Below are 144,179 nucleotides of genomic sequence, written 5' to 3'. Positions count from 1 at the left end.
CCTTTCCATTTTGGGAGAACTATAATGTTTCATGGTCGTTGGACCTAAATTGGCCTTTGTGTCTAATTGCCAGTTTCTCCTGGTTCTGCCCTCTATGGACAAGAAGAACAGTCTGACAGTCCTTTAAATACTTGAAGAATGCTATGTTATATAATATTCTTTTAAGGTCTTCTCTTATAAAGCAAAACCCCTATTATATGATCTTGAGACCCTTCTCCACATTGGTTGCCCACTTTGGGAACTGTCTGCTTTATCAACAACCTTCCTGAATTTTGTAGCACTCAGGATTGGACACCATCCTGTAGGCAGAGTCTGACCAGGACCAAGTATAGTGAAAGCAATACTTCCCACATCCTAGACATTATTCGACTGTTAAGGGCAGCTGGAGGTTGAGCTCACTGTTGAAAACATCAAGGATTGGGGCACTGAAAGACCTTTCAAATCTTTTCACTGTATCTATGATACAAAGAAGAGCAAATGAAAGAGGATTCTTTCTGAGCTAATGACGTTGCTACTCTCACATATTCAAAATCATATGAAATGTTGCTTGGTTCATCAAATCGGATGTTCACATATTGAAAAATATCAGCTGAAATTTGCCAGCTGTTCTCATCTTCAAGCACTTCTGAAATGGAATTTGGGGCCAGACTGCCCCTAAAATAAAGCCTGATCCAGGTAGTAAATCCACTTTATAAGGGTTGTGGCTCTTGGCAGGTTGGACAGATGGATTTCACGTTGATTAAGGGTTTCTTCCAAAAAGAATGAGAGTTGATACTGGGTATACAAACATAGAAGTAAATACCCTTTGCCTTTATAGAGCTCATATTCTATTGGAAGGGGAGAACATATACATTTTTAGGTAAATAAAAAATATATACCACGTAAACACAGAATGATTTCATAGTAGAGGAGGGAAATCAGAAAATGACCATAACTTCTTTGATCTATTGTTTTGGGGGGGGGGAGGGCACAACCTGGGTGAAAAGAGAATTTTGGTCATTATGTGTTCATAACTTTCATTTTACATATTAGAGGGAATTGACAAAGTATAAGTAGATGAACTGGATATGGTTTCTCACCTACTAAAGAATGGTTGATCCTTCTCAGCCATTCAGAGACAGAAGGGACTTGAGAGACACTTTAGGTTAAGCCAGGACCAAAATAAGAATCCCTTCTAGAATATCCCTTAATGCTGATCATTCAGTTTTTGCTTGAAGAATTTCTTCGAGGAAGAGTCTACTATTTTGGAAGCTGAATCATACAGAAGATGGAGCTCTAGTCATGGAGTCAGGGAGTCCTGAGGTCAAATCCTGCCTCAGACACTTCCTAGATATGTAGTTGGTTCTGTGCAAGTGACTTAGTTTTTCTCTGCCCTAGTTTCCTCATCTATAAAATGAGAATAAAAACAATATCTACCTAACAGGATAATTGAGGACCCAATACAATGTGTAAAATTCTTTGCAAATCTTAAAGCACTATACAAATGCTAGCCATTATAATCATTACTACATTCCAAAGCATTCCTGTCTTGAATAGCTTTACTTACTAGGAAGTTGTAACAGAAAAAGTGTAATTTTAAAGTCAGATAACCCGAGTTCAAATCCTATCTCTTTTGCTTACTTCCTGTGTGACATGAGTCAAGTCAAAAATCCTCCTTGGACTTCATTTCTATTTTCTGCAAAATGAGGAGATTGGACTAGAATAACTCTTTTATTTCTGGTGACCCTCTGATCTTTACATTGAGTCTAAATATGTCTCTCAGTAATTTCCACCCCCCCCCACCTTTCTAGCTTAATCTATCTTGGTGTGATTCTAAAGTATATACAATGAAATTTAAAATGGAATTTGTGCAAAACTGTTTTTTTTAAAGTCAGTTTAGTAACTGTCATGGTCCCATGGTAACTGAATGGTAGTAGGCGGTAGAAAGGTTTGTTAACATCGTTCAAATTCCAGTTTTGCCATTTGCTACCTGGTTGATATTCAGCAAATCATATACCCTCTTTGTGCCTTCAGTTTCCTCATTTGTAAAGCAAGGAGTTTGGATTGATGACCTCCAAGGTCACTTCCAGATCCAAATCCAGGATGTTTTTGACTCCTTTAAGTAGTGGAGCTTGGGAGGCTTGTCAGTTCCCTTGACATACTACCCATGCACCCTTGGGCAAATCGCTTAGCCTCTATGGATATCAGTTTGCTCACTTGGATAATGAAGGGGTTGGACCAGAGAGACCCTGAAGTCCCTTCCAACTCTAGATATGTGATCCTAAAAAATAATGGACTCAGTGATGGACTGAAATTTTCCCATGTTCTTTCCTTCTTTCAATAGCTATAATCTTCAAAATAATGACATTTATTCAAAAGAAAAAAAATCATTTCTTCTTGAAGCTCTTTCATCCTGAAACCTGCATATGAGAGCACTTGCACATTTTACTTTCTAGCCACAAGTGTGTTACTGGAACCGGGAATCTTGACATTTCCCATTTAATGAAATGGGGACAGCATCATAATCTTCTCTGAATGGAAATGATCTGACAGGTTGTTCAAAATGAGCTGCATCTGTGGTTAGGATAGTTTTCTCTTGATCTCTTGCAGAAGGCTATTATATGATGTAACTATTTAGCCTGGAGAGGAAGAAACTATATATTCTGGAGTATTTGGCAAGCATGCATTCTATAAGGTTGAAAGTATATTTCTGAGAGGGCATAGCTGCATGGCTAGGCAAGCATGTGTGTCACAATGTACAGGTGCCACCAGATGATCAAAATGGAACTCTTAATTGAAAGTTTCTTCTAAAGCAATTTGGCTTATTTTTGGTAGTCGAATCTCAGCTAGTAAGTAAATTAGTTACAGAGTTAGTGGAATAGAAGAGTAGATTGTACTTGTTTACAGTAAACATGCCCAAGGTAGGATAGGATTACTTTGGACTTTGCAGGGGAAAGAGAGATATACAAATAATTTTGTGGGGGTCATTATTATGCAGTATAAGAGCAACGGCCTATTTTGGGTAGAATGTTTAGCATAAGATGGGTGCTTGATAAAGACTTTTTTATTGCTTGACTTAGAGCTCAAATCTTAGATTTGACTCTTAATAGCTGATTGGGTAAAGCAACTCATTAGGATTTAGTTCCCTACTCTGACAAAATCATGGCTCCTTCAGAGCATTCCCACATTTTGCAATGGGATACTTGATTCAAATTCTACTAAGAGAGAGAATGGATGAGTAATCATTGGGCACATTATAGTAGAGATCACCTTTGGGTATAGACTGAAATGGAAGGCTGTTGAGGACCTTTCAGCTCTCAGATTCTGTGATTCTGTGAGAAGGTGGTGGAGAAATGGACAATTTATTCACTTTTTTGATAGTCATAGATTTGAAAGTAGATGGAATTCAAAGGTCAGTTACTCATTTGCTTCCTCGCTTCCTCCCTTCCTCCCTTCCATCCTCCCTCCCTCCCTTTCATCCTCCCTCCCTTCCTCCCTTCCTCCCTTCCTCCCTTCCATCCTTCCTTCCTTCCTTCCTTCCTTCCTTCCTTCCTTCCTTCCTTCCTTCCTTCCTTCCTTCCTTCCTTCCTTCCTTCCTTCCTTCCTTCCTTCCTTCCTTCCTTCCTTCCTTCCTTCCTTCCTTCCTTCCTTCCTTCCTTCCTTCCTTCCTTCCTTCCTTCCTTCCTTCCTTCCTTCCTTCCTTCCTTCCTTCCTTCCTTCCTTCCTTCCTTCCTTCCTTCCTTCCTTCCTTCCTTCCTTCCTTCCTTCCTTCCTTCCTTCCTTCCTTCCTTCCTTTCTTCCTTCCTTTCTTTCTTTCTTTCTTTCTTTCTTTCTTTCTTTCTTTCTTTCTTTCTTTCTTTCTTTCTTTCTTTCTTTCTTTCTTTCTTTCTTTCTTTCTTTCTTTCTTTCTTTCTTTCTTTCTTTCTTTTCTTTCTTTCTTTCTTTCTTTCTTTCTTTCTTTCTTTCTTTCTTTCTTTCTTTCTTTCTTTCTTTCTTTCTTTCTTTCTTTCTTTCTTTCTTTCTTTCTTTCTTTCTTTCTTTCTTTCTTTCTTTCTTTCTTTCTTCCTTCCTTCCTTTCTTTCTTTCTTCCTTTCTGAAATGACATCCATGGAGGTTGAGCAATTTGCTTAAATTTATATAGCGATGGTGTCAGGCTTTGATTCTAGGTTCTCTACTTTACAATGCTTTTTCTCCTGCCTCCCATGGATCTGAAATGGTGAATGAATGAATGAATGAATGAATGAACGAATGAATGAAAAAGCATTGGCTATTCACTAGGGATATGAAAAGAAAAAGTGAGGTAATTCCTCTGTCTTCAAGCCGCTTATTTTTAATGGGGGAGACAACATCTACAAAAGCTATGGGGAAGATGGAGAGTCCTAGAATTCCTAATGGTCCATAGTGGGATATGTAGTAAGACTTGGGAATCCTTGGCTGCATAAGCAGATAAAATGGTAGTTCTTGGAGGAACTCTGGGATATGATTGAAAGCTTTCCAAACTAGAGGAAGTCCCCACATCATGAACTCTCTATAATTCCAAAATGACAGATCCTTTGTACAATCACATATCATGCAGCAAACTTCTAAGACAATTCAATCTCCTAGTATGCCTTCTCATTTGTTCCTACAGCATTTCAAGAGAGGAATTAGAAGACTGAGGTCTAACACTGCTTAAAAGTCCATTAGTAACCTGTATTTCTATAGCATTTGAAAGGTATGTAAATTGCTTTCCTATGAATAATGAAACTAAGCCTTAGAAAGGAAAGATAAATATGACGTGCCTGGTTAAACATCTTAGTGAGTGACTCACTTGGGATTCAAACACAAGTATCTTGACTTCAGGTCCAACAGAGTTGGTCATAACTAAGGTAATGTGACTAGGGCTTTGTACAAGGTTCTAAAAGTTAGAGGTCTCAAAAGTTAAAAACATGCTATTCTTTCATCAGCAAAGAAACTCCTAGCTACTAATGAAGAATTTAGCACCTAGTTAGTGAGATGAATAAGTTAAAATAGGAAGCTACCAGAATGTAGAATATGGTTAATTGTACCCACTTGTGAGTTACTATAGCAATTCCCGCTTCTACTCAGCTGAGTTTGTCTTTATTATTATTATTATTATTATTATTTTTAAAACCCTTACCTTCCGTCTTGGAGTCAATTGACTCCAAGGCAGAAGAGTGGTAAGGGCTAGGCAATGGGGGTCAAGTGACTTGCTCAGGGTCACACAGCTGGGAAGTATCTGAGGCCAGATTTGAACACAGGACCTCCTTTATTGATGAAATACCTGCTTTGTGCCCCTGACTGTAACAATACTTTGGGGGACAATGCCCAACCACCCGCAATCTCATGCTTAAATAAACTTACAAGTTTGGACAAGACATGCATGAAACAGAACACAATTCAGTAGCCTATGTCATCCTTAAATCACATAATTTATAATTTCCTTCTTTATATTTAAGTAATTCACCCATTCTGAGTTTATCTTGGTGTAGAGTGTGAGGTGTTGATCCAAACTTAATCTCTCCCATACTGTCTTCCAATTTTCCCAGCAGTTTTTGTCAAATAGTGGATTTTGGTCCCAAAAGCTGGGATCTTTGGGTTTATCATAGACTGTCTTGCTGAGGTCATTGAAACCAAGTCTATTCCACTGATCCTCCCTTCTGTCTCTTAGCCAGTACCAGATTATTTCATGATCACTGCTTTATAAAACAATTTAGGATCTGGTACTGGTATTCCCTCATTCTTCACATTTTATTTTTCATTATTTCCCTTGATATTCTTGATCTTTTGTTCTTCCTAATGACCTTTGGTTATAATTTTTTCTAATTTGGTAAAAAAGTTTTTTGGTAGTTTGATAGGTAAATTAATAGATAGGGTTGTCATTTTTATTCTGTTAGCTCATCCTACCCATGAGCAATTAATGTTTTTCCAATTGTTTAGATCTAGTTTTAACTGTGTGGAAAGTGTTTTGTAGTTGTGTTCATATAGTTCCTGTGTTTGTCTTGGGATATGGATTCCTAAATATTTTATATTGTCTAGGGTGATTTTAAATGGAATTTCTCTTTCTAATTCTTGCTGCCCACATCACATAATTTAAGAATTGTAAGTGATATCAGTGACCATCTAGTCCCACCCACACAAAGAAGAAATCCCCTCTCCATCATACCCAATAAATGGTAAGATTTCTGAGGAAGAGGAAGCCCATCAACTCTTGAGGCAAGCAATTCTCATGTTGATAATTATTAGGAAATATTTCCTGACATCAAACTTAAACTTGTCTCTGAAACGTCTCTACACTGCTCATGGTTCCACTCTTAGAGACAAAGAGAAGAACTCTAATCCCACTTCCATATGACAACCCTTGAAACGCTTGAAGACAGCTATCATGCTGCTCCTGAATCTTTTCTTGAAGTGAGACATGGCCAGTTTTTTCACACAGTCCCCATAAATTGTGAAATTAAGGTTAACTCCTGTCTTGTTGCTTCTCCTCTGGTCAGCTGTGTAGCTTTCCAAGGTCCTTAAAATGTGATACCTAGAACTAAAGACCATACTCCAAATGAGGTCTCACCAGGGCCAAGTACAGTGGGCCTCTCATCTCCTGCTACTTGGAATCTATGCAGCCAAGATTGTATATTGTTATTATTATTATTTTGCCACCTTATGCTGTTGATTTTTATTGATCAGTGCACTAAAACCCCCAGATTTTCTTTGAAGAGACTGCTATCTCTCCATGCCCATCAATCTTATATTTGTGGAGCTGTCTTTCTTTTTTTAAGAGACATGCCAAATCTTACATTTATCCCTGTTGAATTTCATCTCATTAAATTCAGTCCAATGGTCAAGCCTGGAAAGATCCCTTTGCAGTGGAATTCTGTCATCCATTGTGTTAGCTATTCCTCTCAGCTCTGTGTCATCTGCAAATTTGATGAGCATATTATCTCTGCCATTATCTAAGTTATTTATAAGAATGTTAAATAGCATGAAACCAAGCATAAGTCCCTGGAGGTACTCCACTAGAGACCTCTTGCTATGATGATTCTAAACCATTAACAACTATCTTTGAGTTTAGCCATTCAGCTAATTCCAAATCCTTTTGATTGTATTATCATCATTCCCAGATGTACATCTTTTTCACAATATTATTATCAAATATTGTATCAAAAGCATGGTTAATGGGGGGAAATTAGCTTGTTAGTGGATAGAAAGCCAGACCTAGAGATGGGAAGTCCTGGGTTCGTTCAAATATAACCTCAAAAGCTTCCTAACTGTCTGACCTTGGGTAAGTCACTTAACCTCCATTGCCTAGCCCTTACCAGTCTTCTGCATTAGAACCAATACATAGTATCTATTCTAAGAAAGAAGGTAAGGGTTAAAAAAAAGCATGGGCAAATTCCAAGTTATATGTATTCATGACATTTCCCCCATTACTAGCTTAATAATCTTGACAAAATAAGGAAATCAGGTTAGCCTGACACAACTTGTCTTTGATGAATTCATACTGGCTCTTTATAACTAATTTTCTCTCTTTAGATATTTTCCAACCATCTCTTCCAGAAATCGTTCTAACTTTTGTGCTTCTCCAATCTTCTTATACCTCCCCCATTTTCCATGATCTTTCATATGTTACTGATAAGAACTCCACAATCATACCTGCCAATTTCCCCAGGAACCAAGGATGTCATTTATTTAGATCATGTGACTCAAACTCGTAAAGGGCAGCCAATGGTTCTTTTACTATCTTCTTACTTATCTTGGGTCTAAAAGTCCTGTTAATTACTGTTATTCTGTCATCCCAGTAGAAGGTTCATCTTCTTCTATAGAAAGTAGAAAGTAAATAATAATGGAACAATTTAGCTTCCTCTCTCTTGCAGTGATCATGGTTCCATCCTCTCCAAGAAAAGATACTATCCTTTTAAAAAATATTTTTCTATATTTCATATTGAAAAATGATCTTTTTGTTGTTCTTAGTTTCTCTTTTCAACTTCAGTTTATTCTGAAATTTAGCATTCCTTGTACTGTTTTTTTTTTCTTTAGGAAGACCATCTTCTCTTATCTTGGTCTTACTTATATCCTCTCTATGTTAAAAAAAAAAAGTTGGTGGGTGAGTTACCTATGCATCCACACTCAGTTCTTCAGAGCAATTCCATTTTTTTCCCTCAAGGGAATTGCTTCTATTTTGTTTCTTCAATTTCTGCCCCATATATTTTACTTCTAGCCTTTTGACATCAATAAGTAGGACCAAAGATTTAGAGCAAGAAGGGACATGAATCATCATCTTGTCCAATCTCCCTCATTTTAAAGATGAGGAAACTGAGGCTCATAGAGGTTAATTACCTTGTTCAAAGTTACACAGCATAGATCCAAATATGGAATTCATTCCTTTATGATTAATATTTGCTATAAACATTTTTGTACATATAAGTATATTTTTATCAATAATTTCTTTGAGATATGATCTGAATGATCTGACCTTTGGGTCAAAGGATATTTTTCCTTGCCTAATTCTAAATGTTGATAGAGGACTAGAATTAGAGCAGGAAGCTCTGAGTTTGAATCCCACCATGGAGAGTTGCTAGCAAGTATAATCATGGACATATCATTCTGTTTTTTCATCTGTAAATGGGTATAATAAATATTCATACTTTATAGGGTTGTCATGTGGATCAAATGAGACATAAAGTGGGGGCAATTAAGTGACTGAGGAGTTTGAGACCTAGGCCTAGAGATGGGAGGTCCTGTCTTCAAATCTGACCTTAGACACTTCTTGAATCTGGGCAAGTCACCTAACCCCCATTGCCTAGCCCTTTCCACACTTCTGCCTTAGAACCAATACACAGTATTGATTCTGATTCTAATGGATCAACACATAGTATTGATTTGAAGATAGAAGGTAAGGGTTTAAAAAAAGAAAGATATAAAGCACCATATAAATGGTAGGTATGTGGTATGTGTGTGTGTGTGCATGTGTGTGTGTGCATGTGCATGCATATCCCAGAATGACTGGACCATCTGCAAGTCCCCCAGTAGGTAAATAAGCACAGTCATTTTTCTGACATTCTTTTCAACAATGAGTATTCCATTCTTTAGCCTATTTCCTGGCTTGATAAATATAAAAAAATACCTTAGAATTGTTTTAATTTGCATTTCTTCCTATCACTAATAATTTCAGACTTTTCCCAGACAATTATTTGTAATTTGTATTTATTCTTTTGAAACCTCTTAGTTCCTGCTTTGTCCACTTGTCTAAAGGAAAATGATTCTTAATCTTATATTCACAGAAATCACCAGAGATTTTGCCTCTCAGATTGCTTATTGGCTATTAAAAACAGGTATTTTGGTGAATATGAATCATATTTCTTGCTATGTTTTTATTTACGCAAAAGATTCAAAGTTCTATATAACCATAAATGACTATTTTTTATGTTTTTCATAAAGAGATGGCAAACATCATTTTCTATGTCTCATGAATTTTCTCCCTATTCAAAATTATGACAAATGGATTTTTCCTCTAATATTTTATGTAGGAACTTTTAGTACTTCATTTATCCATTTGGTCTTGGTTGTGATACAAGACAGGAGATAGTTGAAGCCCATTTTGGGGCAAAATGTTTTCCAGATCTTTCAGTTTATCTTGTCTGAAAATTTTCTTCTGCAGGATTTTAAATTCTCTGATTTATTAAATGCCATGCCCCAGTGTGCATTTGTTTCAAGTCTTGTTTATCAAGTATATTACATTGACCTACTTTTATAATTTTCTTTTAAAAACCAGTACCAGATGATTTGGACAAAAACTATTTGTTAGAGAATTTGAGATCTGATATCACACAAGTTTCTTCCTCTCTCCCTTCTAGGGTTTTCACTATATACCTTGATATTTCTTGACCTTTTACTCAATTAATAAATAAGCAATTATTAAATTCATCTTTGGAGCTAGGAACTGAGATCAATGCTGGATATACTAACCCCAAAATAAAAGTCCTTGCCTTCAGTAGGCTTACTTTCTACTGAGACAGTACCTAAACATATTTATGCAAATCAAGTGAATACAATAAACACAAAATAAATTCATCCCTGAATGCATTTGGTATGCTTTTGTCCTATTCTGTGAACTGTTTCTTTGGTAATATTTTAATATAATACTAAATCTGATCATTCCTGGATGTCTCCTCTTTTTGTAGCCTGCTCTTTCCTTCCTTCCTTCCTTCCTTCCTTCCTTCCTTCCTTCCTTCCTTCCTTCCTTCCTTCCTTCCTTCCTTCCTTCCTTCCTTCCTTCCTTCCTTCCTTCCTTCCTTCCTTCCTTCCTTCCTTCCTCCCTTCCTTCCTCCCTCCCTCCCATTTTTCTTTCCTTCCTTCCATTTTTTCTTCCTTCTTTACTTCCTACCGTTCATCCTTTGTTCCTTCCTTCCTTCCATGGTACTCTAATTAAAACCATCTCCCCAAAGTCTCCAAAATACTTTTCTTTAGTGTAAACAGAATTGTGATTGGTGAATCCAGTTGAACCCCAACCTCTCAGTGGACATTTCCAAAAAATCTTCATTTCAGTCGATGAAATGGGGATATTTGTTATTATTTTTAAATAGTGCTTGGATGCCATTTTGTATTCATAGACTATTTAGGTTTTGTAGTTAATTCGTGTCTGAGAAAGCCATTATCTGATATCACACTGAAATGGGAGAATTAGTCATCTTGGTTTAGCAACTGTGGCCCTATTAGAGTTTTCTATTAAAACGAAAACTTACTAAGTTTGATTTCACAAATGAGAGTTTCACGGGCAATTGGAATCAGCAGCTCCATTGTTATGTTTCTAATTCTGGGGCTTATAATAATCATTTTTGGAGTCAAACATGACATAATTCTGGAACTCCTGGTGCTAACAAAGATGATAAAGTGTTTTAGTCACAGCAGGTGCTCTCCATAATCCTTTATTAAGGAGAACTGCCACACACATTCCAGAACTGTGATGGATTGTACACAGATTAAAACTGACATGCTATGAATTTACATCAAAGTGCTTTCCACCACCCCCCCCCCCCCAATTAAAGAAAGAGGAAATGGCTGCCTGACAATGCACAATGTTGTGGCCGGACAGAAGCAATTGTACAACATGTGTCCTTGCCGGGCCCCAAAGGCAGTGAGCCTAGGAGGGCTCTTGACCTCCTGTGCTCACTGAGAGTGTGTTGGAATTAAACTCTGGGCTTTCATCAAGAGGGCCCTGACATTGTTTAATTAAAAGCCTCCCTCTCCTGTTACACCTTGACACCTTACTCTTGGACTGATGTGTAGACAGTTTCTTTTCTGCCCATAATTAGACTGGGTAATGTGGCTGTCTTATTTATTCAGGAAATCAGACTCATGATAAGGGTAGAGGCTTAGGTGGGATGGGGACTGGGGACATTGGGGGGAGGGGCTTTAGAAAGTGATAGTGAATATTCTTTACAAAGAACTCCCAGATATTCAGAAGAGCATTATCTCCCAAGAAGTCTCAGATGTCCAAAGAAGCTCTCCCCCTATCTTCTGTAGCCTCTATTCCCTTTATGGTATGGGGAGATCATGAAGGACTTATTAGAGGAAATGGCATTTGATTTTGATTTTAAGGCTATGGCAAAATTTTATCAGCGGGTGGGAGGAATGATACACAATCTACAGTAAAGTGGAAATAGAATGTAAGCTTCCTGAGGGTAGGAATGTTTTTTATATTTTTCTTTGCCTTCCAATGAAAGAGAGACAGATATAGATAAGGAAGAGAGGGAGAAAGAAAGATTTGTGGATATTTATTATTATTTAAAAATTTAAAATTATTTAAAATTTAAAAATTTAAATTATTTAAAATTTTAAATTAAAAAATTTAAATTATTAAAAAAATTTAAATTATTATTTTACAAAACTACTTACTAAATCCTAGGAACTCTACTAAGTGCTGGTTAGTACATACAAACAAGAAAATCTGTGCTCTTGAGGAGTTGAGAATCTGAGCGAGGGAGACAACACCCCCAAATCTGGAAAATGTTAAGGGGGGAACAGGTGTCCTGGTGTGGAGATAGCCATGAAGAAGTGTGGAGGTCTGGTCTCAAGCAATATAAGGCAAGAGCTTACAGATCACTACCTAGAATTAATTGTTCAACTACGTTCAAATCTTTGTGACCACATTGGGGGTGTCTTGGCAAAGATACTGGAGTATTTGCCATTTCTTCTCCAGCTCGTATTCCAGATGAGAAAACTGAGGCAAACAGGATAAGTGACTTAGGGTCACAGCTAGTAAGTGTCTAAGGTCAGATTTGAACTCAGGAAGATGTCTTCCTGATTTCATGCCCAGCCCTTTGTGCCACTTAGCTGCCTTATGCCCAGGGTTAGAGGCTCATAGCTCAAGGATCAGGTATGTGTGTATAGGGTGGAAGAGTTGGAGGTGAGGTTGATAGCTGGCATAAAGAGAGACTGCATAGCACTTATTATAAATGCCCATTCAGTAATTAATAATGGATTGCCTTAGCTTAGATTCCAGAGGTTTATATCTTGCTTCTCCAGATTTCTCCAGATAGATTAAAGCTCTTTGCGGGTATATGGCTATATTGAGTTCTATCAAAGACCTAGAAGAAACATGGAAGGCATCTTTTTCGCAATAGTGATCAAGCCTTAAAATATAATAATAATAGTAACGATGATTTGCATTGTGAGAGGTACTATAGGTGGCCAATAGTATCAAATGTAGTAGGGAGTTCAAGAATTGCGAGAAATGAAAAAAAGACCATGAGATTTATGTCTTAAAAGACCATTGGTAACATTGGTAGTTCAAGTTGAGTAATGAAATGCAAAGCTAGATTGCAAAGGGCTGAAGAATGGCTGGGAGGGGAGAAAATGGCAAGGAGGAGAAGCATTTCGCCCCTAGGAATTTGGCTAAAAAGTAGAGGAGTGATAAAGAGTCATAGTTGGAGGGTAGAGTAACATCTGTCTAGAGGCTGAAGATGAGAGACAGAAAGAGAAGCAAAGATGGATGGAGACAGAGACCGAGGGAGACTGAGACACAAAAAGAGAAATAGAGATAGAGATATAGAAACACAGAGACAGAGATTTTACTTTATAGGAGAAGATGGGAGAGGGACACATATAGAGCGATTGGGGTTGGTAGGGAGAAGGACCATCTCTTTGTAAGACTGGTGGGATGGGAAAAATATACGGGATGATGTTGAGGGATTTGGAGATGAAGAGGAAGCATATCAAATAGTCTAAATTTCCCAGTAAGAGGCCAGGTCCTATGGGAGGGAGAATGGAAGGTTATTTTGTGTGACTTTTTTTTGCCCTGAACTGATTCTTGTCCAGGTTGTGCTCACTCACTAGGCTAGCTCATTGGTCTCTACAACATCATTTCAAAATTTACTCAGAGTTTACATGGAATGGAACAGTGGTAGAAGCCTGTCTCTTTCCCTTATGTGACTTCCACTTCTATCTCGACATCATGATCCCACTTCCCAGATCTTCACAACCTGAGACCTTTTCAGTGACTGTCTTTTATAAAATGGGAACACACTGAATTACATCTAAAAAGCAAAAGTGATTGTGATGACCCTCCAAATGATAATCTGTCCCATGCTGTGGTTTAATTTTCACAGCACAGTGCAGTTTGTTCTGTCCTCAAAGTCATCAGGAATGACAGGTCAGGCTAGCTACAGCTCTTGAAAGGTAGCATAGCTTTATTGATCTCTGTAGGAGTTGGGTGTGAACTGTACTGATATTGGAGTTCAAAGCTGTCACCTGTGAATCACCACCATGTGGGAATGGTAATGATGCTGAGGAGCAAGGGAAAAACCCTAACGATGGAAGTGTATTCTCTGTATTCTTCATTGTACAACTCTCTTTGCTCCTTATGTGGTCAGAAAGAATGAGGTTGGGAAGAATGAGGCATCCCTTGGTCTTCAGCTTTACCTTTATGTCCAGGGAGGGCTATAGGCAAGTTGTGTGTTTGTGTTTGTGAGACCCTAAGGAGAGGAATAATTCAGATATAGAAATATTAAAGATGTCACAGAGATCAAAGGCAACACAGAGATAGAAAATGAACAATCAAGTTAGACACCTTATGAGCCAAGGAATTAGATATCCAGAAGAGAACTCAGAGAACAACTAATAAACTGAGGTCCACACAAATTAAATACTTTAGCCTAGGTCACATGGATCTTGAGTCTGATCAGAATTTGAAACCAGATCTTCTTTTTACTGTGCTACCTAGCTGCCATTATCATTGAAATAGCTTTAATTGTTTTCTTGGTTTTCTTTTTAATCTTTTTCCTTTTTTCTAAACCCTTGCCCTTTTTTGTAATCTAAGTGCCACATTTTATTTTCATTTATTTATTTAATTTAAAAAATTAATTAATTAAAATATTTTTCTATGGTTACATGATTTATGAAGTCCATTACATTTGATCATGCCACAGTGTATTGGTCTCTTTGTACAAGGTTCTCCTGGTTCTGCTCCTCTCACTCTGTATCACTTCCTAGAGGTCTTTCCAGTTCACACAGAATTCCTCCAGTTCAATATTCCTTTCAGCACAATAGTATTCCATCACCAACAGATACCACAATTTGTTCAGTCATTCCCCAATTGATAGGCAGCCGCTCATTTTCCAGTTTTTTTGCCACCACAAAGAGTGCAGCTATGAATATTCTTGTACAGGTTTTTTTCCTTATTATCTCTTTGGGGTACAAACCCAGCAGTGCTATGGCTGGATCAAAGGGCAGACAGTCTTTTATCACCCTTTGGGCATAGTTCCAAATTGCCCTTCAGAATGGTTGGATCAATTCACAACTCCACCAGCAATGAATTAATGTCCCCACTTTGCCACATCCCCTCCAGCATTCATTACTTTGCATAGCTGTCATGTTAGTCAATCTGCTAGGTGTGAGGTGATACCTCAGAGTTGTTTTGATTTGTACCTCTCTGATTATAAGATATTTAGAACACTTCTTCATGTGCTTATTAATAGTTTTGATTTCTTTATCTGAGAACTGCCTATCCATGTCCCTTGCCCATTTATCAGTTGGGGAATGGCTTGATTTTTTGTACAATTGAATTAGCTCCTTATAAATTTGAGAAATGAGAGCTTTGTGAGAGGTTTTTGTTATAAACTCTTACCTTCTGTCTTAGAACCAATGCTATGTATTGGTTCCAAGTCAGAAGAGTAGTAAGGGCTGGGCAATGAGTTAAATGACTTGCTCAGGGTCACACAGCTTCACCTAGCTCCCTCCATAGCTTTTCCTTTACAAACCTCATGTACTGCTAAACCCATACACACATTCTGGGAGCTTTTAGTCAAGGAATTCTCTTTTCCAATAAGTGAGTCTATCTGGATTACAAAACATTGTGATAGCCTGATCTCTAGAGAGGCTTCTTAAATAAAGGAGATTGTGATGCTTTTGAATTGTTTTAGGAGGAAGTCTCAAAGTATGAATTTTAATCAGAAATCATAGTATGAAAGTAAGTTTGCATCTGATAAATTCTTGAAAAGGAAATAACTGAAACAGAACTTTATAAGTTTTTTAAACTTTAACTTAATATAAATCAGGATTAAAAAATTCAACTGAAATATGTAACTTAACATATTATAATGATACAGCCTGGAAATATGTAACTGGATGCGTTATAGAGATACAGCCTGAAAATATGTAACTGGACTCATTTTAATGATACAGCTTGGAAAAACTTTAAGTAGAAGGAAATTAGAAATGCATTAATTCAACTAAATAGACAGGGATAAAAGACAAGCTGTCATACATGGCAGAGTAAATAAGAATATTAAACTTGGAATCAGGAAGTCCTGAGTTTGAATCCTACCTGGATACTTTTTATTCACATGAAAGAGTGGTTTAATTTTGCAAAATGAGGATAATAATTTCTCCTATCTCTTGGGGGATATTGTTGCAAAGGTCATGTGAAAGAATATATGTAAAGAGCTTTATAAACTTTAAAAGGCTTTATAAATGTTAATTATTTATCCTACAAGAATTTAAACATTGGGACTAATCTAAGTTGTAAAAGGAAGACCAGAGAGAGAGAAGATGAAATGCATTTGCCAGAAAACACTGGTGAGATTAGATGTATGAGCAGATACTATTAACCACTGTTTCTGTTAATTTGAATTTAAAAGCATCTTGCTTTTCAAATCCACAAGTGAAAACAAAACACCCAGTTTTAGCCATGGTGATTGGCTACGAGAGCAATGCCCAAGACAGCTGTACCCTGAGCTATCAGTCAAACCCTTTATATATTTAATTGCCAAACATTCCTTCTTCTGTATGTCTGTCTAAGTGTCTATTACCACTAATTGCCTCATTAGGTGGACATAGTAGGAGCTTGGCAAATGGCTTTAAGGAACCTGTCCCAATTCACAACAGCGTTTCCTCCCAATCAAGTCAAGTCTTTAGTCAAATCGCTTCTGCCAAGGAAATTGACTATTAATTTACTAGATGCAAGTCTTGAATAAGGGTTGTCTTTACCATTCTTCATATCGCTGGAAAAAGAATTAAGGAAATAAACCCACCGTGATGCTGAGTTTAAAGGGTTTAAAATTACTCAACTGAGTAAGCAGTAACTCTCCCAAGCCCAATCATTAAGTACTTCTTCCCTATTCTAGAGGAGCATTTTATTCAGTCCAAGGTGACTTTATGCTTTGGTTCCTGACAGCCTTTTTTGATTCACATTTTCTAGGCTCGAGTCCCAGTTCTATCTTTCCTACTCAGGGAGAGACTTCATAAGATCATAGATTTAAAAATGTTGGGATGTTAACGATCAACTCTTCAAACACCCTCATTTATAGATGAGTAACAGAGTCCTAGGGGGATGAAGTGATTTGTCTGAGGTGACACAAATAAGACGAGATTTTAACCCAGGCCCCTGGTTCCTTTGCCACCGCTCTTTCTATCATGTCTCTTTGCTCTTGGTAAATATATTTTCTGGCTTGATTTTTATGTATCTCTTATTATGGCCAATAACCAAATTAGAGAGCAACCATTAGTGTGAATTAAAATTCTGTTTTGAGTACTTCTGTGAAGAAAAAAATGAATAATTCAAGGGCCAGTGTGAAAATATTATATGTGGTCAATAGATCAAGGATCTGCATTTTGTTGGGGTAGAAATTCTTTCCCTCAATAAGCACTGAGACTTAATAGATCAAGGGAGGCAACAGGCATTTATTAAGAAATGAATACGTACCCAGCACTGCGATGAATACTGGAAATCTAAATAAAAGCTAAAGTAAGGAGAGGGGGCAGCTGGGGAGCTCAGTGAATTGAGAGCCAGGCCTAGAGATGGGAGGTCCTAGGTTCAAATCTGGCCTCAGACACTTCCCAGCTGTGTGACCCTGGGCAAGTCACTTGACCCCCATTGCCTACCCTTACCACTCTTCTGCCTTGGAGCCAATACACAGTATTGACTCCAAGACGGAAGGTAAGGGTTTAAAAAAAAAAAAAGCTAAAGTAAGGAGAGCTCCTGTCTTCAGGAAGCTTATATTCTAATGGAGGAAGAGAATATATAAGAGGGAGCTGAAAAGCTGGGGTGTGTGACATGGTATGAAGAGTCAGAGGTTCAGGAAACTTCATTCTTAGAGACGTGCCCATGGTCAGACATTAATGTTAGAGGGAAGATTTAATGATGACAGATGGTATTTTTATTTATTTACGTTTATTTAAAAAAACCAATCTTGTATTCCATCTTAGAATCAGTACTAAATTTTGGTTTCAAGGCAGAAGAGTGGTAAAGGCTAGATGATGGGGGTTAAGTGACTGGTCCAGGGTCACAGTTAGGAAGTATCTGAGGTCATATTTGAAACCAGGTCATTCCCTCTCTAAGCCTGGCTCTCAATCCACTGAGCCACATAATTTCTCCTCTAAACCTATTGTTGCAAAGCCAAGCACTAACTGGAATCTTGATGACATTTCAAACACATTTTTTTACACTGACAGGCCCTAATGGATTCAATAAATTTAATCTAATGAACAACTGATCAGAGTTGGCAAATTGAGACCCTAATCTACCCTTCATTGTTGTAGCAAGGAGCAGAGGCTTCACACAATGGCATGAGTTCAGAGTGGCAGAGAAGTTTGGGGAGACAGTGACCCCCCCCACTCCCCACAGACATAATCTAACCCATCGTGAAAAAAAAATCCCCACTAAAATCCATCTGGCAAGTGGTCTAGTCATTTAGTCTTTTGTGAAGACTTTCAGTAGGGGCAAGTCTACCAGGTTCTGATTTAGCCCATGGCATTCCCATTCTAGTAGGTATTTATGTCTAATCCACTTTGGAGGGGCTGCAATCCCAGCATTAACTGCAGGGGATATTTGGGGGGAAAATCCAGAGGCTTGCTCTCTGTCTCTCTGTCTGTCTCTCTGTCTCTGTCTGTCTCTGTTTTTCTGTCTCTCTCTGTTTCTGTGTCTGTCTCTGTCTGTCTCTGTCTCTTTGCCCTCTCTCTGTCTGTCCCCCTCTCTCTGTGTCTGTCTCTTTCTGTCTCTGTCTATCTCTTTGCCCCCTCTCTGTCTCTATCTGTCTCTCTGTCTCTTTCTCTCTGTCTCTGTATCACTCTCTCTGTCTCTGTATCACTCTTTCTGTCTCTGTCTGTCTCTGTTTGTCTGTCTCTGTCTCTTCCCCTCTCTCTGTCTCTGTCTCTCTCCCTGACTGTCTCTCTGTCTTTCTGCCTCTCTCTCTCTCTCTCTCTCTCTCTCTCTCTCTCTCTCTCTCTCTCTCTCTCTGTGTCTTTGTCTGTCTCTGACTCTTTCCCCCCTCTCTGTCTCTCTGTCTCTGTCTCTGTGTCTGTGTCTGTCTCTCTCTGTCTCTTCCCCCCTCCCAGTCTCTCTCTCTCTCTTTCTGTCTGTATCTTTGTCTCTTTCTCTCTGTCTCTGTCTCTCTCTGTGTGTCTGTGTGTCTGTCTCTCTGTACACAAATGACTGAAAGTGGTTTGCAGAGAATTTGGAGAGGAAGACTAGGGAACAGCGTTCCATGTTACACATGTCCAGAAGCAGGTTTGCCAAATCTCCATTCTGGTTGGTACTTGGCAGAACATTTACATGGGTCACCATTGGTCAGTCCCCTGCCCTTCCCATTACATTGACTATTTTTATGTTTTTGAAGAGTCCTGTCTTCCCACTGTCAAGGAAAAGATCAAATTTAGGGGAAAAAAGGAGGAATTGAACATCGTCCACGCAAAATAAGGGAGGACGAAAGGCAAACTACACTTGGGAATCTTGCCCTGTATTTTGAGAATCAGCACAGTGATAGTAATTAGCATTTATATAGTGCTTTAAGGTATGTGAAGAATCTTACAAATAATATTTCATTTGAGTCTCATAACAGCCCTTTAAGACAGGTGCTCTTATTATCATCCTCATTTTACATATGAAGAGACTGAGGCAAATAGAGTTTAATGACTTGCTTCAGATCCCACAGCTACTAAATGTATGAAGTAGAATTTGAATTCAGGTCTTCCTGATGCTAAATTCAGCACTCTATCCATTCTGCTACCTAACTGCCATCTTGATCTGGGCTATTATGGAGTAGAAAAGGATACAGGCTAAAACTCTCTGGGATGATGAACCCCTTTCATGATGGCTTTGATAAGCAGTTACCATTGGTTCAAGAGTGCACCAAGGGTATGTGTATAGACTTTAACTGAACAGACTGTAGAAAGGACAGCTTAATATCACCGAGCATTAAGTGGTTCAGGAATTATGGCAGACAGAATACTGAAAATAGCTCCAGAAAGACCCGAGTGTGAATTCTGTCTCAGACATTTATTAGCTATGTGACCTAAGGCAAATCACTTCATTTCTTGCCTCAGTTTTCTCATCAACAAAATGGAGATAATAGCACCTCTCTCTCAGGGTCATTATCACAATTAAATAAGACAATATATGTAAAGTGTTTTGTAAATCTTAAAACATCATATGAAACTTTGCTTTTGTAGAACATAAAACCATTAGGATTTGGAAGACCAATAAATATTTGTTGTTAAATCAAGTGGGTGAGTGAAATGGAAGAAAACAGTGGATGATTGGCATTGAGATCGGTTTCTTCCTATGCGTACCCTAGAATTAGGTATTGGACAAGATGACCTTGCAGCACTAAATCCATGATCCTTTAATGAATATTAATTACAGCAGGCTTGCTCTTTTTATTTTTACCTCTGACTTTCCTTATTAGATTTAATATTGTATAGAGTTTCTAAGACAGAAGACTGGGGTAGACAATGGGGTTTAAGGGACTTGCCCAGGGTCACACAACTAGGAAGGGTCAGAGGTCGAATTTGAACCTGGGACCTTCCATCTCTAGGCCTGGCTCTCCATCCTTGCTGCTGCAGTAGACTTGCTCTTAACATTATTGTGAATTGCATTTGAAAATGAAAAAGAGATCTAGAGCAAAAAGCAGATAGCAAAGATTTTAATCTATTTCTAAAAAAACCACATAAAACTGATGCAACTAGGAAAAAATGAATACATTAAGTGATTCCAGTAGTTTGATCCTTAGTGCTTTGAAGTATAGTTCATAAAAGAAATCCAATGTGGAAATTAAAAAATTGCAGGGATGCTGAGGGTGGGGTCCAAATTGGAAAGAAGTCAGATGATGAACTTTATTTTATATGATAATAAAAATGATCTAGATCTTTCAGGTTTTGTTAAAAGTCCAAGAGCAAGAGTTCTTAACCTGGAACTTGTCCTACCCCAAGAAACCTCTGGTCACATTTCAGGGGGTCTTTGAAAGAAAACTCTTGCAGGTTTTATTTTTATTAGCCACAACTGAAGTGTACATTTCCTGGAATGACAACTATAGGCAATAAATAGTGTTCTGAGAAAGGAGTCCATAGTTTTTACATATGCCAAAGGGGTTTATGACACAACAAAGGATTAGAACTCCAGGCTAGAAGAAGAACTCCAACGTGTTGGGTAGATCTTAGTAGATTCATGGGAGGACATGGACAAGTCTCACTGGATGGGTGGCCATCTGCCCCAGTGTAGGGCATCGATCTCATCAAAGTCATGGATTCATCCATATAGAAGCATAAAACCATGAACTGGGAATCCCACAGATTGGATAATGGAAAATTTGTTTGCTTCCATTTTTCCTCCAGTCTATATCTACAGCTACAGAATCCTTTCTTTCTTAATAAAAAGATGGTCTTTGCCTTTTTCACATTCACAATGAGAGAAGCTTTTGAGCAGGACAGCTTCTCACCTTTGGGGCTCTGAAGGTCCCCTATCATTTAGGAAGACTTATTAAGGGAGTTGAGAATTCAGGGGGAAAAACAACAAAGGCTGAAAAAAATCATTAACAATCAACATTTCACCTCCAGTGAAAAGGGCACATGAGAAAGATGGGGGGGGGGAATCAAGAAGGGAGCAAAAGGCAGTATTTGGGGATTTGTGAATTTGGTTAGCTGAGAGTTACTTCCCTTCCAAGGTCACCCAACATAAAGCTCAAGGAGGTGTGAATACTCGTATAGCATAATTATGTCGAGAAATACACCTTTTCAAAATATCGATAAAATGTGCTGTAAACAGGGGATGTCAGTTGGGTTATTACTTTCACAGACTCCAGAGACCAAAGTGCAGGTGTTTCTTAACAGCAGCAGATAAAATAAATATGGATTGGCTTTTTGGGCAGCCCAGTTCCCAGCTCAGGCCTCCTTTAGGAGACACCTCTTCAAATAAGTTTGGTTAATTGGTTAAATTGATAGAAAAAGTATGGGTAACATCGTAACTTCTCCCTTAAAAAACAAAAGCAAAGAAAATAGAATATAAGCAGTGATATCTGAAAGCATTGATGGGAGGAATTTCGAACCCTGATCCTATGAACTTTTAAAAATAGTTTGATGACTAAACTTTAAATATTTGGTTTTCTTTGTAATCTTATGTATTATATTTTGTGTATTGAAAAATATGATTCTGAGGAATCCATAGGTTTCACTAGACTAATGAATGAGTCTATTACATAAAAAATCATCTAGATGGTATGGTGGTTAGAGTTCTGGGTCTGGAGCAAGAAAGACTCGAGTTCAAATTTGCACTTAGACATATTAGCTTTGTGACCTTGGGCAAGACACAGCCTTTGTCTCTATTCCATTTCCTCATTTGTAAAATAGAGATAAAACAGCAGCTATTCCTAAGGGTTGTGATGAGAATAAAATAAGATAATATTTCTAAAGTTCTTAGTACAGTATCTGGCATGTAGTAGATTCTATATAAATATTATTATTATTTCAAAAAAGGAAAATACCTTGTGATCTGAGATGATATTAATGGAAGTCAATCAGCCTTGCCCAAGGTCACAAGCTAATAAAATGTCCAAAGTGATGAAGACTGGCTTTGAAATCAGAGGAACTGAGTTCAAATCTCACCTTTGAGACTATAACTTTGGTGAACTTTAACAAATTATTTAACTGGGATGTACCTCAGTTTCCTCTCCTGTAAAATAAGGATATTGGACTCATTGGTTTCTGAGGTCCCTTCTAGTTGCCTCTAAATGTATTTTTAAATAATTGTTGCTATTCAGTTGTTTCGGTAGTGTCTGACTCTTCATGACTCCATTTGGTTTTTTTTTTTTTGGCAGTGATACTGGAGTGGTTTGTCATTTTCTTCTGTTTCATTTTGCAAATGAGGAAAGTGAGGCAAACAGGATTGAGTGACTTGTCCAGGGTCACCCAGCTAGTAAGTGTCTGAGGCTAGATCTGAACTCAGGAGGGTGAGTCTTCCTGACTCCAAGCCTGGTGCTCTATCCACTGTCCCATCTAGCTGCCCATCTTTTAATAGTAGAGTAGCATAGTTAACATTTTCCACCATGGAACTCATCCATATTCACATTAATCAAATAAAATTCAATAGCAATCCTTGTTTCTAGGATAAAATCACCAAATGAAGATTTTTCTTTTGAAGCCTGAGGGGAAAAAGAAATATTAATGAAAATTTAAGTGCTGCTGCATATTCTCATATAAATCAAGGATGATTCAATTAGGAAATAGAAAACTTGGATTCAAATCCTAGTTCTGCCACTGTATATGCAAATCTGTTCCTCTTTCTGAGAATTGGTTTGAGCCCTTCTAGTTTGTAAATCTGGGTCTTTGAGAGGCAGCACCACAGCAGATAGAACTAATCTTGGAGACAGGATGTTCCAAGTGCAAGTTCTCCTTCTGACAAGTGCTACTTGTGGGACCTTGAGTCAATCACTTAATATCTCTCTTCCCCAGGAAGTCCCTATAAGACTAGGAGTTTCAAATTAAATCCAGTTCTACATTGGCAGAGAGACACTGCACAAAAGGAATTTCAAAAATCAACAAAAGAATGGGTTCAATCAAATTAAAAAAGAAATCACCTTTTAGGAATGTAGAAGAAAGGGGTTTGTGATCTTCTAGAACAAGTATATTCCAGAAACTGGGTACTACCATATTTGCATAAATTTTGCATGAGAGGCAGTTTATGTGCTAGAAACTGCAATACCTGTCAAGTCCAGAAATCCTGAGTTCAAATCCTGTCTCTGACATGTACTGACTGTGTGATCATTGATAAGTTATTTTCTTTTCACTTCCTCAGACAGTTCTCCAAGTAGCATCTGAGATGTAGCATTGACAAGGGATTTTCCCTACCAAGAGTCTCCCAGACTGATGAAATCACAGGTCTGGACCAAAAGCACAAAATCCACAAGCTAGATATTTTATTCCTCAGTGGAGAACGTATGCCTAATTCATGGCAACTATATTATATGTAAAATATTGCCCATGTTACTTATATTTTTCTCAAAAAGAATCTCTTGGATTTCCTTTCCCTCATTTAAAAATGAGGTGACCCACATCATGGCATTCAGTCACCTCCAACAACAGATAAATGTTCTGACAATTATCCATCTTTCAGGAACTGGTAAATGGTGTAGTTTGTCAAAAAGGTTGAAGAGAGACATTCTTTATTTTAAAATAATGACTCCAGTCAGATTCATCAGATGAGGGTCCCAAGATATATTACACATTTCTTTCTGACTTGATGGGGACAAACTCCCGAAACAGATTAAGCCATTTTCTTTTTACGTTAAAGGAAGATAATTAACTTGAAATAAAGTAGATGGGAATAAATTTGACCTATTGTCAATTCAGAGGTATTTCTCTAATTGTGGCCCTGATTGTTCAAAGTCTGGCTCATGTTGCTTGTAGATACCATCTTTATATTTTCAGTCTCTCTATGATCATTGCCAAGGTCTTGCCTCTTCTGACTTGGAGACAAGGTAATGAGTAAAGCATACTGATATAAACAGCAAGTGAGCAACCCTCAAGCATAGCATGATGAGAAAGTTACCTCTGGGATATACCACAACCTTCTTACGATAACTGGGTTTCCATCTGCCATGCCAGATTTACTTTATTCCTCCATTCTTTCATTTCCCCGTTCTCTGTTCCATTCATACTGGATTGTTATGCATTCCCCAGAAACCCATTCCATGTTCTTCCTCTTCCTTTTCCCATGTTTGTATTGTTCTCTTTTCTTATCCCTGTTCCTTTGGATGATTCTTCCTTTATCATACAGCTGATGGACTAGCCCCTACATAGGACCTCTCCTGGTTACCACCTCAGTTCCTGCTTTCCTTTTGTCAAAATTAATTTTATATGCTTTGTATGTACAAAAGATCACGCAATAGAATGTAAATTCCCTGAAGGTAGGAATTAAGACATTTACTTTTCTAAACTCAGGACTTTGTATAGAGTAGGCTCTTAAAAAACAACTCTTACCTTCCATCTTAGAATATGTATTGTTTCCAAGGCAGAAGAGCAGTAAGTGCTAGGCAATGGGAGTTGTGACTTGCCCAGGGTCACACATCTAGGAAGTGTTTGAGACTGAATTTGAACCCATGACCCCCTGTCTCCAGATTTAGCTCTCAATCCACTGAACCATCTAGAATACTCCTTATTATAGGCTCTTAAAAATACTAGTTTAATTGAATTTATGTTTATAGGTTTTAGAGATATCTGACCCATTTTCCTAACCTGTGTTCTACAGCCATTGCGGAAAGAAAACTGAGATTGAGGAACCATCATTTAGATTGTTGCCGGGAGGGGGAGCAGCAGTTGGAGCAGCAGAAGGAGCTTGTAGGAGTAAGCATGGAGAAAGGGGTCTTTGCACTGTGAACTCACGAAGAGACAGGTGCTAGGACCAAAGCTCGAGATCCCAACCTGTGGTGACAGAGCCTTGCCTCCATTTCGCTCGCCCTGAAGTCAGAAGATTCCTGACATCTTTAGATGATCAATAAAAGAAAGCAAAAGAACAACAACTGCTGCTGAAGGCTGCTGATCTCTTGAACTTCACAGGGTCACCCCAAAGACTTGTCTCATCCCTTGACCTTCCAAAGAAGGACACTTGACACCTGATTAGAGTAGGATAGTGACAGTGATTAGAGAGGAAGGAGAAAGAGAAGCTGAATCCTGAGCCATTTGGATCAGCTGAAGAAGGAAAAGACAACTTGTAGGGTCTCCTATTCCCACAGACCTATTCCCCACCCTTTTATTATTTGAACTATTAAAACAACCTTGTTGAAGAAACTCGCAGGCAGATTCAAATCATAGCAGTAAAGAGAAAGAGAGGCTGTTGGGTTAGGCTAGCCATTTAGCCTTGGCTAAATGACACAGAGCCAACAGAGACAATCTGCCTGCCTGAAAAGTAGGGCTTCTTGGGCTCAGGCACCAGCCATGTCCTGAGGACAAGTGACCTCCATAATTCCCCTGAAGCCCGCCTATTGAGACATGGCCCCTGTTTCTCCTTGCCATAACATCAGCTCAGGGTACCTCTGCCTTGGGTTTGAAGGGTGAGGGAAAGAGAGAATTTCAAAGACCTTCTCTCAGCCCCAGTGGTTCTCTCTCTCCCTCTATCTCACCACCCCTCCTTATCCCTTCTGTCCCTTCACCTCCTCCATTCCCTGTTACAACCCATCACATCTATCCCTTTTACAATCCTCACACCATGTAACTTTCAGGACCATGTTTTCAAGGGTGGAAATGATAAATGTTTAACAATCGATTCTCCACTCCCTGTTCTCCACCTCCACTTCCTCCACCCCTCAGAAAAAAGGATGTTGGACATAGCTATACATTTAATCTGTATCAGTGACACTTTCTTCTTCATTTTGCTAAGCCTACACAATCACTAATGCAATAAATCAGGGCATGACATACCATATGCCAGTTTTTGAGATATAAATGCTCACAATGAGAATTAGACAGTTGATCCTTTATCTGGGATGAACTGGCTCTAGCACACTCCTATTTCTAACTCACTTGTCTAAACTTTTCTTATATGTTCATGAGATCATCACAGGATCATAGATTCGGAGCTGGAAGGGACCTCGTGGGCTATTAACTACAAGCTCCTCATTTTGCAGATGAGGAAATTTGAGAGATTAAGTAGTTTTAACCATTATGCCCTACTGTCTCTGTCTTGATTCCCAACTTCATCTGCAAGGAAATGCAAATGATTTGAGATTTCTGCTTGCGATATTAAAGCTTCTGTTTTCTTTCATGTATAATGTCCCTCCATCCCCCAAATTTCTCTTCTTCATATTAATCAACATCAGTTCCTTCAGTTGTATGGCATAATTGCAGGTCTTTTCACCATCCTAGTTGCCTTCATGTGTTTTGTTCATCTCAGGCACTGATACACTGATACATATGTTGAACAATAAAAGCACAGATCTGTGTCACATCACTCTAAAGACCTTTATCCATGATGACAAACTTTTTAATGCCTACTTTTTCTGGATTCATCAACCAAATCTGAATATACGAGACTCTTTATGATACCTTTTTTCATTTTGTCTCTAAGCATTGCTGAAATCTAAGTACCCATATACATCGAGACAGACTCTGTTGGTTACAAAAACTCAGAGTTTCATGAAATATTCCTGCTTCTGCATATAAGGTGTTTCCTTTTTCTTTGGGTGTGGAAAAAAACCTTATTTTCTATCTTAGAAACAACTCTAAGACAGAAAGATAAGTGCTAAGCAAATGGAGTTCAGTGACTTGCCCAGGATCACACAGCTAGGAAGTGTCTGAGGCCAGATTTGAACCCAGGTTCTTCTGATTCCAGGCCTGGTGCTTGATCTACCATGCCACCTAACTACCCCAAAAGTGTTTCTTTTTAAAAAAGTTTTATGGATGAGTTTTGATTTTATATTTTAAACACTTAAACATTTAAATATTGCCTCACTCCATGAGAGATCTCATAACAAAGTATAATTAAGCAAAATGAATTAATACAATGACCTCATCTAAAAGTGTATGTAAGAGTTTTCATCTGTACTAACCCAATTCTTTATATGTTGTTATTATTTTAAATAAATAGAAATCTTTTAAATGACACATATCACATACATATATGTATATACAGGTATTTTTCATTATTGTTGTTGTTCAGTTGTTTAAAACTCTTTGTGACCCCATTTATGTTTGTTTTTTTCTTTTTTTTTTTTGAGAAAGACAGAGTGGCTTGTTATTTCCTTCTCCAGCTTATTTTATATTTGAGGAAACTGAGGCAAACAAGGTTAAGTAACTTGCTTTGGGTCACACAGGTAGTAAGTATCTGAAGTCTGAGCTGAACTCAGATTTTCCTGACCCCAAATTGGGAGCTCTATCCACTGTGCCACATAGCTGCCCATATATTTGCATCTCAATCTCTCTCTCTCTCTCTCTCTCCCTCCCTTCCTCTCTCTCTCTCTCTCTCTCTTCTCTCTCTCTCTCTCTCTCTCTCTCTCTCTCTCTCTCTCTCTCTCTCTCTCTGTGTCTGTCTCTTCTCTCTGTCTCTGTCTCTCTGTCTCTCTGTCGCTGTCTGTCTGTCTGTCTCTGTCTCTCTCCCCCTCTCTGTCTCTGTCTCTCTGTCTCCCTCTCTCCCTCCCTCTTCTTCTCTCTTCCTCTCTCTCTCTTTCCCTCTCTCTCTCTCCCTCTGTCTCTCCCTCCTTCCCCCCTCTCTCTCTGCCTTCTCTCTAACCCTCCTTCTCTCCTCCCTCCCTCTGTCTGTCTGTTGTCTGTGTCTGTGTCTATCTGTCTGTCTCTGTCTCTCTGTATTTATGCAGATATGTATTATTTTGGTCCCTCAATCACTCACCTCTCTGTCATAGGTAACATGACTCCTCAGTGATCTGCTAAAATCTTGGAGAGTCATTGTATTGATCCTAGTTCTGACAACTCTCAAAGTTGCTTATACTGTCGGAATAAATTATCCTCTGGGTTCTACTCATTTCATTCTTTATAAGTTTATGAGTCCTTAAAATTATTCATTTCATAATATTGGTTTTATAATATAAATTGTTTGATTCTGCTTACTTCATTCTGCATATATTTGTATAAGATTTTTCATGTCTCTGTGAAGTTATCTATTTCCTCATTTCTTCCCCTCCCCCTCCTGAGGAGCTTTAGCTGTCCATCAAACATTCCTGACATGCCACAGTTGGGCCAGGCTTTGGGTCCCTCTAGGTACTGTGCATCAATAAAGGCCAAGATTTGGGGCTTCTGAGAGGGAGAATCAAGGGAGAATTGAGGGAGGACCAAGAAGAGAACAGAGCAGGCAGGGGAGGGGGGGAGGAGAAAAGAGACTGGCAGGATAGGGACCACATGGTCAGGTTACTTAGGAATGATGGTCTACCCTCCTAATAAACTTTATAAAATATATATATGGGTAGAAATACTATTTTTAATTCTCATACATCATAGCATTCACATCCATTCATCACATGGCTTATTCAGCCATTCTTCTAGGCTGCTCTTTGGTTCCAGTTTTTGGCCACCTATTAAGAGCTACTGTGAATATTTTGTAAGTAAGACCTTTTGATATTTCCTTGATCTCTATTAGATAAAAATCTATGAATGGTATACCTGGTTCAAGCACATGTTCTGAATTCTTCTGTATTATTTCAAATTGCTTTCCAGATTGGCCGAACCCATTCACAGCTACATTAATAGCATATCAATGGTCCTGTTTCCCCATAGTCCCTCCAAAATATATAATTTCCTCTTTTTGTTATTTTTACAAATATGATGGATATGATGTGGATTTTCATAGCTACATTAATTTGTATTTCTCTAACTAGTGATGTAGAACATTTTCTCATGTGGTTATAGATAGTCTGTTCTGCTCTCAACCCCTACAGAACAGTCTATTTAGATCTTTAGATCATTTATCAATTGGGAATGGCTCTTATTCTTACACATTTGACTCAGGATTTTATATGTCTTGGAAAAAGGACTTTTATCCGAGAAACTCATTGAAAAGATATTTTCCCAGTTCCCCTTTTAATCTTGGCCATATTGGATTTATTGGTATGAAATTTTTAATCTTATACAATTGAAACCATCAATTTTATCTTCTTTTATTTAATCCTCTTAGTTTCTATATGTCATTTGGTTGTTAATTTTTTCCTATGTTGAATTGAGAGTAATTTTCCTCATATTCATTTAATTTGTCTATGATACAATTTTGTATATTTTTACCATGATTCTATTTGGAGCTTATCTTGCTTAAGGTATGAAGTGTCAGTCTAAATTTAGTTTCTTCCATACTGCTGGTCAGCTTTCTCAGCAGTTTTTGTAGAATTGTGAGTCTTTATTCCAGGAGCTAAAGTCTTGTTCTTTAATAAATACTAGAATTCTAAATACATTTTCTTCTGTATGTTTTATGGCTAAATTGTTCCACTGATCAATCTAGTCCTCTCTATCTCTCTTTTTAAAAAATGATTTAACCAATTAAAAAAAATAATTTTGTAGTATATTTTAAAACTGGTTCAACTAAACTCTTTTAATTCCCACATCTTCTCCTGATTTCTCTGGAGATTCTTGACCATTTTTTTTTGACTTGAAATGAATTTTGTTATTATTTATAGCTATAGAAAGGAATTCTTTGGTTGGTTGATTGGTATGCATTGAATAAGTAAATTCATTTTTATTTTGCATCTATATACTTCCAAGTGTTTTATATAGTCCAAAATTTAAATGAGAATTTCTCTATGCTTTTCTCCTGGTATTATTGATGTTATATAGAAATGCTGATGATATATATTGATTCATTTTATATCATGTAAGTTTACTGAAGCTATTGTTTTTAGTTAATTTTATTTGACTCTAGGTTTTTGAAAAAAATGCTATTATACCAGAAAAAGCAATAATTTTGCTTTCTTTTTTACCTATTTTAGAAAGACATTGTTATTTTAAGGAAAGGTAAATTTATTCCTATATTTTCTAGTATTTTTTAAAAGCAAAAATAGGTGGTGTATATTGTGAAAAGCTTTTTTGCCTGTATTGATGCAATTATATGATATTTATTATTTTATCATTAACATAATTAATTAATCTAAGAGTTAAAAGTAAGACCACCCAACACTCTTGGCAGAAAATTTAGCTGGTCACCTTATACAAACTATTTGATACTTTGTTTTAATCTCTTTGGTATTATTTTATTTATAATTTTTGCATTAATGTTCATTAGGGATATAGACATTAAGATTTTTTGCTTTTAGTTTGATTCTTTGTAGCAAGACATGTATATTATAAAATAATATTGATACAATATTGTGATTTTTGCATATATTTATATTGCAATATATTTTTGCATATTTAAAATTAGAATTCATTTTCCTGTTTCTTCATTATAGAATTCACTTGTTAATCCATTTGGTTTCAAGGATTTTGTCTTCAGAAGTTTATTTATTTATTTTCTAATTTCATAATTATTTCATAAATTTGATCCTCTGAAACTGGATTATTTATATAATGTTTTATGTTCTGCTAATTTGAATATGTTGTAACTTTAAAATATTCATATATTTCATTTAAGTTGTTTTTGGTCAAATAGTTTCTAATAATATCCTTTCTTCCCCACTTCCTCTATCCTCTTCTCCTTTTTAATATTTTGTACTGGTAATTTGGTTTTCTTCTTTTTTCCTTTTTTTTTAAACCCTTACTTTCCGTCTTGTAGTCAATACTGTGTATTGGCTCCAAGGCAAGCCAATTAGCTAATAATTTATTTATTTTGTTGGTTTCAAAAATAGCTTTCTGCTATTTTCATGTATTTTCTCAATTTATTGATCTGATTCTCATTTTTTGTTAATGAAAGTGTTTAGAGATATGACATTTCCCCAAAGGACTATTTTAGTTGCATTCCTAAAACTTTGAAATGTCTCACTATTTTCATTATTTTAAATAAGATGATTATTACTTTGATTTGTTCATTAGTCCACCAATTTCTTAGGAGTAAATTATTTAGGCTTCAGTTGATTTAAAAATATTTTTTAAAAAAGAGACTATTTAACATAATTTTATGTAAGTAAAAGGATGTACTACATTTCTAATAAGTAAAGCATATGGTATATTTCTATTTTCATCATTTGGGAAGTTTTTATGTCCTAAGAAATGATCAATTTTTGTAAACTTGCCATTCACAGCTGAAAACTTCATACTCACCTTTCTATTTTTATTCAATAATTGTAAGAAATACATCATTTTTCTAAAATTATATTTAGGTCCTTAACTTCTTGCTTGCTTATTTTTTTGGGTTCAGTTTATCTAGAATTGGTAGGGATACTTTGAGGGCCTCCAGCATTATAATTTTGGTCTCTATTTTTCTTATAATTTTTTCATTGAAATATCTAGAATTTGTGCTATTTAGTGATATTTAATTTTATTAGTTAAATATTGAAATCAATATTTTTTTCTCATCTTTTAGCAAAATTTAACTTCCTTCTTTAATTGCCTCTCTTTTTAGTTACTTTCTTTAAATTTATTATTGTTGCTATATCCCTGTGCATGCATGTCTGTGTATGTGTTCCGGTGAGGCATAATAGATTTTTCTCCATTCATTATTTTCACTTTGTATCAGTCTTTATATTTCAAGTTGTTTTTTCTTATAAACAACATATTGTTGAATTTTGCTCTCAAACCCATTCTGCTAAGCTTTTCTTCTTTATAAGTTATTTCCATTCACTTTCATGTCTTGTACTTATCTTCTCTATATACTTCTCATTTAATGTTTATTACAAGTTGTTTCCCTTTCTTTTTTCTCCTTTTAATCTTCTTTTCACTATTATGTCTCTAAACTTAGAGATTTTTTTTCTGCTTGTGACTAATTAATCACTCCTTGAATCTTCACCCTTTTCCTTTTCCTGGTCTTATTTTGTCTCTTTTTGAGTCTAATATATTTTTATACCTGTGTTGGTATATTTTGCCCTCTTTTGACCTGTTTATACAAAAGTGAAACATAAATATAAACTCCTATCCTTTTGGTTTTTTTATATAATTTTTCTTGAGCAATCCCAATATGAATGTTAAATGTTTCCCCCGCTTTCCATCCATTCCCCCCCAAATTTATCATTTTCCCTTCTATTTTTCTCACATCATCTTCAAAACAGAATAAAACAATAGCTATTATGACTCAATTGACCACTTCTACAGCCTCTTGTGACATTAATGTCCCGAGTGAACACTTTTAACATCTTTCTCTCCATCCATTAGAATGTAAAGAGGTTATCCTTATAAAATCTTTTCTGATTTATTTTTCACTTGTTTCTCATATTTGTATTTTAAGGTTCCTTTTCATCTTTGCTTCTCCCCCCTCCCCCGAGTGTTATTTTATTTTATCAAAGGCCCATGTTTTTTCCTTTTAGGATAATTCAGGTTTTCTTGGAATATTATTTTTGGTTGTCTACCTTTGTCTTTTGTTTCTTGGAATTTCTCATTCCACATTCTTCACTCTCTTAAGTGATAGCTACTACATCTTATGTGATCATGGTGGTGGTTCCTCAAAGTTTGAATTATATTTTTTTCTAGATGTTTTTAGTTTTTTAAAATCTATAATCTCTGAATTTTGGCAATGGCTTTCCTGCTATTTTTCATTTTGGAGCTTTTTTTCAAGAGAAAGATTCTTTTTATTTCCTATTTCTTCCTTATGTCAGAGATCAATGCTGTATAAAACATGGAAAAACAGATGCAATGAATGGAAGGTTAAAGACCTTTCCATCAAGTAAAAATTCCAGAGGAGAATGTGACCTGGGGAAGGCAGTTAAACAGAGAGACACAAACTGCTTCTTACTGATGCTTTTTCCTGGGACTTGAGGAGGAAGAGCTAAGGAGATTTCTCTGCCTTTTGGTTATTGATTTCTCTCTGAAATATTTGGAGCTTGGCTCTGAAGACCTTTTGAAAGCTGTTAATAACATCCCTCTTAAAAGACTATATAATTTTAGTTATTCATTTTAAGATTTACAACAGATCAGGGAAAATCCTGAAACCCCTCTCTCCTATCCAAATTCCCTTACCCCTCCTTCCTTAAATAAACCCATTTATAACAATTTAGAGAGTGAGTTATCTGTTAAAATTTCAGTCAACTTACTCATTCTGAATCCCAGCTTGATTCCAACTGAAGAGGATAACAGAAGTTAGTGGGGGGATGGGGAGGAGGGAGAAATAATCCCAAATTCTCATTTCCTTATTGCTCTGTGTGCTTGCCTAGCAACACCATATTACCATAAACAACTCAACAAAATCAAGTTCTAATACAATTTGGCACCCTTGGAAAGATCTTGCCCTATCCCCAAAATAGTGAAGGCTACACAGAAAGAAAGATGTTTCTACAAGTAGCATGTGGCATGGTGGTACTTTCTGTCATAGCCTGCTATTGGATTTACAATATTATGTACAGTGTAGTGACTAACATTATAATGGATACAGTAGGGCTTATATCCAATTCCACTTCCTTCATAATGAACATGTCTTTAACCACTGACACTATGATATGGCAAATCCTTACATGTATGATGTATGTTTTCACCATGGCTGCCATACAGACCTTCACTTATCTAAGAAATATTGTCAAATTCTTAACACCAAAGAAAGCAGCTCAGATTATGGTTATTGATACAAACCTGCAACAACTAGTGAAAAATATGTGTGAGGAGTTTCTGAAGAAACAGGGATTAGATCAGGCTAAAGTTGGAAGAGGGCAGGAAAGTACTGGGCTTAATGACAAAGATAACAAGAAAGCTAAGAAAAAATGAGACAGAAGCACAAGATAATGACAAAGAAAAGGGAAAGGATAACAACAATGAGGCTGAAAAAAATTTTCCATTAAGAGACATTGCAAAGATATCAGGTAATGCAGGAGTGCTTCATTCCAGAATAATTAAACAGTTTTGAGCACAGGAACTTGATTCCACATGCTGTAGATTTCCAAAATTTGTCAGCGAGCCCCACTGAGCTCATAAGGAATTGAAGAGGGCATTTAAAATTTTTGATCCCAATTTTGAAGATGCAGAGTTCCTTCTTTCTGAATTATTTAGCTCCTCTGAGCATAGGCAATTCATTGAGAAGACAAGGAGTGACAATACCCTGACAAGTTGGCCTACTGAGGAGCAAAGGGTAGATTTTGACTTTTTAAATTCAACATACATGACGCATTTAAGAAAATGCAGGGAGGATCTTCTCCAGGCTATAAAATCCTTCTGTTCAAAATCCAATGCATGGGGAAACTTTGATAAGTGAGTTCAAGACTGTAAAGAACATCCTGCTAGCTTTATTGATCACCTCTCAGTAATAGCAGAGTCTATCATGGGTATTGAGAAAGATTCAGAAGAGTCTGTGGCTCATGTGAGAAGACAATTTCTTAGGTGTTTTACCTCACATCTAAAAACCTTCTTTAAAAATTATTTCCCTAAATATGACACAATAACTCTGTCTGAAATTCATGAAGCTGCATTTTACTTATGGGATAATCTTAATGACCAGCAACAAGAATTGAAAGAATTGAAACAAAAACTGCAAAAAAACACAGAGGAATCATTAAAACAAAAAGAAATACAGGAAATTAAGAATTTGCATACAATTAAGACATACTCCAGACCCTCATACCAAGAGAGTAGGGGACAGAGAGAAACCATGAAGTGTTTCTTGTGCCACAAGGTTGGACACCTGATTAATGATTGTTATTTAAAAAAGAAGTATGAGGCAAATAACAGAAGCACAAAAGGAAAAACATACTACAAATCAAAAGCAAGCACTTTGCTGTAAGAATTGCCAACTATGGACAGACCATGAAGCTTCAGACATTGAAGCCATGCATTTAGTTATAAATTCAGGATATAAACCTAAGTATTCAGACGCTGTATCTCATGGGAGAAAGGACTTATGAAGCCAGGACTATAAAATACTCAGTATTGTAAAAGGGGATAGAAAAAAGGTATTGCAGGATGTGGCAAGCAATGCGAGACTTGCTGGAGTGAAACAAAAGTAAATACAGAGAAAAGAAAATACAAGGGTGAAACAGAAAACTGAATTTATTGAGTCTGTGAGAAATGATGGTGACAAATCAAACCAAATATTGAGTGAAAAGCAGAGACAAATATTTGAGTTATATAAAGAGATTAAAAATATAATTACACAGATACAAGCTGATATTAGAGACTCAGAAAGAAGGAGCATAGTAACCAGTCATGAAAAAAAGCAGAAAACAAATTAAAAACATATTTAGCAAACCTTTTTTTCAGTGTAAATTGGGCACAGGGGTTGAATTTTGGACAAAAAGGATTCATAAAAACTCACATAAACCTGATCAGGAGTTGTTAAAAGAAACAATGAAACAAAATTTCAATTCCCTACAACAAAATGACTATAGGAATACACAGACCAGGGTTAATATTACAGAAATTTTTACTGGAGCTATATAAAACTTACAAAAACTCACAGACAACCAGAAAACCCCACATGAACCTGTTAAAACTTCAAAAAGCTATATGGTACAGATTTCTTTAGAAAAATATCTATCTTGAACCCAGAAGCTGAAAATTTCCATCCTACAATAAACAATTTGGAAATTTCAAATCTAAAAGCAGATAAAGCTGAAAATACAGTTGATATAATTAATCATAGTCAATGTATTAGAAGTGAAACATCAGTTAGATTTGAAAATATAAATAGAATGGAAGGCATAACAACTGCCAGGATAGCCAAGGGTTCAAGTGATTCCCATGAAGCCAACATTCTAAATCGAGGGGGGAGGTCTGGCCAAGTAAAACTATATGAAATTACAGATAGCTATGGTTTAAATTCATACTCCAAATAAAGTAGAAAACATAATATAATAAAATTTAGATGAAGACTATGTAGGAAATGATTTAAGCCAAGAAGATTTAACTAGTTCAGCCATACAGATGGCAGAAGATAACAGGGCAGTGCAAAATGAATCACTAATAATTAATTCAATAGCTACACAAAAGCCAGAACCATATGTATGGATTAAGGTGGGGAAGAAAAAATACAAAGCTCTCATGGATACTGGTGCTTTAAAATCACTCCTAAAGACATGTCCAGGGGATACCAACATGGGGGTATGGTTTCTGTGGCTGGAGCTATGGGACAGATACAACAGGTCCCCAAATCAAAAGCACAATGGTTAAATTAGGTCCTCTCACCATTGATCATACATTCCTATTGATCCCTTCATGTCCAGATAACCTTTTACGATGAGATTTTTTTATGTAAGATCGGGGCAACCCTACAATGCGAATGTTCTGGCAAGATATACCTACATTTGCCCAAACATTCTCTAAAACACTGCCCATTATTATATCTGGAGCAATTGGAAGAAGAACCTGAGAAAATTCAAATTTTGGCATCTATGTATGAGATTCCAAATGATATTCCACAAGGGGTCTTTGCTAAACATCAGAATGATGTGAGTAGAATAAGATCAGTGGCATCAGTAAAGATTGAAATCAGGGATGGTGTTCCTCCCAAGATACATCAGTACAAATTAAGCAGAGAAGCCATAGAGGGCATAATACCAATTATAAACAGCTTATTGGAACAAGGCATTTTAAGACCTACAGTGACTGAATTTAATAGTCCAATTCTGGCTATTAAGAAAAACAAAATTAATGCAGATGGAAAACAAAGTTGGAGATTTGTGATGGGTCATAGGGCAGGGAACAACTTTATAAAAAAGACATACACTGAAACACATTCACCAAATGATATAATCACACAGATACCTCCAGATGCCCAGAGGTACACAGTGTTGGATTTAAGAGATGCATATTTTACTATACCACTGTACCCTGACTCCCAGAACATTTTTGCTTTCCAATAGGGACAAAATCAACTATGTTATACCTGAGTAGCACAGGGCTGTTGTGAATCAGCTTCTATATTTTGTCAACGTCAACAAAGAGATCTAGCTAACATAACTTCCAAGCATAGCAAGTTAGTACATTATGTAGATGACTTGCTGCTAGCATCATCTGACCCAAAAATATGTTTGAAAGATTCAAAGAAGTTATTAATAGTACTTTATAAGAGAGGACATAAAGTTTCTAAAAAGAAAATCCAGTAGGTACTCCAAAAAGTCGACTATCTTGGATTTATCCTGGAGGGGGGCACCAGGAAAATCTCAAGCAAAAGGATAGCAGATATACAGAAATTAGGCATCCCTAGTACCAAGAAAGGGAATTTCTAGGAGTTGCTGGTTTCTCAAGACAGTATATCATAGGGTATTCTCATATTTCCAAGTGTTTAACTGACTTGATAAAGAAAGAAGTTAAAGAACCTTTGAAATGAAACAAAGAACATCTACATTCTTTGTCACAGTTGAAAGAAGTCATTTTAACAGCCCCAGCTTTGGGAATACCAGACTATAAAAAGGAATCCCACTTGTATGTACATGATGCTAAGGGCATCACTTCTGGAATGTTAGCACAACATTTTGGGCTGAATTTAAGGGCTATTGTGTTTTATAGTTCTATCCTCAATCCTGTTGCACAAGGGATGGTGCATTGCCTGAGAAGCATTGGTGCAACTGCTCTCATGTAGAAAGCATATGATATTGTACTGGGATGCAAGTTACATGTATATTCTGCACATCAAATAGAAAAACTACTAAGATTGCAGAATATGCATTCTTTTACAGATGTAAAAATATCTCAGTATGCAATCATTTTGCTAGGAAATGATCACCATTCATCAATGTGCACCATTAAACCCAGCTACTCTGATTCCAGATTTGCCATTAGGTGGAGAGCCACTGCACGACTGCAACCAAGATGTGGAAATGATGTATAAACCTAAAAAATATCTTAAAGACACACCTTTTAGCAACCCTGATATGAAATTATACACAGATGGATCCTTATATATTCACAGAGGATGCAGGGTCACAGGGGTTGCTGTAGTTAACAATGCTAAAATGCTTTGGTATGCATCATTACAAAGTCATGTTAGTGCCCAGGGCACTGAGTTAAAAGTTCTGCTTGAAGCTCTGGTGTTGGCAAAAGGCAAGAGAGTAAATATATACATGGATTCCTCTTATGTGTTTACAACTATTCACTCATCTGGATTTATTTGGAAAAACAGAGGGTACAGAACATCAGCTGGGAAACCAATTGCAAATGGAAAATCAATAGACTGTCTTATAAAAGCTGTAGAACTTCCAAAAGAGGTGGCTGCAATCCAATGCAAGGCACATACTCGTGAGAAAGACAGAATATCCCTAGGGAATGAGAGCAGATGTTACAGCAAAATATACTGAGAGATTTGGACCCCTTTGTGTGCTGAATTTCTCTCTTGTAGACAAGCATAATCTTACTGAAGCTTACAGTGGAGATGAAGTTCAATCACAGAAAGAGCAACTTGGTGCTAAATTAATCAAAGGTGTCTGGGTTGCTCAAGGGGGGTAAACCAATTCTCCCATGAAAATTATATCAACACCTATGCACTGTGATTCATGCAAAATGACATTATGGGGGTGTTGGGTATTCTGGATACAGTACAGTGTTTTTGGATGGCACCTGGAATAACAACAAATGCCATTAGAACTTGTCAGGTATGTGAAATGTGTAAAAATTATAATTAAGGACACTTTAAGAACATAGCATTGGGAGGCAGACCTCTCAGCTATATGCCCTTCCAATGTATTTAAATAGACTACACTTACATGCCCAAAGACAAGGTATACAAGTATGCTTTGGTTATTATGGATAGACTGACAAGATGGGTTGAAACATATCCAGTCAAGAAAAATGATACAGCCACAGTAGTGAGATCTCTACTGAAAGAAATTATCCTTAGGCATGGTGTTTTTGATACCATAGACTAGGACAGGCTGTTGCATTTCACTTCCTAGATTTTGCAAGAACTAAACAAGAACCTGGGTATCAAATACAGTTATCATGATGTTTATAGACCTCAAAGTTCAGGCCAAGTGGAACGATGCTAAATGAACAAAGAATTAAAAACACAAATAGGAAAACTTTGTTCAGAAAAACACTTGAAATGGACAGCTGTTATGCCTTTGCTTTGTTTCAAATAAGAACAAGGCCCAGAAATGACTTGCATGTATCGCCATTTGAAATGTTATATGGTCAACCACTTTGGCATGGTAGGACAACAAAACCATCATCTCTGTCCATGTTAAAAGGGGAATGTGTACCTCATGAATATTTAAGGGAAATAGAAAATAGGCTGGAAAAATTAAGAACACTAGTATTACTAGTGAAAAGATTGGATTTTCCATTGTATAAGATAAAACCAGGAGACAAAGTATATGTCAAGAATTTTAATAGATTGTCTCCTACAGAACCAAGAAGGATAGGTGCTTTAAATGTCATCAGGGTAACACCTTCATCTGTAAAGATTGAACATAAAGATCCATGGTTTCACACTTCACATGTAAAACTACATTATGCCCATAATCTTACCAGCAATGAAGATGAATAAAGTAACACCTACAATAAATAGCCCTAGCGATATTTGACAACAGTCCCTATAAATGGAAAGCTATTAATGAGAAAGCATAAAGAACACACATGAAAGCATTTGATATGATTAAAGGAAACACATGAGAGTAAAAATTAAAAAGGAAATAAGCACTGCAAAAGCAAAGATGAAATAGCTCCATACATACATACACATTAGAATTATAGCTCCGATGGAAAAAATTATCTCTGCCAACAATTGCAACAATAATGAAAATGTAACTAAGTTATTTGACCAAGAAGACATGATCCTATGAAATACATTATATCATCATGTATCATTCTATCTATACTAACAAGAACACAGAAACCCACAAGCTAAAAGCAGAATTCTATCTCCAAGAAAAACTTCAAAAGTCAAGAGAATCTCTTAACAGGAACATCTTAGAGAAGCTAACTATACAAAGGAAGCCCCCTTGTGAAATCAAACATCAAATGGTATAAGATAATATCATATTTCAAAATCACAAAATACATCCTGAAAAATTTATACAGTACAACATATTACATACACCCAAACATGAAGATTATCATATGTAAAAGCATTCTTCCACACATGAAGAATCAACTTATAAACACTGACAAGCATGCATGAAGCTCTCAAACTTACTTCCATGCACAAGGAAACAGAAATCAATCTTACATACATGCATATGGAAAGCTTACACACATGCATATTCCTGTATGTTCCTTATGTTCATGTATGTTAAATAACATGGGACTTCAATCCCATGACAGATGAGATGACAGACAACACATTTTGCAGCACAGATGAAAAACCCAAGACATGTATGTACTAAAATAAATACTAAAGACATGGAAATAGTTTGGAATTTTGAACATATGGTCATGAGGTCATGTAAGAATGCAACATACATGTTAACTTCACATATAGGTATACACATATATGCAACTACACATGCACACAACATGGAAAGGAATCTCATGGATTGGGTAAGTTTAAAACACATTGCATTGCAACACACACAAAAGTCATACTGATATACTTTTAAATTTCTGTGGAAAATTCAAATAGACAAAGAATTTTCTTATCTCCATGACTTTGCACAGAAATTACATACGACATTATATTATAACTGTACATATGGAAAATATGTATACATAAAACTATGTACATTTGTAAATACTAATGGACTAACAGACCAATGAGATTAGGGTAATTTATTAATGTTCTAATTTCTAACAAAATAGGGAAAGCTTGGGAAATTTATTCAAAATTCTAGATGATATAGGGACACATGTATAGCATTATTTATATAAGTTAAGTTACATAATAACCTTAGAAACAACTGTCATTCATAGAAACTTTTACTTAGAACAAATTAGAGACATTAGGACATAAGATAGGTATATTGTCAAAAATAGTTTGAATTGTTGCATTGTTTGCTATTATGTTTAAAAACCATATTTTTGTACTGAATCTGTAAGACTTAAACCACTTTTCTACATCCAAACCTAGGATAGGAATATTTAGTCAGAATAGTTAAGACAGAGTAGGATATTTTATTTTGGGGGGTAGTTGAATAGTTTAACACACTATGGGCTAAACCTTAGACAGTTAGGAATTCTTCAAGATAAACTTATGAGGTATGTAATATTAATACAGAATGCCAGTTGCATTCTTTGTAAAACACAAAAAGGGAGATTTGTAAGAGATCAATGCTGTAGAAATCCTGGAAAAACAGGTGCAATGAATGGAATCTTGAAGATCTGTCCATCAAGGAAAAATTCCAGAGGAGAATGTGACCTGGGGAAGGCAGTTAAACAGAGAGACACAAACTGCTTCTTACTGACTCTTTTTCCTGGGACTTGAGGAGGAAGAGCTAAGGAGATTTCTCTGCCTTTTGGTTATTGATTTCTCTCTGAAATATTTGGAGCTTGGCTCTGAAGACCTTTTGAAAGCTGTTAATAACATCCCTCTTAAAAGACTATATAATTTTAGTTATTCATTTTAAGATTTACAATAGATCAGGGAAAATCCTGAAACCCCTCTCTCCTATCCAAATTCCCTTACCCCTCCTTCCTTAAATAAACCCGTTTATAACAATTTAGAGAGTGAGTTATCTGTTAAAATTTCAGTCAACTTACTCATTCTGAATCCCAGCTTGACTCCAACTGAAGAGGATAATAGAAGTTGGTGGGGAGGGAGGAGGGAGAAAGAATCCTGACTTCTCATCACCTTATTTATTGCTCAGTGTGTTTGCCCAGCAACCCCGTATTACCACAAACAACTTAACAAAAGGAACTTGTAATACACTTCTTACCATAAGACTAGGGAATTTTCTTTAATGATTTCTTGAAATACAAAAATCTAGGTTCTTTTTTGAGATATGAATTTCAGATAATCCTCTGATTCTTATTATGTCTCCTTGATTTATTTCCTAAGCCAGTTATTTTTCTGAGATAGAGCTGACCTTTTCTTTTCTAATTCTTTTGACTTTGTTAGGATTTTTTCTGCCTTTTGGAGTCATTAATTTTTATTTGATATTTCTTCAAATTTACAAAGGCTTATTTGCATGTTACATACCCTCAGAGCAACTGAGGACCACAAAATGAACACAATTTTGGGATCATCTTTGTAGTTAATTGCAATAAATTCTTCTTACATAATAGTCCTGGTCTGCTGGTTTGTAGTTGTGATTATCTCACATATCATGTTCCCTATAATGAAAAAAGGCAGCTTGTTGTGTCAGTGGATAGACTTCTTGTCCTTGAATTAGGAAGACTTCAGTACAAATATGGCCTCAGACACTTAGCCTCACTTGTCTTAATCCATTGGAGAAAGAAATGGCAAAACATTCTGGTATCTTTGTCAAGAAAACCTCCACGGTCCATGGAATCACAAAGAGTGAGACACTACTGAACAACTATTAATAACAAGAAAATATTGCAGTTATTTTCCTAGAATTTTATTTACCTAATTAAAATGTTTTTTCCCGCCTATGATGTTAATTTGTTCAGTAAGTGATGATACCATTTGGACCATTTTCATTTTTTTGTCTTTCCTGTTTATTGTTGTTTTAAATAATGCTTAAAAATCAACAATGGATGTTAAATGAGTATTTATTTTTAAATTTAGACAATGTACATTTTGTTGTACTATAATGAATGTAGTTACATTTACATTTGAGAATTTTCCTTGTAGAGTTTTTCAGTAGTTACTTTCACAAGGTAGAAGAGACTGTATACAATAAACCTACAGTTTGGCGTGTCTAAAATTCATTATCCTATTAAAAAAAGAAAACTGCATTATTCTGGCATGTCCAATTCTTTAAGATGCCTTGCTGATTTTGAAAGATTCTGGCTTCCTTTACTAAGGGCTCACCAACAATCCCTTTATTAATGAGTTCTAGAATTTTGTCAGCAACATAAGTAAAGAAAATTCCTCTTTGATCCCCTCATTTGACTGAGTCTTCTTAACTTTCAGCTAGTTTCCTCTCTAACCCTACTTCTGACCCCAAAATGTCTCCCACTTTCAACTGAACCATTCTATCCTTGACTAGGTTATTAACCTCCTCTCCTAATTTGCCACTGTCTGGTTTGACGTTTTTATTTTAGTTAATCATTTTCATAGTTTAGAAATGATTGATTAGGCTGCATTATTGAGTATCTATTTCAAAGATGACTGAAAGATTTACTTCATTGTTCCTAGTTGGGTTACTGCACCATATATAAATATAGCCTTGGTATTGAGACAGAGTGGGCAAAGAAGAGAAATATTACCATGTATTTGATTTGAAAAAATATCAGCACTTTTCCAAATCATAGACCATGACTTTATATCTTTTAATAAACCATTTCTAAGCCTGATCATACCACTGAAAAGAAATTTGTAATAAAAGGTTGCCTTTTTATCGCTTCCCATTTTTATCTCATTACTATGACAAAAAGTATATTAGTGTCTGAACATCTCATCAGTTCTGAAAATTGTAGCTGTAGGCAGTTCATAAAATGAAAATTGGTAACTAGTAGATTCCTTATTTGCATGTAAAACATATATACAATTGTTTGATTTGCAGTGATTTTGCACATATCACAGCTAAATAATATACACATTATATTATTATGGGGAGGAATTATTTACTTGATTACTCACAAGTTTATTGTTGTTTCTTCATGCAATAAGTAGAGAATTTGCATTTATACCCCCCCCCACTCCAACCTCATTTGGGGTATGTGTTAATGGGATAACTTTTGAATCTAGATTTTAATTCATGGTGTGATTTTACATATTTTTTAAAATTTTATTTAATTGATTAAGAAAAACTTTCCATAGTTATGTGACTCATGTTCTTTCCCTTCCCTTTTGCCACCCCCTCCCATAGCTAACACTTAATTCCACTGGGTTTTACATGCGTCATTGATCAAGATCTATTTCCATATTATTGATAATTGCATTAGGTGATCGTTTAGAGTCTACATTCCCAATCATATCCCCATTGACCCATGTGATCCAGCAGTTGTTTTTCTTCTGTGTTTCTACTCCCACAATTCTTCCTCTGAATGTGGATAGCATCTTTCTCATAAGTCCCTCAGAATTGTCCTGGATGATTGCATAGCTGCTAGTAGAGAAGTCCATTACATTCAATTGTACCACAATGTATCAGTCTCTGTGTATGATGTTCTCCTGGTTCTGCTCCTTTTACTCTGCATCATTTCCTGGAGGTTGTTCCAGTTCACATGGAATTCCTCCAGTTCATTATTCCTTTTAGTACAATAGTATTCCATTACCATCAGATACCACAATTTGTTCAGCCATTCTCCAAAGGGCATTCCCTCATTTTCCAATTTTTTTTTTGCCACGACAAAGAACATGGATATAAATATTTTTGTACAAGTCTTTTGGTGTGGTTTTATATTAACACAATTCAGATTATGGATTATCATGCACTCCAGGAAAATGCAAGCTTCTTGAGGTCAAGGACTATTTTGTCTTTGTTTTAGCAAGCCTAGAATCTAGCAGATAAGAGACACAATAAATACTTTTTTTTTGGGTCAAATTGCTTGGAGGCAAAACACTTGTTATGAATTAAAATTAATTAAAACTAATCTTGAAGACTTTAAGTGAAAGAAGTAGAGAAAGAAGAAAATTATACCAGCCTAACTTCTGAATGCCTCCTGCCATATTACTTCTGCTTCATCAGGTCCTATACTCTTTAAGGGCCCAGCTAACCACAGGGATGGATCAGACAAATTAAGCCAGCCAAGGAGCAGATTTGAGTTCAAGAAGTGACAGGAGTCCAAGAGAATGGGTTTCTGGATTCCCTACCCTATATCCCCACCAGTGATGGTTTAGATAGATAAGCATTGAGATGACTTTGGGAGAGCTCCTTTCACAAGCTCAAAAAAAAGGCAGAGAACAAGCCCATTTCATGCACTGGCTTTTCAAGCTCCATCCAAATACTCCCTCAATATCCTCCAATTGACTGGGGTCTCACCTCAGTCTCTACAAGTCACATCCCCTGACTTCTGTCACACTCCTATTTTCCACCAGTCAGGTATCTCACCTGCTACACTGGCAAATTAAGAGACATTATTCTATGACCCCTATTATGTAAGGATCAGATGGTCTCCTAGATATTTAATTCATGTGCAATATAAGTTCATATCTGGCCTTTGAAACAACAGCTGAGAATGCATTATGGAAATATGGCAGAGTAGGGAATGAACCTCTTTTGCCATTCTAATGTCTTCCATAAATAATAAAAAATAACTCCATAGAATTAAAACTAAAAGTGATGAAAACAGGCAAAATTTTGTAGTGTAGCTGAATAGTGGGGGGAAAATTAGGGAGGAAAGTTTCTGACTTCCCTGGCCTGAGTCCCATTGCCATAATCCCTAGGGGCAAGGTAAATTTTTTTTTTACTCTACAAAGAAACAAGAGGGAAGAGGGTTGGGATAAGAGAGGTGTTGGGCAGGAGAGTACATATCAAGAAGTCTTGGAGGTAAGGAAATAGGGAGAGACTGAGAATTGAACTCATATCAAGAAGTTGGGCATGGTTGTGGGCATGAAGAAGGGATTTTGGAAAGGTGGAGAGAATAAGAAATAAAAGGTAAGAGGGAAGGGGCAAGTGAAGGACCTTTGGAAAAATGGACCAATTTGAAACCAAGAGTGCAAAGGGAGAGGATAAGGAAAGATTTTTGGGAAGAGATGTAAATTGGAGAAGTATTGGTCAAAGGAAATCGGACATCTGAGGAGTGATAAGGCAAAAAGAAAGGAAGAGGGTGACAGTGAGGAGGAAGACTAGATGGAAATACACAGCCAGTAACTACGACATTGAATGTAATGGGACGAGTTAATACATGAGAAGAAAATGAATAGCAGAAAGTATCAAAAACAGGATCTGACAATGTGTTGTTTATAAGAAACCCACTGAAAATGGGAGACACACATAGAGTGAAGGAGAAGTGCTGGAGCAGAATATAGTATGACTCAGTTGATTCAGAGAAAGCAGGGATAGCTGTCATGATCTTTGACAGAGATAGGACTAAAATGGATATAATTGGAAGGAATGAACACAGTAACAATACTATTATGGGGAAGCGGATGGATAATGAAACACTATTGGACCTATATTCACCAAGAGTTATAGCAGCCAGATTTTTAAAGGAAAAACTATATGAGAAGCAGATGGAAATAGATAACAAAATAATAGCAGGGAATTTTAAATTTCCCTCCTCAGAACTAGATAAATCTAACCAATAAGTAAATAAGAAATAAGTTAAAGTGATGAATGGAATCCAAGAAAAATGAAATATGATAGATATGTGGGTAGCCCCCACAAACTTGCATGAGGTTAGTAGCAGATCTAAGCCTGAGCATCTACATAATTCACATTGTTTCTGCTGGGACAACAATGGTTTAGAGAGCATAAATATTCTGCAAAAGTTTTATTTTGACACTCTTTATACTGTGGTGGTTACTCTGCTTTCCTGAGAAGTTGTGGCATTGGAACAACTGTTTCACTGGATATGATCAAATTGGAAAGATTTAGTTCTGGAAAGAGTATGGTCCTGACAACAGATTGAGTCTGCTGACTAAGGACTGCTCTAGCTAAATATGGTCCTGGTAATATATGCTACCTGAGAACCAGATGGGTTAAAGTGATCAAATTAAATGTTGAGAGGTACATGGAATAACGGCTGTAATATATTTCCAGAGCAGCTGTAAACTGTTGTTATAGAAACAAGATGCAAATATGCATTAAGAGCTGTAAAGCTGTTCATGCTCATTGATCTAAAGATCTCATTACTAGGATTAGGCCCTGATGGACATTAATGAGAGGATAAAAAGCTGCATATTTATGAAAATATTGATGGGAGCTTTGTTTTTAATGACAAAGCAACTGGAAATAACACAAATGCCATTAATGGGAGAAATGGCTTAATAAATTCTGATATTTGAATGTAATGGATTTTGTTGTGTTATTAGAGATGACAAATATAAATATAAAGAAAATAAAGGGAATATATGAAGGGATGAAAAGAGAGGAAAGGAGAATAAGGATAATATATCTCATTATTACATTTAAAAAACAACAGCCACAAAAATCAAAAGAAAAAAGTATCTAAAACAAATCCAAAGGGAACTCAAAAGCAGAGTATGTTTATATTAGTATACACACTTGACATACATATGTTTAAACAAATTATAAACAATCTGGAGTTGGTGATTTTGCACATAATTTTTTCATGCACTGGTTTCATTAAATGCTCTTTGTTGTTGTTAGTGATTATTAAGTATATAATAAAAAAGAAAAAAATTAACAGCTTTGTGAACCTGGGATAAACTTTTTTGAGTCTCCGACAATTATTTAAGATTATCTGTAATAAACAAATTGATCCATTGTAGGGCAACTAGAATGATGAAGGATCCAGAATTCATGCCATGAAAAGATTAATTGAAGACAATATGGAGTTTAATCTGAAAGATAAGGCTATTTTAAAGCACTTGTAGGTCATGTTGAAGAGGGATTAGAATTGTTCAGAGGCACTCTAGAAAGCAACAGGAGCCATGTGCAGAAGTTGCAAGGAAGCACATGAAAGCAGAGAAAAAAAGTTTCCTTTCAAATATTTTCAAAAGTGAAATGAGCTGCCTGGGGAGTTATGGGTCCCCTCACATTCGGATTCTTCAGGCAGAGGCTGGAAAGCTTTTTGGGTATGCTATAACAAGGACTCTTCCTCAGCTAGGGTTGCAGTAGATGGCTGCTAAGGTCACTTCCTTCTCTGAGATTCTGATTTTCTAAACCTAGTTTAAGGGAGGGTGTATTCTTTTAAGATGGGAATGGCTTCCACAAAACGACTTCTTGGTTTAGTTTTTGAATCATTCAGCCTTCTTTATGCATGAAAAAAGGAAAAATAACCTCTCAGCTTTCTCTTCTTTGAGCTAAACAATTCAGGTCTTTTTTTTTTTTAATTTCAGGCTTAGATTCTACTTTCAAACCATTTCCATTCGTGAATATTGGGGTTTGGCAGGGAATGGTTTTTTGTAACAGAAAAGGCTGCCTGAGTAGGGTCACGAAAAAAAAGAATCATTTGATTTTGGGCATTCCTAGAGGATGCCTAGCCCTTAATTTCAAAAAGTGGTTTGTGTTGTAATTGATCAGTGTGACTCCCATTATATCAGTGGGGAGTCAATGAATAACTCTGCATGCAAGCTTTCAGAAATGTAACTGCTGATGTGATCGACGCCTTATTTTCCTACTCATTATAAGCCATCACTTCTTGCCTCCACTCTTGCCACCCACACCGTGCCCTTCTCGGTGTCCTCTCTATCTTGGTTTAAAATATTAAATTATACATATTTTTTAAAAGTGAATTTGGCTCTTCAAGAAACCATGGGGGAAAAATGAAGAGTTCCTTTAAATGTCAGTTTCTCTTCCTTCTTAACAATTCAAAGAATCAGGTACCTACGGAATCCTCTATAAGTACTGAAGGATGAGGGAAGCTGGGGCTCTCTGTACTAGAGCTGGCAAGGGGATGATTGGCTTTGTGGTCACATAATTCGATTGAATTCAACACACATTTATTAAGCACCTACTGAGCAAGAGGCTGCATGCTGTAGTAGATTCAGGAAGAGAATTGGATTCACATTTCCCCATCTGACAGGCAATTCACAGATGGCTACAAGTCTGCATTGGCAAGGGCAGTTTCTTGCCTGGATATTCCTTACACCTAGGAAGTCATAGATATGGATCGCAAAACAGCCCAGACACTGTGCTTTCAACAACCATTCCTATTTGAGGTCAGTTCTTGATAGCCAGATGACATACTTTCTGAAGTATCAGAATCTTTTGACTTGCAAGATGTTGGGGGAGGAGGAAGAGGAAGACGAGAAGGAGAAGAAAGAGAAAAATGTGATGCTGTCTGTGGAAGTGGTATTAGTGCAAGGCAATATGGTGGAGCATATAGAGAACTGATCTTGAATTCAGAAAACCTGGGTTCGAGTCTTGTGTCCAACCCAGATTGGTTATCATTTAGTCTCTTGGTAATCTAGTCTGGGCAATTCTCAAAAACTAAGTTGGAGAGGAAGTGGTGGCCCAGTAGTTAAAGGCCTATCTAGACCTATAGTCAGAAAGACCTGAGTTCAAATCTAGACTGAGGCACTTAGCTCTGTCACCTTGGACAAGACCCTTAATGTCTGATTGCTTGACAAAAGGATCCATTGGAGAAGGAAATGGTAAAACACTCCAGAATCCTTGCCAAGAAAACCCCATGGATAGATAGCAATGATCCATAGGATAATGAAGAGTAAATTACTACTGAATGATTGAACAGACAAAAACAGAGAAGGTGCTCACCTGGTTGAGAGAATTTTCTCACAATGGAATTCTGTATATCAGGGAAATCACTGACTTCTTTCCTGTTCTATTGCTAACTATGCCTTAGACAATCCACAAATAAATGCACACAAATCTACATTTTTCTCTTCCCTATGTTTAGTTTTAAGGGAATCAGAATCAAAGCACTTCTTCTCCTGGGAACATGGCTACCCAGATTTTTGAGTAGAAGAGACATAAGTCATTGGAGGGTCCAAACCCACTATGCTCTTTCTTTCTTCCTTCCTTTCTTCCTTTCTTTCTTTCTTTCTTCCTTTCTTCCTTCCTTTCTTTCTTTCTTTCTTTCTTTCTTTCTTTCTTTCTTTCTTTCTTTCTTTCTTTCTTTCTTTCTTTCTTTCTTTCTTTCTTTCTTTCTTTCTTTCTTTCTTTCTTTCTTTCTTTCTTTCTTTCTTTCTTTCTTTCTTTCTTTCTTTCTTTCTTTCTTTCTTTCTTTCTTTCTTTCTTTCTTTCTTTCTTTCTTTCTTTCTTCCTTTCTTTCTTTCTTCCTTTCTTCCTTTCTTCTTTTTAGCAGATGAGGAAACAGACCTATGAAAGGTGAATTCCCTTAACCAAAGTCACATGGGTAGTACATTAGCTGAGCTGACATTCAAGCTTTGGTCCTCTGACTCCACATTTCTTTCCTCTGGATCTGGACCTGCTCTGTTCAGACAACTGAGTTTGTTTCTGCATCCTCAGCTATCAATTTGATCTTTGTGGAAATTGCCTTCCCATCTCTGAGACTCACTGCCTGGAGCCATTTTAATAGGAACAGTAAACAAATAGGCTTAATTGATCCTATTGGGCCATCATTCATAGAAAGGTTGGGAGAAGCTGCCAACCCCTTTCTTCCTTGAAAATCATCATTTTGAGAAAAAATGCATTTCCCCTTGATTTTTGCTTGGCAAGTAAATCATGGCTGGCTGATAACAGGCCTACAAAGGACATGTGCTCTGAATCGAGGCCCAGCAAATGTCAGACATTGGATTTTACAGTTCTATCTTTAAAAGAATTGGTCTTGTTTCCTGCTTTGGGGTGCTGTAGAAAGAGGGATGTGCTTTGAACAAGATATATGAGTTCTCTGTTTGTGATTCTTTCCCTGGACAAAGAGCTTTGCCTCTCTCTTTTCAAGATGATTCTGTAGGGAGAACCTCAGAATTGGAGGCAGAAGACTAGGGTTTTAAATACTGGATCTGTGATTTGTTGCTTATGTGACCCTGGACTAGTCATTTTACTTTTGTGGGCCTAAGGTTCCTCATTTATAGAATGAAGTGGTTGGACTAGAGGTCTCTTGAATTAGAGGATTTATTAAATGTAGTCAATACTACTTGCCCTAGTTAACTCTAGGGTTGCTGTTAAGAAAGCATTTTGTAAAACCAGAATGCCACAGTGGAATGAATATGGGTCCTGGAGTCTGAGGAACTAGCTTTAAATTCAGTGTGATTGATCTTGGGCAAAGTGTTTAATCAGTTTCCTTATTTAGTAAAATGAGGGGGTCAGATTATCGGGCCTCCGAGGTCTTCCCTTCTAGTTCTAAATATTAAAAGTTCTATAGAAATATGAGTTATTCCTGTTGTTATTTTTATTATATCCATTTTTAGAATGTTCTGGTTAGATAAGACGGATCATGCATCCATATGCCCACTTTATAGCTACAGAAACTGAGAACAATTCAAGTAAATCCAGGCTTAGACTCCCCACTCTCCTTATCAGTGCCTATTTAAAAAAAATCAATTTTATTTTATTTCCAGTCCAAATCCCCTCCCTCTTCCTCATTCCTGCTCCCAAGTATTGAGAAGGCCTCAGTACTTCTTTTTAATTTCTTCTCTACCCCACGGGTGTCGGAAGGTTTCATGTTGTACATGCTTTATGATCTGGCTCTCCTCTGAGGCTGCCCCTCATTTTCCCTCATCTAGATGGGTTAGGTCTGTAGTACATTCCTACAGGACCTTGTAGATGCCTCTAATGGATTGATTTATACTAGGGTTGATGAACAGACATGTCCTTATTCCCATTTAATTCTCATTTTTCAATGAAGATTTATTAGTGAGGGTAACATCTGAAACTAAAAAGAAAATCAGTTTCCAATGATGGGTGTTTTAGGTACCATAGTTGCCCAGTGGGTTGGATTGGGATATGCTTTCATGGTATCCCTCAAATCGACCTATCTGCCCATAATGGGTTCTGTTCAATATTCAGGGAGTCAATGGCAGACTTGGAATTAGAATCAAAGATTCACAGAGTTGGAAAGGACTGTAAAGAAGCAGGACTTAGAAATGATAATATTTTATTGTGGGAAAAAGGATTTCAAGAAGGTCTGGAGAATGTGGAGATGGGCATCTTATTTCTTCAGTGTGGGATAAGGACAATGGAGTATTAAAATGATGAAGACAAATTGATAGATCAGGCATTAAATGGAGGAAGGCTTTGTGTAGGAAGAAAAATGGAGAAGCCCTAAAGGCCATTTTGGCCAACTTTGTGATTTTTTCCTGGGTCCCACTTAATTTCCCAATACAACTCTACTAGAGAAGCCAATAACTCTGGCAAAAATCACCTTAACATCATTATGTAAAATTTAAATTATTGTTCAAATTGTGTAATTGGAATCTGAATGCCAGAACTACAATTCCCAGCATCCCATGTTCCTTCTCATGTTATGGGTTGACATAGGCAGGATATAATTTTGTGTAGCCCCGCCTCTCACTCTCTTTCTGTGATCCTGTTTGGTGGAGGTGGCGTGAGGTGAGTGGCAGGAGAATCTACTCACATGACCTTATATTTTGTTAGATAATTATCTTTTTATTCCTTTACTTCAGTGATTGTTAATAAACTTTACAAAATATAATACTTGGAGTATTGGACATTACATTTTACAATTAGAAAAATAGATTCTGAGTTAATTCTTAAAAAAAAAAAAAAACAACCTTTACCTTTCATCTTAGAATCAATACTGTGTATTGACTCCAAGGCAGAAGAGCAATAAGGGCTAGGCAATGGGGGTTAAGTGACTTTCCCAGGGTCACAAAGCTAGGAAGTCTCTGAGGCCAGATTTGACTTCCTATATCTAGGCTTGGCTCTCCATTGACCAATCCACTTAGCTGCTCTTAAGAGTTAAATTTTGAGGAGTACAGAATATAACCCAGAGTGCTTTCTTCCTGCCATTGCCTAGTGCATGAGGCAGTACAGTTTAGAACCCTGATCCTGGAATCAAAGAACACAGGTTTCAAGATTCAGTCTCTGACAATTACTACCTGGGTGAATTTGGGCAAGTCCCAACTTCTTTAGGTCTCAGTTTCCTTTTTAGTTAAAGGAACTGTTTGGATAAGATGGTTTTGAGCTCTCTTCCAGTCTATGATTTTATGGACATGTGTGAACTTCCAAATGTCTGAAATCAGTCAACCAGTTGAAGGGGAGAGAGAGCAAGGAGAGCTCTGGTGATTATGACATTTGAAATGGGAAGCATCCTCGCAATGTTTGAAACAAGTCTTTCACTGAAGTTTTAATGGATGGAAGCAGCTCTTGCCTTACTAGGGAGACTAGGGAAGAGCACTGATCCAACACAGCACCGTTGGAGATCCAATGGCCACTTAGCTTTTAATGTATGCTAACTAATGGTTTAATGCTATGTTAAGGGGGTATGTTGTACATGTGTTCCATGATGTGCCATGGTGCTGAAACATGGTGTAGGTCTCCTTGGAGGAGGCGATCATCATTCCCAGCCATTAACAAAAATAATAGTTCTTGGCCCCTGGAGAGTGACCCTTGGAGCCCCTCAGTGGGTTCTTCCTAACTCAATGGCGGCAATGTCATGAGTCGGAACAGATTGCTCTCAAGTTTGTCATGCTTGTCATAACACAGCACTGGAATAGAAGACATCCCTTCCCAGGAGAAATGCCTGCCAAGAATCTGTGCTATTTAATGGAGTTTAAAGATTCCTTTTAAGTTTCCAAGGCCTGTTTGTATGAAAATGGCTTTGGGGGGAAAAAGTCACTGATTGGTGAATTGCATTTAAAGTGTAATGAGCATTGACTGAGTAGGCAAGAAGCAGAGGATCATTCTCTGAGGTGGTAATTAGCTAACGATTGAAAAAGAGCAATCAGATGGAAAGGAGGGCATTCTATCATTCTGCTTAGGAATCACAGATGGCCTTTTAGAGGACTTGTCATTGGCAAAAGTGGTGAATGCTAGGATTTGTTTACAGATTTACCATTATCTCCAAAATAGGACATTGAACTTGTAGTCAGAAAAACTAGGGTTCAAATCCTGTCTCAGACTCTCACTAGCTCCCTGGGGAAGTTACGAAAGCTCCCTCTGACTCAATTTCCTTGTATGTAAAATGAGGGGATTGGACTTGATCATTTCCAAAATCCCTTCTAGCTCTAAGGTTATGATTCTGTGATTTCCCAGGAACAAAGAATGCCCCAGGTAAAGCAAGATATCTTCAGTGCCCAGCACTTAATGATGTGTTTTGCACATAGCAGATGCTTAATAAACATCTTAAAAATAATATAGAATGTTAGGTATAGCAAAGTGATTTCTGTGCTGCATCCTGGCGAGATAAGGAAAATAAGTATTGTGATTCATTTCTATAGTCAACAAGCATTTAATAATCTGCATAATCTACTATAATAACATTCTCTATGCCAAATATAGATAGGCTCTGGGATTACAAAGGCAGAAATGAACCGGTTCCTACTTACCTTCAGTGAACTTCATTTCCTTTGGTAAATAGTGACATACATTTTGTAGATCACAAAATTATGAAGTCAGTGAAGTATAATAGAAACAAACATTGGATTTATCATGAAATATTTTTGGTTCAAGTTCCAACAGTAGTATGTGCTACTTGGGAAAATCACTAAATCATTTTGTGCCTCAGTTTTCCTTCGGGGCAGGGACAATTTCATTCTTCTCTTTGCATTCCCAATACTCAGTACAATGCATTTCACAGAACAATCACTTAAATACTTGCTGGTGGACATTAATTGATTCCAGCTACAAACCTAAATCCTATTAAATGGAACTTAATGGTGATGGAATGTATGCTTGTGGATTGTAGGTGCAGTTTAGCCAAGTGACCTTAGAGGTTATTCCCCAAGTTGATTCAAAGTGATGAATTTACAAATGTGCCAAGTCTTGAAGATTATCTACTAAGTTATATAAGGTCACAAATCTATGGTTGATGGAAAGAATACCTGCCCTTTCCCCCATTCCAAGAAAATTAGACATCCATGAAGAATATAAATAATCCCATATTCTTATAAATTCAGAAGGTTCTCCACATATTTTATATATGGGACCTCTATCTGTGAAATTGTCTATAAATTCTGCCCCCCCCCCAACTCATTGCTTTCCTTCTATCCTTGGCTACATTAGCTTTATTTCTACAAAACTGTTTAAATTTAATGTATTAAAAATTATCCATTTATATCTTATAATGCTCCTATCTCTTTTTTTAATTCATAAATTCTTCTCCGCCCCATAAATCTGATAGGTAATATATTTCCTATACTTCTAATTTACTTATGATGTCACCCTTAATGCCTAGGTCATGTATCCATTTTGATCTTGGTAAACGATGTAAGATATTGGTCTATATTTAGTTTCTGCCAGGCTATTTAAAGGGCAAAATGACAAATGTTAGAGGGGATGTGGAAAAACAGAGACACTAATACACTGTTGGTGGAACTATGAATTGATTCTGCTGCTTTGGAGAACAATCTTGAATTATGTACAAAATGTTATATACTCTTGTTTTACCTTTTGAGCCAGCAATTCCACTATTAGTTTTGTTCCCTAAGGTGATCAGGAAAAAGAAAAGAAAGTATGTGTTCTAAAATATTCCCAACAGTTCTCTTGGTAGTTGCAAAAAGCTGGAAATTGAAAGTATGCCACCAATAGAGGAGTAGCTAAACATATTGTGGCACATGATTGTGTTGTAATATTAGTGCACCATAAGAAATGACAAACAAGTTAATTTTAGAAAAAAATGGAAAGACCTACATGAAATTAGGAAGAGTGAAATGAGCAGAACCAAGAGATATTATAAACAACAAAAATTGTTTGAAGAATGATTTGAGTATGTCCACTGCTAGAAAAAGAAATGATGAATGGAAATAAATAAGACAGTTTTATATATACATATATATATATTTTTTTTCTTATCAAACAGCGCTTTCTCTAATGGGGAAACAGGAGGGAGGAAGCGGGTTCCCTAGGTGTTTTAATGTAACAAATAAACAAATAAATTTAAATTTAAAAATCACATAAATGTGGGATATAATATATGAAAATCATTTTGATTCAGTTTAATCAGTATTTATTCAGTTCATTGTGATTTAATGAATTTCAGTGATTATGTTAGTGAGTTAAGCAGAGTAGGATTAAGTTTGAATTAGTTATATTAGTTAAAACTGTAGAATATTAACTCCCTGAGAGTTATGTAGGTTAGAATTAATTATCCACCATATAGCAATGATTATATTAATTGTGTTTGATTAATTAGATAGATTTATACTATATTAGACCTGTAATAAGGATTTATCTTAGCTTTTTCATCTGTATTAACACTATCCTCCCACTCCTAAGTCTGCAGTGTTTGAAATAAGTTTAACATGCCTTAATAATACCCTTTGTTCCTACAAATCATCATTACTGCTCCAAAGTGACCTTTGCTTTAAATCCACAACTTTCTAAAGTCTTGTGCCACAGTTGGCACAAGAGATGTCCTGGAGAAGGCCCAAGACCTTCCTGACAGGGTCTCATGATCTGTAGAAAGCCTTATGATAGGATATTAGCAATTGATCACCTATGAAAAAGCCTGCTGACAAAGTAGTGGTGGCTGATGGACATTGCCCTTGGCTAATTGTAGGAGCTCCCCTGCTTCTGAAAATGATCAGTCACAAAATTATACCATCCAATTCTATTTTTGATAATGTCTGAATGCTATAGAACTTCTGGAATCCTAAGGAGAGAGTCCTTGGCCATGGGAAAGGTCTTGGATATCAATTGGTTAGGGGCCACCTGGATCACTGATGTTTGAATCACTGCCTCATTTACTTTTTGTTGCAGATCAGATCTTTTTGACCCAACATATGTGCTCTAGTGTGATAAGCTTGATATATTGCTTATTCTCAGAAAATATATTTCTATTTAAAAAAATCTTCAATCTCTTAAACTGAGAGAATGACAAATGAACGAATTTCTCCATATTGCAGTAGGGGAGATGATACTTTAGGATATAGGCATTTGGGTACCTTTAACAATGACAATATATGGGTAATTGGTCTTGTGGTAGAGTTGGTCATGATAAGCAAATGGAGAAATTGACCTTGGATGTGACATAGATATGGTCTTTGAGACACTACGGGTCAACTTTCTGTATGTCAAGGACTATGAGAATTTTTAACAAATGAACCATTTCTCTGAGATGATGTTTTAGTCTCTTTTGAATATTCCAGAATAGTTTTTGGACCAATTTATGGATGACAGCTGTTTTAGATGCAAAGACAGTAGGAAATGTGTCTAATGTTAATTAAACCTACTGTTAGGAAAGAATGAGAAATAGGCATATCACATCCTTTCATTTGTCAGTAAGGAAGTGTAATATTCACCATGATATTTGGTCAAATCAAGTGGAATGCCAGTGGATAGGATTAGAATATTACCAGTATATCTCCAATGCAGGAGTAGTTTACCAAATTTTGATCTACAACTATGTGATATAATTACTTTGACAAGTTTAGAAAATTAGAATTCTGACCAAGATGATATTACTATCTCAATACAAGGCAATGGACACAATAGAATGCTAGATGAATTTGGGAAATCACTCAATGCTTTTAACAATTCCATCCATCTCCTGTGAATGGTATCATATTTTTTAGCATTATTAAACTTGTACTGGTCAAAGTTGAGAGTCACCTAAAGGGCTATATTGAATGATATGGACTTACTCAGGAAAAGTAGGGTCAAAGATGGCATCAGAGATGTAGGATATGAAAAGGAGGTAGTCAGTCAGGTGATAAGAGCAAGGGCAGTACTTTGGGGTGATCCACAGGGATCCATGAAAATAAAAGGGATCCAGAGGAAGGTCTCCAGAATGTTGGATGGCCTCCCTGTAGAAGATTATAATGAATACACAAATAAGAGTTATACAAGATTGACAAGTGTAGATGAGTTGTAATGACTATATTTAGAGAAGACAATCATATGGATGAAATCATCAATGAATCTATCATTCAGTAAGGGTTTTTAAGCACTTACTATGTGTCAGGAACTGAGGGAAAAGAAAAGAAAAATCAAACAGTTCCTGACTTCAAGGGGCTTCCATTCCATTGTAGAGAAATGTTTCCAGCCAGGTTATGTTGTTTTCAGCAATGTCATCAGACTCCTTCAATGAGGATAAAAATGGAATCAAGCTCTGCTACAGCACTGACAATAAATTATTTAACCTGAAGAGACTATAAGCCAAGATTAAAGTGGAAGGAGAATTGATGCATACCTTTCTGTTTGTCGATGATTGTGTACTCAGGGCAACCTTTGAGATTGTGCTGCAGCAGTGTATAGATTCATTCTCTATTGCTTTGCTAATTTTGGCCCAATAATTAACCTAAAAACAGAAGTTTTCCATCAGCCAGCACTACATCATCCATGTGAGGAACCATTGGTTACAGAGAATGGAGAAATTTTGAATGTTGTGAATAAGTTCACTTATCTCAGCAGTATAATTTCCAGGGACATACACATAGATGGTGAGGTTGATGTATGTCTTGCCAGAGCTTGCTCAGTATTTGAGAGGCTTCAAAGGAAAGTGTGGGAGAGAAGAGGTTAATACCTAATACCTCTAGAGGCAAACTGAAGGCCTCTCAAACTCTTGTGCTGACCTCATTGTTGTATGCTTGTGAAACCTGGACTGTCAACCAGTGCCATGCCAGGAAATAGAATCATTTCTTTTGTGTTGTCTTAGGAATATTCTGGAGATCACGTGGCAATATTAGGGATGAGACACAGGTCATTTCTTGAGCTGAACTGCCAAGCATTTAGACTCTACTGTAGAGAGCAACTCTTATGGACCAGTCCAAATGCCCAACTTATGTTTGCCTAAAAGACTATTTTACAGAGAACTCAGACAGGCAAGCACTCACATGGAGGTCAGAAGAAGCAATATGAAGACAACTATCTCACGGTCTCTCTGAAGAACTATAGCATGGGTTGTGAGACATGGGAGATAGCATGGCATGCCTGCATCATGGAAAGCACAGTGCTCTATATGCTAATTGGAATTGCAATAGGTCAAAAGAAATGTGAGATGTGTAAATTTAGAGACATCCCTATCCCAAATGTTCATCCAGGCTATTTGTGTCTGACCTGTGGTAGAGCCTTCAGAGCTCATATTGATCTGATTAGCCACAACTGGACACACCATACATTGACTCCAACATAGTGATGGTATTTTGGTCCTCTGAGTATTAAGGACAACAAACAACCGTAGTAGATAGAGAGTTGAGACTATCTGAACTTAGCCACTCACTAGCTCTTTACCTCTGTGCAAGACCTCAAAGGGGATGATAATAGCACCTACTTCCCAAATTTATATTGATGATCAAATAAGAGAAATTTTTTAGTGCTTAGCTCATAGTAGGTGCTTAATAAATGCTTGTTCCCTTTGTTCTCCCTTCCCTAGTACATATATAAGTATATAAAGTAACTAACTTAAGAAAATGCTAGGTAATTTGAGAAAGGGAACATCTACCATTTTGGGAGACAGAAAGACTGACTGGAGAAGACCTTTGAGCTGAGCTTTGAAGGGATCTAGGGATTCTTGGAGATGAATATGAAGAGAAAAATATATCCTAGGTTTGAGTCAAAGGTTTAGAGATAAGAGATAGGGTGTTGTGTGTCAGAAAAAATAGGAAAATTGGTTTGGCTAGAATGAACAGTACATGTTCAGGCTAATTAAAGGCTGGAAAATAAGGCTAAAACCAGATGGTAAAGGGCTGTAAATTCTAAGAGAATTTTTATTTGATCCTAAAGGTAATAGGGAGCCACTGGAGTTTAATGAGTAGAGGAATGATAGGATTAGCTTTTTGCTTTAGGAAAATCACTTTGTCAACCACATGGAGGGTAAATTCAGGAGGGCAAAATCTAGAGATAGGGGAAAACACTGAGAAGGCTGTGTAGATGGAATCCACTCACCAAGGCTATTGACATAATCAATAAACAGGCTAATGAGCAGGCTACACTGAACTTGGGTAGTGGCCAGGTGAGGAGAGAGAGAGAGAGAGAGAGAGAGAGAGAGAGAGAGAGAGAGAGAGAGCAACAGACAGACAGACAGAGATAGACAGAGGTCATAGTAGCGTGGTAGATAGACAGCTTGGCCATCAGGAAGTCTTGAATTCAGTTTCCATATCTGCAGATTCACACTGGCTACATGACCTTGGACAAATAATTTGATCTCTTACTAACACAGGAAACTCTAATATTTTTAAATTACAGATTTTCAATGCTATCTTAACTAGTGATATGCCAAGTCTGGTCTCTAGTTCTTCATTTAATAAAAAAGTTTCTTTAATGCTATTTAAAAAATGGAAATGATAGAAATTCTGAGAGGGAAATGAAAGAAACAACTCTCATAACTCATGAACAAACCTTTCCTATTTGGAGACTCCAGTCAGGAAAGGAGCACTTAGACCCTTTGTGCATGAATGAAATTGAATACAGAGAATAACTTCTGGGCAGATGTCCAAATCATAGTAACTGATCCAGTGAAGATTCTGTCATGCACAGAGGACATGACACTTTCCTGAAGGACTCAGTCATGGAGAAGAAAACTGGGGATGGTATTCCAGAGCAAAACAGAGATAATAGCACTGATAGAAGTGAATAAGACAGAAAGCAATTATGGCCCTTGAATTCTTGACTCCTTTATCTCCTGGTGCTAGTGACTGGAGTAAGTCCAAGGCAAGTTGTCTTCCCTGACACAAAGTCCAACTTGAGATAATGGATCATTTGAGTTGAAACTTCTGGGGAAACTTATGTCAGTGGTGGAAATGGAGGAGTATAGAAGTAGGAAATTCAATTTTATTCTATTAAATTTAGCAGAAGCATTTGTTAAGCTCTTCTCCAGCTGCTAGGCTTTAAATAAAGTAATAGAAAGACCCTATTTCCTTAGGGAGCTTACAATCTAGTTAGGTGGGGGGCAGGAATGACTACAACTATGCATGAAGAATAGGAAGAAAGTATATCCTAAAAGAAAGATATGATAAAAAAAAACTCAGTATAGCCATGTGATAAGAGCAAGAGACCACCAATATATGACTCACATGCATTACCAAAGTATTTGTGATGTTAAGAGAAAGAAAAGAAAGCCTTCAGTGCATTGAGTATATCCCTCTATGTCAAATTTATGAGAAGTAATTTTTTATTTATAAATTTTTATTTTTTAAATTTTTTTCATGCGAAATTTAAGAGATTTATCTAGATTTCCTATGTAGTTCTTCCTGATATATCACCAACAGAAGCAACTTCTAGCATTAGCCTTTAATCTCTTCTGCTTCTATCTTCAATTTAAATCAAATTCATTTAAAATGTTCATTTTGGGGGAAAAATTCATTTAATTGATTAATTTAGAATATTTTTTCCATGGTTACAAGATTCAGGTTCTTTCCCTTCCTTCCCCCATTCCCCTATATGACTGTTTCCTCAACTGCAAAATGGGGATCACAATAGATCTATATTCCAGGGTTACTGTAAAGATGGAATAAGAAAATACCTGTAAAGTGCTTAGCAGAGTGCTTAGTCCATAGCAAGTGCTAAATAAATGTCTATTCCCTTTCCATCCCATCTTTCAAGGTCAACCCAAATATCATCTTCTCCATTAAGGCTTCCATAATCCCTTCTTAGGGCAGCTCCTGGATAGAGCACCTGACCTGGATGAGGAATACCTGAGTTCAAATCCAACTTTAGGCACTTACTGGGCAGGTGACCCTGGGCAAATTATTTAACCCTGTATAACTCAGTTTCTTTATCTGCAAAATAGACTACAGATGGAAATGGCAAACCACTCCAGTATCTTTGTCAAGGAAGGCCCAAATGAGATCATGAAGACCTGAATATACCTGAAACACTGAACAACAACAACATGTCCCTTTCTAGACTCTTAAGGTACTTGGTCTTGAAAAATCACATAGATTATAAGAGGGGGGATATTAACTGTGCTAATCATGACATTATAAAATAGAGCATGATGGCACAGAAGAGAATTATGTATAAACAAAGGTCTAGGAGTAATTCAAAGAGAGAAGGATAACTTTCAGTTAAAAGAGAAGAGCTTAATGGAGGTGTTTAGTTGTGTCTGAATCTTTGTGACCCCATTTGGGATTTTTTTCAGCAAAGATATTGAAGTGTTTGGCCATTTTCTTCTCTAGGTCATATTACAGCTGAGTAAACTGAGGCATAATAGGGTTAAGTGACTTGTTTGGGGTCTTACAGCTATAAGTGTCCAAAGTCAGATTTGATTTGAAAAAAAGAGCCTTCTTGACATCAGGTGTGGTGCTTTATCCATTGTACCACCTAGCATCTAAGGAGGAAGCGTTTAATCAGAGCATTAAAGAATGGTAATCTAGTTGGTTTTGTTTTTTTTTGGTGGTGTAATAACATGTCAAAAGAATATGACAATAGTATGTCAAAAGAGTAAATTTATTAGTAGGACTTATATTGTACATCAAGGTTTGTAATATACTTTAAATATTATGTCATTTGAGTTTCATAATAACATGAGAAAATCAAAACTAACAGATGTTAAGTGACTTGCCCAGAGTCCCACAGCTAGTGAGGCCAGATCTATATACATTTTTCTTCCTCACTCTAGTCTGAGGGCTCTATAAATACAAATTAATAAAAATTAACTCCCCACTATATTGTGATAATTAAAAAAAAGCTAAAGCAATTTTACATCGTATTAAGTACAAATAGGGTTCAGGACTGAAGAACTGAATGTTCCTCTGAGCTATGCACTCACCCAGCTCCCTTGTGAACCTTTCTGCCAAATCCCACATACTACAGTTTAGGAAAGGTGTATATAAGTTGGAGAGTGGCTAGAGAGGGGAATTACTGTCTATTCTTAATAGTTGAAGGAGCTCAGAATATTTAATGGAGAAAAGAGAATATTGGGAGAAACAAGAGGTGTCTTCATATATTTAAAGAGATGAATTATGGAAGGGGAATGAAATCTGCTCTTTTGCACCATAGAGGGTGTTCCTAAGTGTTATGGGTAGACACCACCAAGAAGTTAATTTCAACTTACTGTCAGGTAACATTTTCTAACATTAAGAGTCACCCTGAAGTGCACGAGTATCTAAGAGGGTGATGGATTCCCTCTCACTGGAGTCTTGCCAGTAGAGACGGGATAACCACTTGTTATCAGTGTAGAAGGGGATATTTTGGGTCAACGGGAGGTTGGACTCTAAAATCTGATTTCCTTTGATTCTAGAAACCTGGGAGATCATTGTTATATCATATGAGCTGTTTGATCCTGTCTCCCTCTCTTATGTGATCATTGAAGGGACAGAATGTCCCGCTATTAGACTGTGATTAGACTGATCTTTTCTATCTGAGTTTTTTCAAGCTCAGAGGGTTTACCATGAACTTTATTTAATTGGCAAAACCTCCAAGAATGCCAAGATAATGAGCCTCCTAAGGAAGACTTTGTGGTAGTAATGAACAAAGGCCCATGAAATGACATTTCTTAAGCTATATTATTGCCTAACCCCAGTCAAGAGACTGCCATTTTATTTGAGAGTGAGCTTAGAGAAGGAGAGTCAGACCAGTGGACAAGAGAAAGCAATTTTCATGCCTCTGAGACTGAGAAATGGGCATGTCCTAGAGCCCAGCAAGTAAGACTGGGTACACCATGCTCTTTCTCTCTGTCTTCAGGCACATTTAATTTGAAAACATCTTGACACTATCTTTGAATCTAGTTCTTTGAATCTATAATCATTTCGAGTAGATTCCAAATTTAACTTCCCTAGAAAGGAAGAAAAGAGCATCCCACTCAATTTGTCAAAATGCCTTCTTGGCATCCAGTAAGAGTAACAGGCTTAGGGTGTTAGATGCCTGGGCTGAGTAGATTAATAACTTGCCTTAGGTTATCAGCTGAGTTTCATCCAGAAATAAATCCTGTCTGATCTCTGTGCACAAGACACAAGATTACTGCCTCTAGTCTAGAGGTGAGGATTTTTGCATTGTAATTGAGCAGTGAAACGGATCTGACTAAAGCATACTTTGCCTGCTGCAAGAAATTTGCTTTTGTGAATTTGGATGAGGTCTACCAGTCACTATCAGAAAAGCTCATGATCAAGGAATGTACGGTCAGACTCTAGTCTCATTTATTAATGCGTGGTATTGCGAAAGGCATCCTTCAACCTACTGAGCACATACATATGGGCTGGCCACTCGGGAGGTCAGGGCCGCTCACATTTCCAGCACTGTTAAAATGATGATATACTCTGGGGAGGGCACCGTGCTGGTCTCCTCTGGGTCTCACCTCTCTGTTGTGTGCTGCATGGTATATTGTCTTTGTCATTGCCTGCCTGTGGTGTTTGTTGGGCTGTACTTTGCTTCTGTCTGCTGGGGCTATAACTGCTAGCACAGTTCTTCTTAACCAGGGAAGGTGAAAAATGTCCCTAGTCTAAGACTATGACAGCCACATCCAGCTAAAGAGTCTTTTGTTGTTCAGTTGTATCTGACTTTTTATGACCCCATTTGAATTTTTTTTGGGGGCAAAAGTCCTGGAATTGTTTGCCAATTCCTTGTCCAGCTCATTATACAGATGAGGAAACTGAGGCAAACTGGGATGTTTCTTGCTAAGGGTCACATAGCTAATAAATGTCTGATGACAGATTTGAACTCAGGTTTTCCTGACTCCAGGTTCACTACTCTTACCTACCAGCCTCCAAAAGCCAGCAAAGTCCTCAGAAAAGGATTAAATATCTTCATTTGAGCAGTCCACTAATTGATTTGGGGTTAGAAAATTCTTTTTCACTCCTGTCACATCCCTAATTATTGGCATTTGTGTGCTCTCAACTGTTTCGGGGCTCCACTCAATATTTGCAGGAACTGGGTTTGCTGGGGTTAAAGAGTTCCTCTTAGCCCACTAAAGGTCCTTGAGCAAGGAAAAAGGGCTAGCTCAGTTCAGCAGGGTTATTAGTCTCTGATTTAGTTAATCTGTTGGACATTCTTAGCTTTATTATGGATATCTGCTAATGACAGAATTTTAATGACAAAAAATTGAAATTACTCATACCTTTTGGAAGCTTATATTCTTCTAGGGTAGGATGGCAACATCTACATACCATTTAAGTGAGTATAGTATATATTTAAATAGATACATATTATAAAAATGAAGTAATTCAATAAGGGTGGGGGAAATATTAACTATATAATAATAACTATAATTTATGCAGTGCTTTAAGGTTTATAAAAGGCTTTACATATATTCTTTTTTTTAATCCTTAAAACAAGTTGGGAGATCAGTGCTATTATAACTCCCATTTTATAGATAAGTAAACTGAGGCTAATAGCAGTTAAGTGATTTTCCCAGGATTATACAGCTAGGAAGTACCTGAGGTAAGATTTGAACTGACTTTTATTTTTATTTTTTAATTTTATTTAATTAAATAAAATAAAAAAATAAAAAATACAATAAATACAATAAAATAAAATTAATTTAAATTAATTAATTTCTTTAATTAAGAAAAATTTTCCATGGTTACAAGAGTCATGTTCTTTCCTTCCCCTCCTCCCAACCCCCTCCTGTAGCCAACGCTCAATTCCACAGGGTTTTACATATGTAACTGATCAAGACCTATTTCCATATTATTGATATTTGCACCAGGGTGATCATTTAGAGTCTACATCCCCAGTCCTATCCCCATCAACTCATGTGATCAAGCAGTTTTTTCTTCTCTGTTTCTACTCCCACAGTTCTTCCTCTGGATGTCAATAGCATCCCTTCTCATGAGTTCATCAGAATTTGAACTGACTTTTTTTTTTAGATTCAAGAGTTATTTTTCTTATGTCATCTAGATGTCCATGAGGAAGGGGAAGCACACATGACTTGGAGAATCAGGAAAGACCTCCTGTAAGAGGAGGCATTTGAACTGAACCTTAAATGGATATAGATTGGAAGGGATAGAAAGGATGAAATTCCAGCTTGGTTAATGTTTAAACAGTTTCTGGCCATTGATGTTGCGGGAAGGTGGGGCAAGAAAGAGTGACAATATCTTAGTTCTTTCTTGAAATAGATAGATACTCTTGATTGATGGGTTTGTTCATAGTGAGATACCAAAGGTTTGGTGAGTTCTTGATAACCCACAGTGAAGAGGGCCTGTAAGTCTCTTCATAGGGCCAGTTTGTTGTTCAGACTCTTAGACAGATTTTACAAACAGGACTGGGATTTATTTGGACTATGGTAATCTGGAAGGGAGGATTAGGGAATAGGATACCTAAAATTAAAAAAAAATTCTAGCTAAAATCTCCACCTTCTAAGACCCCCACATTACAGTTTCTTCTGATTAATTCCAAACTGCTTAATTCCCTTCTCTGACTGTCTAAAATTCCCCAGTTATCTGACTACCTGACACTATAGTCCTCTCAGAAAATTTTGGTAAGGTATATAGTTCTTCAAAGGGTGAATCCTTTATCACAGGGTTCAACTCTGGCCAGTTAGGCTAAGATGACTGGCCTTCCCACCACAGACAGGTTCACTGGCTTTCTGGTCACAGATCTTCAGAACACCTGGGAACACTCTCTCAGTCAGCAGGAGACACGAGTGGATCACAAAGTATGGAAGATTTCTCCAAACAGAACACCTGAGTTGGTAGCTTCAGCTTCAAGGGGATAGGAAACAAACTCTTCCTTGGCTAACAGAAATTGCAAGCAGGGAGAAGTTTCAGCTTCAGTCTGTCCCAGAAACAGGAAATTCAAAAGCCCCCCAGTTACTCCTGGTGTCCACTTTTATCAGATCCCCACATTCCAGTACACAGCCTGTACAGCTCCATAGCATGTGGTAAAGTCCAGCACACTCCTTCTTCACAAACTCTCCTCTCTGTCACCTGATTGCAACCCATTTCTCTTTTCCCTCATAGCATTCCTCATTCCTTAATTTGGTAATATTGAGATCATTATTGCAGAGCTAAGTCAGTCATATTATGAAAGGTCTCATTACATAGACCAGGGGTACATTATTCAAGTAAGGCTTTAGAAGCCCATTAGTATAAAACAAAAACCTGAGTTATGATCTACTCATCCCTTAAGACACTGTCCTTGGAGCTGTTACAAAAAGGAAGTGAAATAACTCAAGAAAATGTCCACTTTCACCTGTAAGTAAGGCTCCATGAGCCAATAGTGCCAGGCTTCTGACTTGCTCACAAAATATGAGCTCCTTGAGTTTGGGGACAATTTTTTCCTTCTTTGTATCTTTAGTGCTTGGCACAGTGCTGGGCACAAAGTAAGTGTTTGATAAATATTTGTGGATTGATTGGTTGCCTAGAGTGTCACACTCAAGGACCCTTCAAGGCATGATGGATAGCCTTGATGCAAATGGTAGTCCTTTAAAGGACACCTATGTATACTTTCAACACATTCCAGGAGCAAGAGTTAGAAAGAGAAATTCCATTTAAAATCACCCTAGACAATATAAAATACTTAGGAATCCATATCCCAAGACAAACACAGGAATTATATGAATACAACTACAAAACGCTTTCCACACAATTAAAACTAGATTTAAACAATTGGAAAAACATTAGTTGCTCATGGGTAGGATGAGCTAACACAATAAAAATACGAATCCTACCCAAATTAATTTACTTATTCAGTGCCATACCTATCAAACTACCAAGAAACATTTTTACTAAATTAGAAAAAAACCATAACACAGTTCAGAAGAACAAAAGATCAAGAATATCAAGGGAAATAATGAAAAAACATGAAGGATGGGGGGGGGGCTAGCAGTACCAGATCCTAAACTGTACTATAAATCAGTGGTCATCAAAACAATATGAAACTGGCTAAGAGACAGAAGGGAGGATCAGTGGAATAGACAGACCTGGGGTAAATGACCTCAGCAAGACAGTGTATGATAAACCCAAAGATCTTAGCTTTGGGACAAAAATACACTATTTGACAAAAACTGCTAGGAAAATTGGAAAACAATATGGGAGAGATGAGATGTAGATCATCATCTCATACCCTACACGAAGATAAATTCAGAATGGGTGAATTACTTGAATATAAAGAAGGTAACTATAAGTTAATTAGGTGAACACAGAATAGTATACTTGTCAGATCTTTGGGAAAGGAAAGATTTTAAGATAAAGCAAGAGTTAGAAAAAATTACAAAATGTAAAATAAATAATTTTGACTACATCAAATTAAAAAAAGTTTTTGTACAAACAAAACCAATGCAACTAAAATTAGAAGGAAAGTAACAAATTGGGAAAATCTTTATAACAAAAAACTCTGACAAAGGTGTATTTACTCAAATCTATAAGGAGCTAAATCAGTTGTATAAAAAAGCAGGCTATTTCCCAATTGATAAATGGGCAAGGGACATGAATAGATAATTTTCTGATAAAGAAATCAAAACTATCAATAAGCACACAAAAAATTCTCAATCTCTTATAATTAGGGAAGTGCAAATCAAAACAACTCCAACGTACCATTTCACACCTAGCAGATTGGCTAACATGACAGAAAAGGAAAGTAATAAATGTTGGAGGGGATGTGGCAAAATAGGGACATTAATGCATTGCTTATGGAATTGTGAATTGATCCAACTATCTGGATGGCAATTTGGAACTATACCAAAAGGGCATTAAAAGACTGCCTGCCCTTTGATCCAGTCATATCACTGCTGGATTTATAGCCCAAAGGATACAGAAAAATACTTGTAAAAATATTTATAGCCATGCTTTTTGGGTTGGCAAAAAAATTGGAAAATGAGGCATTGTCCATTGATTGAGGAATGGCTAAACAGATTGTGGTATCTGTTGGTGATGGAATACTATTGTGCTAAAAGGAATAATGAACTGGAGGAATTCCATGTGAACTGGAAGGACCTCCAGGAAGTGATGCAGAGTGAAAGGAGTAGAACCAGGAGAACCTTATACAGAGATGGATACACTGTGGCACAATTGAATGTAGTGGACTTCTCTACTACCAGCAATGCAATGATCCAAGACATTTCTGAGGAACCTATGAGAAAGAATGCTAACCACATCCAGAAAAAGAACTGTGGGTGTAGAAACACAGAAGAAAAATAACTGCTTGATCACATGAGTGTATGGGGATATGATTGGGGATAGAGACTCTAAATGATCACTCTAGTACAAATATCAATAATATGGAAATAGGTCTTGATCAATGACACATGTAAAACCCAGTGGAATTGAGCATTGACTATGGGAGGGGAATGGTAAAAGGGGAGGGAAAGAACATGAATCATGTAACCATGGAATAATTCTATTAATTAATCAATTAAATAAAATAAAAAAACAAAGGCCAACTATGGTTGGGCTAGGAGTCCAAGGCTGTTGGGGGAACCTTGTGGCCATCTGAGAGGTCTTGGGCTGACTCTATCTGATCTGGAACTCCCCCAGTGTAGACCATTCTCCTGAGATAAGATGAACTTCCTGTTGTGCAGATGGGGGCTATGTAGCGTTAGCTATTTGAAGATTCCATTTTTCTCCCAGGCTGAACTGCAAAGAAATTATTATGAAGGGCAAGCTGGGATCTTCATATTCAATCACCTCAGATTAAGATAATTTATTTTTTCTTTCTTTTAAGGTAACACATAATATATTTATATATTTTCACTATCTGACTGAATTTCCTCTTCTAGAACATGCTGACTATCTTTTAGAACATTCAAATATAATAATTTTTTTCTTAAAAAAGCTTCTCTTTGTTTTCATAAAATATTCAGATGGAAGGAAACATACACAATTGGGAATTTTTCTCATTAATTCTTCTCATGATTCTTTTTATTTGTATTTAACATCTGCAATAGCAATGCAATAACCTTTACATTTGTATTGCAACATCATTTTATTTCTAGTTTCATATTGGCATCAGCAGTTTGGGTCAATTCCCATCCCTTCAGAGACTTCCTGTGTTAATTTTCTCCATCAGGAAGTGATTCCTAGTGGCACATTCTTTGCTTTCTAATGCTATTTATTATATAGGTTTGAGACTCATTGCATCTTTTTTTGGTGCAGTAGAAACAACTGTATCCAAGACCAGAGTCATGTTTTCCCTGCTATGTCCATATCATGCCAAGTCACAAAGTTTTATTAAGTCTTTTCCAAAGAGGCCAAACATCATTATTCTTTACTTAGAATTCCAGTGGGGTCCGGCCCAAGACTAATCAACTACAAATAGGAGATATTATGCAATATTTTAAATTCTGAATGGTGACTGGTCCACCAAAAATATGTAATAAGGACAAGGAGGATTGTTTTTATCTACTAGATCTTTTCACTGAAGTCTCTCCCACTTTTCCTTGAGTCTGGGAGAGGAATAAAAACTATAGCTATTCAGTATTTAGTTATTTTCTACATTTATTAAATTTCAAAATTCAAAATCAATTAACCCAACTCTTGTCTTTCACACTCAGGGATTTATCAGCAATGCCCTGCCCTCCTCCCAAAGGGAAGGGGATTGAACAAGATGCTTTGACTCTCTTGATCTCTGGTTATTTGATGTCCAAACACAGACCCAACAACAGGTTTGACCCTGGGCAAAAATATATATATCAAATGGGATATTTCTGTTTTCAGAGACCATGATTCTTTTTCAGGCAGCTGTCTTCATTTTGCTTGGTTTTCCTTCATGTCCAGGGTTCATGTTTTCCCCTGGTTTCCTAGAGTTCCTCATTGGAGTTCAATCCAAGTACACATTTTTTATGGCTACTGTCTCAACTCATCCTTCCACTTCACCATAGTTCTGGTCTAGTTGGCACAGTAGACAGAGTACTAAAACTTAAGTCAGAAAAACCTGTATTCTAATTCTGCTTCAGACATTTCAGCTGTGTCACCCTCAGCAAAGTTATGCCTTTGGGTCTTAGTTTTCTTCTCTTTAAAGTGGAGTTAATAATAGCACTTATCATATAGCAATGCTGAGATAATCAGATGAGATTGAAAACATATGTAAATTTGTGATCTTAAAGTGATATAGAAGAGCTTATTTTTGGTGCTTTTAAACTGCTTTCTGAGACTGGCTAATGTGGTAAATTTATTTGAGCTTCATAGATTTAGAGATGACTAGTGTCTTGGAAATCGTTTTGTCTGTAATCGTACTGAATAGAACGCTGAGTCAATACAAAGGCTAAATGAATGGTGTTCCCAAGGTTATTGTGGTAGTAAGTTAACTTAACCAGATTTGGACCTGAGTCCTTTGATGAGAATCTTTTCACTGAACCATCTCACCTCTACCACAAGACAAACATTTACTTACTTGAAGCCAGCTGTCATACCATTTATGGTTAGAATCGCTGGTCCCCAAAGTATCTTCAAATTCTTCACTTCTCTGCTTCAGATTAGGCCCTTCTCCCCAGCCTAGTTTTCCCTTTTCTTTGATCTCTTTGGGATACAGATCTAATAGCAATATTTCTGGGTCAAAGAGTATACGCAATTTGATAGCTCTTTGGGCATAGTTCTAAGTTGCTTTCTGGAATGGTTGGACCATGCATAATTTTTCTCCAGATATCCTCCAACATTTGTCATTTTTCTTTTCTGTCATATTAACCAATTTGATAGGTGTCATGTTGTATCTTAGAGTTATTTTAATTAAAATTTTTCTAATCAGTAGTGCTTTAGAGCATTTTTTCATATGACTATTGATAGCTTTGATTTCTTCTTCTTAAAGTTGACTGTTCATACCTTTAGGCCATTTATCAACTGGGGAATGATTCTTATTTTTATAAATTTGACTCAGGTATTTATATATTTTAAAAATGAGGCCTTTATCAGAGGAACTTATGGCAAATCCTGCCCACCGTTGTTTCCTATTTTCCTTAGTTTTGTTTGTGCAAAAGCTTTTTAACTTTATGTAATCAAAATTATTTAATTTACTTCCTGTAAACTCCTCTGTCTCTTGTTTGGTCATAAATTCTTCCCTTATCCATAGATCTGACATCTACACTTTTCAATGCTCCCTGAATTAACTCATGTCATGCTTAAATTATTTATCCTTTTTCACTTTGTCTAAGATGTGAGATCATGGTCTATGCTTAGTTTCTACCACACTGATATCAGTGTTTTTTTTCCAGCAATTTTTATCAAATATTGAATTCTTACCTCAAAATCTTGGATCTTTGAGTTGATGAAATACCAGATTTACTAGAGTCATTTACTACCATCTTATCTTATAAGTCAATTTATTCCATTGATTTCCACAATCCAATTCTTAGCCAGTACCAAATGGTTTTGATAACTATTACTTTGTAATACAGTCTGAAATCTGGAACTGCTAGGCATGTCTTCCTTAACTTTTCTCCCCTATTGATTCCTTTGATATTTTGTTCTTCCAGGTGAAATTTGGTACTATTTTCCAGTTTTATAAAATAATTCTTTGGAAGTTTGATTGGTATGTCATTAAATAAGTAAATTAACTTTGGTAGAATTGTAATTTTTATTATATTTGTCTCAGTATACCCAGGAGCAATGACTATTTCTCCAGTTGTTTAGATCTATCTATCTATCTATCTAATTTATAATATATAAATATATGTATTTATTTGTAACTATTTATCTATCTAACTCTTTTCTCTTCTACTGTACTGTAAGCTCTCAGGGGTATGAGTCTTGACTTATTTATCTTTGAATCTCCTATAGCTCCTCCAACATTGATTAGTAAACCTTGAATTGAATTCCTCCTATGAGAATCTGCATTTTACTTGAGGGATTCTTAAAGAGAGGAAAGTCTTCAAGAAAGGAATTTCGTGGTGAAATTTAAGAAGTCGAAGTAGATTATGCAGTAGAGATAAATTTAGATAAATTACTGAGATGAAGGAAAAGGGCTTTGAAAAGGGAAAGAGATAGCATTAAGGACAATTGGTGACTATATCACAGTTTGGGCTTGGGTAGATCATTTTCCCTAAAAAGAGTGGATTTCTTCACCACATATGTTGCTTTTAGTGTTCCCAAGAAATCCAGAGAAACTAAGGGGATGACTATTAATAATGGAATGTTTGAAAAATATGACACAGAGATGATGGACTCAAGGTACAGAATTAGACATAAGCTTTTTAAAAATGGGAATGTTTCTCCTTATTATAGTGTTAAAACATTGTATTTATAAGGTATATTCTTTATATGATTCCTATCCTTCCATAGTATTACAAATATTACTTAATAACTAAATATAAATATTACTTTTTATGAGAATATTACAAATACCGAATATGTAATAGCCTTTTATGGAATAGTATTACAAAGATTACTTAATACATAGAGAGAGCATGCCTATAGTAAAGAGAGTGCTGTTTGATGTCAAAGAGACCTGGGTTCAAATCAAATTCTTATGCTTACCAGCTGTATAACCTCTAGAAATTACTTAACTCATCAATGCTACAAGAAATTTCTTTGGATTAGTCTATCTTCCTAGTAATAGGTAGGTTGTTATCTGGGCAGTTGAAGGAAATGTTCATATTGGGGATTTCCCATCTTGACTATTATAGATTCTTTCTATATTACTTTAAAGGTGGCCTAATAAAATCCCTACTGGTTGGGTCCATTTATTTAGATACACATTTTTAAGCATGATCAATGATGTATTTTGATTTTCATAAATGCATATTTTTAAAAAGAATTTATTTTTCTTTTTCCTCTCTAATTGGAAAGGATTTGGTAGAGAAAAAGTAGAATTTGTTTAATTTAGAAAAGCTTTAGATAAAAGAAAGAAATGTAGAAAGTTTTATATAGGATATTAATGAATGAATGAATGTAAAGAGTATTTAATTAAATCTTACTATGTGAAAAGTACTGTATCACGTTATGAGGATATAAATAGAAAAGCAAGCAAAAGACTTAAAGGATGTTTCATCTGCAAGTAAGATGGAAAGGCTCAGTTATCCTTAGAAATGCAGTGGCAAAAGAAATGGTAAAGCATCTTCTTCAATATCATTTCCATTGGTAAAAATCATGTCCATTTCTCACGTTAAGGTCTTTTCCAGTGCCAAGAATTTTGGCGGAGAAAACTTCCTTTTTCTATGTCTTTAGAAACTGGTGGTGAAGCCCTTTAGGATTTCAGAGCTTGCAGAGGCATTTACCAAGTCCCATCTCTGTAAGCATCGCTCCCTTGGATAATGGGGATCACAAGATGAGGAATATAGATCTGAGACTATCTTCTACATATTTTGTGAATCCAAGCCTAATTAGTGTAGCGAGAGTGAAAAAGGTGAATCTGTTGAAGGGTAATTATGGTATCAGAGAGCTGTATTTATTCATTCCTTTTTGTTGGAGGAGTCAGTCAACAAGTATTTATTATGAGAGGGGGGCTTCTTTGAAATGGGATTCTAAAAGGGAAAAAAGGTATCAATGAAGAAAGGACATGAATAGAAAGGGCAATTTTGCTCTGGGGTCCTAGGGAGTGGGAAATAATCAATGTGTATGTTTTTTATGCTGCTTTTTAATTAGGCATTTGGGGCAAGGGTATGAAATGCTAAGTGGTTCAGTCAGTCTTACTCCCTTGAAAGAATGCTTAAACCTTTTCCAGGAGTATCCATTTTCTGATGAATAGAAAAAAGTGTTTCAATGGGGAACTAATTGTGACTTAGAAGCAAAACAAGAGTATTTTGCTGAAGAGATTAAATGAGTTTGAGGAAGAGAGAGATACAAAGAGAGAGACAGAGAGTCAAAGGACAAATACTAAGAGAAAGTCAGAAAGAGAGAGAAGAGAGACTGAAAGGAGAGAGAAACATTGAATTGTGATGATGATTAAAAGGACTGACATTTAATGGATAATGGAAGATCATAATTGTTGAATGGAGAGAGCCCCAGTATCTCATTATTGCGAAGAGAATACAAAACTTTATAAACACAGAGGAGACACTCTTGTTAGAGGTCTCATTCAAGATAACCTGATGAGAATATATTCAATGTGTTTACTGTGTACTATAAAGGCAATATTGTTCAGTAGCCAGAATACCAGTTGCTCTGTAAGGAACAAGGATGACAACTGACTATCAATTTGATTGTGAACAAACCACTTGCAAACTTTATGGGTCTTAGTTTGCTCATCCTTAAAATGAGAATTTGATCCTTATGCCAAGTCTAATCTCCTCTCTGTCAAAGATGCTGTGAAATGAGCTATCCAATGATATTTTGAAAAGGCCACTAAGAGGCTGTTGGAAGAGCACTTGACTGGAGGTGTGGAGACATAGGTGCTATTCCCTGTTCTCTTACTAATTTAGTGTGACCATGGCTAAGTCATTTATCCTCAATAATCTCGGTTTCCATCTCTAAAATGATTGTTAAATTCTTTCATTCTGTGTCTCACAATGTGGTTCCACCCCCTCCCAAATCCATGTTCAACAAGAGAACTTCTGAAATTCATATTCAGGATCAAATCACTCCTTACACCAGCATCTATTCAAATCTATGCCTCATGAATGACTTAAGGGTGCCTTCCTCTTATTAGACCAAACCACATTACACATCGATTCAAAACAAACTGATTGGTTTTTATCAATATTTTGTTTTTATTATATCATCATAGTACTTCATCTGTCCTCCCTTTCTATTCCCCGAGAGTCATCCCACAAAAGGGTGATTTTTGAAAGGAAAAAATAAAATTAGCACAGCTGATTGATGTTACCGTAAGAAAATCTGAAAACATATGCAATACTTAACACCCAAGATCTTTAACTTCCATGAAGGGGTAGATAAGAAGTGTCTTATTATATCTCTTCATTCAACTCCCACTTGATCTTTATAACTTTGTTAAATTGACTTTTGATTCTTTTGGTGTCTTTTGTTTATAATTTATTTATTTAGAATATTTTTTTCAGGGGTACATGATTTATGATTTTCCCCACCCCTTTCCCCTCCTCCCTCCCAGAGCTGACAAGAAATTCCACTGGGTTTTACAAGTATCATTGTTCAAAACCTATTTCCATGTTTCTTGTACTTGAAGTAGAGTGATCTTTTAATATCAAAACCCTAAACCTATCACTATTGAACTATATGATTGGTCATATGTTTTTCTTCTGTATTTCTGCTTCCACAGTTCTTTCTCTGGATGTGGTTAGCATTCTTTTTCATAAATCCTATGTTATTGTCTTGGGCTATTGCATTGCTGCTAGTAGCAAAGTGTTAGATTTAAAATGGTTGATGTCTTACACTGTAGTGAGTTAAAATAGTGGAAGATATAAATTGTGATAGATATAAGGGAGGGTGAGTAAATTTGACCACAGAAAATATATTTCACTATAGTGTCTTGGGTTTTTAAATAAAATATAAGGTGGTTGCCAGGGAAATATTCCCAATTATTCAAATACCCAAGTCAATTGGGTTTTATAGAGATTTTAATTAACAATACAATGAGTAATCAAAGAAAGAGAGAGAGAGTAAGAAAGGAATAAGTATGAAGGGCCTCAAGCCAATATGGCCTAGAGCTGAGTCTTAAGAGAGAAATCAGTCAGTTTTTTAACACTCACCACAAGGTCTGTCTAAACAAGGATTCTAGTGACACCAGGCCAGCTCCATCTCGGCTGACTTCACCAGAGAGCCTTCCAGCCAGAGACTGTTCTAAAGGGCCTTTCTTCAGAGCCTCTCTCAAGAGATTCTTCCCAAGCGATCCTCATCAGAGATCCTCCAAAAGGATTTCTCCAAAAGGATATCTCCTCAAGAGATTCTGCTTTTTCTTATATAGGGGTTTTTCTCCCATGTCACCTCCCCTAAGTCCCTACATCTACCAATCACTATAGATGCTTTCCAAAGGACTGCCCATCTGAATTCCTGCTAAGTTGACCAATCTCCTCAGTAAGTCTGAATGAGAGAAAACACAGCTGAGTCAACTAATCTCATCAAGAGAAAACTTGCTCCACCCTTTTAGGTATCTAGCATCCCATTGTATCAATTCTAAAACAGGCCTGGCTCAAAGAACTCCTTGCCCCACCATAAGCATGGATCCAAGTACTTTCTTTGTTTAGCAAGGAGTTTTCTCCCCTAAAGCAGTCTTAAGTACAGGTGGAGTAGAGGTCCTCCCATTTCTGATCCTGGCGAGTTCTCACATCAAAATGGGGAATGTTTCTCAGTAGGGAATTTGTTCCAATTAAGAATTCCCTGATGGGGAAATTTTTAACATTCACAAGTCTGAGAGATTTCAAGATTTACAAAAGTCCGTTACATTTTATTGTACCACAGTGTATCAGTCTCTTTATACAATGTTCTCCTGGTCCTGCTCCTTTTGCTCTGCATCAATTCCTGGAGGTCTTTCCAGTTCACATGGAATTCCTCCAGTTCGTTAGTCCTTTCTGCACAATGGTATTCCATCACTATCAGATACAACAATTTGTTCAGCATTCCCCAATTGGAGGGCATTCTCTCATTTTCCAATTTTTTTGCCACCACAAAGAGTGCAGCTATAAAATTTTTTGTACCAGTGTTTTTCCTTATTCTCTCTTTGGGGACAAACCCAACAGTGGTATAGCTGTGTTGAAGGGCAGGCAATCTTTTAAAGCCCTTTGTGCATAATTCCAAATTGCCCTCCAGAATAGTTAGACCAATTCATAACTCCACTACTAGTATATTAGTGTCCCAATTTTGCCACATTTCCTCCAACATTTATCCCTTTTCTTTGCTGCCATATTGGCCAGTCTGTTAGGTATAAGGTGGTACCTCAGAGTTTTTTTAATGTGCATTTCTCTAATCAGGAGGTATTTAGATGTCATTGTTCTTATAGAGTAGCTAGGTAGCACAATCATAGAGTACTAGTCCAGGAGTCAGGAAGGCTCATTTTCCTGAGTTCAAATCTGCCCTTAGACTAGTTATATGACCCTGAGAAAGCCACTAACTCTGTTTACTTCAGTCTCCTCATCTGTAAAATAATCTGGAGGAGGAAACATCAAGTCATTCCAGTATTTTTGTCAAGAAAACCCCAAAAGGGGTCATGAAGAGTTGAACACTGCTGAAAATGATTGAGCAATAACCTTGTTCTATTCACATTTATATTGTTGTAGTTACTGTAATTATTTTCTTGGCTCTGCTTCTCTGTGGTCACCAAAATTATCATTTCTTATAGCACAATAGTTTCATATTCACACAATCCTGTAATGTTATACACCCATAATTCTTCACCTCTGAGACTATATTAAAAAGGGAAGAAGGTACATTTTATCAGTCTTCTCCAGGGCCAATTTTGATTATAATAATTACAATACCTTCAATTTCATTTCTTTCCCCTTTTCATTGACATAGCCATTGCCTAAATTGATGGGCATACATTTTATTTCTAAATCATTGGTATAGTGAAAAATGCTTCTATAAGGGACAGCCTGGTGACTCAGTGGATAGTAAGACCTGGATATGAGAGGTCCTATGTTCAAATCTAGGTTTAGATATTTCTGAGCTGTGTGCTACTGGGCAAGTCACCTAAACCCCATTTTCTAGCCCTTACTACTTTTCTGCCTTAGAACCAATCCATAGAATGGCTTCTAAAGTGGAAGTTAGGGTGTTTAAAAACAGGACTTCTATCAATAATTAGAAGTATATGAATAATTTTTTCTTATTTATGACTTTTTTTTTTGGAATACAATCTATTAATTGAGTGTCTGGTTCAAAGATTGTAGACATTTTAGATACTTTATTTGCAAAATTCCAAATTGCTTCTCAAATGGTTGTATCACTTTATAGCTCCACTAATAATGTATTAATGTGTCCATCTTCCCACAAACTTTCCAACATTGACTGATTGCCATTTTTTTGCCCTTTTGGCCAATTTGTAGAAAGTGAGGAAGAACTTCAGGTTTATTTTGATTTGAATTTTTCTCAGTGATTTGAATAGTTTTCCATGTGGTTGTGAGAATTTTGTAGTTCTTTTGAAAACTGCATATCCTTTGATCATTTTTCTATAGGGGAATGGCTATACATACATAATATCAATGGCTGTCAGAGTTATATAATCTGTTCCTTTTCTAATTTTTTAATGATATGATCTTTAATAGTGAGAATATATATCCATTTAGAATATATTTGGAGTGTAGTGTAAATTGTTAGTCTAAGCCTAATATCTTCTAGAAAGTTCTTTTCATTTCCCCCAACCCCATCTTTTTTATCAAATAAAGAATTTATCTCTAGTTAACTTAAATTTTCCAATTCATCCTAATAGGTTATTGAGTTCTATTGTTCCCAAATATTCCTTCCCCAGCTTGTTCTGTTGATCTATTTCTCTATTCTTTAACCAATACTATATAGTTTTTGTTAACTGTTGCTTTATAATATAATTTGAGGCATAGAATAGCTATTCCACTTTTGTCTTTACTTTTCAATAATTCCTTTGATAGTCTAGATCTTTTGTTTTTTGTTTTTCTGGATGAATTTTATTACTTTATAAAGTAATGTAAAGTTTCTTTGTAATTTGATTGGCATAACATTAAATTATAAATTCATTTTGAAGATATTGCCATTTTTATTATATTGACATAGCTTAGCCATGAGCACTGAATAATCCTCCAGCTATTTACACTGTTTTAAAATATCTTTAAGGAGCATGCTGTAATTGAAACTATACATGTTTTTTGTTTGTTTTAGGCATTTTCTTCCCAGATGTTTTATGCATTTATTAGTTATTTTTAATGGAATTTTCCTTTTATTATTATTTCTTGTGTTTTGCTATTATTATATAGAAATGCAAGTTTTTTTTGAGGATTTATTTTGTAGCCTGTAATCTTGCTGAGGCTATATTTTCAGTTTATATGTTTGCTGATTCCCTGGGAATTTTCAAACAAATTATTCCAACATAAGCCAACAGGGATAGTTATTAAAAATCTCTTTAGGTATCTTTAGTTCTTTAATTCCTTTCTCTTCTTTTATTATTACTAGTATTTCTACCATTATATCAAATAATAGTGGAGATAAACATTTAACTTTTAACATTTGTAAACTTTTATATCAAAAAGAGTTTATTTGCTTTCTCTCTAATTCCTCTCAATAAAAAAGAAAAGCATATGATCTCATATCACATATACCTGGTTAAGCAAAACACATTGCTACCTTGACTATGTTCAAAAAATATAAAAACACTGACATTTAATTGAGTAGAATAATAAGGTAAATGACAAGGGAAACCCCTCATACGTCCAGGGGCACACTCTTTCATAACTTCTAATGATAGGAGCAGAAAAAGGAAAGACTAATCCAGGTAATTCATGCCCTTAGGGCTGCATCCTTCATGAAACACCTTTCCATGTGGAGCTGCTGATGTCATCTGTTGGATATTTTTTTTTAAATGTGCTGTTATCTGATGTTACTCCACTAAGCTCCTACCACCATTTGATGCTTCTTCCCTGAACTTCATTTGGTAAGTGACATATTTTCCATAGGAAAATTGTCATATAGCTCTTTTATAAACTGACCCATAGCCTCAGGGCTATTTTGGCTCTTTTGTGAATCAGTTCACAGCTGAATCTGATGCTATATTGCCTTTGATTGGGATCCCCATCACCAGATCCTCTTTCATGCTCACTACATGACATCTTGTTAAATGATCAGTTTCTAGGCTCCCCTTGAAATATGACACCAGGGACTAATCTAAGACCTACAATTTCCCCCTTCCCCTTCCCAGGCCTTACACTACCCCACCCCCTGATCCTGCTCCAAGCAGCATTTTTTTTTTCAGATTTAACTCTACTGCATATTCTGAATTAAAATTAGGGCTGCATAGGATTCTATTTGAGAACAATAACCTTGAATCCAAGTAATTAGCTGTAGTTTTGGGAAAGAAGAAAAGGGGAGATTCTGGTTGACGTTTTTTTCTATTAAGTGGATAAAATTGTGGTCAAAATAACTTTTGTGTCATCTCTCCTATACACATTCCCAGGACTGCAACACTGGTATAGCATGGAAAACAACATGACAAATCTTTTCATCTGCCAAAGGAACAAACTCTGCGAAAGTGGTACTGTCCTTGGTGACATGCATGCCATAGGCAAGAAAGGATTTTTTCCCCTAGTCTAGGTTACTGTTTTTTGCCAAGCATCACATTTTGCTGTCAAATGTCCTCAGCTTTATTTTAAATAGACTTTCTAAGATAGAGAGAGGGCCCTGAGCCTCCCACAATCCAGCAAAATTAGATTTTGAAGTATCACTGATCCACCATAAAAGCCCTGGAAAAATTACTCTCCACTTCAAGCTCTGTGCTTCTCCTCTAGGAAAGAGCTGAAGGCGGCCAGCTACTTTCATTGCACCTGGGGTCAGCCTCCAAGAGAGGAGGTCCGGATGGAATAACTCCAGCAGGCAAGGGCTGATTGTTTCTCCATTTTCAAAACAAGTCATGTTAAATAGGGGAAGTGGCCTTTACTTGGAAACAATGAAAAGTAGAGAAAAATCATTGCCTCTGGTTCACCACCATGGGAGCCTTGAAAATGTGATGTGGTGAGGATGGAAACCGGCCAATTTCTCTACAAATATACATTTCCCAATGAAGGCAGCCAACCAGTTAGGGAGACTGCTTGGAGGATGGGAGAGGAGGCTTATGGGTAAGTTTTAAAAAAGAATCTATCTTGTAAAAATAGGGAAAAAATCAAATAACTGTCTTTTAGGGCAGGAGGTGGGTAGATGAGTAAGGAAACTTGCCTAATTTTTGACCTGGTTGAATTTCTTTCCTAACACTTTCATTCTCATGTGGTCTTGACAGAAATGAGTCAAAAAGGATTAAAAAAGTTTAATTGATGACTTTTGTTTTGTACCTGAGTTATTTTCCCATAACAAGTATAAAGAAGATTGTTAAACAAAACCAACCACCAGTGATTGCTTCAGAAAGTATAATCAACATTTCATACCAGTTGTCTCTCAGATTCCCATTTTATGGAGGAAATTATTTTTCATCACCTGATCTCTGGGAATGAGCTCCACTAGAAAAGCCCTCATACTTGGTCCTGGGACTCCAATGAGCTCTGTATATATCTAGTATTGATGAATGCTTATTCTAAGTTGTTTTCCTTCTGTTAATAAAATATAATCATATTTGTAAAATACCTAGCAAGGTAAAGTATATTATATTTAACACACACATATCTATCTAATATACATTAGTGATTAATGTTGGATCCATTTAGAAGGCAGAAACAACAATTGTATTAGGATGTGATCTTTCTTTTAAAAAGCACAACTTTCTTTTAAGTTATGTAATGGAGCTTTAAGTCTGTCAGTATATATATATAAAGAGTAGAGACCTCCCCTCTCAAAGCAGGGTTTAGGGGAGACAGCTGCAGTTTAACTTGGCCAAGGGAGAGGAGAGGGGGATACGTATTTCCCCTCTTCAGCCTCCCCTCAGCTATGGCTGCTCATCCCAAACTGCCTCTTGACTTCCCTCTACTACTAATGTATAGAGGTTCCCTCCTCAAAGAGAGAGAGTTATCCTCCCCCCTCAAACTGGACCGGTTTCCCACTCACACTAGAGTCAGTTGGGGAAAGATAACAAACTTTATTTTAACTGATCAATTTGGTAATAACATAGAGAAATGGCTGTGGGGAGGGTTTTTGTGAGGAAAGAGGGAAAAGGTGTCCCTATTCTAGCTACCCTTACCTCCCTCCTCAAGTTGGGCAACCCAGGCCTTGGCAGCCTTGGCCCCTGAGAGATTCAGGCTTGGATGGCCCTGATCTTGGCCCACCAGCAGAGTTCAGACCCAGGGCACCAGGAGCTATGAGGTGATCTAGTCAGCTGCTTGGTGTCTTCTCCAACTGCCCCTTCAGTTGGGAATCGGTGGGGGGAGGGTGTCTAAATCACCAGACAAAGAGGTAAGTTTTCCTCAGGAGCAAAGTCTTGACCAGTCCTTTCCTTAGGCAGTCTCAGGATTGAGAGAGAGCTAACTGCCTCTCTCTGACAGAAATTCTTGCTCTACCCAGATTCCAGAACACTTCCAGGGGCCCTCCCCCACTGGGGCTGAGACTCCATCAATTTCCCAGACTGTAACTTCAGTTCTATGGTTTGAAACCTCTCTAACAGTTACCAAAGACATCCTTAATGAAATCATCATTGTCTTCCCCCCCACTAAGAAATCCTAGACATTTTGCCATCTACCCTCCTGCAACTCCCTTTTCCCTACCTGGAACAGCATTGTCAGACCAGACATCCAGAAGCCTCTCTTCCAGGGAGAGTTACCAGCCCCTTCAGTTTTGAAACTTGGACTGAGCTGCCCTGATTGGTGAATAAATGGATGCAAACTCATCTAAACCAATTAATATTGAGCTTATGGGAGATCTCTGTTTACATCTCAAGTACCAGCTTTCTGCCCTGCAGACTACTTCTCTTCCCTTCCCCAATCCATGCTTTTCCAGTCTTGTTCAGTGAACAGTGATCAAATTAATAATACCATTATCTCTAGAAAGGGCATGATTAAACACAAAAAATGAAATAAGTTAATATCTGAAAAAATAAAAAACAACTATGTCCTCCACTAAATGCTTACAATAAATGGTATGAAGTAAATTACGGTAACAAGCACTTTTAGGCTTCTGAATGGAAACCAGCGAGCATCCGTGGGACTTCTGTGGTCACTGCTCTGCTATGGGTATTTTATCTCATATTAGATCATAAACTCTGAGAGCAAGGATGACTTTTCTTTTGAAATTCTATTCCCAGCATTGAGAACAGGGAGTGGAACATTACAAAGAGTGTTTAATATATCCTTTTATTCATCCACTAACTTATTACTAATTGTTGCTACTATAGCAATAGCAATGGCAATAATAACATGTAATGTCCTTGGGGTCAGGACTGATCCTTTTTTATCTTTGTATCACTAGCATCTAAACCCAGTCTTTGGCAAATAGTAGAACATTATAAGTAATTTTTGAATGAACTAAATTGCTTAAAATTTGATCTGAGGAGGCAAGAAAGTCAGAGGACTATGTAGTGATCTCTCCACAATAAGATGCTTGGTTTCCCAATATATTATTTTTGATTGGGGAAGGTAGATTCAACATTTGTGAAAGGTGACACAGAGACATTATTTTAAGCTGATCTGCTCTCTTTGCAGAATGTATTCAGGAATATCACATTAATCACATTCATATACTCTACAATTCAGTCAGATTGAACTACTTACTAGCTGTTCCCAGAATGTGACCTACCATTTTTTTCCTCTGCATTCTCTCTGAGGGAGCTGTCCACCTTCTCCTTCTGAAATGCATCTACCTTTCAGAATCTTTGTTTTTCTTCAAATTCTTAGTCATTTGACAGCTCCTCACATTTTCTTAAAGGATTTTGCCTCCTTAATTTCTTACCTTGTACTTGTCAGTGTAGATGTTATCTCTTCTACCTTCTCCTTTAGGAGAATGTAAGCTCCTTGAGGTCAGGGACCCTTCTATCTTGTTTTTGTGGCACCATTAGTGACCAGTACAGTGCTCTGCACATAGTAGACACTTCACAAAAATGTCTTCCTATTGATGTTGAAGTAACATAATTGGAGCAATAGAACTCTAGATTGGAAGTCAGACAGACCTAGGTTTAAATCCTGCTTCAGAAACTGGTTGTGTGTTCTTAATGATGTGGGAAGTCATTTGGCTGATCTGGACTTGTTTTTTTTTCATCTGAAAAATGAAGAAGTTGTTCTTGATTTCCTCTGTGCCTTTCCAGCTAAATCTATGATCCTATAATAAGTGAAAAGTTTAATAAATAACTGATCACATTTTCTGATTTCTCTCACTCTAGTGAAAAAGATGAGATTTTGAGCCAATGATTTCATTCATGTAAGGAACACATAGTGTGGGAACTCCCTCCACTGACATATGTAAGATTCCATAAAATTTTTCTGGGGAGTACTGAGAGATTAAATGACTTAAAAGTTATACAACCAATAATTACCAGAGGAAGGATTTGAAACTGGATCTTCCCTATTCCAAGACCTGCCCTTTGTCCATTATTCCACACATCTTTATCTAGAAAATAGTCAATTTGATATTTAGCAGAAGTGTTCAACTGAGGAAATGAACCTGCCCCATTAAGTATTTCATGAAAAGTTGATTTCAATTTGTGTTTTAGAGACAAGAGAGAAGAGCTTTAGACAGGATAGTTTATTAGCAGAAATAATGAGAATCTTTTCTTTCTTCTGGCCAAGTCCTGAGCTTTATGTAAATAATGAGTCAAGTGATAGATTTCAAGAGAAGAGTCATATTGTACCCAGATGGGTTGGCCTACTAGCCTTTATTCCCTGTCATCAAGACATACATAAAATGAAGTGGTCTATATTTGGGGCCAAATAAACCATATAGCAGAAAGTGTTTGCCTCATGTAGACATGTACTCAATCAAATGGTTCCATTGTATATCTATATGCAAACCTCTTATTTAAAATCTTTCAGAATTCAATGAACAGCTCAGGAATCCTGGGTTTAGGGCTGGGCATGGAAGAAAAAATGTCAAAATGTTTGTCATTTGCTAGCAATTGCATTGGAAGAATTTGATATATAATGAGATATTGCTACAGACATCCTATTTTCTTCTCTCTCCCACTCTTCAGCCCTCCCTCAATCCCAACCCCCATAGAATTGGGAATGTATATAGTGATTCTGAAGTTGGAAGATGATTAATAGTGCTGGACAAGAGTTCAGATGGGAAAAAAAAGCTCTAGAAAGGATCATCCTGAAAATAGAAGGGTCAGTGAAGTCAAAAAGGTAGTGTGTAGTACAGGAGAAAAAGCCTTTGGAGGCAAGAGACCATGGTTCAAATCTAGCTCTTCTGCTTCCTAATCTTGGGATCGAGGGCTATTCTTCTTCCCTCTTTGATCCTTCTTTCCTCATTTATAGAAAGGAGATTGGGTATTTATGTTGTCCATGAAGGTAGCACTTTATATTACTAATCTGAACCTCACAGTAACTTGGTCTTCTTACAGATATGATTATCTCCATTTCTCAGATGAGAAAAAAATAAACAAGGAGAATGAGACACTAGCCTTTGATCACAAAGATAGAAGGCATCAGATACAGGCTTGGAACCTAGATCTTCCTGACCTCAAGCTAAATATTCATTATACCATATTGCCCCTCCTCAAGAACAATAGCAATGTTTCACACATTCAGTTTGGCAACTCTGGGGCTTTAAATATAGTGACAGAAACCATAAGTTCTGGAGAAGACATCTTTGGGTATATATTTGGAATACCTCTAACAGGTAGCAAGGTGGAACAATGAAAGATAGAGGCCCAGGTAGAGATTGAGGATAGACCTGTGCTGGAATTCAGCTTCAGATACATACTAGCTCTATGACCCTGGGCATTTACTTAATCACCACTTTCCTCAGTTTTCTCATCTGTTAAATGAAAATAAACTTTCTCTGGGCCCAAGTCAAGTACTATATCTGTGATTTCAGACTTTAATTGTATTTAATATACATATGTATACAACAGTCATACATGTTATATATATGTTATATGTATATATAATATGATATACATATATTACACACAAACACACATATATACATATAGTTATATCTTCCACATGATAACTTTTCCCAACATGATTTTGATATGTCATGGGTTGGCATAAGAAATTAAATTGGAATTTTGGGGGGTTTTGTGGAAGCCACAGATGACATATAAAGGTCAGCAGATGACAAAAAATGTTTAGAAACTCAGAAATGTATAAACATATGAATAATATTGTATAATGTCAGCATAATTTATCTTAAAAAAAACCCTGACTTTCTGTCTTAGAATTAATACTCTATATTGGTTCTAAGGCAGAAGAGCAGTAAAGGCTAGGCAATGGGGGTCAAGTGACTTGCCCAGGGTCACACAGCTAGGAAGTGTCTGAGGCCAGATTTTAACCCAGGAATAATTAATCTTTTAATAACATAAATATACAATTTGCTTTATAGTCCATAAAAGAAAAAATAAAAAAAAATTCAGACTTCTTTTCTGGTATGAGGGGAAGGCCAAAAATGTTATGTGGATTTTCCAGCTCATGGGGGCACCATGCCCTTAACACTTGCAATGTGAAAAGAATATCTACATTTAAGATGATTCTTTTGAGACAGTGCACCTGGATTCAGGAAGACCTGGACCCCAATTGTAAAAATTAAAATTATATCTCTAATAATAAAATTATATTTTGAGCTTTATTATTGATCATTAGAAATCAAGGAATAAAAAAGATACAAAATAAAGACCATGTGCTCTTGGCTGGTTAGCCATTTTTGGCCATCCCCACTTACTACCATCACTGCTGATTCTACATCAGAGAAGAGGAGCCTCCAAAGCCCACGCCCTTTATCCTGTCTATAGGAAGTACGTAATGACAGGAAGTTGGTGGGCTTTTGGGATATGTAGTTCTTTTTTTTAGGGTAACAGATTTTCAATCATACAAAATCCAGCATCAGAAAATAACTAACAGCAATGTGATACTGGATATTGTTCATAACCTCTATCTGCCTCAGTTTCCTCAAATATAAAATGAGGATCATAATCATACTTACTTTCCAGGGTTGTTGTGAGGATAAAATGAAGCAATATTGGTAAAGTGCTCTTCAAACTATAAAATGTTATATATATATATCCTAGCCATTGTTATTATGAATAATATATAATATTAATGTTATAATTATTATATAATATATTAATATTGATATTATATTATTAAAAGAAGTCATATTCTTCAGAGAGAAATGTGGGGGCTAATAGAAGGAAATTTTTCTATTTTTATTCCAATTTTCTACACATTTGTAAAATTTAATTCTACAGGGCAAAATGATTTCTGGCATATTCTCATGAAATCTCTCTGCATTATGTGCCATTGTTTATTAAATGCTAAACTACATAAATATAATCAATTATTCACTGGATTGGAATCTCTGTTGCTCACAGTACCTACCAGAGCATGATGTCTACAATAGGTGATTAATTGATGTTTTGCAATAAACCAAGAGATTTTAAGAGTAATAGATTTGGGTGTGAAGGAGTAATTTGAAGTAATATTGAGTTGACAAAATGAGAAATTTCCAATAAAAAAGAAAACCAGAAGGAAAAGTTCAAAGACAAACTGACCCCAAAGATGGGACTAATTAGTTTGGAAATGAAACTAATATATTGGTAGCTGCTACATTTCGAGATCTATCAGTCAGTTGGCCAGTTGTCAACTTTCTAATTTTTTAAGGTAAAAAAATGAATGAAAAACAAAACCCTGTTTCTTCATGTTTAAAGGGCAAAAATGAAATGGGGAAAAAATAGGTAGCTATAGTATGGTACAGTGTAACATTGCTGGCTCTGGAGGCAAATTCTGCTTTTGAAGCTATCTGGGCCACCTTGGGTAAATCACTTTAACTTTCCTGAGCCTGATTACTCTCACTCAGACAGCTAAGTGCCTATGTAAAGAGAGTGCTGAGTCTAGAGAAAGAAAGACCTGAATTCAGATCCAGCCACATATATATATATATACATATATTTATATATTTACATATATATATTTATATATATGGTTTTGTGGCCCTGGGTAAGTCTCTTAATCTCTCCCTCTTTTTCCACAACTGCAAAAATGGAGATAAGAAAAATACCTGTCTCCCAGGATTTTGTTTTGAGGATTAGATGAGATATTTATAAGGCACTTACCTGGTTTACTATGGTACACAATAAATGCTTGGTTCCTTCCTTCTTTCTTTCATATAAAGTGAGAGGGTGGAACTAGATGGATTCTAAGCTCCTTTCCAACATACATATGGTTGTGTAGTAATTGAAGTAGCATCAGAGAAGAAGCTAGGTGACTCAATGGAAAGAATACCAGACTAGAGAGGGGAGGTCTTGAGTTCAAATCTGTTCTCAGATGCTTCCTAGCTGTGTGACCCTGGGCAAGACATTTAACCCCAATTGCCTAGCCTTTAATTTTCTTCTGTCTTGGAACTCCTATTTGGTATTGCTTCTAAGATAGGAAATAAAGGTTTTTTTTTTAAAGAAGAAAAAAGAAAGAACATCAGATTGGGAATCAAGAAATCTTGGTTCTCATTGAGGCTATGGGTAAGTCAATTCATTTATTTGGGAAAGGTTTATTTAAGTTACCTCAGGGATTCACTCCCAGACGTAATGGTTTATGCCTGGTTTTTTTTTCAAAACTAGTAATATAAAATAATGAAGCTAAAAATGATGGATAAAACTAAATACAAGAAAATTGTGGGCTTTTCTTAAATGGGCAATTTTCTATGCAGATTTGAAAATTTTTTAAAAGTTTTTTTTTTTTTTTGAAATGAGATCCTTAGGATACAGGCACTACTACACTGCTGGTGGAACTGTGAATTGGTCCCATTATTCCAGAAATAAATTTGCAATCATGACAAAAATATGACAAGTCTAAAGATCCTTCTCCTCAGCCTACTGTCAAGGAGATCAAAGATACCAAATATACACCAAAATATTCATAATAGTACTTTCAGTAGCAGAGAAGACGTAAGGGAGATGCCTTTCAGTTGAGGAATGGCTAAACAATTACAGAATACAAACATAAGGGAATATTCCTCTGCCAGAAGAAATTATGATTATGAAAACATAAGAGGATCATGAGAAGACTTACATGAAGACAAGAAGAATTACTTCAGAATAAAGTAAGCAAAACTAGGAAAACAATGCATACAATGGCTATGTCAATGTAAAAGAGAAAGAAACGAAATTGAAGACTTTGTAATTGTTATGATCAAACTTGGCCCTGGAGGAGATTGAGAAAATTTTCTGTTTTTTTCTGTTTTAAAATTTTTTAAATTTTTCTGTTTTTATTTTCTGCTTTTAATATAGTCTCAGAGGTGAAGAATTATGGGTGTGGAACATTGCAGATACTGTCATTTATGGTTGATGTGGTGATTTATTTTGTTAAAATGTTCTATCTTTCTATCTGTCTATCTATTTAACAATCAATGAATCTATTGATCTATCTATCTATTCATGTCTGACTGCCTTTCTATCACTCTGTTTTTCTTTCTCTGTTAACTATGTATGTCTCTATCTGTCTCTGCCTCTGTCTCTATATACCCGTCTCTCTATCAGTCTGCTTTTCTACCTGTCTGTCTATCTATCTTTTATCTGATTGGCAGTCTGCTTTTCTATCTTTCTCTTTGTGTGCGTATGTATGTATGTAATCTATCCATCTCTGTCAGTCTGCCTATCTATCTTTATCTATCTATTTATATGTCTGTCTATCCATCCATCCATCCATCTATCTATCTATCTATCTATCTATCTATCTATCTATCTATCTATCTATCTATCTATCTATCTATCTGTGTCTGTCTGCCTTCCTATCAGTCTTCTTTTCTCTCTCTCTTAAGTATGTTTTTCTCTCTCTGTCTCTCTCTGCCTTTCTTTCAGTCTGCTTTTCTATCTCTCATATGTATGTATGTAGCTAATCTATTTATTTTTGTCAGTCTGCCTATCTTCCAGTCTACCAGTCTGCCCATTTGCCTTTCTACCGACCTACCTACCTACCTATCTATCTATCTATCTATCTATTCATCTATCAGTCTGCTTTTCTATCTTTCCCTCTCTATGCACATATGTATATATATGTGTGTGTGTGTATGTATATATGTATGTATGTATCTGTCTATCTAGCTCTTTGTTAAATGGAATGGCTTTTTGTGAAAGAGAGGAAGACATTTTTGGAACTGAAAGTAGTCTAAAAACACCAGAGAAGGATAGAAATAAGTCATATAAACTTGAATAATAAATAACTCAAAGAAAAAAAGAAACAATAGTTTTTAGGATTTATTTACATATTATTATTTATTACATGGATTTTTTGGCAAAAAAAAATCTTATTTATTTATTTATTTATTTTTATTTTGAATGAATTTATTTAGTCAATTTAGAACACTATTCCATGGCTACAAGAGTCACATTATTTCCCTCCCTCTCCTTCTTCCACCTTCCTGCAGCTGACACACAATTTCATTCGGTATTACATGTGACCTTGATCAGAACCTATTTCCATGTTGTTGGTGTTTTCATTAGGATGTTCATTTAGAGTCTATATCCCCAGCCATATGTATTGACTCATGTATACAAGCAGTTGTTTTTCTTCTGTGTTTCTACTCCCACAGTTTTCCCTCCAAATGTGGATAATGTTTTTTCTTGTAGATTCTTCCAAGTTGTTCAGGATCACTGCATTGCTACTAATAGAGAAGTCCATTACTTTGATTGTACCACAGTGTATCAGTCTCTGTGTACATTGTTCTCCTGGTTCTGCTCCTTTTGCTCTTCATCAATTCCTGGAGGTCATTTCAGTTCCCACGGAATTCCTTTACTTTATTATTCTGTTGAGCACAATAGTATTCCATCACCAACATATACCACAATTTGTTCAGCCATTCCCCAATTGAAGGGCAGCCACTCATTTTCCAGTTTTTTGCCACCACAAAGAGCACAGCTATGAATATTCTTGTACAAGTCTTTTTCCTTATTATCTCTTTGAAGTACAAACCCAGCAGTGCTATGGCTGGATTAAAGGGCAGACAGTCTTTTAGCGCCCTTTGGGCATAGTTCCAAATTGCCCTCCAGAATGGTTAGATCCATTCACAACTCCACCAGCAATGCATTAATGTTTCAACTTTGCCACATCCCCTCCAGCATTCATTACTTTCCATTGCTGTCATGTTAGCCAATCTGCTAGGTGTGAGGTGGTACCTCAGAGTTGTTTTGATTTTCATCTCTCTGATAATAAGAGATTTAGAACACTTCTTCATGTGCTTATTAATAGTTTTGGTTTCCTTAACTGAAAATTGCCTATTCATGTCCCTTGCCCATTTATCAATTGGAGAATGTCTTGAATTTTTGTACAACTGGTTTAGCTCTTTATAAATTTGAGTAATTAGACCTTTGTCAGAGGTTTTTGTTATGAAGATTGTTTCCCAGTTTGTTGCTTCCCTTCTAATTTTGGTTGCATTAGTTTTGTTTGTACAAAACCTTTTTAATTTGATGTAATCAAAATTATTGATTTTATATTTTGTGATAATTTCTATCTCTATTGGTTTTAAAGTCTTTCCTTTCCCAAAGATCTGACATGTATACGATTTTGTGTTCACCTAATTTGCTTATAGTTTCCTTATTTATATTCAAGTCATTCACCCATTCTGAGTTTATCTTGATGTAGGGTGTGAGATGTTGATCCAAACCTAATCTCTCTAATACTGTCTTCCAATTTTCCCAGAAGTTTTTATCAAATAGGGGGTTTTGGTCCCAAAAGCTGGGATCTTTGAGCTTGTCAGAGAGTGTCTTTCTGAGGTTACTTGCCCCAAGTCTGTTCCACCGATCCTCCTTTCTGTTTCTTAGGCAGTACCAAATGTTTTTGATGACCACTGCTTTATGGTATAGTTTGAGATCTGGGACTGCAAGGCCTCCTTTCTTCTCATTGTTTTTTCATTATTTACCTGTATAGCCTTGATCTTTTGTTCTTCCAAATGAACTTTGTTATGGTTTTTTCTAATTCAGTAAAAAAGTTTTTTGGTAGTGCAATGGGTATGGCACTAAATAAGTAAATTAATTTGGGTAAGATTGTCATCTTTATTATGTTAGCTTGTGCTACCCATGAGCAGTCAATGTTTTTCCAATTTTTTAGATCCAGTTTTAATTGTGTGCAGAATGTTTTGTAATTGTGTTCATATAGTTCCTGTGTTTGTCTTGGGATATGGATTCCTAAGTATTTTATATTGTCTAGGGTGATTTTAAATGGAATTTCTCTTTCTAATTGTTGCTCTTGAGATGTGTTAGAGATATATAGACATACTGATGACTTATATGGGTTTATTTTGTATGCTGCAACTTTGCTAAAGATGTTGATTATTTCCACTATCTTTTTAGTTGATTCTCTGGGGTTCATTAAATAGCCCATCACATCATCTGAAAAGAGCAATAGGCTGGTCTCCTCACTGCCTATTTTAATACCTTCAATTTCTTTTTCTTCCCTAATCACTACAGTTAGTGTTTCTAGTACAATGTTAAATAATAGAGATGATAATGGGCATCCTTGTTTCACTCCTTATCTTTTTGGGAAGGCTTCTAGTTTGTCCCCATTGCAGATGATGTTTGCTGATGGTTTTAGATATATATGATTTATTTTTTTAGGAAAGGCCTTTCTACTACTATGCTTTCTAGTGTTTTCAATAGGAATGAGTGTTGTATTTTATCAAAGGCTTTTTCTGCATCTATTGAGATAATCATGTGATTTTTGTCGATTTGCTTGTTAATATGTACAATTATGTGGATGGTTTTCCTAATACTGAACCATCCTGGCATTCCTGGTATGAATCCTACCTGTTCATAGTGAATAACCCTCATGATCACTTGCTAGAGTCTTTTCGCTAGTATCCTATTTAAGATTTTTGTACCTTTATTCATTAAGGAGATTGGTCTATAGTTTTCCTTCTCTGTTTTTGACCTTCCTGTCTTTGGAATCAGTACCATATTTGTGTCCTAAAATGAATTTGGTAGAACTCCTTCTTTGCTTATTCTGTCAAATAGTTTGTATAATATTGGGATTAGTTGTTCTTTCAATGTTTGATAGAATTCATTTGTGAACGCATCTGGACCTGGGGATTTTTTCTTAGGGATTTCTTTCATGGCTTGTTCAATTTCTTTTTCTGATATGGGGTTGTTTAGGTAATCTATTTCTTCCTCTCTTAGTCTAGGCAATTTATATTTTTGTAACTATTCATCAATATCACCTAGATTTCCATATTTATTGCCATATAATTGTGCATAAATATTTTTAGTGATTGCCTTGATTTCATCTTCATTAGAGGTGAAGTCTCCCTTTTCATCTTGGATACTATCAATTTGGCTTTCTTCTTTTCTTTTTAAAATTAGATTGACCAGTACTTTGTCTATTTTACTTATTTTCTCAAAATTCCAGCTTCTATTCTTATTTATTAAATCAATAATTCTTTGACTTTCAATTTTTTAATTTCTCCTTTGATTTTTAGGATCTCTAAATTAGTCTTAATCTGAGGATTTTTAATTTGTTCACTTTCTAGTTTTTTAATTTGCATGCCCAATTCATTGACATCTGCCTTCTCCAATTTGTTAATATATGAACTCAAGGATATGAGTTTCTCCCTGAATTCTGCTTTGGCTGCATTCCATAGATTTTGAAAGGATGTCTCATCATTGTCATTTTTTTCAATGAAGTTATTAAATGTTTCTATGATTTATTCTTTAACTAAACGATTTTGGAGAATTGTATTGTTTAGTTTCCAATTAATTTTTGATTTGCCTCTCCATGTACCCTTACTAATTATTATTTTCATTGCATTGTGATCTGAGAAGGTTGCATTTATTATTTCTGCTGTTTTGCACTTGTTCATAACGTTTTTATGCCCTAATACACAGTCTTTGTGAATGAACAATGTGCTGCTGAAAAGGTGTATTTCTTTTTGTCCCTATTTATTTTTCTCCACATATCTACTAACTTTGTTTTCAAAGATTTCATTCACTTCTCTTACCTCTTTCTTATTTATTTTTTGGTTTGATCTATCTAATTCTGATAAAGGAAGGTTCAGGTCTCCCACTAGTATAGTTTTTCTATCTATTTCATCCTTGAGCTCCACTAGTTTCTCCTTTAGAAATTTGGATGCTATGTCATTTGCTGCATACAGTGAATCTTAAAACTGCTCAGACTCTACTTCAGAAGATTTGATTAAGCTATTCCCCATTTTTAACAATGGAGGTACTTGGTCAGGAATGTATTGAGAACTTTAAAATTACTCCACCATGCTCAGACAGTGTCTTAGGGGAAGATAAAGTTGTAAACTCCTGATAGAACAATGAAAGTCCCCAACTTATACTTATAGTGAAGCAAAAACCCTAAGCTAGGTGGTCTATTTTTAGATCTAATACAAAAGGATGCTAAGTACCTATAAAGGTTAAATTAGTCACTAAAAGGTCAAGCAACTTACAAATGCAAGCTTAACAAAAGAGGTGTGAAGTATTCAGAAGATATTCTCACCCAGAGAAGGTGAGAACTAAAGAGTGGTGAGAACTAAGAATGGGCAGTCCTGGGAAAAAGTGTCTACTATGATTGGTAGATGTGAAAATTTAGGGGAGATGACATAAGAGAAAATTTCTTTAAAAGGAGAATTCATTTCAGTTTGGTTTTTTAGTTCAGTTTGGAAGCTGAATTGGAGCTCTGAACTTAGTTCATGAGTTTAGGAGTTCAGTGAAGGACTGGAGCTTGCTTGGGACAATCTTGTGGTTAGTGATAAAGACTGACTCTCTCTTCCTTAAGGCTCAGGCCTAGGCCATTTGTAACTCTCTCTCTCTCCCTCCCTCCCTCTCTCTCTCTTCCCTTAATTCCTTCATTTGTATGAATTAAAATCTCCATAAAACCCAGCTGACTTGGGTATTTTCATATTTGGGAATTTTCCCATGGCGACCACTTATTTTTAATATCAATAAGGACACTAAAATTATCTTTACAGTTTGGCCAAAACCTTTACAGTTTTGGCAATTCACAGTCTTGGAACCCACATTTTCATGGTTACAATACTTGTTGAGTACTGATATTTCCTCATTGTCTTTACTGCCTTCTATCAGGATGTAATTACCTTCCCTATCCCTTTTAACTAGATCTCTTTTTACTTTGGCTTTGTCAGATATCATGATTGTGTTGTGTTATCAGTTGATGCCCAATAGATTTGACTCCATCCTCTTGCTTTTAGCCTATGCATATCTATCTTCCTCATGTGTGTTTCTTGTAGACAGCATATGGTAGGGTTTTGGATTCTAATCCACTCTGATATTGACTTGTATTTTATGGTTGAGCTCATTCCATTCACATTCAGAGTTATGATTACCAGCTTTTATATTGTGCATCATTTTGATTTCTACTCCTAGTCCTGCCCTTTCTTCTTTCTCTATTTCTTTCTACACCAATGTTTTGTTTTTAATCAGTCCCACTAATTTCCACCCTTATTTTACTTCCCTTTTCTACCCCCTCCCTTCTTATTCCCCCCTTATTTTCTTTTCAGTCTTTTTAAACTATCCCCCCACCCTCTCCTTCCCTTGTACTGCTTCCTTCCCTACCAGTCCATTTGTTACCCTTCTACTTCCCTATAGGGCGCAAAACAATTGTCTGCCCCAATGGATTGGATTGTTCTTCCCTCTTTGAGTCAATTTCAATGCATGTAAGAGTTGAGTATTTCCTATCTCCACACTTTTAATTCTTTCAGTGTATTGATGTTATTCCCCTCCCACCATGAGTTTCTTAGTGACACATAAATTTAGCCCCTTTTGTTTCTTTTCCCATTTCTTTTAGTATTAACCTCTTTTTTTAGCTCTAGTTGTATATACATACATACATACATACATATATATATACACACATATATGTATTTAGGCATACATATATCTATATACATATTTATGTCTTGACACTTCATCCTATACAGTTTGTCACTGTTCCCTCTAAGTATAATTCTTCTAGCTGCCCAGGCAATAATAACAATTTTTTCAGAGTTACCAATGACCTCCTTTTCTTATAGGGATACATATCATTTTAACTTATTGGGCCTCTTAAAAAAGGGTTTTTTTCCTTTTCCCCCTCTTTTTTAATTACCTTTTGGTGATTCTCTTGAGTTCTGTGCTTGAACATCAAATTTTCTGTTCAGGTCTTCTCTTTTCTTTACATATGCTTCTAATTCTTCTATTTTGTTAAATGACCATACTTTCCCCTGTAAGAATATATATATATATTTTTTTCCTTAGATATGAGTTTATTAATATTAATACTTCAGAATTTGGAAATCTAGCAATACCACAATCAAACGCCCTTCTCTTGCTTTCCTTTCTCATTGTCTTCCCTTTTCTTACCTATTTCGTCCTCCCATTAGGGTTGTCATTAAGCTGGAATTGATCTGAAAAGCCGAAAAGTTGAGGTCTCCATTTGATGTTCAAGGGACCTACCTGGCTTAGTACCAACTGGTAATACCACTTTTCTGCTACCTTACTTCAAGGATTCTAAACTCCAGTTAGGAATAAAAAGGTCAGACTCTACTTCTAACTTTCCTCTTCCCTCTTTAATCTCATTCTCTTTTACTTCTCTATTATCTCTCACTTTCTCTTCTCTCTTTTGTTCTCCTCTTCTCTTCTCTCTGCGTGTATCTGTCTCTCTATGTCTCTCTACCCGTCTCTCTGCTTCTATCTCTGTCTCTGTTTCTGTCTGTCTCTCTGTTTCTGTCTCTGTCTCTGCCTCACTGTTTCTATTTATGTCTATCAGTGTCTCCCTCTGTTTCTGTCTCTACTCTGTGAGTCTCTGTTTCTGAGTGCCTCTGGGTGTCTTTCTCTTTCTGTCTCTTTGTCTCTGTCTCTGTCTCTCTGTCCTTCTGTTTCTCTGTTCTGTCTCTGTCTCTCTGTCCTTCTGTTTCTCTGTTCTGTGTGCCTCTATCTGTTTCTGTCTTTGTCTCTCTGTCTCTATTTCCCTGTTAGTATCTATCTCTCTTTCTCATCTCTATTTTCCTTGTTACTTCCTTCAAGGAATGGCTAAATATTATTGTTTTAACTGTCTTGTCCTGACCCAACCCCAACTCATTCCCAATCCAAATCATTTCAATCTCTTACACTTGTATTCTTCTCCCTTCAGAGGTAGTAAAAACATGGTATTTCCAGTAGAAATCATGGGACAGCACTATAAGGAGATTTAGCATATCCAGGAGGACATTTCATCTGCAATAATCAGATGACAAATTCAGTTGTTCCTATTAAGGCTTAGCCAGCCTTAAACTGGCTGGGCTGGAATAGTAAAATGCCCTGAGCAAACCCCCAACTCAAACAAGGAGCTAATCAAACAAGGGACCTTCCTGAAACCTGCAGGCTTTGTTTTTCTCTCACCTTTACTCATTTCTTCCCTGGCATAGGATAGGCTTAGACTATCACAGGTCTTTTTAAAATTAGAATAATAACCTCAAATGCATCAGTACAACGCTGCTTTCAAGATATCTCATTCTTCAAAATTCACCGTCTCCTCCAGTTTTTCTCATAGTGGTAACTAATCTTTGGCAATAGGAAAGCAAGAAGACATAAGAAGTCTGTCTTCCAAATGAGGGCCTCTGTGGGGACACATTGCATAGGAACTTCTGGGACAAGAGGATACTGGGTCTTCTGTAAAAGTCAGGTATCAGTTCAAGATTCACTCTGGGAAAGGATCACCAAACATCCAATCCTTTGCCAAAATTTCTCCCCATTTTAATTCACTAGGAATCTCCTTTCCATCATGTCGCCTCGCTTAGATTTTGTCTTTTACGTGGTTCTCCTTCAGTTTGATGAGCTGCAGATTCAGGATTTAGGATCTAATTTTTCAGTTCTGTAACTGAGAATCTTGCCTGAGAGAAACCTCAATTTATCCTTTTGGTCCAATACTTCATTGCACAGGCTTCCTTTTGACTAGGATTCTATTGATAGAAGAACACTTTGAAGATGAAAAGCATCAGAAAGTATGGAAGGGACTGATTCATTAACACCCCTCATCAACCTCCACAAGAAAAGATGGCATACTTTTTTTCTCTCGAGTCATAAGAAGTTTCTGGGTCAAAATCTTCTTGCTTGCTTCACGGTGTTCCCAGGACAGCAATGTCATTAGCCTGTGACTTCTGTTAGCGAACCAGGTTAACAAGGGTAGCAGATGCTGAGAAGGGTGCTGAGTAAGCCGTGGCAAGTCCTTGCAAACCAATGACAAAGTATTGGCATCCTTTGGTGATCACTTTTCCAACATTCATTTCATTCTTTGATGGCATCCTTTCCTCTTGGCTTTCTTCATTGTTGCTGCCTAGTAACATATTGTAGCAGGCTCACATCCACCACACATTTTTTTCCATTGTCTTTTGTCTCAGTCACTTAATCTAATAAATAAACATTTATTAGGTATTTACTATGGACCAGGCACCATGCTAGGCACTGGTGTTCCACATCTTAATGGAGAAAAACAATCCCCCTGTAAGAATATAGTCAGTTTTACTGGGTAGTTGATTCTTGGTTGGAGACTTAGTTTCCTTGCTTTCCAGAATATCACATTCCATGCCTTTTGGTCCTTCAGTGTAGATGCAGTTAGATCCTGTGTTATCCTTACTGTGGTTCCTTGGTATCTGAATGAATTCTTTTTAGCAGCTTATAATATTTTTCCTTGGTCTGATAGTTCTTGAATTTGGCTATAACATTCCTTGGTGTTGTCAGTTGGGGATTAAGTACAGGAGGTCATCTGTGGATTCTTTCAACCTCCACTTTTTCCTCTTGTTCTAGAATATCGGGGCAGTTTTCTTATATAATTTCCAGTAGTATGATGTCCAGACTTTTTATTTTATCATGGTCTTCTGGTAGACCAATGATTCTTTTTTTTTTTTAATATATTTTATTTGATCATTTCCAAGCATTATTCGTTAAAGACATAGATCGTTTTCTTTTCCTCCCCCCCCCACCCCCCATAGCCGACGCGTAAGTCCACTGGGCATTAGATGTTTTCTTGATTTGAACCCATTGCTTTGTTGATAGTATTTGCATTAGAGTGTTCATTTAGAGTCTCTCCTCTGTCATGTCCCCTCAACCTCTGTATTCAGGCAGTTGCTTTTTCTCGGTGTTTCCACTCCCATAGTTTATCCTTTGCTTATGAATGGTGTTTTTTTCTCCTGGGTCCCTGCAAGTTGCTCAGGGACATTACACCACCACTAATGGAGAAGTCCATTACGTTCGATGATACCACAGTGTGTTTGTCTCTGTGTACAATGTTCTCCTGGTTCTGCTCCTCTCGCTCTGCATCACTTCCTGGAGGTTGTTCCAGTCTCCATGGAACTTCTCCACTTTATTATTCCTTTTAGCACAATAGTACTCCATCACCAATATATACCACAGTTTGTTCAGCCATTCCCCAATTGATGGGCATCCCCTCATTTTCCAGTTTTGGGCCACCACAAAGAGCGCAGCTATGAATATTTTTGTACAAGTCTTTGTGTCCATTATCTCTTTGGGGTACAGACCCAGCAGTGCTATGGCTGGGTCAAAGGGTAGATATTCTTTTAGCACCCTTTGGGCATAGTTCCAAATTGCCCTCCAGAATGGTTGGATCAGTTCACAGCTCCACCAGCAATGAATTAATGTCCCTATTTTGCCACATCCCCTCCAGCATTCATTACTTTCCTTTGCTGTTATGTTAGCCAATCTGCTAGGTGTGAGGTGATACCTCAGAGTTGTTTTGATTTGCATTTCTCTGATTATAAGAGATGTAGAACACTTCTTCATGTGCTTGTTAATAGTTTTGATTTCTTTATCTGAGAACTGCCTATCCATTTCCCTTGCCCATTTATCAATTGGAGAATGGCTTGATTTTTTGTACAATTGATTTAGTTCTTTATAAATATGAGTAATTAAACCTTTGTCAGAGGTTTCTATGAAGATTTTTTCCCAATTTGTTGTTTCCCTTCTGATTTTAGTTATATTGGTTTTGTTTGTACAAAAGCTTTTTAGTTTGATGTAGTCAAAATTATTTATTTTACATTTTGTGATTCTTTCTATATCTTGCTTGGTTTTAAAGCCTTTCCCCTCCCAAAGGTCTGACATGTATACTATTCTGTGTTTACCCAATTTACTTATGGTTTCCTTCTTTATGTTTAAGTCACTCACCCATTTTGAATTTATCTTGGTGTAGGGTGTGAGGTGTTGATCTATTCCTAGTCTCTCCCACACTGTCTTCCAATTTTCCCAGCAGTTTTTATCGAATAGTGGATTTTTGTCCCAAAAGCTGGGATCTTTGGGTTTATCGTATACTGTCTTGCTGAGGTCGCTTTCCCCCAGTCTATTCCACTGATCTTCCTTTCTGTTTCTTAGCCAGTACCAAATTGTTTTGATGACTGCTGCTTTGTAATATAGTTTTAGGTCAGGGACTGCAAGGCCCCCATCATATGTGTTTTTTTTCATTATTTCCCTGGATATCCTTGATCTTTTGTTCTTCCAAATGAACTTTGTTATGGTTTTTTCGAAATCAGTGAAGAAGTATTTTGGTAGTTCAATGGGTATGGCACTAAATAGATAAATAAGTTTGGGTAGGATGGTCATTTTTATTATATTGGCTCGTCCTATCCATGAGCAGTTAATGTTTTTCCATTTGTTCAAGTCTAGTTTTAGTTGTGTGGAGAGTGTTTTGTAGTTGTGTTCATATAGTTCCTGTGTTTGTCTTGGGAGGTAGATTCCTAGGTATTTTATTTTGTCTAAGGTGATTTTGAATGGGATTTCTCTTTCTAGTTCTTGCTGCTGAGCTGTGTTGGAGATATATAGAAAAGCTGATGATTTATGTGGGTTTATTTTGTATCCTGCAACTTTGCTAAAGTTGTTGATTATTTCAATTAGCTTTTTGGTTGAATCTCTAGGATTCTTTAAGTAGACCATCATGTCATCCGCAAAGAGTGATAACTTGGTCTCCTCCTTGCCTATTTTGATGCCTTCAATTCCTTTATCTTCTCTAATTGCTACTGCTAGTGTTTCTAGTACAATGTCAAATAGTAGAGGTGATAATGGGCATCCTTGTTTCACTCCTGATCTTATTGGGAATGCATCTAGTTTATCCCCATTGCAGATGATATTAGCTGTTGGTTTTAGATATATACTGTTTATTATTTTTAGGAATGACCCTTCTATTCCTATGCTTTCTAGTGTTTTTAATAGGAATGGGTGTTGTATTTTATCAAAGGCTTTTTCTGCATCTATTGAAATAATCATGTGATTCTTGCTAGTTTGCTTGTTGATGTGGTCAATTATGTGGATGGTTTTCCTAATGTTGAACCAGCCCTGCATCCCTGGTATGAATCCTACTTGATCATGGTGAATGATCCTTCTGATCACTTGCTGGAGTCTTTTTGCTAGTATCCTATTTAAGATTTTTGCATCTATATTCATTAGGGAGATTGGCCTATAGTTTTCTTTCTCTGTTTTTGACCTGCCTGTAGACCAATGATTCTTAAGTGGTCTCTCCTAGAACGATTTTATAAATCTTTTGTTTTGTGAATGAGCTGCTTAATATTTTCCTCAATTTTTTTTATTCTTTTGATTTTGTTTTATAGTGTCCTGCTGACTTGTGATGTCACTTGCTTTTAATTGTTGTATTCTTGTTCTTAAAGACTGGATTTCATCCCTGGATTTTTGGTCATCCTTCTCCTTTGGTCTGATTTTCTTTGGAGGTCATCTTCCATCTTCTTTGCCTCCTTTTTTATCTCCTTTGCCTCATTTTCAAGCTGATTAATTTTGGCTATCAAGACATTGTTTTCTGTTTCCAGATGATTTATCTTGCTTTAAAAATTATCTTCATCCTCTCTTAATTGTGTTTTGAATTGTATTTTGAGTTCTTCCAGAGTCCGTATCCAATTTGCTGAGTTTAGCGTATTTTTTTTGCTTGGAGTTCCCTCATCCTTCTCTGTTCCATTCTTTGTTCATTGCCTACATAGAAACTGTTGATTGTAATTTTTTCTTTTTCTTTTGTTTGCTCATATTTACCCCTTCTTTATTCCCTTCTGTTGCCTGAACTCTGGATCCTCTCGTTTTTTTTTTTTTTGTGTGTGTGGTTTTGAACTTTTCTTTCCCCCTTTGTCCTTGGAGTTTTGTCAGTAAATCTCTCAGTGCAGTCTGTGGTGGAGGGGTTTTGGAGTTTGAGCTTCCATGTCCTCTGGAAGCTTTGATGGGATTAAGTCTGGCTGGGTTGCTGGATGTTCCCTGGGGCCAAAACCTAGGGAAGGGGAAGAGCAATATGGAGTGTCTCTACTGCTGCAAACATGCCTCCAGCTCTGAGCTCTGAGTTTCTCCTCTATCTGCTTCCCCAATTCCTGTGTTGGATGCTCCGAGCCTGGCACAGTTTTGCCTGCAATGGTCTCCCTCCAGACCAATGCCTTTGCCTGCTCAGAGGTTCCAGCTGCCGCTGGAGGCTTAGTGCTCTAGGTGGGAGAGGGGTTCTGAGACCTTCATTCTTCCTTCCCCTTAAACTGGAGTGTTTTTGAATTCTGGCTTTTGGCGATGTACCTTTTAAATTGAGTCCAGCAGGAGGGTTCCCTGGCTCTGTCTTGTTGTTAGGTTTGATTTTCAGTCCCCTAGGAACATTTAGTTTGTAATTGGTAAGGAAGGGTTTTCAGAAGTCTGAATGTTTGCTGCCTCTGCCATCATCTTGACTCTACTCATTCCATGGATTTTAATAATCTTTTGTCATCTTATTTCATAAGATTCAACAAACATTAATTAGAGTTCCTTCTATGTGCCAGGTGATAGGAGTATGCCCATACCCACTCGCCTACACCCTGCACCCCTTCATACAAAATGAAACACTTTTCTCACCCTCACAGAGCTTACATTCTCCTAGAGTGTCAGGGAGAGAATACAAGGGCATACTGATAAGGAGACACAACATATATACAAAACAATTTCAGGAGGGAAGAGGGCCCACTTGGGTTTCTCATAACTAATGGATGCAGCCAGGGTTGGATATTGCCCATTGGGATGGGAATAGTTGTCAGGGATCATTGGAATTTTTCACAACTGGTCGAGATACTGTTGCCTCTCTAAACAGGCTCAATGGTAGGTAATATCCCACACAGTTCAGTTGGGTTTTCCCTTATTCTGCTGTATACCCTGCAGCAGAGCACAGTTCAGAGGAATTGATTGACTTTCCTGGATGGTGAAATACTAAATTACAAACCAGAGTGGTAGGAGGCTGACCTGCCACTGTGAATAGCAGTGAATAGCATGGAGCAGCTATGATAACAAGAGCCTCCATGGCTTGCCTTGGGCTTCATCAGCAGACCACACTGAGCATGATTTTATACTGTAGCTCTCTATCAGCTCGGGGGAGGGCATATTGAATTCCACCTGATTCGTACCTGGCATTTTCGGTAGTCAGTCTTACTAGATTGAGCCGGACGGTGAGCCCTTCTTCATCCCCTGAGAAGAGGGTTAGACAATAAGATGGTAGAAAAAGGAGAGGCTGATTAAGAGACTAAAGGAAGGGGATTGACAATGTAGCTATGTTATCTACTGTATTAGAGATGTAGGGGAGGAAAAGATATAACTCAGAGAAGTCAGTGAAAGGAGACCTGCAGAATGTTTTTTTAATAATGGTAGATAAGATGTAAGAAAAAGCAAAGGAATCTAAGAAGGCTACAAGGTGAATGAAGGAGCTGAGGGGAAAATATTCTTGCAACTCTTATAGAGCATAAGAAAAAATAGAAAGATAAAGAGACATCCTAAAAGGGTTATGAAAGTTAAAAAAAACAAATCAATCCATTTATCAGGTATCTATATGCAAGGCTGGAGCCCCAAATTTGGAGTGTGCCAGGAGGAATAGTTAATTAGTCAATGTGCCAGGCACTGTGCTAGATGCTGGGAACATAATGAGCAAAATCAAGACTCCTCCTTTCAAAAAACTTACAGTGTATCATAGAAAAGAACATGAAGAGCTAGCAAGGAGGTCATGTAATAGAACCCAATCATTTTATTCATTGGGTTGGACCCAGAGGATTCAAGTGACTTGCCTAAGGCCATTTTGGTATTTTTGCCAAAATGCTCTATTTGTAGAAAGCATTTATATAGCACTTCAAAGTCTATAAAACACTCGCAAATATTATTTCATTTGATCCTCTCAGTAATTATTGAAGTAGCTATTATTTTCACATTTTGCAGATAAGGGAACTGAGGCAAAGAGAGTGAATGACTAGCCTAAGTTTACAAAGCTAGTAAGTCTCTAAGGCTGGATTTGAACTCAGGTTTTCTTGACTTAAGGGTCTAATCTCTATCTACGGTGACTCCCAGTTGTGTTTTATATACAGACATATATTAATACAAATGCACAGATTATATGTACGAATGTATGTATAAATATGCACTGTGATAAAGGATGGAAAGGTTTGCAATTTGCAAAACTGTGCAAGAACTGAAAAGTGCAAACCTAGGCATGATTGACAGTGGCATGTGACCAAGGGTCACTTGGGAGCTTAGCTGGAGGATCTGGGAAGACTCCATCTTGCCCCGATGGACTTTCCATCCTTTATCACAGTACAAATACAGATAAAATGTAGAAAGTAGACACATGGTCATGGGGAGGGGACATGTGTGAGTGGGAAGAACAATTAACCACAGAGGGACAAATGAGAGAGTCCTTCAAATTTTATTCAAGATAGCTGTAAACTCTTCCCTAATCAGGCATCATTCGCAGTTTCCTTGGTTGCATTTGTACCTTTTAGACCATTTTTTGCCATACATTTTAGTAAGAGCATCTAAACATATAACTATCCTATGAGTCTTGAAGTTTAGAAAGGGCTTTGCATACATTATCATATTTGAATCTCTCAACCACTTGGGAGGTAGCTCTTACTGGTATTATTGTATCTATTTTACAGGTGAGGAGACAAAGACTCAGATCTCAGACTAAGTGATTTGTCCTTGGTTTTTACAGCTACCAAGCCCCAGAGGTGGAATTTGAACCCAGCAAAAATACAATGCTCTATTATCATGAAAATGAGACTGGTGATCTGATCTGTGCTTGCCATTATGAAATCGATTATCATTTCAGAGCAAGTGTTCCAGGCTGAATTCTGTAGTTTTCTCTGCAATTGAGAATATATGGCTAATTTGGTGCTTAGATACTCACTAGTTGGGTCGCTCTGTATAAGTTAGATAGCCTCTTTGATTCTTACCTTCTCTCTCTATCAAATGGGGTGATTTGAATGACCCCACAGATTTGTTGTGAGAATGAAAAGTCAATAATATTTATAAAAATCTTTGCAAACTCTGCAATGCCATACAAATGCAAAGTATTATTATGTTTACTATTGTTAAGAAAATGATCATAATAACTGCTTTATTGATTAGAGAAATGAAAGTCAAAACGACTTTAAGATATCTTCTCACACCTATCATATCAGCTAAAATTATTAAAGGACAAAATGACAAATGTTGGAGGGATGTGAAAAAATGGGGACACCAATATACGGTTGGTGGAACTAGAACTGATCCAGCCATTTTGGAGAACAATATGGAATTATGCCCAAAGGGTTATTAAGCTGCGTAAAGCTTTTGACCTTTCAATAGCAATATTAGTTTTGTTTCCCAACATGATCAGGTTAAAAGAAAAGAATCTTTGTATTCTAAAATATTTCTAGCAGCTCTCTTTGTGGTGGCAAAGGTTTAGAAATTGAGCGGATGTTCATCAATTGGGAAATAGTTAAACAAGTTGTGGCACATGATTGAGATGGAATACTACTGGACCATAAGAAATGATGAGCAGGTTAATTAAAAAAATGGAAAGACTTACGTAAAATTATAAGGAGTAAAATGAACAGAACCAAGAGAACATTATATACGGCCTAAGAAATATTTTTTGAAGAATGACATGTGCGTGTCCTTCTCCTGACAAAAAACCGATAAATAGAAACAAGCAAGACTTAGCTTTATATGTAAATATGTACATATATCTCTTTGTCAAATGATGTCTTCTCTAGTGCAATGAGTATGGGAATTACCTTGGCATTTCAATGTAACAAATAAAAATAATGAATGAATCAAGCAATATAGTACTATCAAGGAGAAAGCTGGAGCCTTGTATATCAACAAGGTTTTAAATACCTAGCATATATGCAATAGTAATATTAGCCTACACTTGTAGAAAATGGACAGTAATAAATATGGCAAATATCCTAACCAAACCCCACACAATATTAACAAGACCCATGTAGCATCATCCTAAGGCAGCTGGAGAAAGATGAAAATTTCTTCATTTAAAAAGAAGCACATAGCATAATTTCTGGCACTTAGTAGGACTTATATAATGTTTTCTCCTCTCCTCCCTCTCAGTGCTCACCAGAAATAGATTAAATAATGTGGAACAACCAACATTACAGCCCCAAGTGATATGAAAGGCTGACAGTAATTTCATGCCCCTGAATTTATTGAACAGACTGAATCTCAGATTGTGACTTCTTTGCTTCTACTTAGAGTTTTTTTCTGAGAGACTAAAATTTGGAAGTTTTGAGCCTCCAGAAAATGAAAAAAAGGACTCTCAAACTACATTTTGCAGTTCAGCCATCTCTTAGTCTCTCATAAAGAGCCATATATTATTACAAAGAATAAAAAGGGAGAAAAACCAGCTAAATGACTGCCATATTAAAAAAAAAAGTTCAACATTTGTTATGGTGGACTTTGCCAATAGTCCCTCATGTCTGCTGGGAAGGGGGAAGATAGATTCTCATATCAATTCACTCTTATTTTGTCTCTATAGTTCTAAATGGTGCTCATGTGCCTAACCTGACTTTCACCTATAAGTGTCTGGATGTCCATTGGGTAGAGTATTGGACGCAGAGGCAGGAAGATCCAAGTCCAAAGAGAGATTTAGTCATTCCCATCTGAATGACTGAACAAATCATTTAGCTTCCTCTCTTAGCTTAAGTTTCCTCATCTATAAATCGGGATCATAATAGGACTTACCTCAAATGGATGTAAGAATGAGGCGAAATAATATTTTAAGGGTGGTATTGATTTCACCAATATTTCATCATCAAGGTGAATTATTATTTTATCAAGAGAGTTGTAAGTATCCATGAATGGAGGGACCAGATTGCTCCATTTTATTCCAATGTGGAAAAAATACTGGGATTGGAGTGAAAAAAATCCAGATTTAAATCCCAGGTGTCATTTGTAACTGTGAGATCTTGGACATAATACTTCCTGTTATGAGGCTGCTGTTCCCTCATGTTTATAATTAACAGATTGGACTACAAGACTTTTAAAGCTTGGGCTTTTGAAATGGTTTTTGAAATATTTTGATAATTGTACTTGAACCCCATTGGTTTCTTGTGTAATCCTAATTTTCTTTATGAATTTAAAAATGTTTTTTTTATGAGGGATCCATTGGCTTCATCAGATTGAAACATTAATCCATGACATACCAAAAGACTTAAGATCAAAGGTTTTTAAGGGCCTTTCTAGGTCAAATTCTATGATATTATGAGTTCATGGATAGAGAGAACCATGAATAGTAATTCTTATATCTCTGCTGCATTAGGTCACTTCATCTAACTGAAGAAGATCAAACCTTGAAGAATTTGACCATCATCCCTACACTGGCAAAAGATTTGGGGTCTCTGACTACTCTGACACTCACAACCTGGATGACATTAGGCAAGTCATTTGACCTGCCTGAGCTTCAGTTTACCCATCTGTAAAATTATGTGGGTTAGACTACACGACCTCTGATGTTCTTTCCAGCTTATATTCTGTAATTATACTAACCCCTATTCTCCACAGAGCTTAAGTGGGGGAAAGGAGAGAGGATAGGTTCCAGGTAGAAGATGTCATTATGATGGGATACTTCCAGTGGTACCAGGGAGGTCACTGGAGAATTGAAAACAAGATGGGGAGGAGGGGATAGGGACAACATTTGCTATTGGAAAAACCAAAAATCAAAACAGCATTTTTCTTTCATATAAACTCTCTGGGAAAAAGACTGAGTTGTTCATGATAGTTATGGCTTTGTAATTAAAAAGGAAAAATAATAGCCCAGGTTTCCAAAGCATCTGAGGATGCACTGTTTTAGCACTGTTCTCTATCCTTCCCTCTCTCAACAAATGAGAATCTCTGGGAAACATAAATACTGCTCTTGGTTATACCATGGATTCCTGAAAGTGTAGTTAGAATCTTTTTTCCTTAGGACCAAATATCTTCAAAACCATGTATTCCCCGGCTTACTAGAAACACAATTTTCCTAAAAGGATACACTTTGTAAACAGAAGCCCTTAATAAAACCACTGTTGTTGTCATTGTTAAGGCATTTCTGTTGTGTCCTACTGTTCATGACCCCGTTTGGGATTTTCTTGGGAAAGACTAGTTTGCCATTTCCTTCTATAACTCATTTTATAGATAAGGAAATGGGGGCAGAGAGGTTAAGTGACTTGCCCAAAGTCACAAAGCTATTAAATGTTTGAGGTTGGACTTAAATTCTTTTCTTTCTGACTCCAGAGCAGCACTCTATCCACTGTGCCACTTGGCTGCCAGTAAAATCAGTGACAGAACCTTCAAGGCTAAAGCTCCTCAGGCTAACCACCCTGCAGACTTATTATAGTAAATTTTATGTATATTTCTGCTGCCCCAAAACTTGTAATGGTTTTGGAAGTGGAGAAAAATGGATTGGAAAAAGGGATGCCTGGTATAGCTATCTGTTCTCCATTTGCAGACCTTGCTCCAAAAAACCCACCAAAACAAATCTAACAAATGGAAAATATTTTAAAGCAAACATACTCCTTAATATGCAATGTTCTACTTTCTAAGAGGCTTTCAATGGAGACAGGCAACATTGTTTTCTATGTCTATTTCCTTCTTTCCATCCATCTCTGCTTTGTTTTACATTATTAAAGACTTCAAAAGGGCCTCAGAATTTGGTATGTGTAAGACCGATGGAATCTAAAGCATGAAAATCTGTAGAATTGCTCCAACAGATGAACAGAGAATGAACCTTCCTTGGTGGCATGTGAGGCTCCTTTTTTTGCTGATCCTTCTCTGTATGCATGTATACATGTAGATATACACACTATATAGATACAGAGCATATATGTATACACACCTATATATACATACAAGCAGACATATATTACACACTGTGAATTTTAAAACTATTACACCCTAATCAGACCATTCTATAGAAAATCTGATTTAGCTACTTCCTGATCAATAACAATGGAGATGCTTGGAATAACAGAATCTGGTCTTGGAAAACCCACATTCTCCACCCTACTCAGTTTAACAAGATTTTGAAAGGTCTGCATCAAACTCAAGATTTAATTATCTGAGGAGATGGCCTTCAACAGACATGTGCAAAAAAAGGACAGAGCTCTGGGATGTCCTAAGTCAAGCTAAGTCCTCATTGGTATAGATGAGATGCAGAAAAGTGATGTAAAAATGGCCATATAAGGCACGTCAGTTTCTGCTTCACTCTCCCTGGAGAGACGACTCTGGCAGCATGTGAAGCATTCCAACATCTTGGAGTGTTGGATGGTGAGTTTGCCCTGGAGCTGATTTCAGGTTCGGGTATCTTAGCTAAGCCTCTTTGGAGGTCAAGCTGATTGTTTCCTGCTTTACACTTGAACCCTTACTTTCTAGATCTCCTATCTTCCTGCCTGGTATTAGCCCCTTCTTTTCTCCTTCTTCTTAAAATCTTCTCTACAATATCAATTAAATCACCATAAACTTTGGTAGCTGACTTGGGTATTTTATTATTTGGGATTCACCCTTTACAACACTTATATGTAGACAATATATACATGCCCACATATATGTATATACATGTACACACAGACATATGTACCTATGTGTATGTATATATACAAATATATTATTTACATATACATGCAATAATTTATTATATTATATATTATAAAGTCAAATATTTAAATATAATATACCAATTATATTTATATTATACAATATGAAAATATATTTATTATATCATTGCATTATATATGTGAATAAATTATGTGTATATATGGATATATTATAAATTTTAACTAGCTAATAATTATTAGCAATAATATAATTACTAATAATTTATATGATATAATATATTATACATATAGAATATTTCATAAAATATAAAATATGATATTATATACTGTGGGAATATATTATATATCATAATAATATATAATATAGAAATAACAATTAGATATAAGAAAGAATTATAATATAATAAAACTATGAGGAAGCATCCCTTAAGGTCATTAAATAGCCTCATATAAAGGATTGCTAACCTTTGTCAGAGTGTGGTATCTGATAGAGACTTTGACCTTGGCCAACAGAAATCTGAATGAACAGACATAAATATGGGAGCTCCAGATAGCTGCAGCAGTTCTGTTACAAAGAGCTTGGCTCCTGGATCAGGATTCACTTTTAAAAGGGGAAATATTCTCGTACAGCCAACGATCTAGAATAGAAAGACTGTCCTCAAGGCAGAAAAATCTAGGGAAGGCTTTTCTTCTGTCATGATGGCTAGATGAAAGGCCTTTATTGTCTAAAAGAGCTATAGTGAAAGTGAGAAGGCAAAGCTCATTTCTCTCTTCTATACAGGAGGACATATACTATACTGAGGGCTCCAACTGAATCCAGAGGCACAGAAGAACTCAACAGTCTCATGCCTGGTGGTTCTCCATCATTTCGACTATTGTTTGTCCTAAATCTTGTCAGGGCTTTGAGTTCATTTCCAGGCTTTCTTTTCTCTGATGGATTACTAGAGGATTTATCTGCTGGGATATGACTGTCTATGAAATGCAGAAAAAGCAACTACATGTATTTGTAGTCCATATATGTCTAAACTTAATTCATCCATTTTAAGGTTAAGTTATTTTAAGTTTGGGGATGAAAGGCGGGCATCTGAAGTATAAATTATAAGGTATTCTACAAGAATCAGATCATTTTTATGGACACAGAATAAGGATAAAGTTTGTATTTCACCCAGGATTCACTACTATCTTATTAGAGGGATCCAACTAGAGAATGTTGATTCTGAAAATGCAAATGAAGAATTTGTGTGTCATTTCATTCTTTGTAGCAAAAAGGCTAGAAGCAAGAAACCCTCTAATTATAATGCTTCATTCTAGAAATCAGGAGCTAGAGGCCTGGAGAGGTTAGGTGATTTACCTGAGGCCACACAACTAATAAATGGTGGGGTCTGGATTCTAACCCAAGACTTCTGTCTCAAATTGAGTCCTTATTCTGCTTTTTTCCATTTTACTATCAGAAGTATGCCCATGTCTATATATTAAAGTTTATTCTCATTATTTAGTAGGCTCTCCTGGGACTCATTAACTTTTTCAAATCAATTTTATATTTCTTTCTTTTTTTTGATATTTCTTGATACAGGTAACATCTAGTTTAGTGATGTTAAACTCAAATAGAAATGGGGACCACTAAGCTTTCAAAAAGGATCCCATAATCTAATCTGTATTCTATTGTATTTTTAATTACTTTGTAAACTATTTCCCCATGATATTTTAATCTGATCTGGGTCCCACTTGGAAGTATTACACTAATATCAAGTGTTTAATTCCTTTGTTACAGTTCAGCCTCTTATTTTATATGTTAAGAAAACGAGTGGGTGTGAGGTAGTTAGGTAGCTCAATGGTTTGAGAGTCAGACCCAATGATGAGAAGTTCTGGGTTCAATCTGGCCTCAGACACTTCCTAGCTGTATGATCCTGGGCAAGTCACTTACCACCATTGCCTAGCCTTTATTGCTCCTCTGCCTCAGAACCAATTCATAGTGTGTCTTCTAAGATGGAAGATAAGGGTTTATAAAAAAATAAATTAAATGGGTGCAGGAAAATTCAGTGAAGAGTAAGTAGATGAACAGAACTCAATGTAGTAGAAAGAATAATGAATTTGGGGTCAGAGGACTTGCATTTAAACCCTGACTCTGTTCCATCCCACCTGTGCAAATGGGCAAATAATTTTACATTTCCTGACCTCAGTTTCCTAATCTGTAAAATGAGGAAGGTTGAATTTGATCCCTCTAAGCTCCTTTCCAGTTCTAAATCCTCTGGTCAAAGTTTCCTTAAGCAGCCCAGGATTGTTTCTGTATACCTTATTGCTTCTTTTAGGTTGATATTTAGGCAGTTGATCTAGTTGTCCATCAATCATTTATCTGGTTGCCCTTAACCAAATAAAAATGCAGCTGAGACCCTTTATATGCCAGGTCAACCTTAGCCAAAGTTGTCAATTAAATGAAGTCTATACTTGCAGTATGCTCATCCATATCTTATTTAACATCATAACACTTTTCTCCACAACTCATTCCATCCTATCCTCTGGCTGTCTGGAGCTTTTCATTTTGCTTTGCTTTTCTTCCTCACTCCGCAAGTTCACCTATTCCGAATTCTGAATTCCATTTCTTCTGAGCCTTGTTTGTTCTTTAGGCAGCCCTTAGATGATCAGATAAACTGATCCACATTCAGGCTAAGGACAATTCACCTAGGTACCAATTAATGTCCATAATGGATTTGGGGAAATGGTGGCATATATTTGAATTCTCTCTCTCTCTCTCTCTCTCTCTCTCTCTCTCTCTCTCTCTCTCTCTCTCTCTCTGTCTCTGTCTCTCTCTTGTAGCACACATTTTCAAGTCAAGGTAGCATATATTGATTCAGTGCTTATTACATGCTGAGGATTGGGCTAAATGTTGGGGGTACTAAGTTAAACAAAAACAGAAACACATAAACAACAATAGCAAATGGTCCCTGCTCTTAAGAGGGTCCCAGTCTAATGGGAGGAGGGAAATAGTGGAGACTTCTAGAGGCAATGATAGCCTGAGGGATGGTGGGGATTTCATTCATTCATTCATTCATTCATTCATTCATTCATTCATTCATTCATTCACACATATGAGACAGTGTGGTATAGTAGAACCTGTGTGTCTTTTGGGAAGTTATTTAGCCTCTCAGTTGAACAGGAAATATTCTAAACTGATTTGAATTGATAGAGGGAGTTACTGATGAGAACTCTTTATAATGATGAAAGCCAAAGAATGGTTAATAAACAAATACTTATATTTCTCAAGTACATCATAGCTGATGTGCTGTGCTAGGTGCCAGGGGAATAGAAAGCTAAATAATATGAGGGCTCTGACCTCATGGAGCTAATAACAACACAACTGAGGCTTAGTGACAGTCTAGTACAAGATTTCTTTACTTTTTGTTTTGTTTGGGCAGTCTTGTGATGCCTGTGTGCTTTCAGGTAGTATAGTAGATAGATGACTGGCTCTGGAGTCAGGAAAGCCTTTGTTCAGGCTGGTTCCAGGCACTAGATATGGGACCTGAGGCACAAATAGTATTCCCATTTTACAGTTGAGCAAGCTGAGTCAAAGGGTGAGTGGTCAGGAACAATAAGAAGTGAATAGCCCATGACCAAAATGTGTCATAGGCAAGGCAATTAGGCACGTTTTCCTGCTTTTGAAGTCCTGTTTTCATTTCTTTATGTGAGTTTTTATTATCATAGCCAATTGTAAGTTAGAATATCAAAATCCCAGGCATGATATGATTACAGTGGAAGAGGCTTCTTTCATTGAAAATCTTTAGATAGAAATTGCATAATCATTTGTTTGGGGATTTCATAGTTTCTTAAAATTTTTGTTTTTGTTTTTGTTGGGCATGGGTTGGGCTAGATTGGCTAGGTGGATCCCTTCAAATTAAAAAAAACTGTGATTATTTGAAAGTTCCATGAAATATAATAGGGAAATTATTCAGAGTTGACACTAATGTAAGGTTGTCCAAGGGGTGTTCTGTATACTTACCACATGAGTCACCAGCTCATCTGCTAAATGTAAAGGCTTGATGTCCTCTCTCTCTCTCTCTCTCTCTCTCTCTCTCTCTCTCTCTCTCTCTCTCTCTCTCTCTCTCTCTCTCTCTCTCTCTCTCTTTCTCCTCTCTCTCTCTCTCTCTCTCTCTCTCTCTATTTCTCTGTCTCTTTCTCTTTCTGTCTCTCTATTTCTCTCTGTCTCTTTCTCTCTGTCTCTCTCTATTTCTCTCTGTCTCTGTCTGTCTCTTTCTCTCTGTCTCTCTCTATTTCTCTCTGTCTCTGTCTGTTTGTATGTCTCTCTTTCCCTCTCGCTCTGAATGTAGTGTGGCTAATTTTTATATCTACTTGGCACCCTGTAATATTGCAAAGCAGTTTGGCAAGAAATGTGACAAGAAATCCTACGCAATCGGCTCATTGTACATAGTGGGTCCCTCCATCCTTGCTCATCACACTTGTTTTCAAAGTGGGACAGATGGAGTCACTGAATTCTTAAACGAGTAAGAGTTTGTAGTAAGTGGGTCAGGTTTTGCCAGCTCTGTGCAGGTACAGAAAAAAATCTGTGTGTGTGTGTGTGTGTGTGTGTGTGTGTGTGTGTGTGTATGTGTGTGTGTGTGCTGCATCTCATTGCTAATTCCTCTGTAGCGCCACTAAAGAGAATTGTACAAGCTCTTAGTCTTCTAAAAGGAGCAGGAAAGGAGCCTTGGGCTATTGCATTTTTATTTCTGTAATGGCCAGATGAGCAGACACTTACCTACCTGAAGAGGGGCATGATAATGAACAGCCCATGTTCCAACGGCAACAGTTGACTTCCCCAACATTCCATTGCAAACATTCTAACATCACTTAAGCATTGTTACTCATTTGCAGAAATATTTCACTGAGCTTGAAAGAGAATTTCAGAACTAAGCAAGAAGGCCGCTCCTTCCGATTCCCGCTGCCGCCACGCCAAATTAATAACATTAACAAGAATGGAGACCGCAGACAGGGGGATAAAAGGGAAGCAATCACATGAGTAGGTCAGCGATTTTAATCTGAAAAACTCTTCTCCAGATGGTATGGCATGAGTTTCAATTCGACTTTGCTGAGGTATGAATACCGAGTATTTTTCATGGATGAAAACAAATGATGGTGTTGAAGAATAATTTGCCACCTCTTGGAGCAGAGTACGACAGTTCCATTCAAAGCCATGCGGCCGATGAATTATTTATTAAGTACAGTAGCAATGCCTTTGTTAAGGGTCTGTCAGCATTTCTACTAGGCCCTTCTTTTTTTTTCTTCAGGTGTTGATTGTTCACCTATGCTAAATTGCAACAGCTGGAAGCTTGGCTGAGGAAATGCCATTTGAAAAACAAAATCTCAAATAGCCCAGTAGATGTCAAAGTGAATTGTGTTCTCCCTAAGCACATTTAAATGCTCAGGCACCATTTTTCAAAGGTGAACAAGTTGAAATAAGACTCCTTTTTCTTAAAATGAAACTTGGACATTTTGATTAGAAAAGAAAAACTATATTCGCACCACAGTCAAGGATGATGAGATAGTTGAGGAACACCGGCCAGAGGAAGTCCTCTTCTGGGGGAAGAGGGGAGGCATGGCAAACCAAGACAGAAATAGCTGGAGTGGCACTGAGCACCAATAAGCTCACCCCAACCTCTGGGTGATGCCTTAGCTAGCTTACTCATAGTTGGCATGTTGAAAGGGTCCCAGCTGGAGTCCTCTTACCCTAGATTGGCACATTTGTAAAGTTAACCTTCAGTTCCTTTTGCATTCTTGCTTATAAAATAGCATGAATTCTATTGTGAAGGTTTGTGATAGCCTTGAAACAAACCTTGGAGATTACTGGGCTTCTTGGAGACATATAAAGATGTCTCTACTCGAGAAGCTAGCAATACTCCTTCCTGCCCCATCCTGCTAATTTTTGGAACTATCTCAACCCCTTTTCCAATGAGGAATTGCTGCTAGGACAGACACCTGAGGAACTGGACCCTCTCTCTTTCTGGACTATTGCATGTAGTATAGATTAGATTCAATCTTGGAGTTTGTTTGGCATTAATAAGAGGAGTTCTAGGTGCTCTTTTCTCTACTCCTTAGCTCATTAAACTACTCCAGCACTACCCCCATTAATCGTTAACTATTCACATGTGTCTAGAAGAGAACCTTTGCCCTATACCTTAAATAAAACTATGACCTTTATAAGATCATAGACTTAGAGCTGGAAGGGATAAGAGAAATCATCTCATATGATTCCTTCATTTTACACGTGAGGAAACTGAGGTCCAGAGAGATTAAGTTTCTTGTCCTTATGTCACAAAGGTAGCAAGTAGCAGATATAATTCAAGTGCAACTATTAAAATATTGTAAAAGTTTGTTATGAAGCAAGTAGGTGGTATAGTGGGTAAAAGACTGGCTTTAGGGTAAGGAAAACCTGGGTTCAACTCCTCCCTCAGATATTTACTATCTCTGTGACTCTGGGCAAGTCCCTTAATATCTATTTCCCTCAGCTCCATAATCTGTAAACTGGGAATAAAAATGCCACTCATCCCAAAGGTTGTCATGAGGATAAAATGAGATATTTGTAAAGATCTTTTGAAAAATTTAAAATGTTACATAAATGCTAGCTCTTAGCTATCATTATATTTAGTTTTTCTATTACCTAATTTTCCTCCTATATTACCTTTTACTCCCAAAGAGCCAGTCCTTGTAACAAAGAATTTTTAAAAGAGGAAAAGAAGAGAAAAAAGAATTCAGAAAAGCTGATTAACCCAGTCAAAATATCTGGAATCACATGTAAAGTTTTTTCTAAATGGATTCCATTCTATCCTCTGCAAAGGAATGGGGAAAGGTGTCTTCTCATATTTCTACCTTTGGGCTAAACTTTGCTTATTGCTTTTGAACTTTATTTTTATTATTTTATTATTATTTTTCTTTTTCATTTGCAATGATGCAATCATTGTGCAGGTTGTTTTCTTGGTTCTGCTCACTTTGACCAATTCATTTAAGTCTTTCTTTGTTTCAATTTCTATGTTTTCATTATGCTCATTGGTTCTTATAGTCATATTTCATTTTCTTTGTGTTCCACAATTTGCTTAACCCACCTTCCATCTACTTTGCTTCTAGTTTTGGCTACCACAAAAAATGATGTCATAAATATTTTGGTGGATCTGGACCCTATCTTGAATTGGCATGACCATTCTGTAAAATAATTTAGAATTATGCCAAGAAAGGGACTAAAATGTCTTTATCCTTTGACTCAGAGATTCCATTGCTTACGCATATGCTCTCTTTGGGAGCCACTGACAAAAAAAATTCAGTTGCTCTGACTCCAAATCCAGCATGCTTTGTTTTGTTTAGTGCTGCCTCCATCAACTGAATCATTGATCTATTTTAGGGGGAAGATGATTATATCCCTGGGAGGAGAAATGGGGAACTTGGTAGAGTTGGGTGTACCAAGTTGATAGATACAGAACACCATCTCTCATGCTCCATACTTTTCCTCCATGCTCTATAGCCCCAAAGTCAGTCCACTTTTTGGAAAATTCTTCCTGCCATCTGAATCCTATTTGTATAGCTCCCCACAAGACCTATTACCCCATTGTATCCTTTCCCTTAGACCCCTTTTCCTTGTGGCACCTGTTTCACCTTGTTCCTGCTCCATGTATATTGATGCTATCTGAGAAAGCATTGTATATTTCTCATCTGCCAAATTCACTTGGAAAACCCCAATTATATCCAATAACAAATTCTTAGGACTAGACCAAGGACCCCCTTAGCAATCTATGACCTTTGCTAGAGTTGAAGAGTTGCTGAATCAGTTGAATGTGTGTTTTGGCATGTCCTGAAGTCAGGACACAAGAGTATATGGGTGATCTTGTCTTGGACTGGCACATGTCCTTGCTGTATCCTTTGGTTTAAATCAATAAATTCAATCCAGTTGTGTTCCTTTGAGAATGAGCCAGGTTTCTCTTCTTTAATTCCAAAAAGACCATTATAATGGACAGATCTCTGTAGCTATACATTTTCTAATTAGCTGACATTGATATAGCTCTCATTCACATTCTTCAAGGACACTCATGCTTTCCCTTAACCACATTGTTCCTCCTTGTGCAGAGAGGCCAAGCTTTCTGACAAACTGTTCCTGCCTTAATGAGCACTGGACCTACAATTTCCATCTCTACTTGCCCATTCAATGGTTTTCCTCAAATAATGCCAACCATGTTCAAATAAATAAGCAAAATGAGAAAACTGATGTATAGCAATAGTAAGGAGAGGGAGAGGAAGAGGGAGGGAGGAGAGAGAGAGAGAGAGAGAGAGAGAGAGAGAGAGAGAGAGAGAGAGAGAGAGAGAGAGAGAGAGAGAGAGAGAGAGAGAGAGAGAGAGAGAGAGAGAGAGAGAGAGGAGGTATACTGGATAGAAAGTTTGCTAGTTTGATTTAGAGTTGGAGAGATCTGGGCTCAAGTTCTCTCTCAGATACATACTGACTTGGCCATCCCTAGCTAGGGATCTTTCTAAAACTATCTTGCTGAAAAGATGCTAACTTGCATTCTTGCTTTGGCAAAGGGAGTTGATAGAGGAACGGAGTAAAAAGTAGGTGTAGGAGAAAGAGGGAGGAAGAGAAAGAGAACCGTGTGTGATCTAAAAGGTTTAAGGTTATTAATGGTTTTGAAACCCAAGCTAGGTAGACAGTGGATAGAGCACTGGAGTTGCAGTCAAGAAGAATTTAATTTCTTGCCTTGTTGAAAATAGTTGTCATTTAAAGGAGATAATCAAATATTAGTTTTAATTATTATTATTATTATTAGTAGTAGTATGAGTTGTACTTTCAATGATCCTAAAAGTCTCCCTAACATAAAGGATCATTTATTCACATCCATATTATTCTAATGATGATAATAACATCTTTGAGTATGGAAAACTACATTTACTGAAGAGTTAAAATTGTAAAAATGAGCAGTAGAGAAGTACCTAGTAGGCATGAATGAGCTGCAACAAATGACGTATGAAGAATTGTAGCAGCAAAGTACTTTATCATCAGAGATGTGCATGACCAAGAAAGGCGATGGACAGTCATGTATTGAGAGTGAAGGATAAGCAATGGACAACCCATATGCTGACGGGATCTAGAGGTAGTCTTAAAATTTCAAGGGATCCAGAGAATAGTCTAACTTCCCTACCTCAGTACATTGAAGATGTTCCTGTGATGAATATATGGGACAAGGATTCCCAGGAGCCTTAATGGAAACAAAAGATTAGAAGATATGATACATTGTGATCTGGTCCATGGTGTCAAACCCCAAAACAAATGGAGGCCACAAAATCATGCATAAGTATCCCTGCATGCTACATATTGACTTAGAAAACCATGTAAACTTATATAGTTCTTTTTATTATTAATATATCAACACATTAAATTTAATCTGGTTTCAGCCACTCTAGGGAGTGTTGTGTGCCACAAGTGGCCCATAGAGCTTATATATGACTCCCTGATATACACCACTGGAGCAAGTGCCACATTAGAGAGTTTATAGATCCTCAAAATGCAGAAAAAATCCTTCAAACTTGTTTTCTTACCGTTAAAGATTTTTTTCTTTCACACTATTTAACTTGGAATTGCAATTTTCTTACTAGTGTTAATTCTTGTCTAATTTCTTTGAATTTGTCATTAAGCCATTTGATGATATCTCTCAAAATATCTTGCTTTTGTTTCTTTTATCCATCTGTGTTGTTTCTTGTACGTTAGCTTAGATTTAGTTGCTGTATAGCATTTTCAAATTGTATTGGCCCTATCTTTGATAATTTTTTTATTTGGTTGATTTTTTATTTTCTAATGTGTGTTTTCAAAGTCATCTCCCTTTTCTTGGGTATTTCTCTCTCTTTTAAAAAAAGGCATAGGTTAAGATCCTGCTTCCCTTTAGTCTTCTCAATGCACCTCCTTGATTGGAAAACCCATCACTGCTTTTATAAGACCGATTTCAAAGGAATTGAAGATGTGTATTCTGATGGGAGATAAAAGCTTCAGGCTGTTATTAACATTTTAGAAAACTTTGAACTTTGCAACAAAATCAACATTTTAAGAAGAATTCTGAATAAGGCAGTGGTATCCAATGCCATTGAATACTTAAATCTATCCCACAATACTCTGCTGTCTTTGGGTGCTCTGATCTGTCAGCTGCTTTAATGAAATAGTTCCCATTTTTCTTTCCTTATTTTCATTTCATACTGATTTTTTAATTAAACAGTATGCCAAGAAGTTTTTCTTCTTTCCAAATCAAATCTTAGGCCATCATTAGCTACTTTAAATAATTAAATCCAAAGGGTTTGGAAACAGATTCTGTATATTTTTAAAAATGTTTTTTTTTAATAAATTCCTCTATATATCAGCCAGAGAGTCAGTCTGGAGTGGTGGATAGAGAGTTGGATTCAGAGGTTCAGGTCCTAATATCTCAGATATTACCTAGGGTGCATCATTAGGTAATTGTCTTAAGATGAGAAATTGTTCCAATACCATTGAAATCACAGCTCCAGTGGAGAGGAAAAACAAATAAACAAACAAACCTTCAAGTAGCAGCTAATCCTCTAGAACTAATTTTTTGATAGGGTCTAGTATATTTCTCTAGAATGAAGCTTTCACAAATGTGTTATCAAGGATTCTTCTCCACAAAGTTTATGGAGTTTTGTGCAATCTGTTCTGCAATGGGTTTGGGTACTTCTTTCCTTTCTACTTACCCAGAAATCCCTACTTTCAGAAATCCCTACTCTTCTCTTGTATTGCTCTTCCAGCAGAAGCTTGGAAGCAAATAGTTGTGCTTTCAGATTGAAATGGATGCTACGGCCGATCTTCCCAGCTTCATGGCAAAACTGTCAAGTTTTTGTCTCATGCAAAGGCTTCCTTCCTTTCATCTTTGACTTTCTAGGAACCGGCTTAAAGAAAAAAAGCCAAAATCCATTTGATGTATTATCCAACAAGATCTGATCAGCTCCTGGACTGAGGATCTTAGTTATCTGTGGGGAATATTGGACCAGCAAAATTAACCAAATGAATTGTCAAGCAACTGAGATAGTCAAACTATAGCTGGTGTGGGTTAAATAGAAAGAAGGCTGGGCCATTTTATGAAGATAAAATCATTCAGGCTTTTATCCAGGTCACCATGGCAGTCTTTTTCCCCTTGGAAAAGAAAGGATTATTTCTCATTTCAACTAAAAATCCCAACTGAGAATCCATTCAACAACCAAAACCTGAAGATTATGCTTTCAAAAAGACGTGCCATTTCAATCCATTAAACCTAATAAGGTGAGTAATTTGTTAGAAATTTTCTCAGAACCCAATTCTGACAGATACCAAGTCATGTGTAGGAAAGACAAAACCCATAAAAAACTCTTGAGCAAAAAGATTTAGAATTTGAAAGAATGTAAACAGCTCTTGAATGCTTGCCCAAGTCTCAACTTTTCTGATACGTTTATGAATTTAGGTAAGAACTAATCAATAAAGGGAAACAATAGAACTGGCTTGCTAAGGTAACTTAATCAGTCTTGCACAGTATTGGGCGTATGGAAAGTGCTTAATAAATGTTTGTTGACAACAAGTTCTTATGACTGCTGAAAATAATTTCTTTCCCTTAAAGTCTCAAGACTACTCAAACTTTGAGTAACTATTGCTTTCCAGAATTGGTCTTTTAAAGAAAGACAGGAGACATTACATTCTTACATTCTTTTAAAGATCCCATTTGGATGGCTTGTCATTAATCTGGTAAATAAAACAAATTACATCGAGAGCACATCTTTTCCCAAGAAGCTCTTCTCTTTGAAGTTTCCCACTGTTGTTTTGGAGATGTTGGAGAACTCAGTTGGATGTATTGAGGCAGTTGAGGCTTCAAGAGGTCAGGTTGCATAGTCAGTCAATGGCAGCACCATCACTAGAACCTCTAACAATGAATAATCACTGAGCATGGACTTGTAGATGATCTCCGATACATATTGCAGAGACCGTGCTGTGTGATAGAATGGATAATGGACTCCTTCATTCCCAGACTTCTGATAAAAGTCACTGCCAGTACTTGAAATGGATGGTAATTTATCACAGATAGATCCCAGGACCATCACCAATTCTCCAATATTTGTGTATCGTTTGGGTACTTCTGGATAGCCTGGTTTTTCACTTTAGCTCAGTATTCATTGAAGAGACTTTAGAAATCATCTTGTCTAATTTCATTTTACTGAAAAAGAAACTAAGTTAATGCATTTGGTCAAGGTCAAATAGGTAGCAAAACTAGTCACCTGATTTCCATTTTAACGTTTTTCTACTAGTGAATGCTTCTCTTTTGTGGATTCTTTGCCTCAGTTATCAGTTGATGTGAGAATGTACCCTTTAAAAAATTTCTTACCTTCTGTCTTAGAATCAATACTTACTATTGATTCCAAGACAGGAAAATGTTACCAGTTAGGAGAATGGGGTTAAGTGACTTGCTCAGGTTCACACAGCTAGGAAGCATCTGAGCCTATATTTAAACCCCAAACCTGCTATCTCCAGGTGTGGTGCTCTATCCACTGAACCACCTACCTGCCTCAAGAATGCTCTCTCTTTAAGGACAGAGATGCTCAGTCACTTCACAGCTCTGTGACACTGGTCAAGTCCCTTAAACTCATTCTTGGATTCCTCATTTGCATAATGGGGATAATGATAACATTTGCCTCCTAGGGTAATTGTGAGGATCAAATAAGCTAAAATATTAAAGCATTCTGAAAATCTTAAAGTGGTAAACTAATGCTAGCTACTATTATTATTGTTATCCCTTTTTTTGAAACCCCAATGCCTAGACTTTGCTGTGTAATAGGGGCTTTTAAATATTCACTGAGTTGAACTGAATATTAAACTCCAAACTCCAAAATAAACTAATTGACAAACCAGAAAGCCAATTTAACAATTCAGAGAGGGATATGTCTATTTCTAGTGTCTAAAGTCTGTAATCCAGTGCATCCTCTTCCAACTGCATCAGGAAGAATCAGAGTAAAAGCTGTTGGTTGATCTAGAGGCTTTCAAGTGGACTGTGGTAGATGCTGGATAATTATTCTTGTTTTACTCTAGGATTATACATAGCATATGCCTCTAAAATGATCTGAAAGTTCATTTTTTTTCAGAGATAGCTCTCCAGGGATGATGGTAAGGTAAACATTGTCAAATTCTTATTCTTTGGATTTCAATTTTATTAATAGACTCTATGAGGGATCTCCTATTGACATTTGCTATTCATCTTCCAAATCCTAAGATTATATTTCTGTTCCCTTTCTCCCCCTAGGCTGGATTGATGATTTCTTTGGTGTAGGAAAATACTGGTCTGGAAACTTCCTTCAACAAGGCAACCACTATATCTCAGTTGCTCGGTCATTAAGAGGTTAAATGATTTATCCAGGGTCACACAACCAAAAACTAGATAATAGGTAGAACTTGAACTCAGATCTACCTGACTCTGAAGCTCACTCTCTATTCCCTAGTTCATCTTCCATTAGTGGAAATTAAATTTATGTCTCCTTGATGGGATTTTGGCAGGCATCTTAGACTTTTGATATTTGGGAGACACTCCATCTCTCAAAGTGGGTTATTTCTGCATACCTCATTCATTTTATGTTCATTTGTGGGAGTTTTGATTTCAGAGAATGGGTTTTTCTTTAAACCAAATTCTCAAACTCTTGGGGAGTTTACTGACATTTCTTCTTCTTATTATTATTTGGAGTTTTCTTAGTATTGACTAAAAATCTGACAGTCTCAAGAAGGAAGGATACTGTGTAAGTGTTATAACATGAATTTCTTACTTACCTGCCTCAAAGGTGCCATCATTCTTCTATATTTCTTAAATATAACCTTCACGTTGTTTCCCTTCTCAAATATTATTTACGGTACTCCTTTGACTACAGCAAAGGTATCAGACACAGGCTTGTGCCCACAACACTCCCAGTTGTGACCCAACCAGATTAAAATGTAATTAAGAAATATTTACTTGAGATAATGAAGAGTGAAACTAGTAGAACCAAGAGAACATTATGTACAACTAAGGATTCAATATTTGAAGAATAATTTTTGAATATTCACTTCCAGAGAATGAATTGAGAAGTGGAAATATGAAAGATATAATCTCTATATTTCCCCAGATGATGCCTTCTCTGGCGTGGGGAAGATAAGGAGGGGCTATATTTAAAAATATTTGAAAAACTAAATTTGTTGTTGTCATTTTTCAATTGTGTCCAGCTCTTCATGGCATCATTTGGAGTTTTCTCAGAAGATATTGGAGTGGTTTTCCATTTCCCTCTCCAGTTCATTTTTAGATGAGGAAACTGAGGCAAATAGGGTTAAGTGACTTGCCCAGGGTCACTGGGCTAGGGTCTTGAGGCAATATTTGAACCCAGGAAGAGTAATTTTATTGATTCCAGGTGCAGGTCTCTATTGCCATGTATTTGTCCAACAAACTATGTAAAAACAACAACAACAATAAAATATAATGTTATATTTCAAAATGAAGTTAACATGAGGTCTGAAAGAATCCTTATATGTGGATTATTAGCCTCATTTTTATCTGAAATTAATACCAGAAGCCTACAGAATAAGACTGAAACTCCTCATTATGGAAGTCAAAGTCCTGCCTGATTTTTGTGTTTTCAAGTGGAAGGTCCTGAGTTGGGGCTAAGAAAAAATCTTATAGAGGATTTATGGGAGGATATGGACAAGAATTTCATATATAATGAAGGCATTAATGGTCTTTGATCTATACCATTTTAATTGGTCCATTGAAACATCTAAGCATCCCTACCACCATACATAGAATTCTGGACATAATAAGTGATTAATTCATGTTTTTTAAATTGAATTTTTATTCATTTCTCTTATTTAAGTCCTCCCCAAAATTGTAATGGTAATAGGACCAAAGATTTTCCAGGAACCTGGGAAATAAATATAGATATATTTTTTCCCAAGAGTTATCATGTTTCTCATTGTGGGATAATCAAAAGTAACCAACTTTGTTACTAGTAGCAATGCAATGACCCAGGACAATTCTGCAGGACTTATGAGAAAGATGCTATCCACATCCAGAGAAAGAATGGTGGGAGCAGAAACACAGATTGATCACTTGTTTATATGGGTATAAGATTTGGGGGCTGGGTTTTAAAAAAATTTACAAAAATGAATAATATGGAAATAGATTTTGAGTGCTACTATATGTATAACCCAGTGGAATTGCTTGTCAGCTCTGGGAGGGGAGAGGAAAAGAACACGAATCATGGAACAATAGAAAACAATGTAAAAATGAATAAATTAATTAAAAAAGTCTGCCTGTTTCTAATTCCTTTGCTGTTGGAGAGATTTCCTATCATAATTAGAGATCTACAAACTTCTCAAGGACAATGACTTTGTTCTATTGCTCTTTTTTCTCCTTACAATGCCTAGAAAAATACTGCATAAATGGTAGAAGTTCTCATATATGCTTGTCAAATGACAGTGGAAAAAAATAGACCTCTATTAATTGAGAAGTAACTGTTGATAAACTGTTGATCTCATTGCCAACATGGGTCAAGGTCACTGCAATTTATAGAATTATTACAGGGGTTGATTATTATAGGCAAGGAATTCTGCTGTATGGTCAACCCACCTCTCACTTCCAAATAACTGTCATATTTCTGCCATGAATTCAAGTGCTAGACAGGGCAGGATCATTTTTAGGACTTAGGATGGTAAATGTTGAGTAAGAAAGGACTCTAAATGTCATTTAGTCCAATCCTTTTATTTTACAAATGAAAAAAAATATATCCAGAGAAATGAGATTTGCCCCAGATCCAAAAAGTAGTGTAAAAATTAAATTTAGTTTCTATTAATAAAAGTATTATATTTTATAAGGTTTATTAAAGATTATTAGAAATCAAGTATACAAAATAATAAACCACGTGCCTAGGGCTGATTAGCCCACTCACAGCCTACTTACTACATGTTGCAATGTCTGGGTAGAGGAAGAGCAATAGTAGAGGAAGAGACTTTTGGGAGGCAGAGAGCCCATTAAATATTAAATTGTGATCTTTCCCAGGTGGAGACTAAGGTGGGATTATAGGGAATTTTGGGAAGTACCAAGGACTTCTGGGGATTGAAGTCTGGGGTTCAAATCTCCATTTTTACAGTAGAAAGTGGTAGTGGTGGGATTTGAACTCAGATTGTTGGGCTCCACGTCCACTACTCTTTCCACTTTCCCATACTCCTCATTAATTTCAGCAACCTAGAGTTATATCATCATTTCTTTGGGGATGGTCCAAATCAAACAAAACCTCATTCGAAGAATGTATTCACTGATTTGCTCCCAGCAAAGAGGAATATTTTAAAACAAGTCACAGACACAGTCCCAGTCAGAAGTGACTTCATCTTGCACAGGTCAATAGGAAGACTCTCTGGCGGATGGCAATGTCAGATGAGTCATCTGAGCATATGCCTGGGAATGTTCATTAGGTCCCAGACCTCAGGTGCAGAGACACAGCAACCAATTGTGGAGGCTTTTGTGAGCGAAAGTAATTTAAGTTATAATCACCTGGTTGCTCAAAAGAAAAATAAATGGGAAAGAAGGCATGGTGGAAATTGGAGATATGATTCTTTTTGACAATCTCCCTTTTTCTCTCTCTATAAGGAAATAGAGTTTCAATATCTGATTAAATGTTTCCATCTGCAGGACACTATTCTAATATGCAGAAAACTTTGACATTATCTCTAGGCTGCTCCTGGATATGTTAGAAGATGGACATTATTTTCTGGCTTACGTAGAGTAATTGATGAGACTTTTGACGACAGGCTGGCTATAGAAGGTACGTATTTGTAACACAGCGCAGGATCAGCCACTCAACAATAGAACAAATTCTCCTTTGTTCAATCAAGCAACAATAACTAGCAAACAACTCTTGACCATTGAATGGTTTAACCAAGACACTTGTTCTAATGTTGCTGGACTTGTATATCCACTCCTACTGAGAGTTTGCCTGAGAAAGAGTATCTGTGAATGGATACAGTTAGTCCATCAATGAATATTTATTTATTTTTATGTACTGAAGATACAAAAAGAGACAAGGCAGTCCTTGCCTTCAAGGAGCTCACAATCCAATTCAGGGACTTCCAATTGACTAAGGAAAAAATTGTGTTTGGCATTTTAAGCCCTTTGGAGCCTCAGTACAATCTGTTTTTCCAAACTGATGATAGTTACTCCTTCTCGTGAGCTTTACCTTTTAGCCAAGCCAGCTTAATTGCTGTTCCTGTTGATATCCCATCTCTTCTCTCCAGAGACCCTGGCCTCCATGCTGGTCCTAGAACAAGCTGCTTCCTCTCTAATCTCCCTCCTCCTTTCTGCCTCTTGGTTTCCCTGGCATCCTTCAAGAACCAGTGTTTTATATGTGACCCTTATAATGACCCTAAGAGGCTATTATCTCCATTTTATAGATGAGTAAATTGAGCCAAAGAAGGGGTAAATGACTTGCTTAGAATATCATAGTAAGTGAGGTTTAATTTGAACTCACATCTTTTTGACTCAAGGTCCAGTATCTTTTTTCTATGCCAACTTGCTGCCCTAGCTACTGTGCTCATCTTGCATTTCTTTGACTTCTCCACCATATCCTAGTGTCCTGTATTTAAGCTTCCTCAACCTGCTTTTCAGCTTTATTTTGTATTTTGTTTCCCCCCATTATATTCATGAGCTTCTTGATGACAAGGATTGAATTGTTTTTCTTTTTCATATTTGTATCTCCAGCATAGTGCCTGGCACATAGAAGGCACTTAATAAAGTTCATTGATCATCACTCCAGGTTATAATTGTTGGGGTACCAAATCAGTCATTTGATGATTTTTTATTTTAATTAATATTTTTTTGTGTACAAAGTAAGCTCTAACCTCAGTGATTTCTATACCACAGAAGGAGTAAAGACATCATCAAAATATAAGAGTAGTGAATTTTAAAACAAGACAATTCTGGAAAAAAATGACAATCGAACTATTAATACCCTCTAAATTTTGGTACCCTGGGAGTGAAGTCCTATTTGCCCTGTCCTAGTTGTGGCTTTTAGGCTTAGCAAGGAGCAAAAGAATGAAAGGGTCTTCAGGCAAGTTCTTTTGAACCAGCTCTGAAATGAGAAACTTTTGTTCTGCCAAGGTGGCTGAGAGTTAGTGAGGTTTAAGACCCAGGGCTAGAGCTTTACATTTTTCATAGGACCCTTCCTCGATTCCATCCACATCTAAACCCACAGGCTTTTATTTACCCACCATTTTTGCTTGCCATTTTAAGCTGCCTTCACCTGAATCTGAATTTAGAAGAGGAGTGAGGGAGCGTAAGCACACAGTGTGATTTGCCCTGGGCCCTGAGTGTACTACATGCCACTTACTAAACTCTAGATTGAGTGTGCCATTTTTTCCCCTTACAGAAAATGATGGCTGGGCCCGAAGGTTGACGTTGTCACTGTTGCTGTCTTTTTTTCTTTGTTTATGTTTTAACCTGCCTGACTCAAACCATGCAGGGCTCCATGGGACATGCTGCCAGGTAGGCTGCTGCTGATTATTGGGGGGCTGAATTTTCTAAGCTTCCTGTTTAGGGGGATCAGGAGGCTAGAGAGTGCTTTCACAATGGATGGCACTGAAATTGAAGAAACATTCACAAAGCAGAGCTTTGGACCCAAGTGGAAATTGAACAAGGGAAGGGAAGGCACATTAGCCTGTTAATTGGGCAGGGGTAGGGGTGGGTGGAGAGATGTTGAATCAGTCTGGGATGATTTAAGATATTGGCAACATCTGTCAAAATAGCCATACGTGGCCTTACAGAATCCTTAAATTCCATTGAAAGAGACATTGAAATGCTTTGTGGCTTGATCAACCAACAAGAAAATAAAAATATAACCGAGAAGATAATATAGTTCAAACAGAAAATTTCTTTAAAATAAGCTTGTTTCTAATTGAAAAATGATGAAAGTCTTGGTGGTCCCAAAGCCAGAAAGACTGATTCAATTCTTGCCTCTGGAACAGTGTTGCTGAATCTTCCTGGGCACAGACCTTGGGTCTCAGTGCCTAGGCAAGTCTTTTAGAGGAATACTGTTTTAAACTGGGATTTTCCATGGTCCTGTCTGAGGAAGGCTCTGGCCTCCCTCACAAAATAAAACTTTTGAATGCATTGAATGGATTATATAGTATTATCGAGGAAATAAATGCTATTGAAATATATTTTTTAATTTTAAAAAGAAGTTCATAGAGCCTAGATTAAGAACCCCCCCCCAAGATTATAAATTGCAGAAATGGTGCCAGACTGCATTAGTAGAGTTCCTCACCTAGAGTTCTCTGCACAGATGAAATCCCAGGTTGAGTCCCTATCCCTGAGCTTGTTTTCTGGTGGTGGAAATGTTGATGTCATCTGAGTTAGTTTTCAGATTTTGAGTCTCAGTTCTGATAAGTGTGATTCATCAGGTTGGGGTGTGTGTGGGAAGAAGAGCAAACTTTGGACAATCTCTATACAGTTAGAGAACTTCAAGAAGGACGGACTGAGGCTTGGTGAAATATTTTTATAAGGTTATATTTTGGAGCAAAATGGAGACTTGAACTCAGGTCATCAGATTCTGACCAGCTCTACATCAGAGTAGGGTTTGGATCTCAGTCAAGATTTTTCATTTGCCCTAGGGGGCGTCTGTCACCTGTCTTGTGCTGTTGAAGGGTAGACAAAGGGAGGTCCATGAAAGATGGGGAATCAAGAGACCAGAGTGAAGTCTGGGAGGAAACTTTAGTCTTATGTCAACATCAGAATGAAAAGGAAAAAAACAATCATATAGCAGCTGGGTATCTCGGTGGATTGAGAGCCAAGCCTAGCGAGGGGAGGTCTGAGGTTCAAATCTGGCCTCAGACACTTCCCAGCTGTGTGACCCTGGGCAAGTCACTTGACTACCATTGCCTCGGCCTTACCACTCTTCTGCCTTGGAGCCAATACACAGTATTGATTCTAAGATGGAAGGTAAGGGTTTTAAAAAAAAAGAGCAATCAAAGCTCTGAGAGAAGCTTCATCAGTAAGAAGATGAAAATTGTATGATAACTAATTGGGAACTTTCTCATCATGAAGGGGTTGAACTCGTTGATATTTAAGAGAGGGGATTTCATAACTTGTCACTTAAATTTTGTTTTATTTTTTCATTAAACCGGCATTCCTTTTCTTTCTTTCTTTCCTCTTAGCCTCCAACATTGGAAAGAAAAAGAAAAAAGAAAACTCTCCTAAACAATATACATATATATATATCTGAACCAATGTATTCCCATATGGATGCTGTCCAAAAATGTGTGTCTGAATTCACACCTTGCCAGTGCCTTAGTCAGTATCCACATTCACCTTGTTACCAAGGAGTCAGCCTTGACAAAGACTTAACCTGGTTAAAGGAATCTCATCTTATTAAGGAGAGTCAATTGGAATTCAGAAGGGAATTATCAGGCTGCTCCTGGGTGTACCTTCTACCCTCTTGAAAGGGTTGTTTTTAGAAAGTAGGGCCAGAAGAAATGGAGCCCACCAAACTACCCTCCCACACTTCCTGGGCAGCAAGAACTCAGCCTCAGCACAGTGTCTGGCACATAATAAAGGCTTGAACATGAGGGCCACCAAGAACCTGACACTCAGGGCTTGTTTGTGGTTTGAAAGTGGGGTGTGTGAAGTCTGGGTTACATCACTCGACCTTCCTTTTGAACCCTCGAACAAGAGGTAGCATGCAAAAGCCTTTAAAGAACTGGCCTTGGAGACAGGAAGACCTGATTCAAGCTTCATGAGTGACCCTGGGCAAGTCACTGCCTCAGCCAGTTCTCAGCCCATCAGTGGAAGAACCAGGTGCCGATTTGTATTGGTAGAAGTGATTTCCTCCTTAGGAGTCCCTGAATGGAACTAGAGTCACTTTTATTTTCAGCAACATCAAATCCTAAACCTGGATGGTTGTAAGGATCCATCCTGCACATTTACTTGAGATCTCGAGGCTTTTTTGTTTCTTCGGAAAGTACTAAAATTCAGAAAATTGTCCCCTTGAATTTGTTTTAGGAAGGATGGAGTCAGACTAAAGTAAGATAATGTGCTGAATAGGAGAAAGCTATTTTTTTAGAATTAAGAAGTATGTTGAACAGTGAAAAAAAATCCATTAATGTGGCAGGAGCCGGATGAATCCTAAGAGACACTTAATTCCAGTTCGGCGCCCTCCAGTCCTTATGAAAAAAGAAACAAGGAATAAGGTGCTTCCAACTTGGTTTCATGAGGAGCTGATCAAAGACAGAGGAGTTAACAACAACCCCCTCCCCCTCCACCCAAATCCATCTGAACCGAACATTGAAAAGAGAAGGAGCTAACAAGTACATGCAGTTAGTTCAGGGAAAAATAGTGAAGGATAATAGCAGAAGCATCTAATGTCAGCCAAAGGGACTGAAGAAAATAGCAGAGGGTTTTAGAAATATCAAGGGGAAAGAGATAATGCACTTGAAAGAAAACAGACCTATTCATAAGCAAGAAGTGGAGAGTGTGTGTGTGCGTGTGTGTGTGTATACATTTCTGTCTAAGGTAGGGAAGATTTTGCTTTTTAAAATCTGTAAGAAAAATACAGAGAAGTCATTTGACTGATGTTCTTCAGTCTTGTTCTTCAGTCCATTAGTTGGGTCTGACTCTTCATGACCCCGTGGACCATAGCATGCCAATGCTGTCCATTGGGTTTTCTTTGCAAAGATACCAGAAGGGTTTGCCATTTCCTTCTCCACTGGATAAGGCAGACAGAGGAGGTGAAGTCTTCCCCTGGTGAAATGGGAAGATGGAAACAGTTTGTTCCACAAGTCAGGAAAGAGACTGAAGTAGGTGCTGTGGAGTGATGGAAGACTCCAACTCAGTTGCCCTGGCTTTTGTTTTGCCACTGGACTTCAATGACTGGAAAAGAGAATGAGGTCAGTGACTTTGTGCAACTCTGCTTTGCTTCAATCCGATTCATGTGCAAGTCAAGACATCATCCCATGATACCTTTGGTCTGCTTCAAAATGAAGAATGAATAATGATTTGCCCAGTGTCACATAAATAATAAACATCTGAGATTGGATTTGAACTCAGTTCTTCCTAATACCAGTCCCTGAACTCTAACCATTGAGCTGTCCCCATTTGGATAACTAGGAAGTTGAATTCTCTTAAAAAATAATGTCAAAAATGATCTGATTTACTTGAGCCAGGGAATGAGCCCTGAGAATTCTGCTTCTTTGGTGTACTTAATTCACCAGACAATACACACACTTCTGCTTTTTGCTCTTTGGGTCAAGGGCTTTGCAAACTTTAAGTCATAATATGAATTTCAGTGATGGTGGTGGCCATAACAGTGATGGTAAGACCTTATTTGTCTTTGAGTAGTCTTGAAAAATTCTGTAATCTGAGGTTGGCCACTGTCTTGTGATAAAACTCGAAGGATCATAAGGTTATAGCAGGAAGGGACTTTAGGTATCATCAAATCTAAACTCTTATTTGCAGCAGAGGAAAATGAGGTCTTTAGAAGTTAAGTGACTTGTCCAAGTTCGTACAGTGTATGGAGCTGGATTGGAACTCAGATTATTTTGGACTCAGTCCAGAATTCTAATTCTGAATCACCTAATTTCATGATGAAGCTCAGAAAAGGCAAAAAGAAAGAGTGAATAGAATATTCTCCCATTGATCTGCTTTTACTATTGGCCAGGCTATGGGCATTGGCTGGACCAAACCTGAAAGAAGTTCAAAAAAAAAAGATTAGGGACATTCATAGTTTCCTATGGATGACCATTTTCATCAACTATTTTGGGCAATGGTTGAAATAAAATCTAACATGAAAAAATCCCAAGATTGTTATATTTAGGACTGAAAATAATTATTGGAACTTGTTCTTTTTTCCCTTTGGGGACTTTGAAACCTTTCCCCCACTTAAATGATTGCCTAGATCCAGGCACAGCCTTAGGCAAAAGATTGTTGTGATTGATGTTTATATTTAGTGGGGCTCCTGGATTTTCCCTTCAGATTCTCCTTTTTCATTTGCCCTTTTCCCTAGGTAACTCATGCTCTCATAACGTCCCCCAGTTCCATCAACTATCGAAGTTCTCCCTCTTAGCCCCCCCCCCAAAAAAAAAAGCCAAACCTGCCTGGATTTTAATTTTTGCGACCTCTCTGAATCTTTCAATCCACAAACATTTATTAAAAACCTACTGTGTGGCTAGTGTTGGGGATGTAAAAGCAAAGAATGAAAATATCTCTACTCTTAAGGAGCTGGAAAGGAAGTTGGAGGCCATTGAATCGAATCTTCTCATTTTAAAGATTGAAGAACATGAGGCCAAAAGAGATCCAATGTCTTGCCTGGAGTCATAAAGATTTTATTGGAAGCTTGCTGGTAATTTTTGGATCTCTGACTCAAAGCCTGGCACTGTCCACCATGCCACCTAGTTGCGTCTATAAGGTGTGTTGTGACAGGTTGTTTCTCTTCCAGATTCCATCCCCTTCCTTGGGCTTGTCCTTCCCGTTCCATTCATTCTTGGGACATCTACCTATGTGGTATCTTCTCTTGTGAAAACTTCTAATGCTATAGAGAACTACGCTGGATCTCATGGCAAGTCCTATTGCTTTGCTTCTTGTGATTGTTAAGAAGCAGGTGACCAACTGGCTGTGCCTCTCCAAATAAAACCTTTGGCTAAATAGGCACCAAAGTTCAGTCCAATGAAGCACCCAAAGAGCCCTCACGTATACCTAATTCAGCCCAAATATGGCACTTAAAACTCAGGTATTTCAATAGAGAACCAGAAGTGGTGAGATCATGGCTGAGTCAGGAGGGCATCATCAACCCATTTCCTTCCCCTGTTGCTTGAAGGTCATTGCAGACAAGATCTGGTATAGCCTATAGCCTTGTGTCTTAGGGAACTGGGATTCTTTTGTGTCAGGAATTCTTCCTCCTCCCCTTTCCTGCTCCTGGGTGTCTCAAGTTAGTCCTCAGGCCTTTCCTTGGGCGAGATAAAATATACTGGCCAGAATGGCATTCTGTCATTATGCATTACTGTCTTTTCTGTTAAAACCTCTAAGTCCCAGAGCATCTGCAATGGCCTGGGCCAGGTTGGCACCTTTCTTAGTACTGTTCTCCTTGGGGCTACCTTGTCCTCTAGACTTTTGCCAACCTTCTCCTCTCTCTTAAAATGTATCCATACATTCTTGAATTCCCTCAGAACCTTACTGAGTGGCAGCTAGCTAATCTGATAAATTAATCAGTGCTAATGACTACATGTGCTATTCTCCCTGGGTACCATTTACATATTACCAGGGGATGTCTTGAAACACGACTCCTTAACCCAGTGGTAGCACTTTCAGAAGTGTTTCTGGCCCCTGTTCTTAGGATAATCAAAGTTGGAAGGGGATGATGGGGGCAAGGGGTACAAGACACCCTTCCCCACACAGCACTGTACCGATTCTGGAGTCTTTTGTTTTCATAAATCCCTTTAAACATGCTGCCTTGAAGAGTTAAGTTTTGCTATGATAGTGTGAATTATTTTGAACATGCAGCCTGATGGTTTGTCTCCTCATCCTGGCTGAGATAGCCTGAATGAGTAGGAATCTCCAATAAGGGGAATAAAGTCTTGAGGGGCTTTAGATCCAGGGGCCAGCAGAAGGACTCAGGGAGTCTGAGCAGCCAGAGATAGAGGGCTCCAGAGGCAGGAAAGAGGGATAAAAAAAGGAGGGCATTAAATATGTTTTCTTAAATGTATAGTTTTGCCTCAGGGCTCTGGTGGTAGCAACTATTTTGTGGAACTGAAAGCAATAATAGTAATAATTGCTATAATCCAGAGAGCATTTTGAGGTTCACACTAGAGCTTTACATATACCATCTCATTTGGCTCTTACAATAGGGGCATGTATTATTTCCCCCATTTTGTGGATGAGGAAACTGAGTCAGAGAGGTGGTGACTTTTCAAGTAGGAACAAAATATAAGGTTTTAATTCACATCATTAACTCCAAGTTATCATTTTTCATAAAGTTTATTCATAATTATTTGAAGCAGAAGAAATAAAAAATAGAAATACAAAGCCTAATATTCTACTCTAAGTATGACCATGTGTGTCGACTCTTGCCCAGCCTCTGCAGCCACATTCAGGAAAAAAGAGAGAAAGGGGAGGGAGGGAGGCAGAGAGAGAGAGAGAGAGAGAGAGAGAGAGAGAGAGAGAGAGAGAGAGAGAGAGAGAGAGAGAGACCCAGACAGGTTGGAGTCACACATCAAACTATATCCCTACTCTCCCAAATGTCCCTGCTTTTGCTAGCAAATGGGATTCTGGGTAGATCAGTCTTGGGGAATAAATTCTATCTACACATTAATAAATGTTTATTGATTGGTTGATGAAGAAAGAGTGCCCCAAGGCTTGATTTCCTTCCCATCAAATGCTAGCAACACAAAAGACTATCACAAATAGTGAGTAATGACTAATAGTATCTATCCAGGCTAATAACAAATAGAAATCAGAGAAATTATATAAATCTAGAGGGAAATATATAGAGTGAATGAACTTCAGGGAGTAAGATGTTCTCAGCCTAGAGAGTTAGTCTTTATTCCAAAATCTCTAGTGCAGCAAGGGGGAAATGAGCATAGGGACATACTTTCTCCAACTTCTTCCCAGAATCTTTCACTCCCTACGAAGAAGGGAACCTCATGTGTCTCCTCTAGAAATTGGAAACCAAAAGAAACTTTCCTCTCTCCAGCTCTTGATCACTCATCTTTATTCAGGGAGCCTCACACAGTCCTTCTCTCTACAAGAAAATCTCATACAAATATCCAGGCTTGAGTCCCCAGTTATACTCTTATTTTAATGGCTTGAACATATGCAATTAAAAGGATACTGATGATATAGTAGATAGAGGACTGACTGGGCTTAGAGTCAGGAGTGATTCAAATCTAGTCCCAGATACTTACTGCAATGTGACTCTGGGAAAGCCATTTTGCCTCTGATTGCCTCAGTTTCTTCAATTGTAAAATGAGGATAATAAGAACAACTGCTTCACAGAGTTGTTAAGAGGACAAAATGATATAATATTTGTAAAAGTGCTTAGCACAATGTCTAGCACATAGTAGGCACCATATATTTATTCCTATCTCATCTCTCCAGTAAATCTATGTATGATTGAATCCTTCAGTCTTGCAGCATAACTACATCACCTCCTTTTTAAGCCATGCTATATCTCTAATTATGATTTCGATGACATTTTCTGTGTACAGTTCTCAGACTACTGAAGCTTACTATGCAGTCCTCTTTTGCCCTTTTGATTATTCAGAAAATAGGATTTTCCATGATTCACAGGCTTATAAGTATCACTGGTAGAATACTGATACTGAAAACATGAGTTTATGATTCAGGGATTAGCTTAGAACCATTAAAAAGTACTACTTAATTTTCCATTTGCAGTTGTCTGTTCTTTTCGTCTCATTGCATGAGCCCAAGTTCATTGTCCATCTATGGTTCCTATTTAAGATATTATTACTGAGAGGGTGTGGAAAAATTGGGGCGCCAATTCACTGCTGGAGTTGTAAGCTGATCTAACCTTTCTTGAGAGCAATTTGGGACTATTCCCAAAGGGCTATAAGTCTCTACTAGATCTCCTGATATCTTAAAGAAATTAAAATAAAAAAAAGGAAAAGGACCTATGTGTTCAAAAATATTTGTAGCAGCTCTTTGTGTTGGGAAAGAACTGGAATTTGAGGGGGTGCCAATCTATTAGAAAATGACTGAACAAGTTATGGTACATGATTGTGATGGAAAACTATTGTGTTACGAGAAGTGACTAGCAGTGTGGCTTCAGAGAAAACCCAGAAAGACTTATATGAACTGATTCAGTGTGAAGTCAGTGATACAATGATCCAAGACAATTCCAAAGGGCTTATGATGAAAAATGCTACACATCTTCACAGAATGAACTGAGTCTGAATGCAGATTGAAGCATAGTTTTAACTTTTCCCCCCTTGTTTTCTGTTTTTAGTCTGTGCTTCTTTTGCAACATGATTAATACGGATATGTGTTTGGCATGTATAATTGAAATCAAATTGTCTTCTCAAGGAAGAGGGAAATAAGGGAAAGGAGAGAATTTGGAACATGAAATTTAAAAAAGGCTAATAAGAATTTTTACATGTAATTGAAAAATATTTAATGAAATTAAAATATATTGGGAAAAACATGTTACTAATGGTAGCATTATTTGTCAAAGTCTAGCATGTTTGTGTCTATATATGTACATATATGTACATATATATGTGTATACATGTGCATGTGTACAACTTATGCATTTTCCAAATTTCTCAGTGTCTGTTCAAACAATAGTCAGAATGAGACCTGAATTGCAATTGAATAGGGCCAAGACACCATAAGCTATTAAACTGACCTTCAGAAAGCCAGATGCTTAGGACCAGACCAGATTTGCAACTTTTGCCTTTAAGGCAATACAATTAAAAATATAGTTAAACACCAGTTAGCCATTTTAATCCCCTTAATTATGATCTGTGATGACACTTTCTGTGCCGTTTAAACTACAAGTTTAAACGGACAGAAAAAGAAGTTTGAGCATTGACTGAATCATCCCTATAAGGTAACTTTGATTGATCATTTTGAACACTGCAAATATCCAGGCAACAGCTTTTAATATGGCCTTGCCAGCTTCCATATTATAAAATGACAAGGAGTTTTAAGTATGAAAAGTTACCCTCAGCCTGGATTATTTGTCTTAAATTAAAGTTTCCTTGAGAATGGTGGCTTGGTTTCAACCCGTTACCATTATTTAAATATAGACCCCCCCTCCTCCCACCATTTTTACTTCTTTCTTTCTTTTTTGCTCTATTTCTTCCACTGATGCTTTCCAGCTCCTTGGAGAGTGGAGAAACAGCTGTTCTGATAGCAACGGGCTCCTCTCAAGCTCCGATGTTCAACTAGGCTGTTGATAGAATTCCCACGTCTATCCCTCATGGATTGTTTTTCTTAATTGAGAATTGCTTTGATGATGAGGTGGAGTTTTAACCTCTCAGGAGCCCCCAAACCTCCCTAAGTGATAAGAATAAAAGAAGTAGGTCTTTTCCTTCTAACCTTCCTTTTTTGATCCACAGGAAACTGTAGAGAGAAGGTTATATTAGAGGTTGAGGTAAGCTATCATTAGGATTCAAAGATTACCTACGAATGTGTGAGACCAGAAAATTTCCCAGTTCTCACATGGAGGATGAGAATGAGACAGAGAACAAAGGAAAGGTTCAAGGGTAGGTGGCAAACCTTACCATGAATGATAGCAACACTAAACTTAAAATCGGTTTTCTCTTTTCCAACATACTGAGGCATTTATTTTGGTATAACCTAAACCCACCTCTGACATATATGGTAGCTTTGGGACTGTGGGAAAGTCCCTATAACTCTCTATATTCTAGGCAATATGCAACCCTGTCAATAGAGTGCTAGACCTATGGTCATAAGGGCTCATCTTTGTGAGTTCAAATCTGGCTTCAAATACTTACTTGCTTACAGTCGGAAAGTCATTTAATACTGTGTGCCTCAGTTTCCTCCTCTGTCAAAAAAGCTGGAGATGGAAATAGCCACCAATCCAGTATCTTTGCCAAGAAAACACAAAATGGGGTCATGAAGAGCTGGGCATGACTGAAAAAACAACTGAATAACAATCAAAATTCTAGACAATAATCGTAAAACCATGAGGTTCAGAGAAGATGCTGACCTGCACTGATAGAAGGAGTTTCCTTACTGAGAGTCCTTCATATCGATAATATCACATAGTCAGTCCCTTTCCTTTCTCTACCCCTTAATATTGACTTGTCTGTGGTTGGATTGGTATCATTTTACCTGTGCTTCAGATAATGGGTTCTGTAGCCTGTAAGCCAGTGAACTTTGTTCTGTTCCACGACCACCATCTCTACCTTTAACTCTGATAGACTAGAGGGGAAATGATCCCAAGGAGTTTTCAGGAAAGAATGTGGATTGTATTGTCCTGATTTGTAATGCTTGCTGATTTCTAAGGTAAAGATGCCTTCTGAGCAACTCATTTCACTCTGTTTGCCTCAGTTTCTCATTTGGAAAATGAACTGGAGGAGGAAATAGCAAACCACTCCAAGATCTTTGCCAAGAAAACTCCAAATGGGGTTATGAAGAGTCCAACATGACTCAAACTACTGAACAAGTGAAATACTTATACTGAAAATTAGCAATCAGCTCTCACAAACTGGATCAAGTTGACTCCAGCATACTCTATGCTTTTCCCAGATTTAAACTTGGTGTTATCACTCTTCCTCATTTGGTATACATGATCAATTGCCAAATCTTGGCCATCTGACCCATTCTCTTGACTCACATAGCTGGCACTGTAGGTAAGTTACTCATCACTTCAGTAAATTTAGTGCAATGGTCCCTGCCTTGCCTCTTAAGATTATGGTAAGCATTTTATAAATGCTAATTAATTGGTTGCTTAATGTCCACATGGGATTCTGCAGGGAAAGACCCCTTAAAAGTATGGGAAGTATGAGAGGAACTTAGGAATGAAATTTGAAATGACTTTGGATTGGGAAGGAAAGGACATGGAGAAACTGATATGATTGTAGTGGAAATCAGTTAATGAACTCATAGTTAAAAAAAGATCCATACTGGAGAAATAGAAGGGAGGTTTGTTAACACAGGACAAATACAGAAAAGTGTCAAGGTCCTGGAAGCATGTAGGTAAGATCAAAGCTCAGTAAGAGTTGAGGTGTGGGGGCAAGTAGCATAGTAAATGGAATGTCAGCTCAAGAGTTGGAAGGATCCAGGTTCAAATATGGCTTTGGATTCCTCCTAGCTGTGTGACCATGGGCAATACCCCTAATTGTCTAGTCCTTACCAGTATTATGTTTTGTGATTGACTCTAACACAGCAAGTAAGGGTTTAAAAAAAGACAAAGAATGGCATATACATTTCAGTCAGCTAGAGGATTCAGGGGATAGAGAATCAGGCTTAGAGATTGGAGGTCCTAGGTTCAAATCTGTCCTAAGTTACTTTATAGCTGTGTGATCCTGGGAAAGTCACTTAACCTCATTCATCTAGCCTTTATTGCTCTTCTCTCTTGGAAGCAATACTTGGCATCCATTCTAAGACAGAAGATAAGGGTTAGAAAAAAAGAGTTGAAGTTTGAGGAAAACAATAAGGGGAACAAAAAGGGTTTTCTTAGCTCATTTGGGGACAAAAGAAAGACCAAGGAAGAGGTAAGGCCATTCTTTCCATAAGAATGATGCTCATGATTTTGGTTACACCTATTGTTTTTCTATTTGATCAGTGTATGAAAAGACTATGGCCTTGGTGTGCTGGCATATCCTGGAGGAATGTTATAAGTAGCACCAAAGTTTAGCTAGTTGATCTCTATGGTAATGTCTGATTCCCATTAGGTCCAGTTGAAATCCTTCATCAGGGATACTGTTTCTCCTGATTTAGGCTCTTTGTATTCCAAAGAGAGAAGGAAGAACTGGACCTCAAGTCAGAAGACATGGCTTCAAATCCCATCTCTGCTACTTACTGATTGGAACTGAGGTAAATCCATCGCATAGCTGAACTTCACTTTCTTTATGAGTAAAATGAGTTGGTTAAACTTGATGACCTCTAAGATGTCATCTGGTTCTTAATCATGAGGTTGTGGTATATTGAGGTTTGGATTGGAGCCCATCTCATGTAGCATGATGTCTCTGACCTCACCACATCTGGGTGTACCAAATATGGGGCTTGGATTTGTGGTCTTGTCTTTAGGATGACATAGCTCTGGAAGGTCCCTTGGTCCTCCAGCCTCTGAACAGTAAAGGATAGAGGTGATATCAAAGCTACATCAGAGAGGATTGATCACTGACTACCAAGTCAGGAGGAAGTGCTCACTCAGTGCCCTTTACAAAGGAAATAACTCTATCTCCCCCCTCCTCCTGGGTTTCTTAGGAGTGCTGGAAAAGAACCACCTTACCCTAACCTGAGCAAGGACAAACTGCATGCATGGATGATAAAGCATACTTATTTCCTCAGAGGAGGCTGAACTTCAGCTTCTGTCCCCTGGCTGTCTCTTACATATTGTATTCCTTCTCTAAGTATAGGTAACTGGAACATGATCCCGAGTGGAGTTTGAGGGAGTTGTTTGGACAATGCAGAGCTGAGATAGAGGTGAAATTCGGATTCATCTGTATTGCAAAATTCTTCCCCTTTAGATGGTTTTAAGTCTTAATCTTTTGGGAGAACAGCTCAGTAGTAATAAGTTGCCACATCCTGTTTTGAGTCTTTGTTAATGTATGATAGTGGGTCTGTTGTATTAAACATTTCTTCTGTGTGGAGGAAATAAAGAGCTACCCAATAATTGATTTTTATTGTACTATGAACACCTTTTTATTCTTTATAGAGAAATTCTACACATGAGCCATAGCTGAGTTCTAATTAATTTTCCTCTGGTTTCAAAGTGGTGGATTAACTCATCTGATTTCAAGGAAGGAGCTTACCACCTCTCATTAGAGTCCCATGTACCCCAGTTCTGAATCCAGGCTATAAATCTGGGTCCAGGGCTGGCAGAGATCCCTGGACAAAGAGGGAGTCAAAGGTCCCTTTCAGCTATAGAGCTCTGATTCTATGATTCTTTATCAAAAGGTATATCTTGAACTTGGTTTCAGATGATGTTGTCTCTATACCTCTGGGTTCCATGAATTTGTCTTCAGAAGTGCCAAATGATCTATAAATATGGCCCAAGGTTAGTTGGTACATGTCATTGTCACATAAACAACCTTCTATGCTCAGCATGATCACATGTGCACAATTGATATTTCAAAGCTTTCCAGCAATTTCTGCCAACCTAGGACAGAGAAGGGCCTTTAACCAGGCTCAAACCACCAGTATAGTGTGAGTTTCAATTTCTGAACTCTTAGCTCCAGCAAGTTTTTGAAGATGACTAATCAATTCTCATTTGCTTACCCCTCCCAAGGTTAAGGTATCTCCAAGGAATCATCTAGGAGATTCAGATGTAGTTAGGAATTTAGCCGTTATTGTTTCAGGTTAAAAGTATTATCTAATGGAGTGTGGAATAATACCACGTAGAGGAAACTAGTGTGCTAATCTACTTGGAATGAGAGAGTGGATAACATCTGACCTTGTCAAACTACATTGAATTTAACCATGAGCTACAAGATACACCTTTTCCTGCAGCGCAACTAAAATGGACACTATATATTTCTATATTCATTCTTTTCGCTTAATAGTTTTAATATAGCTGGGTAACTTCAGGGGCTTTGGTACAAATCACCAGTGATGCTCTACGTTGTCAGATGAAGACTCATTCATGTTGTAGCTTGAGTTCGACCTTCAAATAATGTCTCCAAACATCTACTGCAGAACAGGATTCCAAAAGGCTCTGGTGGAACTTAATTGTTAACTCCTCCCCATCCTTCTTGCTCTCACCCATAGAGGGCTCTGACAGATGCAGGATGGGTGTCACTTGGGAATTGGTAACATCTGTTTCTTTTTGTAATTCCAGTTTAACTGCTTTGATAAGTCGTTTAATGTAGTATGGCAAGTTGGCACGAAGGCCCCCAGTTCAGAAATTCAGTACAGCTTAGCGTGGAAAAGGGTAATTCAGAGCTGATCAATTCCATTTCCTCAGGTTTGCTGGTTATCACCAACAGATGAGAAATTACTTTTCCAGTAAATTCATGAACAAAATGTTTGTGAAAGTTATGAACAACAGTCCTCCCCACCCTCAGCCCCCTCACCCTACCCATAACTTTGGTGGCCAGATGGGAAAGTAGAACTGTGGCAATAGTGCAGAAATTAAGATCCCTAATTAGTGATTATTCAATTAATTTAACTGATTAGCTAATCAGACAGTATAATTCAAGCCATAAAATGGGTTGGTCCTGCTCAAATACCCTACAAGTTCACATTGCTTCAGCTTCAAAATACAATTGAGTTTGAGTATGTAAATTACTTGATTCTTTAAAAAAGAGTAATCAGATGAAGCCAAAGTTTTGATTTCATTCAATGACAGATATTTAGCTTTAATATCTCAGGAGACAGGCAGTGAATCATAAACTAGAAAAGATTACAGTTTGACCACACGTCACTGTCGAAACATGTTTGTAGTTTCAGGTATTTATTGACCATTTGTTTGCCAGCCTCCCAATAACAATGACAATAACAACTACAATTACCACCATGACCACCACAAAAACATGAATCTGATGCATTCAGGAAAAGATGGTTTTCAGTGGAGTAGCTATAGTAGAATGGTCAAGGTCTAGCTTAAATTTAAGATTCTGGTTCATGCAGAGAGAGCCAAGAGATTGAAATTTTTGGACCATGGACGAGTAACAGGAGTCATATTTTCAAGTCAGTCTTTTATTTTTGTGATTTGAAAATAGGAGAAATAATTAAGATATCTGCAACTGGGCTCAGGATGGGAACACCTTGGTATGGCAACTTCAGTTACTACTGAAGGAATTCATTTGGTAAAATTTTGCAACTGGTAAATTTTAGTGCCCTGGGATATAGTTCTTATTGTCCACCTTTGTTATGACTGAATGTATATAGGGTCTAAAAGACTAAACAGAAGTAGACAGAATCAGGGTCTTGATCTGGGGTAAGGATAAAGGTCAGGTTACTAGTAAGAGGTAAGGAACAATAAAGTCAAGTTTCAACAGGAGAGAAGACCTAGTATAAAGTCAAAGTATCAACATCTTGAGAAGTGAAATGGACAGGGAAGAAAAGAACAATAAGGAGTGGACTGTCCAATGGTTTCTTCCTCAGTTTAACCCTTTCTTGGTTTAGACATGGCCCTTCTCTACTGACTTCTTGGTCTGGATTGTAATAGAACTGTCTTTATACTTTGAATGAAGTATGAAAAATTCAGCTAAGCTCCCCAAAGTAAACACAACTTCAAATCAGATCCCCATGAACTATATTGAGCCTGTTCAGTAGAAATCAAGAATCCATAATAGGTACTCAATTAAGTATTTTCTTTTTAAATAATGAATAGGTGTGCCACATGAAATAAACCAGAAAGT

Source organism: Monodelphis domestica, chromosome 7 (assembly GCF_027887165.1).
Source record: "Monodelphis domestica isolate mMonDom1 chromosome 7, mMonDom1.pri, whole genome shotgun sequence".
NCBI lineage: Eukaryota > Metazoa > Chordata > Mammalia > Didelphimorphia > Didelphidae > Monodelphis > Monodelphis domestica.
Note: the sequence above shows the minus strand (reverse complement) of the source record.